At 40.8% G+C, this 127,339-nt stretch overlaps 3 protein-coding genes and 1 long non-coding RNA gene across 4 annotated transcripts; 1 reads left to right on the top strand and 3 right to left on the bottom strand.

Moving 5' to 3' along the window:
- Positions 1-20,053: 20,053 nt before the first annotated feature.
- Positions 20,054-27,792, bottom strand: LOC138393941 (uncharacterized). The gene is made up of 4 exons (XR_011235277.1): positions 27,715-27,792; positions 25,128-25,210; positions 20,953-21,086; positions 20,054-20,445 (listed from the first exon to the last, which is right to left on the bottom strand). It is a non-coding gene; the product is annotated as an uncharacterized lncRNA (long non-coding RNA).
- Positions 27,793-28,100: 308 nt separating this feature from the next.
- Positions 28,101-71,992, top strand: METAP1 (methionyl aminopeptidase 1). Its single transcript, XM_069485330.1, has 11 exons — positions 28,101-28,234; positions 39,383-39,434; positions 44,677-44,789; positions 45,909-45,969; positions 49,822-49,913; positions 50,934-51,017; positions 53,166-53,304; positions 55,492-55,623; positions 59,081-59,224; positions 69,037-69,102; positions 71,655-71,992. Exons 1-11 carry the CDS (start codon positions 28,121-28,123, stop codon positions 71,816-71,818), a joined length of 1,161 nt encoding a protein of 386 aa, XP_069341431.1. The 5' UTR covers positions 28,101-28,120; the 3' UTR covers positions 71,819-71,992.
- A 9,737-nt stretch (positions 71,993-81,729) lies between these two features.
- Positions 81,730-94,369, bottom strand: ADH5 (alcohol dehydrogenase 5 (class III), chi polypeptide). Its single transcript, XM_069485331.1, has 9 exons — positions 94,289-94,369; positions 91,497-91,598; positions 89,643-89,784; positions 89,058-89,145; positions 86,166-86,385; positions 85,756-86,016; positions 84,302-84,437; positions 82,162-82,300; positions 81,730-82,013 (listed from the first exon to the last, which is right to left on the bottom strand). The coding sequence occupies exons 1-9, from the start codon at positions 94,298-94,300 to the stop codon at positions 81,989-81,991; spliced, it is 1,125 nt and encodes a 374-aa protein (XP_069341432.1). The 5' UTR covers positions 94,301-94,369; the 3' UTR covers positions 81,730-81,988.
- A 6,148-nt stretch (positions 94,370-100,517) lies between these two features.
- Positions 100,518-116,663, bottom strand: ADH4 (alcohol dehydrogenase 4 (class II), pi polypeptide). The gene is made up of 9 exons (XM_069485335.1): positions 116,494-116,663; positions 114,762-114,863; positions 113,179-113,320; positions 112,144-112,231; positions 110,255-110,486; positions 106,465-106,725; positions 103,728-103,863; positions 102,746-102,884; positions 100,518-100,625 (listed from the first exon to the last, which is right to left on the bottom strand). Exons 1-9 carry the CDS (start codon positions 116,587-116,589, stop codon positions 100,601-100,603), a joined length of 1,221 nt encoding a protein of 406 aa, XP_069341436.1. The 5' UTR covers positions 116,590-116,663; the 3' UTR covers positions 100,518-100,600.
- Positions 116,664-127,339: the final 10,676 nt, after the last annotated feature.

The following is a 127,339-nucleotide window of genomic DNA, read 5'->3' as shown; positions in this document are numbered from 1 at the left end:
ATACGACATCTACTTTGGCTGTACATATTTGTAGGAGATGCCTCCACACAAGTATATAGAAAGCTGCCTGATTCTCTTCATTGACTACAAATGATTCCATTTTGTAGGTGAAGAATACTTTATTTAACCAGTATTCTGGAGTCTTTTATGTGTTTTTTATAAAAACATTTTCCTAAAGCAAAGAATGATTCCATAAATTTCCATTATAATTTCCATTAGTCATGTCACAGATGAGTATATCTATGGACTAAACTTCACAAGGGGAATTATTAGGTAAAAGTGCATGTGCATATATGATTTTCATAGATATTGTAAAACATCTTGGGCAGAGGTTGAACTAATTAACACTCGTTAGCGACATATGGCAGTACCGACTGCCCCATCCTCTGATGGATATGGTAAGTTATCAAATTTTTTGCACTTTAGCAATTTTATGAAATATGGTATGTAATGGCATTTTAGTTTGTATTGTAAAAGTGGTCAGAATCGAAATGAAATCAATTGTGTCAAACCCTGACAAATGGAAGGCCATGAAGGGAGAGTTCTCATTCATATGTAGCTGGTAACAAGAACTATCATAAAAGACTCTTGAAAAACAATCTGGCGTAGAGGCCATCCTAACCTTAAACAAAAAATAACTCTGCAAAAAATAAAAATATTTCTGTGTGGACATCTGCCCACCAATTGCCTGTCCAACCTTGGACCGATACCACCCTTGGGATTGATTGCTGTAGCCAAGGGTAATTGTTTCAAAATAATTATGTAATCCTCGTTTTTCCTTTAAACAACGCTTGTTTTCTTTTACCTCCCAGAATATATTCATTGTATATGTATTCCCATTGCAATGCTCAATCTCGAAAAATATCATTTTCTTTTAGATTTCTCTCTCATTTATTTATTTTTGAGACAGAGTCTTACACTGTTGCTGTCACCCAGGCTGGGGTACAGTGGCCTGATCATAGCTCACTGCAGCCTCCAACTCCCGGGCTCAAACAATCCTCCTGCCTCAGCCTCCCAGAGTGCTCAGGTTGTAGATGTGAGCCACCCGCCGGGCCTCTGCCTGTTATTTAGGTTGACATAATCTGGTGTCAAGAAGCAGGACCTAAGTGAGCTAACCTTGGATGTATCAGTGACCCCTGGAATCAGTGACCCCCACTGAGCGCGTTTGAACTCTCCACAGCTCACCTTTTCTTCCCTGGTAAATCCCCTTTCAGATTCTTGGACTCTCTCCTTTCGCTGAGTTCTTTGGACTTTCTTTGGGATCTGTTTTGGATAATGATCACATTAATAAAGGACCTTGCATTGTTTTTGAAACTATATAAGACTGTATTTGTTTATTTATCTATCTATCTATTTATTTATTTTGTCTTTTCTGGCAAGTTCTCTCTGGTACAAAGACATTTCATCTTTCTGGCGAGTATACTCCTGGGATTCCTACAAAATTTACATTCTGTCTGTGAAAACTTCATGTCTTTTCTGGTGAATTCACTTTTGTTTTTTTCTGCATGCCTAGTTTAATATTTTGTTCGTTCTGATGCTTAGGTTAAAATTTTTGTGAACACTCTTATGTTGGTTTCCTTTTAGTTTAGTTACACACATCTGTAAATAATTGGCTCTTTTATTTTTTTCCCCTGCTTGTTTCTGAACGTCTTCTGAGAGCAAAAACAAACATTCAGTGGTGGGCATGGGATGGCCAAGGAGAAGCCACTAAGGCAGTCACCACCATCCATGAGGGACCCTTATATGAGTGTCTCTGAAGAAAAAGTCTCCCATGTTAAGATACATTGGTCATGGACAGGCAAGATTACCACTAGGGTGCCTGCCAGTCTCATGAAAATTTCTGTGCAGCTAGGGAAACCTTGGTCACAGGTCAAACAATTAGAGCACAGGCTCTCGGCCAAGTATAAAAAGAATCTTGTGCCAGGTACACTTGTCAAAGCGAAACACTTTGCTGAGACGCTTAACGTTTCTTGACAGAGCTTGTAGAATTTTCTTTTGCTCTCTAGAGATTAATAAGATAAGGAATGAGATCCTCAAAATTCTAAAGCATTCCAAACCCTCTAGAACTCCAGCCGGCTACATGCCTTTTTCTCCTGTATATATTTAAATCAGTTGCCATCATAGGGAACATTCAAACTCCCCAAGGTTGTTAGAAAACTGTAACTAAAGGGTTAACATGTAGAGCCTTCTACTTTATCATTATCTTTCTTCTGCCTACTTTGAATCTGGGGGCTTTTCTGCTGGGATTAAGATACACTCACTGCTTCTGGAATTCCAGCCAAGATAGTGGGGAAAAAAAGTCTTAAAAGACTTTCAAATTAGTGGCTTTACAAGTTACAACAGTTTCATGGCAACCAACAACCTAGATACTTAAAAGCAATCTTTTGGAAATGTAAATTTAGGTTTACCTGGATAACAATTGCTTAGGGCAATGGAACAGTTAATTGAAGAATTGATATTCTAAAAAGAAAAGAACTAGATAAATGTTTGTAAAAGCTAGGCTTTCAGATCAAGCATGTCAAAATCTTGAGCTCAGAGCAATAATATAATATATCTCCATCCGGCATAAAAATTGCTTTGTCTGCCATGCGTAGGCCAGGAAAAGCCAAAAAACTTTAAATTAAAAAAAAAAAATTATTCCCTATCCACGTTGACTAATGAAGCAAATTAGACGAGAAAGCAAAAGATAAATTTATTACAAGCAAAAGATAAATTTATTACTAAAATTCAAGGTTGCTTGAAGATTTTGTTTTTCTTACAATTCAACTGGTCCTAGCAAAAACACAAAGATCTGAGGAATTAACTCCTAAACTTATTTGAAAATTTAAAAAAAGGGTAAAAAAGTTTTTTTTAAACCAAACTGGTCCAGAGATATAATTTGGATCCAACTAGTGAGGTGATATCACTGTGTTTTACTATCTAATGACTACATTTTAAATGGCAGCTATAAGATCTTTGCTTGTACATACACGTGTTTATGTGTGTTTATGCATGTTATATGTTGTGTCTACATGGTAAAATCTGGCATAATTGACCAGAAATTTCTTAAGGACCTCTATTCAGATTGGCTTACAGATAAAGGAGCGCTCATTAAATTTATACTTAAAACTGTTAGAATATATAGTAATTAACCCCAGTGCCTTTTGGTGTATGTGGCTTAAATAAATCTTTGACGAATAAGCTGGTAAAATAAAGATAAATTTGTTGGTAAAATAAAGATAGAAATGTCTTCAGAATTGTCAGTGTACATTTTTGCTTCGTTAGGTTTATTGCTCAGTTTTATATTTGTCTCTGCTAGATATTTTAAGGTGTCAGAGTTTGGACACAAAGATCATAAAGCTATAAATCCAGTCTTAAAAGCAAAATGACTTTTGTGGAACTCTTCGATGAATAACACTAGTTTATATTGTTGATTTAATGAAAACAGATTTATCTGCAGAGTCATTGACAAAATATGCATATATTTAAATCTCTCACTAAAGGTGAACACCTAACATGCACATGCTATTTAAATGGTTAACAGAAAGGTAACTCGAAATAATGACTAACTCTGTGTAATATTTCAGTTTTCACAAGTAATCTAGAAATAATTGTTTAAAATAAATACATTAGGCCAATATAAATGGAATAAACATTTATAAATGAACTCCTCACATAATTTGAGATTTTAAAGTTATGGTCAAGTAATAGGTACTCATTAAATGTCTGGGTTATTTCCAAATAAGATAAAAGATGAGAACATTAATTCTGAACATAGATTCAGAATCACTTAAATTTTATAGAAAGATAAAAGATATTTGGGTCTGTTATTAAATATGTCCTGTTCCACACTGGAAAATTGGTCTAGGAGAAAGCACATGTTCTAAAGATTATAAGATATATATTCTTGGAGTGTGTCAAGGCATGACAGATGAAGTCAGAGTTTGCCTGCTTCCTGGGTTTTCACTAGAAATTAAGGTTACTAAGAATTTAAAAATCTAATTAATGTATGTCATTCTGTATACCTGCAAGATGTATAAGAAATTAAGATGTGTTTTTGATGAGAAAAATTGTAAAGAAGACATGAGATTTTTTTTAAAAGGAATAATTTTATCTAAATTCAGAGGTTATTTAAGGTTATTTCAAAAAATAGAAATGGGGATAGAAACAAGACAGAACAAAACCAGTAGGCAGAAGAGAGATTTGCAAAGAAAGTTATGAGTATAAAGATGTATTTTGGGTTAGGAAGGTTAAAAATAGAAGAGAATTTTTTTTTTTTTTTTTTTTTTTTTTTTTTTTGGTATGAGGGAGACTCTTGTGTTGTCAAAATGACAAGGAAAGAAAAAGGAAAGTAAATTTTTGTCCTAAAGTTAAACAACTGGTTGCTTAAGAAAGAGGAACTATGTATAGGACAAAACCGAGGCTCTGAGTGGGTTGCAGAAGTTCTGAGGAGGTTGTAAAAGGTTTGTGAAAGATGAATCCTAAGAAAGAAATTTTGTGTGCAATCAAGTTGACTGAACTTAGAAGGGAATTATTTATAAGTCTTTCTGTGGCTGGCATGGTGGCTCACGCTTGTAACCCCAGCACTTTGGGAGGCCGAGGCAGGAGGATCACTTGAGCTCAAGAGGTTGAGGTTACAGTGAGCTATGCTCAGGCCACTGCACTCCAGCTTGGGTGACAGAGCAAGACCTTGTCTCAAAAAAAAAAAAAAAAGTCTTTCTAAAGATTGAGTACAGATACATACTTATACACATATGTATATATACATGTAAATGTATGTGTTTGTATATAAATATATATGTGTGTATATCTATGTATATATAGACACTAAAATTTTGGTCCTCTATGTTAGCACAACAAAGTTTTGTGGGAGTATTGATCTACTCTTAGTAAAATTTATAAGAAGTTTTGATTTAGAGTTTTCATTCTGAGATCTGTTTTTTAAAATTTTCAACCATTTTCTGAACTACAGCTCTTTTCAGGTTTACAGTCTCCATTCACCTTCCATAATCCCAGGTTCAAATGCTGTCTTCTTCATTTAGAATAGTAATTTAATGTCTCAAAATAGAATTTTTCTTTTGAAGCTTTTCCAATTCATAGGTTAAAATTTCAACTTTTGCTGTATCTCATGGCACGTGATTTGCAGGTCATGAGTCATTGCCTTCAGCTCTTCCTCCTTTTCTTTTTGAGAAGGTAACTCTTTTTGTTTGGCTGGGATGATAACTCTCTCCTTCAACTTTCTTGTCTAATTCTCACTCTGCTGTTAGGACCTGATGCTGAAAATATTTGTCTTGAAGGCCTAGGAGAGCAATGTTTTCTTCCAGTATAACTTGATTCTAGGCTGGGTGCGGTGGCTCATGCTCGTAATCCTAGCACTCTGGGAGGCTGAGGCAGGAGGATTGCTTGAGCTCAGGAGTTTGAGACCAGCCTGAGCAAGAGCGAGACCCCCATCTCTACTAAAAATAGAAAAAATTAGCCAGGCATGGTGGCACATGCCTGTAGTCCCAGCTACCCGAGAGAGAGGCTGAGGCAGGAGGATCGCTTGAGCCCAGGAGTTTGAGGTTGCTGTGAGCTAGGCTGACGCCACAGCACTCTAGCCTGGGCAACAGAATGAGACTCTGTATCACAAAAAAGAAAAATGATAATTTCTTGTGCTTCATGTTGTCTTTATGAGGTTTTTGATTACTTAGGAAAACTGAGCTTTAAAAGATTTAGGGTATTTTTTTATTTTTTCTTTTCTTCTTTTTGAACTTTCTGTGTTTGAAACTTTTTTTTTTTTTTTTTTGTAAGAAATGGAATCTCACTATGCTGCCCAGGCTGGTCACAAACTCCTGGGCTGAAGTGATCCTCTGCCTCAGCCTCCTGAGTAGCTGGGATCGGGGTGCACCACCATGCCTGGCCTCTTCTTTTGAAATCTTTTGATTGTCACTTTGGTTAAGTGAATGAATATTATTTCACAATGATGTGGGTTCCTATTTTGATCAAGTGTTTTAAACATTTTGACATCTTTGGCAGGCTTCCCCAGTATCAAAGTTCTAAATTCAGTCTTTTTGACCTAGAATTAACTTTGAGATTTTCCACTTGGGGCCCCTGGAGAGCCTCAAAGAATGTATCTCTCATCTTGTAGAGGTGTTAGTAATTAAGCTTGTTTGAAGTATCAAATTGTATGGGAAACATTGTCAAATAAGTAATGCTAAATCTTTTCTTTTTTTTGTTTTTTTGAGACAGAGTCTCACTCTGTTGCCCAGGCTAGAGTGAGTGCAGTGGCGTCAGCCTAGCTCACAGCAACCTCAAACTCCTGGGATCAAGCAATCCTCCTGCCTCAGCCTCCCGAGTAGCTGGGACTACAGGCATGCACCACCATGCCCAGCTAATTTTTTCTATATATATTTTAGTTGTCCAGCTAATTTCTTTCTATTTTTACTAGAGACGGGGTCTCGCTCTTGCTCAGGCTGGTCTTGAACTCCTGGGCTCAAGCGATCCTCCAGCCTCAGGCTCCCAGAGTGCTAGGATTACAGGCGTGAGCCACTGCGCCCGGCCAAGAATCCCAATTTAAAGTTAGCTAAATTCCAGACACAGGCAGGGATGCCTGGCAAACTGGTAGTGTGGGCCCAGTAGGAGCCATTTGTATGAGGACAAAGTTCCCCCTTGGGAGAAATCACCTTACAGAAGACCAAGTCGGAAACAGTGAACTTGGTTTGTACGAGAGCCTTCCTAGGAGGAGAATGGCGCTCTGCCGTCAGCCTGGTGGCTGTCATTCAGCTCTTTCTCATTTACGAGTCCCCTGCGTTGGGCATGTGGGACCTAGAAAGAGTGTGGGGTAAAAATCGAAAGTGCTGTTTGACTGGAAACTGTAAATGGCTGGCACCGTGGGTTTGCATTCCTCCTTTCGGAACTGAATTCAAGAGGAAGAGAAGCAGCTTTCCTTCAGGGCCTTTGTGGTGGAGCTGGATGAGAGATGGAATTGAAGGGAGGCTGGCAGGCAGGGCAGTGGTTGAGACCAGTAGGAACTGCCACGCCTGGCGGAGCAGACACAGAAGCTGATGTCAGTCCTCGAGACGCCTGTAGGGAGCTTGGAGCCTGCAGTGCTTAACAACTGATGGAGAGGCCTCCCTGGGCATCAGCAGAACCCGGCATACATCACCATGCCAACGGAGCAGGACCAGATCCTCCGGGGAAACATCGCGCTGGGTGGAAGAACTACAGCCCCAGTGAGCTAATGCGGTGCTGACTCAGAGTGTTTTTGTGAACATACATAAGACACTCACTGAAGATGCCTAAAACGCCTCCAGAAACTGAAGTTTCAAAAGGGGACCGAAGCCCTGATTATGCAGGGGATGCCGTGAGCCTGGGACTGTGGGGTTATTGCGTTTAACCTGACCTTACTTGCATGCACAGTCTGGTGGAAGCTGGGCAAATGGAGATATAAAATAACACAGAGCTCAGAAGTCGTCATTAGAAACTGTATTTAGGGGGCCGCTTGGGAACTTACATCGTAATAATTTAGACACAAATAGAAAGTGTCATCTCATTGGGTGGTCGCAAGTTACAGCGTTGTTTAAGTTCTTGTTTAAGACTAAAGAACCCAGACTTTGGAAAATGTGCCAGTTGGACTTCGGTCATTGTCTCATGGAAGTCATAGGGCCGAACCACGTCTGTGTCAGTTGGGGTAGGATTTTATCCCCAAAGGGAAAGGATATATTTGTACTATTCCAAGGGCAATAGTTGCCCTATTTACTGTACTTTTAACAGCAATACTGAGCAAGCTGAGCCTTAAGATAGCTGTCTGCTCACAGCCCCTTCTAGGAGGTTCTTCCCTATAGTCCTCTTCCAGAGCATTACTTCTGCCTACAATTCTCTTCTTGTGTAAAATGACCCTGTCCCCTTGGCCTCAATTAACACGAACAAGGGCAGTTGTCTGATCCAAGAAAAGCCAACTCATGATTCAGTCAATAACCTATGAGTTGACCTATCATGACATCTCTGTCCAAAGGGGATAATTGGGGCTAATTAGACTGATGAATATCCTCTTTATTTGGAAGGTGTTCAACTGGTAGCGGAGGCAAAAACTGGAAGACAAAAATTGAGGAAAGGTAATTGGTAGAAGCCTACAAGCAGAGAAGGACAAGAAGAAAGAGAAACTAAAATAGATTCCATTATGCTGAGCAAAAAAAGAGGGTCACCTCATTGGTGGCATCCAGAGCAAGACAATCAGACACAGAACAGTTGAATCTCCATCATGGTGGCACACACAGTGGAGTCACTGGAAGCTGACTCAGTTACTAGACCTGTAGGACATCACAAAGGAATTTCCAATTCACAAGTCATTTCTGTCTTCTTGAGTCCTCATAGCTTGAGTAGGTCTCTACTCCTGTAACCTACCAAACTCTAGAGACCCCCACACTGCTGCATGAATTGTAACAGTTTTAGAAAAATCAACATCAGTTTGAATAAGTAGGAAAACATATTTGTTTACAAGGCATCAGTAATAAAGTTAGGAAAATGAGACTCAATCAGAAATCAAAATTTAAGAAACATAAACTAGTAAATATTCTCACTCTGTGGGTACTGAGCGTCAAATTTGAATCTGAGCTTCCAAGTGTCTAAGGCAAAAAGAAAAAAAATGAGAATAAAGATATTTTAAAATATTTCACTTTTATATTCCTTTATTTTTCCCTTGCTCTTCTTCTCAGATAAGGAAGTAGTAGGGTCTGTGCTTTCTTCTTCGAGGTACAGGCTGTAGTAAGGAGGGCCAATGAAGTTGCCTGGACAACCGTCTGGCTTTTATTTTCAAAGGCTAAGCCTCAGTAGAGGAGAGAAGTTGCAGGCAGAGATAAAATGACTTGTAGAAAGTTGAAGTGAAAGAACTTTGCGCAGTTTAGAGAAAAGGATTCTGCAGACTCAATTCTCATTGGGTTTTGGACTGGGGACCCAGATCATGCTTTCGGGAGGTATTGCTAGGGAGGAAGCGAGGAAGACCCCAGAGAGGAATGGCTGCAGGGTGCATGGGTATCCGAGCATGGCACTCTCAGCCTTGGCAAAAACATCCGTGCTGCAAACCTGGTGCAGAGCGCTGCTGGATCTGCTGGACCCGAAGGGACGACACAGACAGAGCATGGCCAGGGCTACGAAGAGATGGCCAATGACCAGTGGCCCTTTCTGTTACCTCCCGGATGCCCTGGCACTATGTAACATTGCAGAGCCGCGACCCTGCAAAGATTGGGATCAAGCTCAAAGAATGAATGAAGTTGAGTTTCCATATGTGTGGTAGAATCCGGGGAGAGAGGTGCTCAGAATCGGGAAGTATCTTGATGTAGAAGGGCTTTTTGTACATCTGTATCTGAGAACCGTGATTTCCATCTACTGTACTTGCATTATCAGAAAAAAGAACGAGACTCACTTCTGAGTTTCAGATGAATCACAGTGACTCCAATGACGGGTGCTTTCAGATCACGTGCCAAAATGACATGCTAGGGAGTCATAAGTAATGGGGCTTTAAAGTAAAGAAGACAGATGTCCGACTTACAGCCAGTCTCCCCTTCCCCACTGGAATGAATCTGGAAGATCACGTGGGGTATTGCCAGTTCCTGCCATTGTATTCTCACGCTGCTGTGTGGCTCCCTGCCGCTGTCCTGTACCATCCTGGTGACTCAGCTACTCTGTGGCTGCTGTTCCTGCTACTGAGCAATGAGCTGACTTCTCTCCATTGTCTTCCTCAGCTGGTGCCATTCATGGTTTCTGACTACTCTTGGCTTTTATTGTCTCATGGCTTCTGATCATTGCCTTTTCTCTGGGTGTTGGTTGGCTTTATTCTTTTCATTTTTTGAATTCTACCCCCCACAATAAACTGCTGACTTACTGTGTGTGTGTTATACACTCAGCTTTGCAAGAGAGAATATTGGTCCATTCATTCAGTCTGAATCATCTGCTTAGCCTTGTGCAAACTGCCGGGGCTAGTGCTTCTCAAGCCTTTCTGAGTTTGCTTCACAAGGAATTATAATTGTGGCAGACTCTACGAAAAGCAGAATAACTAACACTTACAGAGTGCTAACCGTGGGCCAGATATTGTTCCAAGTGCTTTCCAGTTATTCTGTTCAGCCTTTCAAATAATATTCCCACTTTACAGATGGGGAAACCAAGGTGGTTAGAATTAACCAGTATTTCCAGGGTCCCCCATCAAGTAAGCAGCAGAGCTAGGACTCAAGCCAGACATTCTGGCTTTTCACCACTGCTTTTCCAATTCAACATCATTTAAAGAAACTTTCACTGGAGTTGCTGTGTGTAGCAGGGTTTGGTGGCTCCTGACCACCAGAGATTCCAATTCTGTGCTCACAGGGTAGAGTTGCAACTGGGAAGCAGCAACCAAGCCAAGGACTATATGTTTTCCAGTCCCTTAGGATCTAAGGGACTGGAAATCTGGTTGTAGCGAATGTGAACAGAATTAATGTGCTTCACATCCAGGTCAGGGAAAGTACGGGTCCGTCGTGGCTTCCTCATGCTCTCTTCCCCTTCCATGGAAACCTTGGGACCCACCTAGTTCAGATGGCAGTTCCACAGAATGAAAAGTGCCTGCTTCCCTGAATGACCAATTGGAGACGAATTGCCCAGAACAGCAGCCTAATCAGGAACATCTACTAGGCTTTGCATGAGGAAGAAAGAAAATTTAAGGCATTGAAATTTGGGGGCTGTTTGTTACAGCAGTTAGCTTACCAATAAGCTAACAAATATACCATGTAAAGCCCCATTTCTTATATAATATTAATATTTGTAAATTTTTTGTTAAATATGTGGTCGAGATGTCCTGACCATATAAATGTTTTGGACACCTGTACTTAGTAAAATGTCCCAAACAACTTTGGCAAAGTCTCTGGGAAGAAAATATTGTATATCTTGACTCATCTTTTTTTTTTTTTTTTTTTTTTTGAGACAGAGTCTCACTCTGTTGCCCAGGCTAGAGTGAGTGCCGTGGCGTCAGCCTAGCTCACAGCAACCTCAAACTCCTGAGCTCAAGCGATCCTACTGTCTCAGCCTCCCGAGTAGCTGGGACTACAGGCATGCGCCACCATGCCCGGCTAATTTTTTCTATATATATTTTTAGCTGTCCATATAATTTCTTTCTATTTTTAGTAGAGATGGGGTCTCACTCTTGCTTAGGCTGGTCTCGAACTCCTGAGCTCAAAGGATCCGCCCACCTCGGCCTCCCAGAGTGCTAGGATTACAGGCGTGAGCCACCGCGCCCGGCCTTGACTCATCTTTACTAAAGATTAATACATTATAACAGTCACTGACTCTTCTATTCCGCATGTGTGGCCATATATGCAAATATTGCTCAATGCTAGAAAGATGTTGGAGCATCTTTCCCTGAAGCTTCGGGAATTATATGAATAATCAAAACTCTCCATTGGGAAATCCTGTGAACTGCTTCCACATTTCCTGGAGCTGGATTCCGAAAGATCAAGGATTGCGTACTTCCCAACGCTATAGGCTAAATTTTGTCCTCCCTCCAAATTCTTATGTTGACAGTCCTAACCTCCAGCAACCTGAGAATGTGGCTATTCTAGGAGAAAGGGACTTTAAAGAGGCAACTAAAGTAAAACAGGATCGTATGAGCGGGCCCTGATCCAATCTGAGTGCCTCCTTATCAGAAGAGATGAAGACACAGACGACTCAGACTGAGGGATGGACACGTGAGGATATAGCAAGAAGATAGCTCTCTGCAATCCAAGGAGAGAGGCCTCAAAACACAGCAGACCTGCTGACACCTTGATCTTGGACTTCTAGCCTCTAGAACTGTGAGAAAATAAACTTCTAGTGTTTGAACCACCCAGTTCGTGGTAGTTTTGTTGTAGCAGCCCCTAGTGAGCCCGTACACCCCCAAAAGGCTCCCTGTTCCTCAGCATCGACGTTCTGCATCTTCAACTCTCCTGTCGTCATGGACATGACCTTGCACAGCGTAGACAGGATTCTTTATATCTACGCTGACTGGTAAATATGGTAACTGCAAACATTTTTTTGTTTTACTAATTCCGTGAGCAAGAGCTCCCTGCTTATATCCTATGAAATCCCTTTATATTAATATTAGGAGCTGCTCCTTTATGTTCTGAGTTGGGACAGATAATTTAACTCTTCTATTAAGTCAGGGATAGCCCCACTCAGCTGTTGATCACGTTTCAATCTTCGAATATCTCTAACAGTGTTAGTAAGGAAGATTCTTTAAGTGATTACACAAATTCAGAAAATTCTTCCTAAGTGACACAGAAGAGAGAGACCTTATAATGGTAAATATTTTCTTTCAATGTTATTAAATATTCCAGACTATCAGGAACATAACATGATTCTGTTCAGGGACCTCTATTTTTGTTTATTTTCAAAGAGGACAGAGGCCTTAGAAGAGCGGTTTCATTAATAACAGACTTCTCAGAGAGCTCCCCAAAAGCTTTTTACTGTCGTGTCCTATTTGGTTTTTGTAAATTGTAAAATAAAGTATTTAAAGATAACATCAATGCTTTAAATAAGATGAAATGATGTTAGGAACTGGAAGCCTATCCTATTCCTCTCTATAAAAAAATATCAAAATACATGTAATAAACAGTAATGAACATAAAATTATTGAGAATCCCAAAAGATGCATTATTATTTTTGTAGTAAAGACTGTTATTGAAAAAAAAACTTGCCTAAACGCTGCAAGCGTTTTGAGGGGAAATACGATTTAACTGCCCGCTATGGAAAGAGACTGAATTGCATTATTCAATTGCATTATTCATTCCCATGCTGATGAGACCGGCTAAAGCAAAGTAGATGGCTTCAGCAATCCCAGGTTGCACGTTGCCACTTTCTGAATTACCGAGAGACATTTGATTAAATAGCATCATCCAGTCACCATGGTCATTGTCACAACAGCAGCTGTACTCACAGCTGGAGGAAGTGACATTCTAACAAAGGCATCCTGACCTTGGCAGTACGTCTGACCTCTCCATGGAGGCTTCCCTGCTAGCCCCTGCGGACCTCACCTCTCGCCCTGCCTCTGGACGTGCCCAGAACAGAGCTGGAGTCTGGCCATAAATCAAGGCCCATGAATGGAAGTGATAAAATTCCTAATTTATATGCTACGTGGTGTGTGTTCCTTTGAGAGACATAAATATGCAAATAGGGTAACCAGAACGTGCTGATAGAAAAGGATCACTTTGCAAAGAAAAGAAGCAACAGAAATCGGTAAATTCACGTCGTGTGAGTGAATGTGCCACCAAGCAATGGCAGCGGCAGAGGGGCTTGTCAAAAGCTGATACGTGTATCAATCAAACGGGTGCTTTTCTTTCATTTCCAAACTGGTTTGGCGTGGTGGCGTCGTCATCTTTCCGGCTACCTACTTGGAAGACACGACAGAGCATCTGTCTAATTTGAGCCCAAACTGGAAGGCATGAAGGTACTTCTTGCTTCTTTCCTGGGCCTCTCTCTTTGCCAAAAGGCTTGCTGCGAACAGAGGTGGAATATAAAAGGCTATTTCTTTACGTATGAATGTTATGTTCCGGGGGTAATCAAGTCTCCATCTTTAGATCCTGCAAGCCTGTAGATAATGCATGATTTTCACAGTTCAAATGAGAAATAAAGTCCAGAATTTGCAATGAAGCCTTGGTGTTAACGTACATGTCAAACATTCTACAATTTATGGATATTTGTCTAACTCTAATTACTCAAAGTTTCCACTTCTTTTAAATTTCTCGCAAGCACTCAAGACAGAAAATCAGAATGGTGCGTATTTTATATGTCATCTCCAAATCCACTTTTGAAAAAATTCCTTTCAGTTCAACTTGTCTATGTGATCGTTCTTAGAAAAATTCTGTAATACATTGTACCATGTGTCAGCATAAATCAACTCAAGCTACTCTTCAGTATCTCTTGCTAATGGCAAAGGGGTAGCAGCTGATGCCACTTGCTGTTTTAATTTGTTAAATGGTATTGAAGGAAACCAGATGTGGAACACCACGTATTTCCAATTAAACTTTGTAGTGCTTGGTGGATGTTTATCTGAGGCATTGCATTTTGGATAGCAGAGTTGTATTAGCACAAAATTTGACTAAACTAATTTGAAGGCTGAATTGGAGAATGAAACACGTGTTTTCTATGAAAAATAGAGAAGACAGTCCCAGGAATTTGTTAGGCTTGTGAGTCCAGAACTCTTTCTAACACTATTATTTAGAAATGTATGATGTGAAATTCTCCATCTTTATAAGTGAACTGAAATCCAGAACTTGTAATGAATTAAAAAGAAAGAAGGCCGGGCGCGGTGGCTCACGCCTGTAATCCTAGCACTCTGGGAGGCCGAGGTGGGCGGATCGTTTGAGCTCAGGAGTTCGAGACCAGCCTGCGCAAGAGCGAGACCCCATCTCTACTAAAAATAGAAAGAAATTATATGGACAGCTAAAAATATATATAGAAAAAAATTAGCCGGGCATGGTGGTGCATGCCTGTAGTCCCAGCTACTCGGGAGGCTGAGACAGGAGGATCGCTTGAGCCCAGGAGTTTGAGGTTGCTGTGAGCTAGGCTGACGCCACGGCACTCACTCTAGCCTGGGCAACAGAGTGAGACTCTGTCTCAAAAAAAAAAAAATAAAAAAAAAAAAAAAGAAAGAGAAAATTTTAGACCCATGATGTGGGCTTAATATTATAAATATATAGCATATTCTGTAAGTTAAAGAAATAATATTTTCTTTTTTAAAATGCCTTTTCCCTTCTTTTAAAATTATTTTTAATTAACATGTAATAATTGTACATATTTATGGGGTTTAGTGTGATATTTTGATTCAGGTATACAATGTGTAAAGGTCAAATGAACCCCTTCATTTTAAGAAAACATGTATCCATTAAGGGATACTGGAAAATACAGAAAAGTATAAAGAAAAAAAATTGTCATTGTCCCACCAAAGATAGGTATTATCTATATTTGAGTATGATTCCTCTGTATTTTTTTATGCTTCTGTTTTGGGTTGTGTTTTATTCATTTATTTATTTGTATTTTACTTTATGTTATCTTATTATTTTATTTAGAGACTGGGTCTTGCTATGTTGCCCAGGCTGGAGTGCAGTGGTTATTTACAAGTGTGAGCATACTGTGCTACAGCTTTGAATTCCTCATCTTTCAGCCTCAGCCTGCCAAGTAGCTGGGAGTGTGGGCCCACGCCACTGTGCCCAGCTCTGGTTGTGTTCGTTTTTATAAAATTTTTAAATTCTTGCCTTTTCAGTTAACAGCATGTAATTGCATTTCTCTATGCTAATACATACCTCTGCAAAAAAATTTAAAGGATAGTCCAATTTTCCATTAAATGTGGGCTCCATGATTGATTTATCTAGTCCCAGATCATCAGACATTAAGACATAAGTTTTCACTTTCATAAAGTATGCGACTGCATCTTTATGCAAGGAAAATATTCTTAACTTTGAATTTTAGCTTATTTATTTAGGCTTTTGAGTCCAGAGGGGAAATAAGAATTAAAGACCTTTTTTTTTTTAAAAGAGACTATGGTCAGAAATTTGTGACAATGCTTTGCTTTGTGGCACTCTTCCAGTATTGAACAGGATCACATATGTATATATGACTTCCTGTTAAACATGGAAGAATGACTATATGCATTTATTTTCTCTTCTACTCAAGCGGCAGTAAAAGAATAAAATGTATGCCCAAATCCTTAAGATAAAAGAAATGGGAATGAAGACATGAGATTTGGAGCAAAGAAAGCTGAGACTGTAAGGAGCTGACCAGAATAAAATGAGAATAAAATGAAAATATGTAGACATTTTGCTGGGACTCCTGGCCTCTCCTTTCCAGAACACAGGTAGTCAGATATATAACTTTTTGGCATGAAATAGAATTATTTTCTTGAATTACAAGATCAAGAGAAAAGATTACCAAATAATACTACTTTGGGCTCTCAACACGAGCATCAGGTTGTTGTCTGAAATACTCAGAAACTTAGAGAAGAGAAAGGATAGAAAATAGAGAAAAGAGCATTGGAACCCTATGGGACATGGAGAAGAAAGTAAATATATGTGTGATTGGAATTTTTAAATTTTATTGTAAAATGGTGATTTATAATCTCATCTTATGGGGCATAAAGTGATGTTATGATTTATGAATACAATGTAGAATAATTAGATCAAGCTAATTAATATATTTATCACCTCAAATACTTATTTTTTTTTGGTGAGGACATTTGAAACTTTTAGCAATTTTGAAATGTACAATACACTGTTATTAACTTTATTCCCTGAGCTGTGCAACAGATCTCAATAAAAACCCTCATTCTTCCTGTCTAACTGAGATTTGTACTCTTTGGCCATCATCTCCTGTTCACCCCACCCCCCAGACTCTAACCACCATTGATTGACTCTCTGCTTCTGTGAGTTCAATTGTTTTTGATCCCACATGTAAGTGAGAACGTGCAGTATTTTGTGTTTCTGTTCCTGGCTTATTTCACTTAGCATAATGTTCTCCAGTTCCATCCATGCTTTTGCAAGTCACAGAATTTCCTTCCTTTTTAATGCTGAATAGTATTCCATTGTATAGTACGTACCACATTTTCTTCATTCTTTCATCTATGAATGGACACTTAGGATGATTCCATAACTGGACTATTGTGAACAGAATGCAGACATCTCTTCAACACGCTGATTTCAAATTTGAGGAGTAAATACCCAGAAGTGGCATTATTGGATCATATTACAATTCTATTTTTGGTTTTTCAAGGAAATTCCATACAGTTTTCCATAATGGCTGTACTAATTTATACTCCCATCAACGGTGTACAAGTGTTCCCTTTTTCCACATCCTCACCAACACTTGTCTTTTGTCTTTTTTTTGAGACAGAGTCTCACTCTCTTGCCTGGGCTAGAGTGCCGTGGTGTCAGCCTAGCTCACAGCAACCTCAAACTCCTGGGCTCAAGCGATCCTCCTGCCTCGGCCTCCCAGAGTGCTAGGATTACAGGCGGGAGCCACCGCGCCTGGCCTACCTCTAATTTTTTCCTTTTTCTCTTTAATTCATAATTTAAAAATTTTTTCCAAATTGCTACCAAATTTTCTTAAGATTATTTATTCAATCATTCTTCCCTTTTACATTAGTTTGCAATATTTTCATCATACATCATATATGAGAAGGGGCAAGGAGAAACTAACTGCAAAGGCGATGAATCAGAATTTGAACTGAAATATTCTTATGTTTCCCACTTTATCACTCTGTTTTCTAGACTATTTTGTAACTAAGGACTATATTATCATCATGGTGGCATCAATAGTTCTATATATGGTAGAATTAGGCTTTTCTTTTAATTTATTACTTTTCATCCATAATTTTGTGCTATCTTTGCTTGCTTTAAAAAAATAAAATTTAAAATTATTTCACTATAAGTAACAAAACAATAATGACATACTTCACTGGTATTGTAATTATAACTAACCTATATATTAACTTGGGACAAACAGACACTTTTTAAAAAGTCTGTTTAAAAAGACACATAAATATATGTGTCTTTCCACTTAATTCTCTCAATAAAGTTTTCTAAATTTCTTCATGTTGATATTAATACACTTCTCAACATGCTACCTGTAGGTATTTTTTAAACTGCAATTATAAAAAAACATTTTTTGCTATATTTCCTAGTTTGTTATATCTAGATGTTCTTAATAAAGTAAGAAAATCATCCTCTTAAAAGCTACTAACAGATGTTCACCAGCTAATATTAATTGAGTATCCATTTGTGATTTGGTTTTAAATGCAAATGTCATATTTTAGATATTTTAAGAACCTGTATAATTATGTGCAAAGTAGGTGTGGGCGTTTTTTTCCCCCTAATGATTCCACATACACATTTTTAAATCAAGGACAACAGAAATTTTGTTATTCATACAATTTAATCAAAGCATCTATTAAAATGCATTTTGTTCTTTGTAATTTAATAAGAACAAGATGTCATTGCCCAGAATTATAAACAGCCTGTCATAATCTGGTTTTTAAAGAAAATTTTAAAAGTATATTGTGGAAAGTCACTATGGCAATACAGTAAAGGAAATACTGACTTTTAGAGAGGTTTCAGCCAAACATGCTAATTGTATTGCATTTCATAAGTTAAAAGTGTTATTGCAGATACAATTTGCCGTAGCCATTGTCTAATGAACCCATGGATAGTGTATACAGACATGCAGGGATATGTTTTATGTAGCTGATGGCTGAAATGTGCATTTGTGTGATCCCATTGTTCTGTTATTTTGTTACTCTGTACACATATACATATAAAAACAAATGTACAAGTAGATGCATTTGTTTATTAATTGTAAAAATCACTTTCTAGTGGAATTATATTGTGTATATGTTAAAATTAAAGCATTTCAATCAAGGTCAAGCTATCTCCTCAAAGTAGGTCAGGCAATTTTCACAATGTCTGTGGGTCAGGCACTGGCTCCGCCCATAATTAAAAAAAAGTTTATTGTACTATGCACTAGAAAAATGCATTAACTAGTATACATAAAATATTTTTTATAAATACTTTGCATAGGATGAGGCTGCATTTCTTTTTTTCTTTCTTTTTTTTTGAAACAGAGTCTCACTTTTGTTGCCCGGGCTAGAGTGAGTGCCGTGGCGTCAGCCTAGCTCACAGCAACCTCAAACTCCTGGGCTCAAGGGATCCTCCTGTCTCAGCCTCCCGAGTAGCTGGGACTACAGGCATGCACCACCATGCCCGGCTAATTTTTTCTATATATATATTTTTAGCTGTCCATATAATTTCTTTCTATTTTTAGTAGAGATGGGGTCTTGCTCTTGCTCAGGCTGGTCTCGAACTCCTGAGCTCAAACGATCCACCCACCTCGGCCTCCCAGAGTGGTAGGAGAGGCTGCATTTCTTGAAACAATCTCAAACTTACAGAAAAGTTGTTAGTACAAAAATTATTTTTTCTTAATTGCCAACTTCATGCTCATCACCCCCTCATACTTTGGAGTATATTTCCTACAACCAGAATATTTTCCTACACAATCAAACACTACCATAAAAATTAGGAAATTACCTTTGCTATATTATATACCATCTAATCCTCAGAGCCTATTCAGGTTTCACCAAATGTTTCAATAATGTCCTTTAGAGCCCAAGAGGATCCAGTTGAGAATCATGTTTTAATTTTGTCATGTTTCTTTATTCTCTTTCGGTCCTAGCTTAGTCAATTCGGACTGAGGGGCTTTAACAGTAAACCTTAAGGCCCGGCGTGGTGGCTCACACTTGCAATCCTGGCACTTTGGGAGGCCGAGGCAGGAGGATGGCTTGAGGCCAGGAGTCTGAGGTTGCAGTGAGTTATGATGACACCACTGCACTCTAGACCTGGTAAGAGAACAAGACGTTGTCTCAAAAAAACAAACAACAAAAAACGATAAGCGTTTATTTCTCACAATTCTACAGGCTGAGAAATCCAAGATCAAGGTGCCCACAGGGCTGGTGTCTGGTGAGGGCAGCCTTCCTGGTTTGCAGGCTGCTTTCTTGCTGAGTCTTCCTATGGTGGGGGGAGAGACAGGGAGAGGAAGCAGCCACTGTGCCTCGTTCCACACTCATGGCTTAACGACCTCCCAAAGGCCCCACCTCTTAGTATCCTCACACTGGGAGTTAGAATTTCAACATACGAAATTTGGGCGGGGCAGGGGGGGACCCAAACATTCAGTCCGTAACGAATCCGAAACATTTCTTTAGTCTTTCCATTATTTTCATGAACTTAACTCTTTTGACAATTACAAGGCAGTTATCTGTATAAGGTTTCTCGATTTTGGTTTGTCTGCTGTTTCCTCACGATTGGATTAAGGTTACGCCTCTTTGGAAAGGGACATCACAGAAGCGATGCTACATTCATCTTCTGCTGTCAGGTGGAGAGCGCAATTTAGTCCCCTTGGTGACGTTTATTTTGATTACTTGAGTAAGGTGGTGTCTGCCTGGTCTGCCAACTCTGAAGTTACTTTCCCCCTTTATCATTAATAAGCATTTTGTGGGAAGCACTTTTGAATCATGTAAATATTCTATTTCTCATTAAACTGTCGATTTATTCATTTATCATTTTATATCTGTATGACTCATCATTTCCTGTCAGTACGAAATCATAGCCTATTCCAATGCACTGTAATCTATTATCATTATTTATTTTGATGCTAATATTCTCTGTGATTTGGACCCTGGGAGCCTCTTGAAGCGTGCTTTTCCATTTCTTTTCTTCGTTTTACATGTCCCCAAAATTCTTTGAGCACTTGCTTGTTTTCTGGCACAAGATGTTCCAGATTTTGTACTTTCTTGAGCCCAGATGAGAGACCAGTCATCTCTCCAAGGTGTCTTGGTTCGTTTAAGCAGAGTCTGATATTCAGAAGCCGAGATCTGAGCGGTAGGTATGATCCTTGCTAATGAGATGCTTCCGGTCTCAGACTTGCTCAGTCGACAGCACTAGGGAATGCCTGTATTTACACACACACATATGAACCTATTCTTACACATTCACACATATATTTAGGTCTATATATATTGCAAACCATTGCTCATGCCAATTCTCCCAATTCCAGTTCCACACTGCAGTTTGTTTTTGTTGTCTATATTTGTAATTCCCTTCTCTGAAAGTGAGAAAACTGACCTTCGTTATCCTGAATGTATTTATTGACTTGATCAATATCTCCGTATAAAACCAATCCCCATTGCTGTGGCTCAGTCTCCAGATGATGACTGTCTCACCTGGCCGGGGCTCCAGCGCCCGACGCCTGCCCCGTTCCTCACGGACGCCCTCCTCACAGCAGTCAGTTTCTGACTCCCTGTGCTGGTTTCCCCGGGGGGTGGGGGGGGTGCCCTCCTTGCCCCATTAGGCTCTGACTTTCCATGCTAGCTTCCCCCTGTGTGGACACCCTCCTCACCACACTCAGGGGCCGACACCCCTTGCCAGGCTGCTCCTCCGTGGAGATGCCCTTTCTCACCTTCCTCATGTTACGACATCCCAGCCAGGCTCATCGTGCTGCAGAGACGACTTCGTCACCGTGCTGAGGCTCTGACATCCTACTCCAGGCCATCCCCTGCAGGGGGACACTCTCTTCACACTGAGTGTTGGAGCCTGAACAGGACGAAGAGGGGATTCCCAAAGACAGGCAGCCTGGTGCGAGTGTTGGAATCTGAGCTAGGTGAGGGGGCGCCGGGCTCTGATGCTCAGCCTCGGTGCTGAGCTGCCTCCTTGCAAGGACCCCCCCACACACCTTGTTTAGGTTCTGATACTCTATTCTGAGCTGCTGCTTGGACCCCAACCCTTTCCTCACCACTCTTGAGTTCTGACCCCCTCCCCCTCCCTTGGTGTTACAGACTGAGATCCTCTTTTTTTTTTTTGAGACAGAGTCTCACTCTGTTGCCCGGTCTAGAGTGCCATGGCGTCAGCCTGGCTCACAGCAACCTCAAACTCCTGGGCTCAAGCCATCCTCCTGCCTCACCCTCCCGAGTAGCTGGGACTACAGGCATGCGCCACCATGCCCGGCTAATTTTCTCTCTCTCTCTCTCTCTATGTATATATATTTTTAGCCATCCAAATCATTTCTTTCTATTTTTAGTAGAGACGGGGGTCTCACTCTTGCTCAGGCTGGTCTCGAACTCCTGACCTCGAGTGATCCTCCCTCCTTGGCCTCCCAGAGTGCTAGGATTACAGGCGTGAGCCACTGCACCTGGCCTGAGATCCTCTTGAAAAAAACAACTAAATGGGAGGACTTGCTCTTTCAGACATCAAAACTTATAAAGCTACAGTGACTAAGGGCCATATGGAGGCAAGGCGTAGCCAAATGGACTAATACAGAATGTCGAGACACGGATCCACTCATATACGGACACTTGATATGAGACAAAGGTGGCATGCGGAGCAGAGGGGAAAGGGTGGACTTCAATACATGCAGCTTTCCTGTCCTCTGTAAGAAATCATTGCCTTCAACAAGGTCGTGAAGATATTTTCCAATGTTCTTATCTAGAAGCTGTGTTGTTTTACCTTTCACAAGTATATCTACAACTCTGCCCAAATCAAATTTGTATGTAGCTATCCATAGAGGAAAAAGAAAAGAAAAGAAATGTGATTCGTGCATGGAAGTCTCAAGGTAGCCAGACCTCTTACACCGGGGCTGGGTACCCACACAGAGGGCGTGTTCCCAGAGGGGTTACAGTTGAAGCTACAGCTCTCTTACGGCCTCAGCTCAGAAGTTTTAAAATCCACTTGATCCAGGGCTGTGCACATGGGAAAGACTGAGGAGGAGAAGCAGCAAACCCTCACGTGGAGCTGTATTGGCTTCAGAATGGTATGGAAAAGGGTCAGTTTCTCAGCCAGCGGGTCCCTATGACAAGCAAGCCAAGTGGGATTTTGGAAGCAGGATTTCAAGATAATGAGCTATTGGCTGTGTTTACTAAGGAAGGTAGATGTCGCCACAATTTGGTCAGAGAATGGGTCTGGTCCGTGAGGTAGTTAGAGTGCGGAGATAGCAATGGGGTGAAAGCAGCATTTGGTGACCAATCCCTCCAACCCCCATATGTGGGAAATGCGACTCTTGAAAACCTTCTACGTTATCTATGGAATCTTAACAGCAAACGCAGGGAAAATGCTTTAGGCGTTTTAGGTGACATAAGTTCTATCTTAAGGCATTATTGAGAAGCCAAAAAAAAAAAAAATCAACTGGATATTAGGCTGCATTGGGATATGTATATTTCCTTCATTTATTGATGTATTTATTCTACAAATATTTATCAACTGCTGTACCAAAGACCGGCTAGATGCCAATCAAACCAATTTTCTTTGATTCCCAAGGCCACAGTTGAACTACATTTTCTAGCAACCCCTGGAGTAAGGTGTGGTCAGTGACTGAATTCCAGAACGGAGGAGAGGGAAGTACACTACTCCCAGGTTTGGCCTGGCATATCTCATGCACGACCCTCTACGCTCACGCGCCAGCCTATCCTCGGGTGAGGACTCCAAGAACTTTGGAGGTGGTGGAGCCACAAGATGGATGTAAGATCTTTGACCGGCTGCTAGCGCAGGGCTTCCTTGACTGCCCTATAGCTGACTCGGACATAAGAGAGAAATAAACTGATTTTCTTAAGCTCCTGAGAGTTTTGGGGTTGTTTGTTACAGCAGTTAGTCTTCTCTGATTACTACAAATGCAATGCCTATTCTGCGTCAACCCCCATTCTGGGGACTAGGGATACAATAGGAAACAAATAAGGCTGAGGTTCCTGCTCTCACAAGAGATACCTTAGAGAGGGGAAGCAGACAGTTCACAGTGATGACTTGCATTAGTATGGTACTTTATGCATTACAGAGTGCTTTCATGGGCACCAACTCATTGGATTTTTTTTTTTTTCCCGTGCTTCTCCATGGGTTGGATCATTGGATTTTCATAACAATATTTCACAGACAAGGGAAAAAAAAAAAGCTCAAAGATTTTAAGTGTCTTGTACAAGACAAGGAGTTAGGAACCAGACATATGAATTAGGCTTTTCTGACTCCCAACCCATTGGTCATGATGCTTTTCAAGGATAAGGATATGACAGAGCAAGGAATGTGCTGGCCTTTGCCAGAAAATTCCATTATTCGTTATTTTTTATTTATTTTTATTTTTATTTTTTATTTTTTAAAATAATGTATTATGCAGAAGTGTAAGAATTGTTACGGCAGTGTTGATTGTAAGAGCAGAACATGGAAAACAAAGCAAACGTCCATCAGCATGAGAATACACATGCTGTGAAGTATTCAGAGAATAGAGTATTATACGGTAGGGAAAATAAAGAAATGAGAGATATGAGCGTCAGCAAGGATGAATCTCACGATCGTGATGAAGAATGATGATGGCAAGATGAAGACCGCATACAGTATGACGCCATTACAAAGTTTTAAGATATGCATGGGAATGATACGTACCAAATTTAGGATAATGACTCTTTTTGCAGAAGAGGAAGAAGGGAGAGGCGTTTGGGGAGGGGCACACTAGCAACGTCAACTGCATTGGCCATATTCCATTTCTTAAGCCAGGTGGTGGGCGCAATATTATTCTGGATTATCTCCCATTCGTCGCCCTGAATCCATTTTCCACCCTCCTCAATGCTGCCCCCTTCCCTGAGAGGCTGGCTTGTGCGGTCTACTGTGGGATTAATGGGCGCCTTGTCCTTCTAGCGTTCAGAACATTGGAAAAAGGGAGGAGAATGAGGTCCCAGCTCCCTCACCTTAGGGTGGCCCGGGGCTGGCCCAGTCTCTTAAGCAGAGGTCCCGTCTCCCATTTGGAGGCCCTCTCTACCCCGCCCCCCACTGTGGGTTTTGGCAATTGCTCAGTCCCTTACTCCTTCAGGCCTAGAAATGAAAGTGTCCCATTGTTAACACTCAGTTATGGGCCATTTCTTACAGTTTTCCAAGCCCCTGTTCACGCCTTGGTATATAGTCCATTCATTAAACTCTTCACTCTTTTCAAATTACCCAGCTTGAGAATATCATCTGTTTTTTTCTGGGTTCTGATGGACAGACTATTCTCTCTCTCTCCACACACACATCTTTTTTGCATATTTGAAATAATTCATAATTTGCAAAAAAGTCAAGAAGAAAATTTCTGAGCACCTATTACAAGACAAGTGTTGTGGTCAGGTTAAGGTGTGGGGATAGAGAGAAAAATAAATTAAAGCGCTTATTACAAGGAAGTCCGGTCTAGTAGGAGAGACAGGTGAACAATTAAAGGCAATGAAACATAGTGGTTAAGAGCATGAATTTGCAGTCAGACAGACCTGAACTCAATTCCAGGCTCAGTTACCTACTGGCTATTTGACCCTGGGCTAAATTAATACTGGTAACTTCTGGGTAGTTGTCATGATTAAAACAGTATGTATAAGAACATGGGAGGGCTGGTCCCAGTGCAGTGGTGTTTACAAGTAGTGGATCACAACCAGTTACAGATTCCTTTGCTCCTTCTCCATTCCTACTGTTTCACTTGACCAGTTTTAAGAAAAAAGGAAGAAGAACATGGAAGAATGAAAGAGCACTGTGTGTTCAGGAAACCACGAGCAGTTTGCCACTACCAGAGGGTCAAAGGCCTACGCATGAGAAACAGGGAGAGATGAGGCCAGTGCGTTAAGCAGGTGGTATACTTACAGTGGTTTGGACTTGATCCTGTAGGTAACGAGCATCTAGAAAGGATTTTTAAAACTTTCTTTTATTCTGAAATAATTTCAAACCTGTGGAGAAGTTGCAAGAATTGAAAAAAGAACTCTAGTATATGCAGGTTCCCCAACTATTGACCTTCTATCACATTTATCATTTGTCTTACCATTCATTTTCTGTCTCCCAGTGTGTGTGTGTGTGTGTGTGTGTGTGTGTGTATGGCTACAGTGTAACTGTCAAATCGGGGAATTTTTAAGGATACATTACAACCTAATTTTCTTTATGGTAAAAATATTTTTTTCTTCTGGTCCAAAATCCAACCCACGATCCTGTGCTGCATTCAGTCATGAGGTCTCTTTAGCCTCCTTGGATCTGGGGGGGTCCCTCAGATCTTTGTTTTTTGGGGCATTGGCATTTTGAAGAGTACAGGTCAATTATATTTGAGTGGAATGTCTTCAGTTTGGGTTTGTCTGATGCTTCCTCACGATTGGAGTCAATCATGCATTTTTGGCCGGAACGCCACAGAAGACATACTGTGTTCTTCTCAGTGGTTCATATACAGAGGTGTACAAAGTCGATTTGTACTATTATTAGTGATTTTCACTTTGATAATGATGAAGAGAGTATCTGCCAGGTCTCTCCACTGTAAAGTTACTAGTTTTCCTTTCTAAATAAATGTTTTGGAGGGAGTTACACTGAGAAACATAAAAATATGGCAAACTGTATAAAGAACACAAATGGAAACTCTTTGATACAGCAATTCCACTTTTAAGAATATATCCTAAGTAAATAAGGATATATGCAAATGTCTAGCTAAAAGGATATGCACTGAAACTTTGTTTATAAGACAATTAAGGCCGGGCGCGGTGGCTCACGCCTGTAATCCTAGCACTCTGGGAGGCCGAGGCGGGTGGATCGCTCGAGGTCAGGAGTTCGAGACCAGCCTGAGCAAGAGTGAGACCCCGTCTCTACTAAAAATAGAAAGAAATTATATGGACAACTAAAATATATATGTACAAAAAATTAGCCGGGCATGGTGGCGCATGCCTGTAGTCCCAGCTACTCGGGAGGCTGAGGCAGTAGGATCGCTTAAGCCCAGGAGTTTGAGGTTGCTGTGAGCTAGGCTGATGCCACGGCACTCACTCTAGCCCGGGCAACAGAGCGAGACTCTGTCTCAAAAAAAAAAAAAAAAAAAAAAAAAAAAAAGACAATTAAAAATAATCCAAATGTCTATTAGGAGTGGATTTGATTTAGTAAATTATCCATATAATCGAATATTATACAGCTATTACAATTATGTGGTAAAGATACATTTAATGATAATAAAGAAAGTTCACAGCATAGTAATTGAAGAAAACAGGTAGCTAAATTGTACATGGTCCAGTTTTTAAAAATATTTTATATTGACATGTACACATATGTATCATATACATATACACATGTATACATACATATATGGCTGTTGATTTTTTCTTTTAGCTTATATGTACACAAAATTTTTATTACTAGATTTTATTACATTATATGTATTGCTTATATGGTAAAACAAAGTGATTCAAAATAAAAGTAATATGAGCTTTTCTGGCCTTTTAAATATGGAAGTTTTAAAAAGATATGATTAGATAACAAAGTTTACAGCATTTAGTTGATGTTCAATCAATACTAGTTTCTCAGCCGGGCATGGTGGCTCACGCCTGTAATCCCAGCACTCTGGGAGGCCTAGGCAGGAGGATCGCTTGGGCTCAGGAGATCGAGACCAGCCTGAGCAAGAGCGAGACCCCATCTATACTAAAAATAGAAAGAAATTAGCTGGACAACTAAAAATATATACAGAAAAAATTAGCCGGGCATGGTGGCGCATGCCTGTAGTCCCAGCTACTCGGGAGGCTGAGGCAGGAGGATCGCTTGAGCCCAGGAGTCTGAGGTTGCTGTGAGCGAGGCTGCCGCCACGGCACTCACTCTAGCCTGGGCAACAGAGTGAGACTCTGTCTCAAAACAAAAACAAAAACAAAAAACACAAAACACTAGTTTCTCTCTCCTCCCCAGGGACAGGAGGTATTCAAGCACAAGTTAAAAAATGCAGATCTGATATGCAGATTAAAAATTAAAAAGATTCAGGCAACAGGTTTGCAACAGATGACCTCTACAGCTTCTTTCAGCTCTGACACTTCAGGACCAGCACAAGCCTCCCCTATCCACCTCTCAAAGGATCAACTGGGATAGCACAAGACATTGTTTGTACTGAACATCCATCAACCAGTAGTTGTTGCGCTGCTATTCCCAGCACCCAGACTGTGAACGGGGGTGGTGTGTGTCAAACCAAACCAAGCCAAACCGGCACGAGGGAGGGCAAACCCCGGCGACCGCCTCGGCGACAGCTCGCCGGCTCCCCTGCTCGTGAATGAGCGCTGGGCCTCGGGCCTCGGAGCCCACGTTGCCAGCGAGAAGCAGAACTTGAGAGAAAGCGAGCTGCTTTCCCGGTGCGCCCGGTGAGCCCGCGCCGAGGGGCGGCGCGCCCTCTGCACCCGCCCGCGGGCACGGGGACGGCGGGGCCTGGGGAGGACGAGCGCGTACTCACCTCTCAGGCAGCGAGCGGCGCCGCGAGAGGCCGCTGCCCGCGGACCCCGCCCGGCCTTCGCCACGCGGCGCCGGGAGGTCGCACTTGCCGCCGGGCGACACCGGAGGGCGCTGCGCGGGCGGAGGGCGACGCCGGGCCCCACGTGCGCGCGGCCGCCGGGCGCGGGGAGGGGCGGGCGGCGCGGGCGGGGGCGGCGCGAAGGCCGCGGGGCGGGGCGGCGCGTGCGCGCGCCGGGCGGGGGCGGGCGCGCGGCGTGGTCCCGGCGGCCGCGCGCCCCTCCCCCCGCGCCAGGCCCGCGGCGGGCCGAGCTCCGCCCCCGGCGCGGTCTCGCTCCCTCCCCTGCGCCCGCCGCCCCTCCCTCCGCCGCCTCTTCCTCGGCGCGGCGCTGCTCCGGCGGGCGGGCAGCATGGCGGCCGTGGAGACGCGCGTGTGCGAGACGGACGGCTGCAGCCGCGAGGCCAAGCTGCAGTGTCCCACCTGCATCAAGCTGGGCATCCAGGGCTCGTATTTCTGCTCGCAGGTAGGCGCCCGCGCCCTCGCGGCTGGGCAGCCGTCGGCGGACCCTCCCCAGCGCTCCCTCCCGCCCGCCGCGGCGGCGGGTCGGACGTGCTCCTCCCCTGCCCCGGCCGCGCTTCCGCCTCCCCGACCCGCGGCGCCGCCGCCCCCTCCGGCCCCGGGGGTCCCGGAGCTCGCGGGACGCGTCCGCTGCCGCCGTGTGGGCCGGGGGCGGGCGCCGACTTGTCCTGGGTCGCCGCGGCCCGAGGGCTCCGCGTCAGCGGCCGGTTCCCGTCGTGCCTTTTCCGCCCGCGCGGGGGCTGCCAGGTGTGCGGCCGCCCCGGGCAGGTAGCGACGCCCAGGACAGGGGCAGCCCCGGGGTCGCGAGTCGCCGCGGCCGCCGCTCCCGGCGGGCGCTGGTCTCGGGCGCCTGGGTCCGCGGGCCGGGTGGTCGCTCCGGTCCGGGCCGGATCGGGGCGGAAGCGACCCGCTGGGCTTCGCGGGGTGGGCTGCCCGAGGGTCGCGGAGAGGAGGAACGCCAGCCCCAGCCCCGCTTCTTTGTGTTTTACTCCTGCGCTTTGACACTTGAGCAACTTTGGGGGTGGGGATACAGGGGATCGGCGCAATTGCTGCTTTTCCTTTGGTGTCCACAATTATTAATTTAGGGAACTGTGAGTTAACGGGATGAACCGTCCTGCTCTGGTACTGAATTTCCCACTGGGTGAAAAGGACAGCTTCATTAAGGTCGCGCTTTAAGGTCGTATTTTAACAAGTTGCGTGCAGTGGGGCAAACCCGGCGTTGAGTGGGGTCCCGACTGGAGCGTGTGCTCGTGTTCGTGTTTACCAAAGAGTGTTGCTGCTGCGTTTCCAGACCCGGAACGCTGGCGGGACAGCAGGAGTGTGGCTCTCAGTCTCTTACTGGCCAGGTTCGTGGAAGAGAGGCACGAGAATACTCCGGGAATGCTCCGATACTCCGGTATCGAGCTGGCAACGTCCTGGGGGCAGGAGGGCGTGAACAAAGTTAGAAGGCCTGGTCAGGGCCCTGCCTTTGCCAGTGAATGTGTGATCCTGAGTTAGTCAAGTTACTTAATCTTTCTGAGCTCCAGTGTTACGCAGTACAGAGGGAATGCTGATGTAGTTCACGGGGTTTCTCTAAATTATCCAAGGAACATGAAATGTAAGGCTTTTTATTTTTAAAGGATGTCAGTAAAATTGAACACCGCCATATATAAATGTATAAGAATGGAAGCAAATATATGAACACAATGATACAAATACTATAGGTATTTTCAAATATTAAATGTGTTAAAAGATTATATATAACCATAAGACATATAAAATAAAATCCTTAAGGTCACAACACTTGTAGATAATCTATTGTAAGAAATCTTAGCTTTGTTAAATAGGTCTTGTTTTTAGATAGGATATGATCTTTGACCTTGTTAGTATCATTTGGAAAAAGTTGCACGTGGAAAAGAGTTGCTTGATCTAAAAATAGTATTGGGACTACTCAACATGTTAAACCAGGTACAGGTTCTTTTGATTCTTTAAAATTTTCAAATTCTAATTTGTTGAGGCCTATGTGGAACTACTAGAAAATAGTAGCTCGCTTTTGGAAATTGTTACCATCTGAGTTGAATAATGTGGTCTACACTGTTTAAAATTAGGTGGCATTTTGTAATGATGAATGAATTAATATGTACTCACATTTCTCTAAGATGTAAAAAAGATATCATAAAACCTTGTTCATCAAGCATAGGTGACATTCCGTAGAAAGAAGATTGAATCACCGGGGTTTGTGGAAAAATGCTAGACACATTTGTGAAAACATGCACGATATTTTCCATGTCGTAGGGTTGTGGATATTACATGTTGGATTCTGCAGGTACGTTTTTGGTACCACGGTTGTACCTACAGTCACATATATCCAGAGTAGCTCTCACAGCTGTCTCTTTTTCTTCATTCCTCTTACTGCCTCCTACGGTCAGTTTTTAAAATTTCTCACCAAGTCAGTTGTAATAGTCTCTTAATTCATTTCTCTACTGTAATTCCTTATCTTGCAAAAAAACAACCAAACAAAACCATAAGTTATTTTTCCCATAGTCTGATTATGCTTATCCCCCCAAAAGAGTCCCGTTGCTTCAGGATTTTAGCCCCAAATTCAGGTTGACCCACAGTGTCACCTAGCTTCTGAAATCACAGATATTCTTCCAGTCCCACCTTGAGACCTTGATCAAGTCATTGTAACTTTGCCTAAAACGGGTTCCACATCTTTGGTTTTCCTGGCCACTTCTCTGATCATTTTCACTAAGAGCGGTCTGTCTTCTCTCTAAATCAGAAAATGAATTTCATAAATGAACTATCTTATCTTGTTCCCTGCCCTGTCCTCATTTCCCAGTACTCTGCTTCCTGTGCAGTAGGTGGTCAGTAAATGTTTGAATTAATGGATAAATGCATCAAAAGGCAGAATAGAGAGGTAGACTGCTACATCTGAATTATGACTCCATCGTTTACTTACTAGCTATGTGACTTTGGGCAAATAACTTCTCTGTTTTTCAGTTACACTTTTTTTTTTTTTTTTTGAGACAAAGTCTCTTTGTTGCCCCAGGGTAGAGTGCAGTGGTGTGATCATAGCTCACAGCAACCTCAAACTCCTGAGCTCAGGTGATCCTCCTGCCTCAGCCTCCTGAGTAGCTAGAACTACAGGTGTGCACCACGATGCTGGCTAACTTTTATATTTTTAGTAGAGACAAGGTCTCCATCTTGCTCAGGCTGGTCTCTAGCTCGTGAGCTCATGTGACCCTCCCTTCTGGGCCTCCCAGAGTGCTAGGATTACAGGCATGAGGCACCTGGCCTGACTGAGTTACATCTTTTTAAAATGGGGCCATAAATAGTACCTACCTTGGTGGCTCATGCCTGTAATCCTAGCACTTCGGGAGGTCGAGGTTGGGGGATTGCTTGAGGCTAGGAGTTCAAGACCAGCCTGAGCAACATAGGGAGGCCCTTGTCTCTACAAAAAAACCCCAGAAAAATTAGCTGGGTGTGGTGGCAGGCATCTATATATAATCCCAGCTACTCAGGAGGTTGAGGCAGAAGGATTGCTTGAGCCCAGGAATTTGAGGCTGAAGTGAGCTATGATCACGCCACTGCATTCCAGCCTGGGCGACAGAGGGAAACCCTACCTCTGAAATAGATAGATAGATAGAACCTACCTTAGGGTTTTAAGGAAGAGTAAATGCACTTAGTACATTGGTAAACTAAATAAATGTTAGCTCTTTTTATTGCTATACTGTGCTTATATTTGAGAAGGTAGAACTATTTTTACCTCAGATGCTTAATTTTAAGAAAAGTTTTGGTTCTTTCAGGGAGTAAAACCCGTTTTACTTGAAATCGAGCTTTCCAGGAGTTCCTGATGTTTGATTGTATTTCTTGGTAGAAGTGTCCCGTCTTATTTGATATTTTGTGTATGTCTTGTCTTGAGTTGTGTGTCAGAGGTTTGTGAGGATGGAGGCAGCGCTCTACTCCCCTTGATGTTTTCTGAAGTGCCTGGGCACAGTGGGCGCTCATTTCACTAAATGAAAGAGGAGAGGTCAGTGGGCCTGCGATGGAGAGCAAAGAAATTCTCCGTTTGCATCATCCTTTGTAAAGGCTGAGTAGTGTACAAAATAATTATGGATGTGCTGTCATTTATTTATTCACTTATGGTTGAATTTAGCTTTCCAGGGTTTTTTTTGCCTCTGATTAAATTAGCGAATAGCATAAGGCATTTGTTATGTTGTCCTGTGTTAAAGGATCAGCTGGGAAGCACCTGAGTGAGCTGCAACCGTTCACGTTTGTAGGTATAACAGCTTAAAAGGTAGTAAGTGTAGCGTAAGTGGAAGGAGACCTGGGTTTCAGTCTTTGCTCCCGGGTCCTGGGATGCGTCATTTGTAAGAGGGGGCAGGTGGAGCATTCTCTTCGTGGGTTGAGGGGAAGACAAATAAGAGCATGCAAACAAACGGCTTTGCACAATTTTCAGTAAATGGTTTCATTATGCATATAGCCTTATATACAGTACTATTAAAATGAGTTCCAAGGAAGGTTTAAAAATGTTTGAGGAAAAATGTTACTTGTTTATAATCATTTCGGACAAATTCTTGTAACAGGTTCTTTCAGAGAAGGGTGGCAAGGTAACGTGATTGAATCTTCAGGAAGAAAATCGAGTTGAGCATCTTGTTAGGTGGTAGTTGGACGGTGAGGAAGGAATGGCCACTCTTAATAGGCAGCATCCTTGAGATGAGTCCTGCCTCCGAAACTGTTTCTCCTTCCGTAACAAAGTTCCTGTCCATGCAGAGTGTTTCTGGAATTCATCTTCATCAATGGAGATATTGCCATGTTGTGCTTTATTTATAAATTTTTATTTATGAATGTGAGAACTTTCTTTAAATTCCTCACATTCCTTCAGACCACCCTTAGATATTGCTGTAAGTTAACTGAGTTTGGGTGCAAATGTTGTAGCTTCTTATACACAAAAGGATAGGATGAAGGTATAGAGGGGTTCTGATTGTTTTTACAACAAAAATAATTTCACTAATTGTTTATCCTAGAAAAATAGGAAATAGAGTTGAAAACAGTTACCCAGAGATAATTTCTGTGAAACTTTTGGTGTATATTCTTATCAACATATTTGCATATTCTTTTTAAATTTTTTTATTCAGTTTTTTTTTGTAGAGATGGGTTCTTGTGGTGTTGTCCAGGCTAGTCTTGAACTCCTGGCCTCAAGCAATCCTCCCACTTTGGCCTCCAAAAATGCTGGGATTACAGGTGTGAGCCACCATGCCCAGCCATACATATTTGCGTATTCTTATTCTTACATACGTGTATGTGCATATTCATGGATATGTTTTTACAGACATGGCACCATAATATATTTAATCTTACGGAATTTATATCATCCTTTGTAAAGACTGTTGTGGATGTACTGCCATTTATGTATTCACTTATGGTTGAATTGAGTTTCTTTTCAATTTTTTAACTGCTCTTTCAACTACTCTTCAGTATGTGTCCCTGGAAATTTAAATCATTTTTACTTACTCATAGAATAATGTTAGTTCTGGTACACGGATCCGCAGTTGAATCGTCCCAAGCTGACTCTGTATCCTTGTTCGGAACAAGTCTCACAGTGTAGTTAGTGGATCATCGTTGGTTCGAGGGCCATCTGGGAGTTGGTGGGGTTTTAGTATGAGTTATGTTTACATTGCAGTAGAACTTGTAAAAAAAAAAAAAAAAAAACAAAAACAAAGCAAGCATTATGTGATTGGTAGGTAATCAAAAGTTATACGTCTTCACTTGGAATTACCTTTTTGGAAATTGAAGGGCTTTAGGAAATAAACGTGATCTTACACTGTTCACCTATTTTGTGGATTGGAAGTCAGTTTTTTTTAGGTGAGTCTTTTTCAGATTTGGCAAAATTTTTAATTGTGTCTTAATAAGTTTGGTAGGGGTGACAGACATAAGTGCACATACCCGGCTCTCCTTGTCAGGAGGGAAAGCGGAGGCAGGTTAACTGCTTCTCTGTTGCTGTAATAGCAAACCCTCTTGGATGTAATGTAGGGAGGAATACTTTATAGAGCAACCACTGGGCTTCACTTTGTGTTAGAGTTTTAATGTAATGGAATATAAATATAATTACAACCTTTTCTGCTTGATCCTGAACCTTTCCTGACCTCACAGTTTTAACACGAACCATTTTTTTATTCGTGTTTGGGCAGGTACTGCTCCCAGCTCAACGATTGTAAGTGTTTTTATTTTCATTTCTTTGGTTAGTATCAGTCATCGGGCTTTTGAATGAAGATCAGTTCCAAACACTCAGTAAGCCAGGCCTGCCTTCCGCAAGGTGTGTCTTTGGCAGCAATAGTTGAACTCAGGAGAGGGACCCCGTGAAACTTACCCCGCACGTTGTAAGTTATAAATAGGTTCTTTCCTGTTTTTGTCTTCAGTAACCTGTCTTATTGAAGGCTCAGTAGAGACTTCTTCCTGATATCCCAGAGCTGTGCCTTGTCTGTAAGCCCACTTTGGGAGGTTGAGGTGGGAGGGTCCCTTGAGGCCGGGACTTTGAGACCATCCTGGGCAACGTAGCGAGACCCTGTCTTTAAAAAAAAAAAAAAAAAAAAAAGAGTGGTTAGGGTATAAATGATAAGTGAAATTACTTTAGCAGTTTATAAAGTTATAAAGTAGGAGGCAACAGAGACTTCTTCCTGTTGTGTGAACCTGTATTTAATGATTCTGCCTTGATTTAAGTGCAACAGGGCAACCTTTTACATCAGGTTCTGAAGATTAACCCTGTCTTACCCATCAATTTATGAGCTTAAATCATTCAGTAAAAATAGGTAAATGTAAGTGCCATTAGGTTTTAGACACGATATGAATTTTTTTTTTTCCTGAATGAGGATTTATTTTATTACTGATTATTTTGGCAGCTGGTAATAGGGATGGGTTTAACTGTTTGAATACTGATATCTTTGCACTGTTCACTACTAAACAAATGGTAGGGAAAAATGTGAAGGCAGTTATATGAATAAATGAGTATTGTGTTTGAATTGATCTTTTAAGGGCCATAAAGTCAGGATCTTTGTATGTATTTTTTTCTAAATTGTTTTTGATGTTGAGTAGAGTAAAAAACTGTTTGTAAATCATCCATAGGATCTAAAGAAACATGATACGGTAAATGCCTGTGTACCTACCATCTAACTTATTAAAAAGAACAGTACCAGGAAAATAAATGAAATCAAAAGGCTCCTTTGTGTCCCTCACCAAAGAGGTACTCCATATCCTGAATTTTGTGTTTATCATTCATTTGCTTTTCTGTATGTTTGATTCCTTAAATGCTATATTGCTTAGTTTTAATGTTTTTTAAATTTTTTGTAAATGAAATCGCTATGCATACTCTTTTCCACATGCTTTTTTGTTTGACAGTATGTTCCTGAGATTCATCCATGTTGCATATAGATAGCTCTAGTTCATTCATTTTCATTGTCATGTGGTATTCCAGTCAATTAATGTATCATAATTTATTCTGTTAATGGAAATTTGAATTGTTCCAGGTTTTTCTATCATAAACAGTGCTGCTCTAAACATTTTGTCCCTAACTCTTGGTGCCTGTGCGTAAGAGTTTCTCTTGGATAACCTAGGGGGAAAATTCTGGGTTGTAAGATGTGTTCAGTTTCACTTTGATGATACCAATTTGTTTTTAAAAGTGGTTGTACTATACTCCCATCATCAGAAAGTTTACATTGTTTCATATTCTGACTAGGACTTCATATTAACAGGCTTTTTTATTTTTGCCAATCTAGTGTTACTTATGAATAGCAGCATTCACTGGACTGTTTTCATATAGATAAACTTATTAAAATTTAAAAGGGTTTAACTCTCCTCAAGGGGCTTATGTTGTACTTGTATTGAATGAAAGTACTGGGGAAGAAAGAGATAAATGACAAGGTGATGCTAGTAAAAGTTACAGACAAGCAGCTATTTTTTTCCTCAATTTTTTTTACAACTTATATTGAGAGTTTCCCTAGCTTTTATTGTGAAAAATTTCAAACAAATAGAAAAGTTGAAAGTAGGATAGTATAACTAATTGCAGTATACTCATCACCTAAATTAACATTTGGCTTTGTTTGTTTTATTTACATGTGCTTGTGTGTGTGTTGAGTGTGTATTTGTTGAATCATTTGAGAATAAGTCAACTGCATATATTAAATTTTCAGCATGCATCTTCTAATGACAAGGGCATTCTTCTTTCTTAACTATAATGCCATTGCTACACCTAAGAAAATTAACAAGAATTCCCTAATACCATCTAATGGGCCAATCTTACTCAAATTTCTCTATTATACCCCAAGTATCTTTTATAAAACCTTGTTTGTTTTGCTCACATATAGCATTTGGTTGTTATGTCTCTTAGTCTCTTTTAATTAAAAAAAAAAAAAAAATTATTTTTATTTATTTATTTATTTTTTTTGAGACAGTCTCCCTCTCTTGCCCAGGCTAGAGTGCCGTGGCATCAGCCTAGCTCACAGCAACCTCCAACTCCTGGGCTCAAGCGATCCTCTTGCCTTTCAGCCTTTTGAATAGCTGGGGCTACAGGCACGCACCACCACACCTGGCAGATTTTTACTATTTTTAGTACAGAGTCTCACTCTTGCTCAGGCTGGTCTAGAACTCCTGTGCTCAAGCAGTCCTCCTGCCTTGGCCTCCCAGAGTGCTAGGATTACAGGCGTGAGCCACCGTGCCTGGCCTAGTCTCTTTTAATTTAAAACTGTCCTCTTATCCTTATTTTCATGATGCTGACTTTTTGAAGAGACTGTTACACATTTTTGATTATCTGATTATTTCCTCATAGTATCTTTAAGTTGTTCTTTTATCCCTTGTATTATCTGTAAGTCCAGATGCCTTGTTAGGTTCTGGTTAAACACTTTGACAAGGCTCAAAGGTGCTGCTGTGCACTTCATACTGCATCGTGGCAGGAGGCATAGAAGGTCTGGTTGTTCCACTCCTGCTGGCACTAAGTTTGATCACTTGGTTAAGGAGGTTGCTAGCAGATCACCACTGGAAATGTATTACACATTTTTTTACTTCCCAGTTAGCACGTACTCAGTGGAACGATACTCTGGCACCTTGAGAACATGCATTTCCTCAACAGTTTTTCTCCTAGTGGTCCTAGCATTCATGATCCTTGCCTAATAATTATTTCAGTGGAGCTGCACATGGTGATTTCCCCCCTAATTCTGTCATTTAATAGCTGATTTTATTGTTCCTGTAAGGAAGAGTTTTCCCTCATCAGCTGGTGGTCGAACTATGTTCCAGCAAAAAAGCTAGTAAAGTATCCCTACTAGGAAGGTAGGCGATGACGGCATACAGTCTCTTCAGTGGTTTCTCATTTTCAGTTAAGGACCCCTGGACTTTGTTCTTTCTGATGTTCAAGTCTCAAATTTGATCAGTGGTACCACCTTTAAAGTGGTTTTTATTAATATGTCCTTTCGAGTCTCCTCCATGAGTCTCTGCACACAGGACAAATCAGATTTACCTTGTGCTTTCCCCACCTCAGATCTGGAATCAGTTTTGTTCTAAGCAGTCCTGGCTGCTGGTAGGAGCAGTCTGTAGAAATCTCCATCTGGGGGCTAGGTATGCTTCTTCCTGCTGCAGGAGCCGTGCCTCTGGAGGGGTAATGACATCTTCAAGGACTTTTGCTGATGTGGAGGACACAAATAAAACAGCCAAAGGCGGTTTTTCAAGGCCGCACATTGAATAGGTGAAAAATGGTATCAGTGAAGACAGGTTCTGAAAGTCCTCCTGAAAGAGATAAGTTAAGAAGGGATATTGATAAATATAAAGTGCAAATAAAATAAATGAGGTGAATAAAAAGGTGTGCATTGAGGTGAAGGAGAGGACATTCTCTCCAGGGAAAGGATGTGTTTATGGAAGTAGTGGGAGCAAGCTGAGGCATGTGTGTAGTAACAAGTTGTTAGCTTTACTTTGGTGAAGAATCCAAGGGCAGAAATACAAGGAAATGAAATAGCTGTTAGTAGGGATAGAGGCCTTGCTGCTCAATTGAGTGTATTTTTTTCAACATGTAAATATATCCTTTTTTATTATAAAAAGCAGTATATGATCTTTGCAGATTTTTAAAACTGAAGTGTATAACGTAAAAACTATCATAATCCTAATATGCTAAAAGAATCTCCACAGTTTAGTTTCTTTCCAGATTTTTATATATGTTGTATATAGAGCTGCAGTCCCCAACTCCTGGTCTGTGGCCTGTTAGGAACTGGGCCGAGTATCACTGCCTGAGGCTGCACCCCCACCCCACCCCGCCCCCAACCCCCCGAGGACAGATTGTTTTCCATGAAACTTAGGAACTGGGCTAAGCTTCATTTGTATTTACAGCCGCTTCCCATTGCTGGCATCCCTGCCTGATCTCCACCCCCCACCCCTCCCGGGTCCATGAAAAAATTGTCTTCCGAGAAAACTGGTCCCTAGTGCCAAAAAGGTTGGGGACTGCTGATACAGAGGATAAGAGCATAGATGCTGTTATCTTTACCTCTTTATACTATACGTTTGAAGTTTGTCCAGGTTGTAGATTGTGGTAGGAAGGAATAGGTGTGACCTGCATTTTCTTGACTTCACGATTGCAGGCCGTGGAGGACACAGGGAGGGTAAAGGGAACACAGTGAAGATCCTGGCCCAGGAGGGAGAAACCAACCGTCAGGGGCCCTTGGGCAAACCTTAGTGTCCCTGGAGCAGCGTGGTTTGATCGCTACATAATCCTAGGGATTTCTTCCCCTCTTCTTAGCTTTTGTCTTCTCCATGTCTTATTTTATGTCTGGAAAGAGAAAACATTTGTAGGAATTTGTTGATTTTCTTAATATTTTTTAATGATTTGAGTAACTTTGAACTGTTTGAAGAAGAGACTATAAAAATCAAAGCATAAATAAGATCTATGTTCAGTTGAATTACTTTTCTACTTTATTACTTGAGTTCTTTACTTTACCTCAGTTTTTTACTTGAATTCATTTTCCCAGTTTGTTACTTCTTAGTAGTGGCTGAAATATGTTACATGAACATATTTTCCAAAATGAAAGGTCGTCTTTTCAGTTATTCATTCTGATCAGTCAGGTACTTACTGGAACCTACCATGCCAGGCACTCTGGCTCTGGGCAAGTGTGGTAAACTTCCTACAGTCCTTGCCTCACCCAGCTTATAGCCTTAGGGCTGTGGCGTATGGTAAGCATAGCCCCTGCTCAGATGGATGGTATGATTTTAGTGTGTGTATGACCGATTGGGAATCTAACTACTGCAAAAATGTTCTTTGTGATTTTTTCCAGTGTATGATTGATTGATTGGGTAATGGCTCTTTTCAAATACTTAAATAATTTGATAACATAAAATTGAAATATGACTGTTTAACATATAGGGTTCTTGGTTATTTGAAGTAAAGTTTAGATTAATGACTTTTTGAAGTGAAATTTTGAATAGGCCTCATTTCTTAAGCTTTTCCCAAATATTTAATTTGCAGAGTAACAGATTTTGGTTTTTGCAAATAAAGTTTCCAATAACTATTTCTTATATACAACGTTTCTTAAAATGTTTCTAATTAAGGAAGGCCTGACATTCATTTTCTTGTTTGTTCTTTTAGGAATGTTTTAAGGGAAGTTGGGCTACTCACAAGTTACTGCATAAGAAAGCAAGTAAGTGAAATCACATATTTTTATATCATTTGTCTTAGATGTAGCTTTTGTGCCAAAAAATAAGAATTCTTCGAATCCTGAAAGTGTATATGTGAATGTTCTGAAAGTATAATCCTGAAAGCTAGAATTACGACGCATTTTTAATTGTCTATGATGTATAGTCATGTAAATAAAAGGTGGCTGAATGATACCTTTGTTGATCTTGTGTCACATGTTTAACGTGAGCACTTTGCAGGTAGCTGCTGGAACACGTGGCTCTCGCTTGAGCAGCACCTGGTCGCGGCCCTCATCTCGCACCCTCTGGTCTTTGCTAGATAGAAGTGGTTGGGTGTCGTAGGCTAGGGACCGCGAGTTACTTGGTTTCATTTAGCCAGATCCCTTTGGCTTTTGTTTAGTTTCAATTTATATTGCTTTTTCTACTCAAAATTATATTACTTTGTTTCTTGCTGTTTTAATGTAATTACCTACAATCAAATCTTTAATTTTCTTTTTTGAAGTTACTGTGTGTGACATCACAAAGTAAAACTTTTGGCTGCTTCTTAGCTCTATCGCTGTCAGTCACACTGATGGAGCTGTGATTCGAGTAGCCTTTCCTGCCCCACCTAATTTGTCCCATAAATTCATGTCGTTAGCGTGGCTTGTTGAAGCCAGCTTGGAGATTGACAAGGGCTTTCTGTTCTTAGAGCATTGCCGGATGACGGCTTGGCAGACAGCTCTTAGTGTGATGTTTGATCTTGGTTTCTTGTAATCATCTACCTGTGTATTTTTTAGGTGTTAGCTGATTTAGTGAAGTTTTATAGATTGTTTTTACCAACACAAATCTAATTGAGGTCAGCCAAACCATCATTTGAGGGAAAAGGAAATACAAATTTTAAAAAGATGGATTTTCTGTGGTTGTGTGAAGTGATGTCTACATTTAGTTGAAGGGCCAGGCTGCTGTGGGAGGAAATGTGGTCAGGGAGGAAAAGTGATGTGAAGAAGTGTAAGTTGATCAAAGCGTAAAAGACAGGATTTATTGATTTATTGATTTTGATTTGTTGCCTCAAATTAAAGCGTGGAGATGGGTTTAAATAATGCCATTTAACTTGATTCACTCACACATTACATACTGCATTTATAATGTTCTGGGCATTTTGCAGAGCTCTTTGAGCCATTTATTGGCCTTTTATACCCAGGAAGGTAAAGCATCGGGAAGTACAAAGGGTTGAGGTTAAACAGTATGTTGGTAAAAGAGCTTAGAATAGGTCTTCACCGCAGGTTTGCTAACTCACTGGTGTCCTGTTTATTTGATACTTGCTATCTGAGGGCAGAGCTCTTCTATTGTGACCTACACTGCAAGGGAATTAAACAGCAGGTGTTTCCTATGTAAAAAGAACATAATTGCTACCACACTGGACTTAGGCTATTTGGATTTTACTTACACCTCTAGTACTTCTTGTAGAAGGTCCCCTGTTGGATCTTTTGGGGTGGTTTTCTTCGGTGGGTGAGCCTGATGTTCTCAATCCCCATGGGCTGTGTTGGAGAGAGAGAGAGAGCCCTCAGCTGGCCAGCCCTGTGTCTCTCCACACCCTGATATATTGACTCCACGTACACTGTGGGTGGCGATCCTAGAGGAGCGGGTGGTTCGGGAAAGGGCGACCCCCAGAGCTAGGAGGAAAGAGTATGGGGAAAGGCACTGGGGAAAAGGAACGCTGGGCTAGGAGGGAACCAGGGCATCTTAGAAGTCAGCATTTTATTCCAAGAAACAATAGTGAGGTAACATCTAGCAAGCAGTTCTTGTCATGAAGATGATACATTGAGGCTTTTTCAAGTGTAATGTTTACTAATCTCTGATTAAGAAGGCCTGATTTACATCTGTGCTCATGTGGGATATTGGTCTATAATTTGGTTTCAATGTCATTGACTGGTTATGGTATTGGAGCAATTCTGGTCTCATGAAATAAAATAAGAAATATTTCCTCTCCTATTTTCTGGAAGAGATTGTGTGGAATGGGTATTATTTCTTACTTAAATGTTTGGGTAGAATTCACCAGTGACACATCTAGATCTGGAATTTTCTAGATTGAAGAAGCTTAATTTTTTTGTGCAGCTTGTAGGAAATTTTCAAGTGTGAGTTAAATAAATGACTCAAGGACAGAATTTATTTTTTGTGTGTCATAGTAAAGAAGACCAGTCAGACTGTAAATCCCTTAATTAAAAATAAACACACATATGCTGATTCTTGGGTGCAAAGTGTACTTAAGTAGCATTTACTTTTAGTCTGATCTCTATATACGTTGTAGTTCCTTACCTCTCTAGACTGTAGTATTCTACACTTTTTTATTTATCACTGACATATTGTGTTTTTTTGTCTCTCATTTTCCTGAAGTAAAAGGTGGAAGAATTTGATAGATAATCTTTTGGATAGACAAAGATATGATAAGATCTCCATTTAATATAAGAACCCTAAAGAATACTTTTTCTTCTACCCCCTATCCCTCCACATGAATGTGCTTGAAGATGTCATGTAACATGTCAGATCTGGCTCCACCGAGCTTTGTGACCATGGATTGCTCCAAGCCTCCCCTCCAAAATGCTGAAATCATAGGTTTGTTGTGAGGATTACATAAGCAAATCCATGTACAGTGCTTAGCACGTGTACCATGCCCAGTAAGTGCTCAACAACTATTTAGTTATCATCTCTGGAAGAACTGAGTCAGATTTTGATTAGGAAATCCTGTCCCAGGCAAAGCTTAGCCAGGTGCAGTTGTTCTGCGTCAGCTGACTCGAGGCAGCCTGCATCGAACCTGTTGAAGAGTAAAGCCTGGATGCGTAATGAACTTGGGCCAGACCTCGCAGGTATCAGGTGCTCATTGACACAACCTGCGTCCTACCTGGGCCTCTGTTGCATTGATATTTGAAAGCCTTAGGGGTGTGTATTTACAAGAACCTGTACTTTCGCAGCCTTTTTAAAAAGACCAGTTATTATGCAGTTTTGCCACCAACTTCAGCTTAGTTCAGATTAGATGACTAATGTGTCTAGCATTTTGAAGGCTCAGGTCAAATTGATCCTAAAATGTAACCTAACTTACTTTTTTTTTTTTTTTTTTTTTGAGAAAGAGTCTCAGCTCTGTTGCCCGGGCTAGAGTGCCGTGGCGTCAGCCTAGCTCGCAGCAACCTCAAACTCCTGGGCTCCAGCGATCCTTCTGCCTCAGCCTCCCAAGTAGCTGGGACTACAGGCACGCGCCACCATGCCCAGCTAATTTTTTCTATATATATATTTTTAGTTGTCCAGCTAATTTCTTTCTATTTTTTTTAGTAGAGACAGGGTCTTGCTCTTGCTCAGGCTGGTCTCGAACTCCTGAGCTCAAAGGATCCACTCGCCTCGGCCTCCCAGAGAGCTAGGATTACAGGAGTGAGCCACCACGCCCGGCCCTAACTTACTTTTTCAGTGTATATTTCCACAAGTAAATTATATCTAGATATTAGAAAAGAGCTTGCCATATTTCAACCTTGTCTAGGTAGCTTTTGGGCTATATTATAATACTTGTCTACTTTCCATTTTCGTTTGAGTATAGATTGTGGACAGGTAGGAATTCAGATCAACAGGAAGCCTTGAAAGATTTTACACCCTTTGCTGCTCCCTCCCCAGGAGTGTGTTAAAGCAAAAAACCTGCATCTTGATTGCTATTCTCTCCTAGGTTTCAGGAGAAAATTATCCCTGAGGCTCATGTTTCAGACAGAATCACTTAATGCAATTCATCGCTGAAGCAGGCTCAGGTGGCCTCCATTTGGAAGTGTTTTCTGTTATGTTTGACCCTAGTGGCAATGAATGGAGCCCATTTCTGTCCTGTGATGAGAAACAGTTTTCCTATTGATGTTAAAATTCACAGTAGCTTTCTTGAACTCCAGAGGGGAGAAAGATCTTTAAACTTCAGTAGCATACCTTCTTTGCTATTCCTTTACCTTATGTGTAATAGTATAAATGTGTTCTCCTCCAAAGTAATGTGAATGGATTTTCTATCTTTTGCATTCTTGTCAATTGTACCTCAAGGGCTTTTCCATCCAAAGTTGGCCACGTGCTCTTAGGAGGGAGCACTGGACTGGAACTGGCATCCTTGTATCACTGCCATTGCCTCAGTTTCCTCTTCTGTAAGATAAGGAAATTAGCCTCGATTGTCCATTATATGATCGCATCTACTTTCTCCCATTCTGTACCTTAAATGGATTGTTTAAGGAGGCAGTTTTGTTTTCCTCATACACTTCTAAACTTAGTTTGAAGTCCGACTTTTAAAGCGTATATCTCAGCAGTATTCCTAGGGGGAAAAATAAAACTTGTGATAACATGACAGTAATCAGGAAAAGACCTGTATGCATGGGGAGATGTCTAGGTCAATCCTTGGTCTGGGAGGGACTTGGGTTCCTTATATTTAAAGTCTTAAGTTAGTGCTTTTATTTCAGTGGAAGTTAGTACTTTGTGGATAAGCAGTGTGCTGACATCAGACACCTCAGAGGATCTGTTCTGTGAGAACAGGATTCTTAGGTGCATTTCAGTAAAATAACATTATATACTAATAACTAAAATGAAGGTGTATGTGTGATTATTAATTTCTCTACTGAGTTTTCAGTAACTTTCAACAGATTGTTTCCTCCCCTTATCTTTGCATTTTTCCTGCCTCGTCCTATTACCCCTTTCTGAAAAGAGGCCAGTGATGCTCATAATTGAAATAATGACTCGAAAGCCATTCATCAGCTAAGTGGAAAAAGAATTATTTTTTATTTTAAATTTCCTTTGGGCTTACTTAGGGTCTGTTCTTTTAGTAAGAATACAATTCATTTGTACATCTCATCTCGGTTGGGAAGGTTCTGCTAGGGCTTACATTTCATATTTTAAAATGAGCTTCCTAGAAGCTGACATTGTAGCGAGAACGCGTGTAGCATTTACTTGAGCAAAGCAGTCTATGAGCTGTTCCTGTTTGATATCACGTAAAAACACAGAATATGTTTCGATAGGGTTTTTTCTTCCAAGACCCTTAGATCTAAACGGAGTTACAAACATTGTGAATAATACAGCAGTAAAGCAATAGCTTTGGTGATTTATGTTAGAGGGGAAGTTGGCTGGATTTTTGTGCTTGGGGTCTTCGGCTTGCATTGAAAACAACTTAATTAAAGTATGCTGCTGCTGAGTAGCTTGATTGACCACTGAGACATTCCTGTCTTTCCCTCTCCCTCTTTCTCTCACATCTATCCATCCATCTCTCAGAAGATGAAAAGGCAAAGAGAGAAGTGTCTTCCTGGACTGTCGAAGGTGATATTAACACTGACCCATGGGCAGGTTATCGGTATACTGGTAAACTCAGACCGCATTATCCACTGGTGAGTAAATAAGGTAATCAGAATTTAACGTTACAATTTCCAGTCCCCGAAAAATGATAGTTGTAATTTATATTCCAATAGTGAACCATATAATCAGGATTAAGTTTGCAAAGGAACTTGCATTCTGGCTCTGTAGCTCTTATGGTGCATTATTTGGGAGCTTATAGGAATAACTGGCAATCATGGAAGAATGGGAAAAAAATTTAAATGAAACACTAAAACTTTTTTAATTTTTAACAAGCATGGGGTCAGGTGGAATAGCTGTTTTGTGACCAGCATGATGGTGGTATATACAGTGGTTCCTTGGTACACCCCCACCCTGTCCCCCACCGCTGTGCGGAAACCAAAATCTGCTGATGCTCAAGTCCCTTCGGTACCCGCGGTTGTGGGTCCCTGGAGTCTGCGTCAGTGGCTCGGCCGACCGTAGATAAATATTTTCCACCCGCAGCTGGTTGAATCCAGGATGCGGAGCCTGCGGATACAGGGGACTGATGGTGTTACACTTCTCTAAAGTTATTTTATTGGATGTGTTTCTCCCTTAATTTAGACATGACTTTCTGCACTTTTTTCCCTTCCTATGTTCTTGGCAGATAGGAGTCTCAGTTTTAACATAAGTATTCACTCAAGTTGAAATCTATTTGTCATCCTTAAACATTTAAATTCTCTTTACTGATGATTTTCTTTTAATAAAGGGGATGTATTTTGAATTTTAAAAATTTGGAGAAATATAAAAAACATAAAGTCTCCTTAATCCTACCTTCCGGAGATAATGACTAGGAACATGTTGGTATATATTGACTTTGAGACATTTTATTGTTGTTGTTAGCTTGCCAGTTTGGAACAACAACGGTGGTGGTATGTGTCTGATCTTAAATCCTTAGTGGCCTTGACCACTTACTTGTTTGTTAAATATCCTAAGAAAGAGTAGGCATTAACACTAAGAGAGCTTAATCTTAGTGAAATAGATCTCTATTGTGATATTGAAATTGTCATTTAAACCTTTTTTCATTCAGGAACTTCTGAATGAACTTTTTTAGTGTTTTTTCCTCAATTTTTGTTTGTTTCTTTCTTTGTTTATTGTAGTAAATCAGTTTTAACTAGCCTCTTTGATGTTTTCAGATGCCGACAAGGCCAGTGCCAAGTTATATTCAAAGACCAGATTATGCTGATCATCCCTTAGGTAAGTTCTGCTCTTCCGATTCTTCATTTTTCCATTTGTGGGCTTGGTGATTACTGCAAAGGGAAGGAATGCTTTTCTTATGGAGATCTTTCAGTGCTGGGCTTCTAAGAAACGTAAACACTGTGTTTTCAAGCCGTATCCGAACATTTAAGGGAATTAAAACTTCTTTCCCCTCATCAGAAATCTACCCAGGTCTGAAAATATTGTTTATGTAGCTGTTAAAGACTGCATTCAAAAATAATAGTGTATTTGTGTTGTTACATCAACTTCCAGATTAAAAAGTTTTGATTTTTAACATGTCCTACCTAAATTAAACATCATCTCTTTAGATAGAAGTAGGTTGTAAAGGCCCGAGTGAGTGCCTGACTGAAGACTTTGGACTGTAGCAGTAGGAGAAATAGCAGTGATGGTGGTGGTGATGATGATTCTGTAATAGTAACTGGTGTTTGTTTTTGCTTAACTACGGGTCAGGCACTGTGCTAAGTTCTTTGCCACGTGTTACTCCATTTAACACTTTCAACACTCCTGAGGTAGGTTCTGTTGTCTTCTCCATTTTACAGATGATAATGGTGAGACATTCAGAGAAGATAGGTGATTTGCAAAACAAGTCGATGGAGTAGTCTCTGAGCTTAGGGCTGGTTCTCGTAATTTAAATTAGACTATCTGAAATGACTGATTTTGCTGTCAAAGATGGTTGAATATCAGCAGTTTCATGTGGTTTAATCTAGGAAGCTAAGCTATCTTTGCTTTGTCTAAGAAGTGGAGAGCTTTATTAAGTTCTTAAGGATACAATTGTAAAATTTAGTTAAACCCCACTGTTACAGATAAATTGAAGGAAAAGATAATCTGAGTGATAGAAGACTGTTAAGGGTGTATTAATATTATTGCTCTATTTAATATTCTTAAGTATGATATTAACTTGTATTTTTAAAAATCTACATCAACCAGGTAAATTCTAATAGAATAAATGTTATGCAGTGAAAAGTTAGTCCTCCTCCTTAGAGGTAACCACTATGACTAGTTTCTTACAGAACTTTAAAGAGATATTGTGTGTGTGTGAACACATTAGAGCGCCGCCTCCGCCCACGTTTATACACTAAGAGAGCAAACTATACACACCTTACTGTGTTCTCCTAACATGCCTTGGAAATATTCCATATAAGCCCATATAAGGCAAACCCTTTCTTCTTAGTGACTGAAGTATTCCATTGTGTAGATGTATCATAATTAATAAACTAAACGCCTACTAATGGATGTTTAGATTATTTCCAGGTTTTTGCTTCTACCAGTTTGCAGTAACTGTTTTTGTATTTACATCTTTGCCTGTGTGTGAAAGTATTTTTGTAGGTTAGTAGCTTTAAGGAAAATAAGTGAATCAAAAGATATGTACATTTTTGATTTTGAGAGTTAGTATAGATTTCAGTGATTTTTGCCAATTGTTATTTCCGTTAAAAACGTAAGGGAATCTCTTTTCTCCTCTGTCTGCCCCAGCATAGTGTGTTATCAAGCTTTAAGATCTTTGCTAATCTGAAACATGAAAAATGGTATTTTGCTGTTATTTTAATTTGCATTTTAAAATTATGGGTAAGGTTGAGCATCCTTGCATATGTTAAAAGTCATTTGTGGTTTTTTTTCCCTTTTGAATTGTCTATTCATATCCTTTACCTATTTTCCCATGTTAGGTTACTGATTTTTTCCATATTATAAATGTCCTTTCTATATTAAGGAAAATGATCCTTTGATGTATGTGCTAAAAATGTTTTTTTCCCAATTGACCATTTATATTTTGTTACCATAAAAATCTATCAGTGTTTTCTTTTAAGATGTGTATGGTTTTATGACTTAGAAAAACCTTTCTGGTTCAAGAAGTTATAAAATTATTTTCTTGTGTTCTCTTTCATTATTTTTATGGTTTCAGTCTTTTTGTGTGTATGATAAAAATTTGTGATACAGCTGAAGCTTATTTAGTATTGGGAGTTAAATAGGGGTGCAACTTAATTTTTTTCTCAGAATAATACCTGGTTATCACATTACTGGTTATTTAAAAAAATCAATCTTTTCCTTATAGATTTGAAATGCAACCTGTGTCATTATGTTACATTCTCATATTTCTTTGGGTTTGTTTTTGGATTCTGTTCTGTATCATTAACCCATTTGTCTAGTCACGTGCCGTTGCCAAACTGTCCTAGCTATGCAATGTTGTAATATTTGGTAGGCCTTGTTGCCCCCACCTTTCCTCTTTTTCAGAATTTTCCTGGCTATTCTTGCATGTTTGTTTTTCCATGTGAAATTTAGAATCAGCTTGTCTGGTTACCACAATTATCCTGTTGGCATTTTTTATTGGGATAGTATTAAATTTATAGATTAATTTTGGAAGAATTGGCACCTTTACAATATTGAGTCTTCCTATCCAAGAACAGGGTATGTTTTTCTATCTTATTTAAGTCTCTTTTTATGTCTTTCAGTAGTGTTCTCAGATTTTCTTCATATGTGTCTTTTATTGTTTATTCTGAGTACATTCCTTTTGGTTATTTCTGTGAATAGTATCTTCTGTATTTTTTAGCTCATATGTATATGGGAAAGTTATTTATTTCGTTATATTTACCTTATAATCTGTCAACTTGCTGAATTCTTACTTCTAGACATTTACCAGATGATTCTTTTGTTCTAGGGGTGTATAATCATACTTGAAATTGATAAGAATTTTGTCTTTTCCTTTCTAATTTTATATTTTTTTCTTTCTCTTATTTAATTGCATGTGCTGGTAGTACTGCCAGAACATTGTTAAATAATAGGGCTGATGGTGGGCATTCTGCGATGTTGGTTCTTGGTTTGAGATTTATATTAATATTTATCATGTTAAGGTGGTAGCTGGTCACGTTATTAGAATTGTCTTTCTTTTTCAATGATCATTTATTTGATTTTCCTTCCTTAATTTATGACTGTGATGAGTTAGATAAATAGATTTGCTAATATCGAACTATTCCTGCCTTCTTGATATGAATTTCACTTAACTCATGGTGTATCATGTGTTTATTGGATTCTGTTTGTTCATATTTTATTTGGCCATTACTACTTACAAACAAGATTAGTTGGTGATTGTGTTATTTTTGTCAGATTTTGAAATAATTGCTATACTGGCTTTATTACTTTTAAATTCATGTAAAATTTGAATTAAGTAACAAATTTTATTATTGAAGGTTCGTTCTTAGGGTAGTATTTTTTAAACTTTTTTTGACTGTGACCCAGAGTGAGAAATGGATTTTATAACATGATCTTCATATGTGCATGTATATATAAATTAACAAACATTTCACAGCAGCACTTATTCTGTATAATATAATCTATTATTTTCTATTCCATATATTTACTTTTTGAAAAATGTTAGCTGTAGCCCACCAAAAGGTCACAAACTGCAGTTTGAAAGACATTGACTTAGGTTCCTGTTTCAAAAAATAGTGTAATCGACTCATCTTTTGTTGCTATATAGTTGCTTCATGAGATGATGACCATGAAAACAATTTGTCAGTTGTATGGTAATGTTCAAATATGATTTATTTACTGAACTTATTAGCACATTGCCTGGCATCTAATAAGTACTCCATAAATATTGACTAATTTCTAATAGATCTGAACTTTGTTCTTTAGAATTTTTTCTCCAATTTGTTTAGCACATTTTCTTTTCATGTTGAAAATATTTTAAAAATGATCTTACCTGGATCCTACTAGATTATGAAATACCATTGTGTGAAACAGTGAGACTTGACTATTATTATGCCATCAGGGATATAATTATGCTAATAAATACTCTTTCCATTCATTTTAGTTTTACTTACCAATTTTCTATTCCAGGAATGTCTGAATCTGAACAGGCTCTTAAAGGTACTTCGCAAATTAAATTACTCTCATCTGAAGATATAGAAGGGATGAGACTTGTATGTAGGGTAAGAGCTTTTTTTTTCCCCATGAAGCAGTACGTGTTCAAGTAGTACTTAGACACAAAGTCAGTGATTTGCTCGCTGATAAAGGTGTCAGATGTTACATTGTAAGACTATGTATGACTAGCCATACTTATTTTTCATTAAACTATCGTTAGCATATGATTTTAGCCAGTAGTTCTTTAATACTTAAATAGCCTATTTGGAAATTAATTTGGTAGGTAATCTGTATTTAGATGACAATCATTTTCTTTTACCCCTTGTATTTATTTTTAAGAACCAGGCTTTTATGATACTTTGGTATGTTTTTTTTCCACAAATTGTCATAACATAGGACAAAGTTTAAGGCTTATAGAGGTTACACTAAAGGTCCTGTTGTGAAGTACCTATGATATATAGTAGCAGTGGTTGTGCTTTAACAGATGAACTCACGAATTTCTATTTTTCTAAAGAAAAATAATTGATATATTGATACTCTTCATTTAGATGTGATTTTTAAGATTTTTATGCAGTGCTTTAAAAGTGATTTGATACTGATTTTCTTGGATCATCTAGAAAACTTTATATTCCTTTTGCTTATTTGCTTTGATTCTTTGAGGATATTCATTCACTTAATCTTTTATTTCCTTCCACCCTACCCCATTATAGATAAATGTGTGAAGACTCAGTGTCCACAATTGATTATTATTTAGATTACTTAGGATATACATTTTCATATAGAAATCAGTTAAGCTTACTTATTAAGCTATTTGCTAGTTAGCTAATTATATAAAATTTATATATGCTTATATATTTTATGCTTGTATATTTATATATGCTTATAAATTTTATATATAAAATTTATATATGCTTATGTATTTATATATTATATAGTATGTTTATATATCTTATAAATATTATAAATTTTAAATATTCAAGGAAGAGTCATTTTACTAAGCTTCCACAAAATCTAGGACAGTCCAGAAGACATACATTTCTGTTTGTATTTCATTTCTTTTGAATATATTAAGTATTCCTTTTTTACAGCTTGCTAGAGAAGTTTTGGATATTGCTGCTGGGATGATTAAACCAGGTGTAACTACTGAAGAAATAGATCATGCTGTACACTTAGTAAGAACTTTACTTTTTTACTTTGGGAAAAAATTTTCACATTATTAAATGTTTTAGACTTCAAAATTAAGGAAACTTAACAATGTCTGAAGTAACCTGGTTGAGCTAACTTGAATTCAAGTTTTTGCTTTGTTTCAACTACGGAAAACATTCAATAGTCCTTATTCCCATCTCTAAGTATCTGTAATAGTAAGGTCTGAGGTGAGCTTGAAACATTTGGTTCTGAAAGCTCACATTTCATAAGCGTTTCACTTCAACTTTTATAAAACGACTAATTTTATCAGCGCTTTAATTAAATCATGCCACTACATACATTAAATATTCTGAAATAAAAGAATATGACTTCTGAAGCTAGATTAGTAGAAACAAATGTTCCCTTTCATATCCACAGCAGCAGGGTAATAAATAGTCTAGATAAATATTTATAGTAAATATGATACGTGTTTTTTAAAATATAAAGGTTGCCTGTCCATCAAAGAGAGACCGTAAGACTTTAGTAGATGAGGGCACAATAGGAGCAGAGTGTTCACAAAAGAACAGTGATAACTAGTTAATACAACACGAGGATAACGGACCAGGCTTGTTCTGGTAATCCAACCCATGCAAATTATAGAGACCTAGTAAATTAGTAAATATTTTTAGAGATGTTTATGTCCATTACTTGTGTGGAGATGATGAAACCGGTACTGGTAATCTTTTGCGCTGTGGTGGTATTGTAAATTGGGGCAATCCTCTTGTAAGGATTTGAAAATGTGTGTTGAGATACGGAAATGTTTGTAAATTTTTTTATTCAGAATTTTATAAATCCTGATTTGGGGATATTGCTCCATATGTTAGTATAAAATGCGGAGCTTGCAGTGATAGTATTTTGAGTGCTTTCTGGGATCCAGGTGCTCTTTTAAGTGCTTTTACATTAACTCATTTAGTCTCTCCAACTACCTCTAGGGGGAGGTACTGTTATCTCTGTTTTGTAGATAAGGAAACTGAGGAAGAGAGAGATTAAATTGTCCCAAGTTGCACAACCTGTAAGTGATGGAGTTGACATTTTCAATGAAGACAGTCTGATTCTGTGTGCTCTCAACTATTCTTTATACTGCTATAAGAAGTATAGAAGTTTCTCCCTAAATAAGGGAAAAGCCACAGGATGTGTAGTTATTAATTGCAGGATTTTTTTTTTTTTTAATTGAGGAAACTTCAAATTCATTTAGATTTCCAGTAATAGTAGTATAATTATGCTAGTAGTATAATTGCTAGTAGTATAATTATGGTATATTTCACAAATGGTATTTTATGTAACCATTACAAAATTACCAGCCTAAAAACTGTGGCAATATAGAACCAGAAATCCATATGCTGTGATTACCACTGTGTGAGAACATCCAAGTAAAATAAGGCTTAATATGGAAACCAGACCATTTTTTCTCTAAGAATTTCATTTTTGTTGCACTGAATGTAGTGATTAAAGTATTTCTGGAAGTACTTTACCATTTCTTAATTATACTGGTATTCACTTTTTGGTCCTAGGGGTATAAGATTGTTTCTCTATTAGAAATTATAATTACATCAAAATGTTTGTTAATATTTACTTTAAATATTATCTGTTTACTTCAAATAATGTAGTTTTCATAAGGAGTAGTTAATTCTAAAGTAACATTTGTATGTTTATAACACGGGTTGAATATCCCTTATCTGAAATGTTTGGTACTAGAAGTGTTTCAGATTTCAGATTTATTTGGATTTTGGAAGACTTGAATTAGGCTTAACTTGTTGAGCATCCCTAATCTGAAAATTTGAAATCCAAAATGAGCTAATGAACATTTCCTTTGAGCGTCATGTTGGTGCTCAAAAGCTTCAGATTTTGGAGCAGTTTGGATTCTCAGGTTAGTAATACTCAACCTGAATGTGAATGCTCTTCCTTTGTGAAATTGCCAGTTAGATGGTTTGCATACAGTCTGTCTGACTGGCACAAGCCCTGTTGTATAATGTTTAAGGTAATGTCCGCTACTGTTTCTAAAATAAAATACTAAATAAGTTCTTTATGGTAGCATCTGTTCAACTTTTTTCACACTTTTCAATTGATTCATTGTATATAAAGTTTTTCTTTTTGCACATTTCAAATTATCTTCTCTGGGTTTTAATTTATTATAGGCATGCATTGGAAGAAATTGCTACCCTTCTCCCCTGAATTATTATAATTTCCCAAAGTCTTGTTGTACCTCGGTAAATGAAGTCATCTGCCATGGAATTCCAGACAGACGGCCCTTGCAAGAAGGTGATATTGTTAATGGTAAGAAATATGTAAGTGACTTTTGTCACCATGAGCAAAGAAACAGCAAAGTTTGGGTTGTCTGTTAGTGACTTGTGTTTTTTTCAACTTGCTTCCTGCACTGAGACTTTTCCTATTTAAATTTCAATATCACTGTAAAATCTACAGAATCCTTTTCTTTATGGTTTTGCGCACGTTGTTTTTAAGGTACTTCTCGTATGATGTGTGTGGTACAGCTTGTGTTTCTGTAATGCGTATCTCGTATGTGGTTGGTAACTAGGGGGAAGATGTCAATGCAATGTGGAAGTGTTGTTGAGTCTAGTGTGGGTTTTTTTTTTTTTTTAAGTCCACTAATGGTTTTGAGGAGATCAGGGCAGGGTTTTTTTTTTTTTTTTGAGACAGAGTCTCACTCTGTTGCCCAGGCTAGAGTGAGTGCCGTGGCGTCAGCCTAGCTCACAGCAACCTCAAACTCCTGAGCTCAAGCAATCCTCCTGTCTCAGCCTCCCGAGTAGCTGGGACTACAGGCATGCGCCACCAGGCCTGGCTAATTTTTTGTATATATATTTTTAGCTGTCCATATAATTTCTTTCTATTTTTAGTAGAGATGGGGGTCTCGCTCTTGCTCAGGCTGGTCTCGAACTCCTGAGCTCAAACGATCCGCCCACCTCGGCCTCCCAGAGTGCTAGGATTACAGGCGTGAGCCACCACGCCCGGCCCAGGGCAGGCTTTTTTACACACAAGGGGAAACCCTTAATAATATAGAAAGACCTTAAGAAAAAAGCTGAAAATCCTGCAGAAGTGCCTTTTTTGAGTGGAAGTGGCTCTAAAGATCCCTATGTTAAGCTGGCTCGGGAGGCTGCAAGTGTCGGGGGAGAAGCTGCAGAGACATTGCCCTTGTGATTAAAAACAATACTGATGGAGAAGCTTCCCCAGGGAGTGTTTTCAATATTGATAAAATTAGTCTCCTTAGCAATCAGATATCTTACAGGCCGTACATAAGGCTGCAGAGAATTGACCAGTTGTGATGCCGGCTGTGAATGATAGTGGAGATTTAACTGTGAAACTATCTTTATTAGAATTGTTACTGCTTTAGTTAGGGTATCTGTTTATAAAGTTCCATAGGTGTTTTTTTTTTTTTTTTTTTTTTGAGACAGAGTCTTGCTTTGTTGCCCGGGCTAGAGTGCGTGGCATCAGCCTAGCTCACAGCAACCTCAAACTCCTGGGCTCAAGCGATCCTCCTGCCTCAGCCTCCCGAGTAGCTGGGACTACAGGCATGCGCCACCATGCCCGGCTAATTTTTTTCTATATATATTTTAGTTGGCCAGATAATTTCTTTCTATTTTTAGTAGAGACAGGGGCTCGCTCTTGCTCAGGTTGGTCTCGAACTCCTGACCTTGAATGATCCACCCGCCTCGGCCTCCCAAAGTGCTAGGATTACAGGCATGAGCCACCGCGCCCAGCCTAAGTTCCATAGGTTTTGAGACCAATCCTGTTTTTCATATAAACCCTGTTATTTTTACTACATGTACAATGTCTCAGGTTTTTAAGGAATATATGTGTTGTGCTACATCCAAAACACCTATACTTCAATTTTGTGGGGTGCTTGAAATTCGTGGCTTAAAAATACTCTTTTAATGTGCTCTTTAGATACACATTTAGAGTATTACACTGGTATAGTAGTAACGTATTCCTAAACATTGGGACAAAGAGAGAGATGAATATTCACAAATAAAGTTGAATGGTAAATGAGTTTTTAAAATACAGTTATAGAACTGTGTAAGTTTTTCTATGATTTCCTAGGAGGAGGAAGAAGCTCATTAGAGATGAGTGAAAATAGTATTTTGTATTTAATGTCAACATGTAGCAGGGTCCTCAATTTAATGTTACTGACTTGTGTTATTTACCTTGGATGATTGTATCCTGCATATATTTTTCTGCTGCAAATTATCTAGTTACTGTAAGAGTATAAACACCCACCGTCTGGCCTGTGCTGCGTGGCCGCGTTCCTGCTCTCCACAGCGAGTGATACTAAACTCGGGCATTGCGCTCAGGGAGTTTCTGTCGGGCACTTACTCTGTATCCGTCGGTGTCTGGTTAGAGAATGCACCTTTTTCATGAAGCTGCTTGGTGCTGTCATGTTGGAAAAACTGGATTCTATTTTGCAATGAAAATAAGAGTGGTCTGTATATTGGCACGTTTCTCTTGCAGTGGACATCACTCTCTATCGCAACGGTTATCACGGAGACCTGAACGAGACGTTCTTTGTTGGCGACGTGGACGAGGGAGCCCGGAAGCTCGTGCAGACCACGTACGAGTGCCTGATGCAAGCCATCGACGCAGGTCAGCGTCCGGGCTGGGCGCCCGTGGCAGCGCCCGGTGGCACGGCTGTGCGCTGACGGGCCACGGACGACACAGCGCCGCAGTGGTGTGTGTCTTGTACCCACCGGCCTCGCCTCTGCTCTGCCCGAGTTAGCTCTGGGTTTTAGCGGTAATGGATTCAAGCGGGATCTGAGACTCTCTTGATGGTGGTGGACCAGATGATTGCGTGTCGTCCTTCGTCTCTTCGATTTGTGATTTGTCTTCCTTTCTTTGCCTGATAAATGAGGAGGAACATGCAGATGGTTTTTCAGTTCAGTTTTTACTCTACTTTTTAATTCTTTCAACTATGTAAATAATCATGTTCTCCTTATAAAAAAAACAAGATTATGAGAGAAAAGTGAGTGATTCTCCTTTACACCCCTCCTCTTGCTTTTCATATCTTTCTCTTCCATCTAGAGGTATCCACTGTTAGCATTTAGGTTTTTTCTATATCCTGTGCATTAATGTATACACACACGCACACACACACACGCTCGCACACACACACACACACGCACGCGTATGTGTTTAATTAAGTTAAATGAAATTGTCATATTCTGTAATTTGGTATTTTGCCAACTAATATCTTAGAGATCTTTCCAAATTAGCATATGTACCTACATACATAGATCTATCTCATTCTTTTAATGGATATGTATTATTTCCATAGTATCAAAATTTCTCTACCTGTTTCCCTACTGGATTTTGGTGATTTCCAGATTTCTTGCTATTTTAGTGCTGGGTAGAGGTATGAGTATTTCTGTAGGATTTTTCTCAGGCTGTCTGTCCATACAAACAACTTGTCCAGGCTTTTTAAAAAATCAGTATCTTGTGGGGATGAGAGAAGGAAAGGAAAGCTGTTAACAACGGCTTTTTGGAGTTGTTAACAGACTATTAATAAAAAGGCAGATGGCTTGCCAGTTAAGTCCTTACCATTTGCACTTTATTATTCAGTGTATTATCTGCATCCTCCCATCCCCTCCAGAAACCCTGATACGCCATCAACAGAATATTGAGCGGGACAGAGTTTTTAGACAAACATGTAATTATCTCTAATAACATTGATCCATTATTTTTATTGTTTTTAGTTCATGCTTTAACATGCATGGGAGATAAAGTTTTTATTTAATCAAGATGGAGGAGTGAAAATAAAAAAAAATGTGTTTAGTTTCTCATTTGTTTTTTTTTTTTTTGAGACAGAGTCTCACTTTGTTGCCCAGGCTAGAGTGAGTGCTGTGGCGTCAGCCTAGCTCACAGCAACCTCAAACTCCTGAGCTCAAGCAATCCTCCTGTCTCAGCCTCCTGAGTAGCTGGGACTACAGGCATGCACCACCATGCCCGGCTAATTTTTCTATATATATATTTTTAGTTGTCCATATAATTTCTTTCTATTTTTAGTAGAGACGGGGTCTCGCTCTTGCTCAGGCTGGTCTCGAACTCCTGACCTTGAGCGATCCACCCGCCTCGGCCTCCCAGAGTGCTAGGATCACAGGCGTGAGCCACCGCGCCCGGCCTAGTTTCTCCTTTGTGAAAACTTTAGTTTTAAATAAGTTGTAGGATTTTCCCCCCAGGTAATACGTCCAATGTTTATATCCTTCTTCCTTTGGATTGAAACAAGCAGACAGCTGGAATGTTGTTTTACAAAGACACATGACTAGAACTTGCCAAGAAACTACCAGAAAGTAGCATCTTCGTAACAGTAGCCAGGAAAGAATCAAAGTTGCTTGATCTCTGGAAAGTGCTATTAATACCTTTGTATGTGTCATCTTTGCCCCCTATTTTCCACTCATTTGCTAACCCTGGTGTAGAACACTAGAGAGTTGGAAAAGTTGTTGAAATTAACCTTCTAGAGTAGAGTTTCTTTTTTTTTTTTTTTTGAGACAGAGTCTCGCTCTGTTGCCCGGGCTAGAGTGAGTGCCGTGGTGTCAGCCTAGCGCACAGCAACCTCAAACTCCTGGGCTCAAGCCATCCTCCTGCCTCAGCCTCCCAAGTAGCTGGGACTACAGGCACGTGCCACCATGCCTGGCTAATTTTTTCCTCTATATATTTTTAGCTGTCCATATAATTTCTTTCTATTTTTAGTAGAGACGGGGTCTCGCACTTGCTCAGGCTGGTCTTGAACTCCTGAGCTCAAACGATCCACCCGCCTCGGCCTCCCAGAGTGCTAGGATTACAGGCGTGAGCCACCACGCCTGGCCTGAGTAGAGTTTCTTAATCTGTGCACTTAATGCATTTTGGGTCTGATAGTTTTTTGTTGCAGGGGCCTGTCCTGTGCGTTGTGAGATTCTTGGCTGCATCCCTGGTCGCTAATGACTGGATGCCAGTTACACCCCTCCCCCCCCCCCACCTCCCTGTGTGACAACCAAAACGTCTCCAGATAGTAGCCTTGGGGCCAGAATTGCCCCTAGTTTGAGAATTAAGGGAAGACTCTTCCCTGTCACCCTCCTCATGCAACATGGATTAAAATTTTGTTGTCCTCCTGCCCCAGGCTGATAGGAAGGTCTGGATAGGAATGAAAGGAAATCATAAAAGTCAGCATGTTCCTCAAATCGGAAAACCCCTTCTCCTTCCCCAAATCAAGCTGGGGCATAGAGTTCAGAGCAAGTAAAAATGTTAATTAAAATGATTGCTTGAGCTATTTACTGAGAAGTGGAAGGGGAAGATCTGTTGTACCTGAACCTCAGTGTGGAAATCAGATAGGCAGAGTAGGAGACTGTGGAGCGTTCTAGGCCCCAGGAACCATGGCTGGATTCCCCAGGAGTCTGGCAGTGCCCAGCTCCTAGGCCCTTAGTGCAGGGAGAGCCTGAACAGCGGTGAGAACCACTTTTGTTTGGTTTTTATTGAAATGGTAGTAACAGTCATGAAAATGAAGTAGGGCAGGAAGTACATAGTGAGAAGCACCTTTCCGTACCGTACCTCTAGGATCTTCTGCGTAGTTTGAGAACCATTTTGTGGGGATAAAGGAGGCCAGGGGAAATAATTGTTTAAGAAGTTGACCAGACTGAAACGTGGGACAAACCACGTTGCTTTTTGGACATTCCTTTTTTTCCTGGTGCAGTTTCTTGTCTCCTTTTACTTTCATAGAATAGAATAGAACACTTGACCTTAGGGAAGGATGAGAAGAAAAGTATATTTTCCATTCTATTGTTTGTTCTTTATTGTAAAAGAAAGCAAAAGTCGCCTGTCCCCAACCCATTAATACTGTGAAGGGTCTTCTTTTTCTGGCATGGAAGGAAGAACTGCAGGTGTTCCTGGTCTCAGTCAGAGCTTTGCCGTTTGCTGGCTGCAGGGCCTCTGTGTGCCTTGGTCTCCTTGTCTACAAGTTTGGGCCCAGAGGCACATAAAGCGTTTAGAAAGGATCTTGGCGCATAGGTGGCAATTGCTTAGTAAATGTTAGTTGTCATTACTCTTTGTCATGAATCTTCCCTTCTCATTTCAGTGAAGCCTGGTGTTCGCTACAGAGAGTTGGGAAACATCATTCAGAAACACGCCCAAGCGAACGGGTTTTCGGTGGTTCGGAGCTACTGTGGGCATGGAATCCACAAGCTCTTTCACACGGCCCCCAACGTGCCCCACTATGCCAGTGAGTATTGCCCACAGCTTTGGCCTGCGCTGATTGTTTGTTTAGCAAATATTTATTCATGCATTCAATAGGACTAATAATTTCTCTTCATTAATCTGTTAGCTGTAACAGACCCCCAAAATGTACATTTATTTACTCAAACACAATTCATGTGCATGTCTTGCTCACACAATAGTCCAAAGCGGGCCTGTTTGGTCGCTGTGGGGGCAGGGCAGTTATCCTGAATCCTAGGCTCCGTCATCGTCAGCCCATGGCTTTCAGGGTCACCTTGGGAGTTGCCCTTAAGATCGTGGGGGCAGCAGGGGTGGAAGCTCGAAGGGGTGTGCCAGGGAGGTTTGAATGGGTCAGCCTGGAGTCGGTGTAAGTCACTCAGTTACTGCCTGCTGGCAGGAGTCCAGTCACATGGCTGTCGGGAAACGTGACGTAGCTGAGTGCTCCGGACTGAATTCGGTGAACAGCCGACCGTCTGCCACAGGTCCAGCCGTAACTGCAGATCCCTTAGGCGAAATAAGTTCATCTTGCTTGGTTTGAGTCCTTAACGTATGTCAGATACTGTACTATTTGTTGGTATATATAGAGGGGGACAAACAAAGTACCTTTCCTCAAGTTGAGTGCTATATGATCGAATAACAAAGAAAAGATAGTGTCTTCCAGAAACCGTTTCTCTGGAGACGTAAGACACGTGCAGGAGTGAGTCTGTTAATTAGTGCCAGAAATGAAAGCTGTCACGATAGGTGACTGAGGAAGGAAATTAGCCTATATATTGAACCACTGCTAGGTAAACACTTCATGTATTTCCTTGTGCTGTAGTGTTCTCATGTACAATAGTAGGCAATGGTACCTACCTTAGAATGGGTATGAGGATTAAGTGAGATAATACATGGAAAGCACTTTCAACTCTGCCTGAAAACAGTACATGAAAAGCTTTTTTTTTTTTTTTTTTTTTTTTTGAGACAGAGTCTCACTCTATTGCCCAGGCTAGAGTGAGTGCCGTGGCGTTAGCCTAGCTCACAGCAACCTCAAACTCCTGAGCTCAAGCGATCCTCCTGTCTCAGCCTCCCGAGTAGCTGGGACTACAGGCATGCACCACCATGCCCGGCTAATTTTTTCTATATATATTTTTAGCTGTGCATATAATTTCTTTCTATTTTTAGTAGAGATGGGGTCTCACTCTTGCTCAGGCTGGTCTCGAACTCCTGAGCTCAAACGATCCGCCCACCTCGGCCTCCCAGAGTGCTAGGATTACAGGCGTGAGCCACCGCGCCCGGCCCATGAAAAGCTTTTAATACTGACTTCAGAATGACAGTGATTATATGCACTATCTCATTGGATCATCACAACTTCATGGATAATGTCTTAGCCCTATTCTTAAAAACAATTCTGTGCTTAGAGAGGTGCTTTATTTGCTCGAGGTCCCCAAACTAGTGATTGCATGCTGGAGCTAGCATTGGTACCTGGACTCTGGCTGGCTGTCTGGAGTCAGTCTTTTCTCCTCTGCTTGAAGCGTGTGAGTAAGGACTGAAGAAGCTTGGCGCTGGGTCCTGTGGGAGAACTACAGAGTGGCTGAGGTTTTGGTTGGTGGAGGGGATGAGCAAAGGCATTCCAGGTGCAGTGGAACATGAATAGGTGCTTCAGGTTGACATGAGCGGAGACAGGATCAGCTTGGCTGAGTGTTGTGTGTTAAGGACTAGCAGTAGGCAGGGCCTGTGCGGCGAGTGCCAGGCTCAGGAAATTGACTTCATCTGGAGGAATCTTGAGAGACATTTTTGGGCAGAAGAGTGGCTTGGTGAAGCTGGTATTTTGGGAAGACTAATTTGGCCGTGGTATCGCGGGTGTGTTACAGGTGGGAGCTATTCCAGATAGCCTGATGGACAGTTACTGCTGTGCAGTTCAGGTGTGAGGTGGTCAAATTCTAGATGTGCATTGTTGTGAAGAGAAGGTGAAATCAGAATCCTCAGTGGGAGAAGCTGGAGCAGTTCAGAGCACAGCATCTGATGTCTGTCAATAAACATTTACTAGTGAATCACATAATTCTTTTTATTAAGTTTGGTGCAAAAGTAATTGCGGTTTCAGACCGTGAATTTTAAATTACAACTAGGCTCAAACACGTCTTTATTAATCAAAATAGGAACCATTACAATCAACACATTTTTGCCAACGAGAAATAAGTTTATTTCTGTAGCCTAAAAATCTGTGCTTTGGGATTTGAAGAAGTCTTGGAAAGCATTTTCTGCGTCCTGTTGGTTGTGGAAGCATTTTTGCTGCACAAAGTTGTCGAGATGCTTGAGGAAGTGTTGGCGAGAGGTCAGGTGAACGTGGCGGATGAGGCAAAGCTTTGCAGCCCAGTTCGTTCACCTGCTGAAGTGTTGGTTGTGCTGGTTGTGCGCCGTGTGGTCAGGCCTGCCGTAGGGCGTTGTTGCGGAGAAGAATCGGCCCTTTCTGTTGACCAACGCCGGCTGCAGGCGTTGCGTTTTCAGCGTATCTCATCGATTTGCTGAGCGTACTTCTCAGATGCGATGGTTTCACTGGGATTCAGAAAGCTGCAGTGGATCAGACCCGCAGCCAGACCACCGAACAGTGACCAGGACCTTTCTTTGGTGCAAGCTTGGCTTTGGGAAGTGCTGTGGAGCTGCTGCTTGGTCCAGCCACTGAGCTGGTCATCGCAGGTTGCCGTATAAAATCCACTTTTCGTCACCTGTCACAATCCCATCGAGGAATGGTTCGTTTTTGCGTACAATAAGAGAAGATGACGCTTCAAAATGATGATTTTTTTTGATTATCGGCCAGCTCATGAGGCACCCACTTACCAAGGTTTTTCACCTTTCCAATTTGCTTCAAATGCCCCGTGGCCACAGAAGGGTCGATGCTGAGTCTTCAGCAACTTCTCGTGTGGTTGTAAGAGGATCAGCTTCCGTGACTGCTCGTTGTCAGCTTCCGACGGCCACTGTGCTGCTCGTCTTCCAGGCTCTTGTGCCCTTTGCGAAACCACTTGAACCCCCACCGCATGCACGTCCGTTAGCTGTTCCTGGGCTAGACGCGTGTTGATGTTGCGAGTTGTCTGCGCTGCTTTACGACCCGAATGAGAAAATCGCTCGGTAACTTGTGTCCCCATTATCGTTTAGTTGGAAGAATCTTTTGATTTCCATCTGGATCTCCTCCTCTACCCAATAGTCATGCAGCAATAGATTGTTTAATTTTCATGACTTTGTGTAGAGGTGAGTGTTTCTGTTGGAATCGATCTCTAATTTTATTCCACTGTGGTCTGAGAAGATACATGGTATAATTTCTGTTTTTTAAAATTTGCTAAGATCTGTTTTGTGGCCTAAGATGTGATCAGTTTTAGAGATAACGGGGACAAATGTACACTGACAATAAGCAGACAAAAACATACACTGGGGAAAAGAATCTCTATTCAATAAATGGTGCTGGGAAAGTTGGACAGCCACCTGCAGAAGATTGCAGCTGGATCCCCACTTCTCAGCTCTCACAAAAATCAACTCTCAATGGATAACGGACTTAAACCTAAGATGGGAAACCTTAAGAATTCTGGAAGAAAATGTTGGAAAAACTCTTTCAGGCATCAGTCTAGGCAAAGAATTTATGACAAAAACCCCCAAAGCAATCACAGCAGCAACAAAAATGAATAAATGGGACCTGATCAAATTAAAAAGCTTCTGCACAGCCACGAAAACTATCATTAGAGTGAATAGACCACCTACTGAATGGGAGAAAATATTTGCATGCTACACATCTGATAAAGGGCTGATAACCAGAATCTATATAGAACTTAAGAAAATTAACAAGAAAAAATCCCAACAACCCCATTAAAAAGTGGTTAAAGGACATGAACAGAAACTTTGCAAAAGACAGAATAATGGCCAGCAAATGTATAGAAAAGTGCTCAACATCTCCAATCATCAGGGAAGTGCAAATCAAAATCACAATGAGATATCACTTATCTCCAGTGAGAATGGCTTTTATTAAAAAGTTCCAAGCCAACAAATGTAGGCGTGGATGTGGAGAGATAGGAACACTCACACACTGCTGGTGGGACTGCAGATTAGTACAACGTCTGTGGAAAGTCATTTGGAGATACCTCAAAGAACTAAAAATAGAAATACCACTTGATCCAGCAATCACACTATTAAGCATCTACCCAAAGGGGAAAAAAGTCATTTTGTAGTAAAGACATCTGCACTCAATGTTTATGGCAGCACAGTTCACAATTGCAAAGATGTGTGAACAACCCAAATGCCCATCAGTACATGAGTGGATTACTAAAATGTGGTATATGTATACCGTGGAGTTCTACTTGACCATAAAAAGAATGGTGAACTAGCCCCTCTTACATTGTCCTGGATGGAGCTGGAGCCCATTCTTCTAAGTGAAGTATAAGAAGAATGGAAACCCAAGCACCGCATACACTCACCATCAAATTGGTACCAACTGGTCAACACTTAGGTGCTCACATGGAAGTAGCATTTGTTGGGTGCCGGGCAGGTGGGAGTGGGGTGGAAGGGTTGGATAAATTCACAACTAATGGGTGCGGAGCACACTTTCTGGGGGATGGGCATGTTTGTAGTTCTGGCTTGGCCCATGCATAGGCAATATATGTAACCAAAATGTTTGTACCCCTGTAATATTCTGAAATTTTAAAAAAGAAAAGAAAAAAAAAAAAATCGCTTGAATTTGCTGTTTGTCTAGCATCATTTCCATAGTCTAAATTAAATAACCCCAAGTAATAAGTCATTAGCAAAAAAACATAAAGCAAGAAATACGCATTAAAATGATGTATAACATGACCACATTTAAGAATGTATTCCAGTATGAAACAGCAAATTTCAACAATGCTAAAACTGCAATTACTTTTGCACCAACCTGATACTTAAGCTGTGACTCATGCTTGAAATAAAAGCTCGTAACAGAAACAGGTAACTCTTCATTCCTTCCTTGTTAAGCCCCTGCAATCACCTGAATGTTCCCTTTCAAAGAATGGAAGTAGCTGTTCTGCTTACAGTGGTGTGTGTCTGAGTGTTTGCGTAAGAGCTCAGGGGAGGGAATGGAAAGAGTCCCCTTGCAAGGCAACAAAACTTGTGTTTAGAGATGGATGAGAGAGAGGGAGAGAGAGAGAAGGAGAGACTGAAGACGGTGGCATTTATGGTAGAAAGGGATACGGGCAGTGGTGGTGGCGTTAGCAAAACACTGTGCCACTCACGTACAAGAGCTGTCGCCTGAGATTCCTATTAAAGCATTTAATTCGATGCCAGAAACAATTCTGAAAAAAGAAGCAAGGGCCAGGTATCCTTCATTTTATATATTTGATATGTTTGTGAAGAGTCAAGTGTAAATCTGGTTTATAGAAGTCAAAATATGCTGTGATCACTTTAGGGAAGTGTTGAAAGAAACAGCTGAGGGATTTTTTGTATGGCAGAGACACCTTTTGAAATGTAAATAATCTGTTCTTTGGTTTGTAACTCTATATTCCTAACCCAAATGAGGGAGGAACCAGGAAATTGTTGTGTAACTTTCCCCTACCCCGTCTATGTAAGGGAAGTCCTCGTTAGGTATGAGTGTGTCTGCTGCTTTATTTATGTCATTAATGGTTGGGAAGTAATGACGGTGGCAGCCCCATTTAGAATGTACCTTGGAGATATTACGTGTTCGGTTCCAGACCATTGCGGTAAATTACAGGAAATACTGCAATAAAGTGAGTCTCATGATTTTTTTGTTTCCCGGTGCATATAAAAGTTATGAGTACCCTATACTGTAGTCTGTTAAGTGTGCAGTAACATTGTCTAAAAAAAGGTACATACCTTAAATGAAATAATTTTATTTAGATAAAAAATACTTCATTGCTAAAAAATGCTAACGATCATCTATCAAATGACTAACACATGGTGATCTTTTCGCTGGTGGAGGATCTTGCTTAGATGTTGGTGGCTGCCGTAAGTTGAGGTGGCTGTGGCACTTTCCTAAAATAAGACAACGGTGAAGTTTGTCACATCAATTGACTCTTCCATAGAAGATTTCTGTGTGGCATGTGATGCTATTTGATAGCATTTCAGCCACAGTAGAGCTTCTTTCATATTAATAATTGGAATCAATCTTCTTACACCCTGCAGCTACTTTATCAGGTAGGTTTATGTAATATTCTAAATCTTTTATTGTCATTTCAGCAGTGTTCCCAGCGTTTCATCAGTAGATTCCGTCTCAGTAAACCACTGCCTTTGCTCATCCATAAGAAGCAGCTCCTCCTCCGTTCCCATTTTATCATGAGCTGGCGGTTACTCAGTAACATCTTCAGGCTCTGCTTCCAGTTCTGGTTCTCTAGCTGTTTCCACCACATCTGCAGTTACTTCATCCACTAAAGTCTTGAATCCCTTAAAGTCAAACATGAGGGTTGGAATCAACTTCCAAACTCCTGTTCATGTTGATATTTTGACCTCCTTCCATGAATTACAGATGTTTTTAATGGCATCTAGAATAGTGAATCCTTTCCAGAAAGTTTTCAATTTCCTTTGTCCAGATCCATCGGAGGCCTCACTCTCTATGGCAGCTATGGCCTTGCAAAATGTATTTCTGAAATAATAAGACTTGAAAGTAGAAATTACTTCTTGACCCATGCCTGGGCTACAAAATGGATGTTGTGTTGTAGGCAGCATTCAGCTCCTTGTACATCTCCGTTAGAGCTCTTGGCTGACCAGCTGCATTGCCAGTTAGTAGTAATATTTTGAAAGGAGACTTTTTTCCTGAGCAGTAGGTCTCAACAGTCAGCTTAGAATACTTGGTAAACCATACTGTGAGTAGACGTGCTGTCATCTCGGCTTTGTTGTTCCACTTCTAGAGCATGGGCAGAATAGATTTAGCGTAATTCTTAAGGGCCCTAGGATTTTTGGAATGACAAATGAGCATTGGCTTCAACTTAAGAGTCACCAGCTGCACTAGTCTCTAACTAAAGTCATCCTGTCCTTTGAAGCTTTGAAGCCAGGCATTGACCTCTCCCTAGCTGTGGAAGTCCTAGAGGGTATCTTCTTCCAATAGAGGGCTGTTTTATCCACAATCCGAATCCATTATTTAGTGAGCCACCTTTATCAGTTATTTTAGCTTAGCTAGGTCTCCTGGGTCATTTGCTACAGTTTCTGCATCAGCACTTGCTGCTTCATCTTTCACTTTTATGTTACGGAGACGGCTTCTTCCCTTGAACCTCGTGAACCAACCTTTGCTCACTTCAAACTTTTCTTCTGTAGCTCCCTCGCCTCTCTCAGCCTTCATAGAATTGAGAGATTTAGGGCTCTATCTGGATTAGGTTTTGGTCAAGGGAATGTTGTGGCTGGTCTGATCTATCCAGAGCACTGTAACTTTCTCCATCTCAGCAGTAAGGCGGTTTCACTTTTTTATCATTCATGTGTTTACTGAAGGTGTCACTTTTAATTTCCATCAAGAACTTTTCCTTTGCATTCACAACATGGCTCACTGACACGAGAGGGCTAGCTTTTGGCCTCTCTCAGCTTTTGACATTCCTTTCTCTCTAAGCCAAATCATTTCTAGCTTTTGATTTAACGTGAGAGATATGTAACTCTTCACTTCACTTGAACACTTAGAGGCCATTGTGGGGTTATCAGCTGGCCTAATTTCAATATTGTTGTGTCCCAGGGAACAGGGAGGCCCAAGGAGAGGGAGGCAGGCTGATGGTGGAGTCGTCGGAACACAAAACGTTCATCCACTGAGTTTGCCTCTCACGGGCGTGGTTCGAGTTGCCCCCCTCCCCCGTCCCCCCCCAGGTACCACAGTCACATCAGAGCCTGCTGATCACACATCACCGTAACAGATACAGTAGTAATGAAGTTTGAAATATTGTGGACTTACCAAAGTATGACACAGAGACGTGGAGTGAGCACATGCTGTTCACCAACAGACTCGCTCAGAGCAGGGTTGCCACAGACCTTTTCTTCGTTTAGAAGAACAGCCATGCAGTATCTGTGAAGCACAGCAAAACGAGATACGCCTGTATACTATGGTAATCACAAGAGCTGGACAGTAGAGCAGGTACAAATTTTTTAAAAAGTACCCAGCATGGTGTCTGCAATAGTATAGTCCCTCAGATAAGGTCTGTTATTGTTGAGTGAGATACATTGAGAATACACTTAATAGTCTAAGTGAGTAGGAGTTGTAACTTTCCTGTAATAATAATGACTCAGTGGCGGGACAGTCGTGGGACTTAGACTGTGTGTGTCAGTGCTGTCCAGTTGAACTATTTTATGAGGCACATGTATAATTTAAGATTTTCTAATAGCTGTATTAAAAAGGTAAAGAATAGCTGAAATTTATTTTAATGGTGTATTTAACGCAGTGCATTCAGAATATTAGCATTTGAAAATTTAATCCACGTAAAAATTACTGAGATATATATTACATGCTGTTTTAGTTTTCGGAATCAGAGTGTGTTTGCACTAATGGACCATCTCAGTCTGACGAGCCGCGTATTCAAGTGCTTGATAGCTACGCGTGGACAGCACACTTCTAGATTCCCTTGTCCTTGTTTCTTTCTGTGACACCACACTCTCTTGATATTTATCCCATCTCCCAATTTGTGTATTAAATTGCATGTCAGTTTGAAAGAAAGTTCGTGAGATCAGAAATGAAGAGTCAAAAATTTTTTGTCCTTAAGATTTTATAACTGTTTAGAAACTCCAGATCTGAAACCCTCAGTAAGTGTATTTTGGCAACACCTGAGACAGTGGAGAGTAGCATGATACCTGTTCACCAGTGAAGATACGCAGGGATAGAAGCATGTAGTGAGATTAGACCAAAGCTAGACTGAGTGGAGTTTGGTAGATTCAGCCTCGGTGGACACATTGGCCATTCGTTAGTGAAGGTGGAATCGCGGCAGCGTCGCACAGGAACCCAGAAAGGCTGGTGCATCTGCCATCTGGTGGTCAGGCTGAGCAGCGCAGGCGTTCATTTAGCTGATACCTGTATTGATTCTTGTTTTTCAATTTGAAGTTTAAACTGGTTCTCCATTTTTGTCTGAAATTGCCTAAAAAGTCCCATCCCTATTTATAAAAAATTAGGGCCATTTTTGGGACAATGGCAAGTCTGGATACTTTAATGCATAATTGTGTTTCTCATGTTGGTTCTGAAAAATACTCTCATTAACAAAGCTGGACAAAAAGAGCTAAAATTATTTGGAAGGAGAAATGGAATTTTTTTTTTTCAAATAAAAACGAATAGTCTCCAGCATTTAAAAAAAGTAGGTTAGTGTCAAAACTAGGTTTGCTTTCTTTTGAAGATGAGAAAAAGAAGACAACTAATAAAATGTTATGAAAATCACGTAGTCATTTCTACGGACTGGGCCCCTACACACAAAAATACACAACCCCCCAAAGGGGTAGGGGTCTTCCAGCATAATCTGAAACATTTGTTCTCCTCTAAGCTTCTACGCCTGGATGAATAATGGAACTTTGCTTGGTTCTGGGACTGCAGTTCTGATCCTGCAGTAACATAAACGGTGACACTTTTCCCTTCATAGAAGTGGCAATCATATCCCAAATCCAGCCTACGAATATATGGATTTTCCTAGAGAAAACATAAGCGGAATGAAATGCGCCTAGAACGATATGTGCCCCGAAGTGGGTGGTTTGCCAGGGTGATACATGTTTGTTGAATGATATACTTTAATGGAATCCGGAGAAGAGGAGGTAATTAGTTTAAGAATCACTGATGGGAATGTAAGTTGCGTACTCTCTCTAGTTGGCTATTCAACAAGACACTATTGGTTTGCTATCTTTTGAGACTTTTTTCTTTAATTTCAGAAAATAAAGCAGTTGGAGTGATGAAGTCGGGCCATGTATTCACAATTGAGCCAATGATTTGTGAAGGTGAGAAAAAAGACGCCGTCATATTCTTTAATGGGATTTTACTTATTTTAGGTTATTCATCAGATCAGTGATCTGTTCTGCCTGCTCTTTCGCTTCTTTCCCACTCCCTGTTCCTTCTCGAACTTGATGCTCTGTCATGCAGAGAACTGAAAATTTCAAGGGTTGGCAAGAAGGTCATGAAGATCCTGCCAGGGCGCGTTGTAATAACTAGGAGCCGCATCAAGCCTGCGTCGAGGTTCCTGCTTGACGGGGGGGGGGGGCGGGGGAGAGGAGGGAAAAAGCATTCATTGAGCCACCGGCTTTGAGGCAGACACAGTTAGATGATTTGGTTCTTACCGTTGCCGAGTTACGTGTTGCTCCCATTATGCAGAGGAGCAAAGTCACCCTTGAGGAAGGTAGGTAACTTGCCCAGGTCATTTAGCCGATTACGTGGCAGAGTTTGTCATACTCTCTTCAGGGTCGTGGGGCATCATGTAGCGATTGTGGGGAAAGCACAGCACAGACAGTAGCTCTGGCAGCCGGTGTGTCCCCACCATTGTTACTCCCTGTGACAGGCTTGTAGCAGTGATAGAAGACTTGGTGTCATGATGAGGGCTCCCCACCGAGACCGTCAAAGTGAGCATAATGCAATAATCGGAGCAGGCTCTCTGCTGGCTCCTCTAGGGGAGTGGGGACTCACAGAGGGGCTTGTGTGTCCTGTGCCCTCCCTGCAGCCTGCCAGTCTTTCTGTAACCAGTCTTGGGAGTGACTTCCGTGTTCTCTATCTCAGTAGCCAGTCACTGATCCAGCCTCCACTTAAGAAGAGGTGGGGTTCGCTGGAGGCCACGTTAGAGTCGTCTTGTTAACCTGATTTGTTACTGCCTTTTCTGTCAAACGTGAATTATGATCCTTATCTTGCCAACACACAGGGCTTGCAGTGAGAATTAAGTGAGATGATTTATATTAACATTAACCACTTTGTGTACTTTAAAGCAGTGGTCCGCAGCCTTTTTGGCACCAGGGCCTGGTTTCATGGAAGACAGTTTTTCCAGGGGGTGGGGGGGAGATGGGAGGGGCTGTAGACACAGAGAAGCTTCACTCGCTCGCCCCGTTCACCTCCTGCTGTGCGGCCTGGTTCCTAACCTGCCATGGACCAGTACCGGTCCGCAGGCCAGGGCTTGGGGACCGCAGCTTTAAAGGACTTCACAAATGTAGGGTAGTGTTTTTGTCATCCTAGTGGAATAAGAATGAAGTGTTGATCGTGTGCAAGCAGTTGGAGGGGCAGCAGGTGTATTAGTATCGTCAGGAGTGGTCAGGTAGCTTTCTGTAGAGCCAGGAGAGACGATCGTCAGCTTACAGCAGAAACTCCTCAGTGTAACTCAGGTTAAATCCCAGCTCTGGAACGGAATGTCTCATATTTAAAGGGGAATTTACTCAAAAGAGCAGCCAAATATGTTTGACTTGACATTACTGAAAATGCTGTTTGATCAGATCCCAATAAAATCAAAGTAGTGCTATCTTAAACCCATTTGCATCGAAAAATACCTGTTCACTCATCTTTAGCTGTTTGACGAGGCACCAGTTAACTTCCTTTAAGCTGCCTCGTATTTTCCTTTTAGTCCGGGATTTAACATTGCACAAGTGGATCGCAGACCGCAGAGTGTGTGTGCCGGGATTTGTCTGTGTGAGTCTGTGAGTCCTAAAGTACTATGTGTCACCTAAAGATTACTCAAAATGAAGAATATTGATTTTTTTTTTGACATCTAATTTTGAAACCCGAAAGCCCTGTAAATACGTATTTTTATAGTAGTATCCAGAATTGCCGAACTTCCTCATTCCACCTGTGACTCCGATTCTCTGGGCCTGGTCTTTCTGCTCTGCCTGCACTGACCCCCCACGCTCCCTCCCCGACTGTCCTTTCATTGTCCCCCAGTTGCTTTCACTGTCCCTTTACTTCTCTAGTTGAAACTCCTCTCACCCATTCTGCTGCATAATATTTTCCTTATCCTCTTGTACCAATCTCTTTCTCTTTCTCCTCCTTTCTGGTTCCAGGGGTGTGGTCTACAGAAATTTCACAGTATAATCTGTTCTCACCATCTGATTGTGTGCCTGTCATTTTGAAATTATGTCAGGAATTAAATGCTACAATAAAAGTACAAAAATGTATGTGATTTCCTTCCCAGTATACACTTAGCTAGTCAGATGCCAGAGTTATACCAGGAAAGAGCTAAATTAATTCAAGTTTTTACTCATGGTTGTGTGATGAGGGTTATCAATGTGTTTTCTAAAATGAAATGCAGCGCCTTTGTTTTGGAAATTCTGTCTTGATGTGATATATGGGAAATATAAAAAATGTGCACTTGTAACACACCTGAGGCAATTTAAACACCATCATTACTGGTACTCAGACAAAAATGAAGTTGGAAAGGCTTTAGCTAAAATAATTGAAGTGTGAATAAGGATCTTAACAGTAAATTTTCTACTCGGTTTTCTTACTGATACGCACTTACCTAGAGAGCTTATTTAGGAAACTGAGCTATGGGATTAGACATTGTTTCTGTCTGTCTGTTGAGGTGGCTGGCAGGACGAGACCTGGCCGGACGGCTGGACCGCGGTGACGCGAGACGGGAAGCGGTCGGCCCAGTTCGAGCACACCCTGCTGGTCACGGACACCGGCTGCGACATCCTCACCCAGCGGCTGGACAGCGCGCGGCCTCACTTCATGTCCCACTTTTAACGTCTCCCACGATGGCACATCTCAGTGACACCTTCTGACCGTACTGCGTGTTTTTCCGAGAGCACAGAAAGGCAGAGGAACCTTTTTTATCACCAGTTTTGTTTTGACTGTAGATGACAAAGGACTACAGCATTTGACGTGTGTCCTCAAGGACTCGTCCTGGGTCTGCAGAAGCTGAGAAGAGTAAAGACAACGTTGCTGAACTCTTTTCACTGCCTCCCCCACCCGGCCCACCTCCCCCCCATGCTCCCCCATCTCTCCCTGTGCACCTCTTCTCACTCGCCCTCTGAGCACTTTTGCTCAAACCCGCTTCTAGTTGCTTTCTTCACTGCCACCAACCGGCCACCAAGAGCCAGCTGCTTTTCAGGTGAACGCTGGAGATGAGAATCCTTGAAACTTTAGCAATATATGTTGCACCAGATTTTAAAAATTATATATATGGAGATATATATGTGTACATTTTAAATTCCATATACGTAATTACCAAACACGACGTGACCTGGGCTTTGCGTTGGTTCTGCTCTGACCGGGCTGTGGGCTGTCCTAAGTGGACCCCGAGTTTGCAGCGATTTAATTCCTGGCTGGGAATCGTCCTCCCCCTCGCCCCCGCTGAGTATTTACACTCGCGGCTGTGTGTGGGAAGCACGCACTGAGAGTTTCTCCAGTGCGCACTCCGTGTGTGTCAGTGAACGAATGTGATAAAACTCGCTTTGGAAGGAGGTTATCAGGCTTTTAAACATCTAGGTCTTGGCAAGAAATGACCATGCTCCAAGTGGTGGCTGGCTGTTGCGGGGCATGAGAACTTTGTAATACACTCTGTTTCAGACCTGTGCTCGCACAGAAGGGGGAGAGAAAAGTCCCTTGTGTTCCCTTCTCTGTTTTACCGCAAGGACGTGCCTTGCAGACACTCAGAAGGGGGAGCACTGTGGAGGAGGATGGGGACAGGGCTCTGCAGCGGCTCCAGCTGTGAGCACAGCGTGTCTCGTGGGCTGCTGGGTTCTAACCCCTAGTGAACCTGACAGTGACGAGAAAGGAACTTGGTGCTGTAACCTGGCGGCGGGGATGCGGCTGTCCCTGGTGTGCGGAACACACGTCCCCTTTACGTAGGGGAACCTCGTTAGAATTGACCTCAGCTGCCCAATGCCTGTTCCTTTCAGCAGTTGTCCGAACACGAGTGTATCCGATTAAAACCGATCCTAAAGTCATTGTCATTAGAGTGTACTTGATTACTTAAATCTGATGACTCTCTTGTGATACAATTTGATACCACTGACATTATACTTGTAAGAAAACATCTTTCCCAGAGTGCCTCAGACCTTATTGCTTTAAGATAATTACAATAATGTTTTCATTACTTTTATTATTTTAATGATTTAGCGAAGTGACTGAATCTGGTATAGGCTTGGGGTATGTGTGTGAAGTTTTTATCAAGCTGTAATATTTGTGAATGGAATGCCTTGCAATATGAATGTTAATATAATGTGTAAAGGGAGATTAAAAAGTTTGAATGATTATCCTACCCTGTGGTCACTAACTCTGCTGCATTTCTTTGGGATTTTAGAAGGGAGCGGTGGGAACGGGGAGGCCGATTTCGTAATTGAAAAGCAGCTCATGACCATGTGAGTAGCAATGCTTTTTCAGGTTTAATGCCCGTCTGATAACAGCAGTACTGGGCTTCATTCCACAGAGTCTGCCAGCAGCATCTGAGGTGCAGCGTGTTGTTGAGAGCTTTGAGACAGAAAGCTGAATATTTAGGGGACCGTTTTATGTACTGATAGTAGAATTAGCAGTGTGGGCTTATTCAGTGTCTATCATTAGAAAATAAACTCTCCCTGATCATCACCTAAATACAAATCTGGGAACGACACCAATTGGACATCAGACTGAGGTGGGGGGTGGGGGAGGGGATGGGGGTATGCCTACGTGATGAGTGCATTGCGCACCGTTTGGGGAGTGGTAACACTTGAAGGTGCTGACTCGGGAAAGGGGGGGTGGGGAAAAATATGAAACTATTGTTTTTAACTTGCACTGTTCACTTAATAATTTATCATGAATAAAAAAAAAATAAAATAAAAAAAAAAAATAAACTCAAGGGAATAAAACCTTGGTGGGATAGTGTCTGGTTAAAAGATAAAACATGCTGATACTGCTTTTTTCAGTTTGGGAGATTTTAAAACAATAGGGGCTCTAGTCTAATTGCATCTCATTATAAATATTCCACTTCTTAGGTGAGAGAATACCTCGTTTCATCATTCTGTTGATTTTTAACTAAATAAGTCAATGTTTTTTGTTTTTTTTTTGGAGACACCGTCTTGCAGTGTCTCCTGGGCTTAGAGTGCAGTGGCATCATCATAGCTCACTGCAACCTCAAACTCGGGCTCCCAAACTGCAGGGATTACAGACACAAGCCACCATGCTCAGCCTATATTAACTTTTAAAATAATGTTCTTTTTCCCTGCCAGTCCTCCAACACCTTTGGAATTACAATTTAGAAGAGAAACATTTGCATTTTATCTTGATTGTGTATGTGTTTTGCTGATAAAATGGATTAAATGGGATTAGACCCGTTCACCACCACCTTCATACCACTTGCCACCTACATGTCTAAAGAAATGGGCCAGGGGAGGTTTCGGGATTTTTTTTGCCATCTTCATGTGATTCCTCAGTTTGTCCTGTACCCACTTCTGGTTTTTTCTTTGGCTTTGGTCAAAACTGAGAGTAGGATGCTCTACTTTGCTAATGCCTCCAAATGCACCCTCATGGTATATGTAAGCTGTTTCCTTTTTTTTACATTAAATTTTATTTTTTTACTTCCAATTTTTTATTTTGAAAATTTTCAAATTTATAGGAATGTGGAAAGTATAGCATAATGAAATAATCATATATCTTTTAACTATATTTAAGAAGTGATTTTGCCACCTTTGCTTTACCTAAGCACTTTTCAAAGCAGCAGTATCGCCCATTACTACTTCAGCGTCTGTCTCTTAAAACATAAGGATATTCTCCTACATGATCATAATACAATTGGAAATTTAATATTGACACAGAACTATCTAATGTATGGTACACACTCAGAATTTTTCAGCTTTCCCCAAAATAGTCTTTAAAGCTTTCGTTTTCTTCTTTTTTATAAATCTGCTATCCCAAACTATGACATTGGATTGTCGTGTATTCTTAGTTTTTAGAACAATCCTCTCAACTTTTTGATGTTTTATGAAACAGTCACTTGAAAAATCAGGCCAGTTAGTTTGTAAAAGTCTGATTGTTTCTCATGAGGTGCAGAATAAACACTGGCAGAAGAGCACATAGATGGTCTGTTGTGTGTCCCATTTGTTGTATCACATACCGTTACTGTCACCTGCTAATGCTAAGTTTGATCACTTGGTGTCAGGACTTCTCACCGTAAAAAAAAAAAAATCTCTTTACTTAAAGAATATGGGAGAAGTTACTTGGAGACTATTTGGATATCCTGTTCCCTCAGTGGTTTGATCATTCATTGATCACCCTTGCCTAAATCCATTATTGTATTGCTTTGGTGGCTAGAAGTTCGCTAAGTCTAGCATTCCATCTACATTTATTAGCTGACATTCTTCTACAAGAAGTACTTTCTTCCCTCCCTCTACTCACTTTTGTTTTAAGTATCAATCTGGGCTCATGGATTATTTTTTAGACTCCTAATTACGTAATGGTTCCAAATTTGGCCAGTAGGAGCACCTTTAAGCTGGTTTATGGGTCGTTGTGAATCATCGGTCTTGAGTACTTCCTTGCTTTTTGCCATAGGGAAATATTCTAGGCTTGTGTACTTTTCCTGCCCCAGATTGGGAATTGGCTGTTTTTCCAAGAGCCCTGGGAGCCCTGGAATTTCACGGGGAGTGGTATTTGGAAATCAAGATCTGGGTTCTACTGGGGTGTCCTTGCTTCTAGGCCCTTTTAGGGAACAAATGCATTTTTAACAGATCATGAGTTCATTCTCATACTTGCAGTTCAAATGTAACACTGATCTTCCTCACCCTTCCCTGTTCCACATTTCTATCTCCCTTCTGCCTCGGTGAGAATTTGCTTCCAAAGAAGATTAATATTTATTCATTTGCTTGTTCCTGTAAGACATGTAAAATTATTTCAAAATTATACACCAAAATCAATACCAACAATAAGTACAAAATTTCTTTGTGATTTTTATTCTTGGAACATGTCATTTGAAGTCATTTTGATCTTATTCTCAACTTCCTAAACCATAATTTACTTTTTAACAATGTGTGAATCTTGGGGGCAAAAAAATATAGGAGTTGGGAGGATCTTTTAGTGGTCTGGGAGTTAGAAATATTAGAGCTGTTTGCGATAGTGTGATAAGATTGTCTGCATTTGGTGGTGTTCAACTTATACCAAGGTGTTTAGCTACAAGAGGAACAAATACACCATTTGTAATGTGGTTGTATGACCCATTTTCCAGTTCCTTTATACTAGAAAATAACGTCTTAGACGTTAACAGTCTAGGAACAAATTATTTCATAATGTAGGCTGTGTTAGGCTAAAACTCTAAAAGTCGTTAGTGTATTTCATTCCATTAAAGAAAACACAAAAGGAAAGGTTAGCTTCATAACACAGGCCCTATCCATGGAGATTCCCTGGTCCCTGTTCTGTTTGAACTCCTCAGGGGCAAGCAGCCTTTGGTGGCTGCTCTTAAGGCTTGGTGGCAGCCTTCTCTCTTACTTACCTCTTCTTCCTGTTGGTGCTAAGTATGAACAAGAGAAAAATGGTTTGCATTGGGATGTTTTCCAAGCGAAAGCAGGAATACGGTGGCCTTGGCTACTTGTTACCTGCTCCTTTTCATTTTGAGGCCTGGGTGAGCAACAGCAGAACTGTCTGTATATGGTAATTCTGTGGTTATTTTTTAAAATGTGTAAATACTGGTATGTTATTTTCCTAAAATGTGCCAAAAAGTCAACATGTGGAGCACTCAAGAAAGGCTTCCTGTAAAGATTCCCACTTACCAATAATGTGCTTGTTAGTAGTTCAGAGCATTTTAATTGTTCTTTCTATGGGAATTCCTATGAAATCTAGCCTTTTTATTATTGTAAAGCTTTTTGTAATTACTCCCATGTGGTAGCAAGATTCTCAGCCCTATTACTGTTATTCCAGCCTCCTTATCCCACGTCCGACATCAAAATGCCAAGAATACTTATGTTCCAAAACTTGAAAGCAACACTTTGCACAATGGTGTCTTGAGAAGAGCCCAGGACCAACAATTAGGACACCAGGGCTCTGATTTTTACAACTTCACTGCTTCCATGCTAGAGAGCGAATCACCACACTTCTCTGTGGAAACCTCCTATTCGTGCAATGATAACAAAACTTAGCAACTGTTTTATTCTATATATAATGTGACTACCAAGCAAATCTGCTTTATTTCAGTCGTTGGGTTAGAGGTCACCAGACAATTCAGGGCAGAATTTTAAAAAGTTCAATCGGTGAATTGGAGCCCCGAGTGATTCTAAGGAAACAATGCCAAGGAAAAGAATTTTTAGTATTGAAATGTAGATTAGTGAAAGAGATCAACATATTTTAAAGCACGTTTCTCCTATTTTATCTTGTTTAACACATCTTGGTATTTTTGGCAGACACGAGTACACATTTAAATGGGAGGTAATTGTGTGGTGGATTATCGCTCCTTTCTTGAAAAGAGCATGTGCGTATTTCTCTAATACACAAGGAATGCTGTGATAATGTCCAATTTGATAAAAATCAGTCTACTTACAAGCCCACTCCACTGCTTGGTTCCTGTAAATTTCCACGAGAGGAAATCTTGTGTAATGGAGGACTTTGTACGTCCCTCTTCACTTGGTAGTTGTTTCTTTAAAGCCGTAATTCTCTTGGTGTAGTGGAATGCATTTATATCTACACAGCTGTTTAAATATACAGCAGTTAATAGAATGTTTTCCAAATGTGTTTGTGTTACACTTTTTCTACAAGGTATTTGTGACAAAGAATCTGATCTTGCATGTTAAAAAAAAAAATCGGCTGAATTCAAAGTTGGTCTTTTTCCTAGATCAGCAAAGTGTGTCTGGGTCCAAAGAATTGTCAGTTACTTCAGGACATTGGTCCTCAGCCTACTTGGCGGATGGGTAGCCAAGCAGAAAAAGGCCTGAAGCATTCTGTGCACATAAAATGTATTTCTCTTTACCCAAGTCAACAAAACATTTTGAGAATTACCAGCTCAGTATAATTTTGCATTCAGATGGGATAAATGGCAGTAGCACTATGTGTATTTTTTGGAGCCATTTTTGTTTGATATAAATTGTACAAATGGTAACTGGCTCCACTGGTGTAAAATTTTGGACAAAATGCAGTTTTTTTGCTCACCTCCATCCTAAATGACCACATTAATCCCACACATTCTACTTTATGTGTTAGTTTCTTGTACACATAATAACTTGATGCATGTAGACATGCCTGTATACAGGCTATCTTTCTCCAGCGAATATCACCAGGTAGGTAAAATAGAAAGCAGAATTGCACAACATGCTGCAAATGGAAATGCAGGCAAATTTAAAGAGTGCGAGGCTTGTGAAAATTTTCCAATTAAACAGTACAGGTGATTAAATTTAGTTTCTAATGCTGCAAACTTTTAGATCCTTGAATTAAAAAATTATTCTACTAACTTGCATGAAATACACAGTGGGAGTTCGTAAGCATTTATGTTGAAATTATATACTTTTTTTTTTTTTTACCAAGAAAGCAGTTTAAAGATACTTCCAAAAATGTCCCAGCAATGAAAAACAATGTATTATATATGTCAAAATAGCTAGAAGGGCAGCTTTGGAATGTTTCCAACAAAAAGAAATAGGTTTGAGGGGGTGTGTGTATCCAAATTACTGATTTGATCATTACACATAAGCATGTGTCAAAATATTACATGTACCCCATAAATATGTACGACTATTAGATATCAATTAAAAAAAAATTTACCAACAATCCTTCCACTCTGGTAGAATCCTAATTTTGGACAAACACGATAGATTTACTGACATGCATATAGGGAATAGTTGTTAGCCCTGGGCCTTATCTATAGTTACCTTCTTCCAGAAACTACTTGGTTCAGCAACATATATGACATCCTAAATTACATCCAACAGGATGTATTAAAAAGATTTTAAAAGTAAAAAGTAAACACCTATAGTCAAGTCCCAAGACCCAGGAATCCTTATAGTAAGGACCTTGTAAAATTGATTCTTTACTTTATACCAGATCTTTGAGACAGACAATTGTGCTTTCAGCAAGGAAATGCTAATACTTGTTCAACTTAATTGGCCGGCTCAAGAATATGTACTTAACTGTGATAGAAATGAAAAGTAAATTCAATAATTGGCTGGCTACAAGAATTGGAGTAATATAAATATCTTAACACTGTTTTACTTTTTCATATTGGTGAACATAAAAATGTTTGCCATTCCTATTCATGTATATCTCACATATGAGAAGAAAAATAAAGGGGAAAAAACCTTTAAGGTTATTAGCTCTCCTCCATTATTACTCTCCATGCCTATTTTGTTATGACTATTGCCAAGGCAGTACACTTCTGGTCCTAGAAGGCTGGGCTAAAGCCAAACCAGGTCCTGCAGCTGAGGTAGAAGCTAGTTTTAATACCGCCTTCCTAGGACAGCTAGGAAGTTCACCTAAGACAATACGTGGGGCCATGTAGGCCCTTAATGTGTCTCCAGCCCTGTAGGTAAGATGGGAGAGGAGCTGGATTCCACCACCTGGCACTTCAAGTGCACCAAGTTTCCAAAATGGGGAAGTCCTGACCATGACCATCACTTTCCACTTTTCAAACAACTATGCGATGCTTTCTCAAACACAACCTTTGAAAGCATTTAAGCCATATCAAAGGTATTTTTTTAGAAAGCACATAGCTTCAATCCAACCAAAAGATATTTACATGCATATAAAATCTGATGTGCTCTTATAAAAATAGTCGTGGAAAAAAACCAAAAGGGCACAGAATAGTGTTAAAAGTATTCCTTTTGTGTTATTTTACAGGATATATATAAATGCTATTGAATGCACAGAAACTTTCCGGAAGATATCTAAGAAATTTAACAGTGGTCACTTTTTTTTTTAGGGGGAAATATATAGCTTTTCTTTCTCTTTATATAATTTCCTGACAATGTCCATTTTCTACCCCTTGTGTATATTGCTTTCATGTATTTATTTGTATCTTAATGGATTACCAGGATGGTAGGATTTTGGATCATTTGTTTGCTTTTTTATACTTCTCAGGATTAAAAATCCTGAGGAGGATTGATAAGATTTGACTATATTAAAATAAAAACTCTGTTCAACAACATACCATAAAGTAAAAAGAAAAGTCACAAGATAGACTAAGGAGATTCCTACAACATATACAGCTGACAAAGGATTGGTGTCTAGAATAAAGAACTCTTGACAATTATTCAGGAAAGGGGAAATAACCCAGTGCAAAGATAAGCAAAGGATATGAATAGAACTTTCATGAAAGAAGGAAACACAACGGCCATTACAACAAAAGATTTAACTACTAATTGAGGAAAATGACAACTAAAGTCACAACGAAACATCATTTCACACCCATCTATTAATAATTCAGGCCGGGCGCGGTGGCTCACGCTTGTAATCCTAGCACTCTGGGAGGCCGAGGTGGGCGGATCGTTTGAGCTCAGGAGTTCGAGACCAGCCTGAGCAAGAGCGAGACCCCACCTCTACTAAAAATAGAAAGAAATTATATGGACAGCTAAATATATATATAGAAAAAATTAGCCGGGCATGGTGGTGCATGCCTGTAGTCCCAGCTACTCGGGAGGCTGAGACAGGAGGATCGCTTGAGCTCAGGAGTTTGAGGTTGCTGTGAGCTAGGCTGACGCCATGGCACTCACTCTAGCCTGGGCAACAGAGTGAGACTCTGTCTCAAAAAAAAAAAAAAAAAAAAAAAAAAAAAAATTCACAAAAATTTACAACCACTTTGAAGAGCAATTTGGGAATGTCTAGTAAGGTAAAATGTGCTTATTCCGTGACATGCATCCTAAATAACTCACACGCTGGGCACGGTGCAGAAGAACGATCCATCGCAGTGTTGCTGGTAACACGAAAACCCTGGAAACAACTTTATGCCGTCATCTGAGAACAGATAAATTATGGTAGCTCACATAACTGAACACTACCATACAGTATTAAAATTAATGAGGGCATCACATACAACATAGATTCATCACACAATAATGAGTTAAAATAGAAACCTGCAGAATGAAAAAGCATAAGGTTTAAAAATATGCAGAACAAGACTGAAGACCAGAGGGCTTACGGTGATTTTGTACATACAGAGAAAGCATCGCAACATGCATGGAAATGACGAACATCAAATTCTGGGTTCTGGTTACCTCCGGAGAGGGAGGACAGGGATATGATCTGCAGGTGGCAAAATGTTAAGATCTGACAAGAGTAGGTGCTGGGTACTTGGACATTCAGTATGTGACTCCCTACACTCTGCCTGAAATAGTGCACACAGCCACCACCAACACACGTTCACCTATTCAGGTGTGGAAGGCTGCTTCAGTGACGGATTTGAGAGAATCTCGTGGGCCAGATGCCATCCTGGGAGCGTGAGATACAGGTAGGAACGAGGCGTGGTACCTGCCCGCAAGAAGAGAATCTCAAAGAAGCAGACCTGGGCTCCGATGAACTTTGCCACCGATGGCTAAGGAAGTGTGTTCTTCAACCCGCAGGCCTGAGGCCCTTCACAGTTACGTGAATGTCACTGAGGTTGGCATCAGAGAAGGCTCACTCGCCACACCCACTTCTTCCGCCTCTCCCTTACAGAATGACGATAATGGGGAGATGGACCGTGACAAGGAATGCAGCATAAAACAGGACAACTTGCACACAAATTACTTTTATTATATAAAATATTCCTTTATGTGCTAGCAAGGATTATGTGAAGGAGGGTACAGACAACAGATTTGTGACTGAAATTAGTCTTGGCTTTGATTATAGACATTTACGAATCACACACGTAACACTATTGCCGAGAGTAGTGACTGAGGGTCTAAGAGGCCGTGAACTTGCAAGAGCTTCTCCCTGCCTGTCGGGCTGCTCCCGTCACACCGCAAGGCAGGATGGGCATATCTGTCTCTTCTGAATTTAAATCTTTACAACAGTTCGAATGCTGTAAGCGAAGGAAGCAATAAACATCAGTTTTAAATAATACCTTTTTAAAAAGACATTAAAATTGTGTTATTTTTGAACCAACCTCCCCCATAAAACCCCCAAACTACTATTACCTTCTATAGTATACAGTTAAAGAAAAAGCTTACCTCTTCCCAGAATGCATCAGTTCGAAAGCTTTGTTAATTTTGTCAAAAGACAGATTGTGAGTCACAAATTCATCAACTTTTATCTTTTTGGACATATATTCAGACACCAGCTTTGGAATACTTTCTACACTCTTCCATCCTAAAAAAAAAAATCACACATCTATTCTTTAACTTATTCGACAGATTTCTTACAGTGTGCTTATTACTTAGTGGGTGACACAAAGACATTTAAGAGAATAAACTTTTTGATGAAGAGGAAGGAAAAACTCCAAAATTCGTATGCAGAGGAAGAATTTGACACATATCTGTAGTTAATAAGTAAATACTTTCGAGTGTTCTCCTTCTTCTGTGTTAAGATTTACTGAGATCTGATTAAGGTTTTGGCCAATTGAGACTTAAACTACCAAGGGTAGAACTCTGGAAGTCTTAGCAACAAGTTTATTGAGGTCCACAACATCCAGGATGTCTATAATCATGACATTCAAAGAAAGAAGTTGATGTAACACAGGACTTTATTTCCTTGGTTATAAATTCCACAATGAAATAGGGATAGCATCTCAGAATAGAAAACTATGAACTTGAAAAAGCAGAAATCTTTAGCTAAATGATAAGCTTTTCAACAAAATGTGAAGCTTAAATTCCTAACTGTATCTAAAGATGCAATAAATCATCTGTAGAAAGACTTCCCACCTCTTAAGAATGCCTTGGACCGTATTTGAAACCTCTTTTGAGCCCTTTCCAAATCTCCTTCCTTATGTCCTCTACCAATTATATTCTCCCCCAAAATTGTGGGGATTTTTTTCTTTCTTCTTTAAATCTTCTGGTAACTGAGACCAGTAAAGCCACCCCTATTCTCTGGAGAAAGACTGCTTTCATCTTTGCATCATATTTTAGCAACGACCTAATGCTCCAGCTACTTTCCCAACCAGCCTGTGCCAGAATGAGGCTTCCTTTGGAGGCTACTAACAAGACCCCCGGCTCAGAATGCCCTTTCGGATACAGCTAGGGACCCCGAGGTGTGCCCCTGAGGAACATACATGGCTTAACATGTTTGCTCTGGTGTACTCGGCTGTGGCATACATCTGGAGCTTTGCAGAGCAGGCATGGTCAGACTTGACAGTTTCTAAGGCAAATTTTGTAGTGTAAGGAAGGAAATCTTTAGCCAAACCCCTCACTTTAGCATACGTTCCAAATCTTTTCTTCTGGCCATCAAAAAAGCTGGCATAATATGAGGTAGGGATCATCACAGACAGCTTGTTAAACATACATCATTCGATACTCATGCTATGTGATTTTTTTTTTCTTAAGAAGATGGCGAGATACAAACGCAGTTTTAAAAAGCCTATAAAAACTTTAGATTTCATTCATTCACAATCGCTGGGATACACAAACATGTTTTGATGTCTTCTCTCTTCTCCAGCTAAGCGGCCAGGAAAAAGATAGAGACTGTTCCCAGCAACTCCAAGCCACCAAGCACTTTTAGGATCAGTACAAGGGAAAAACGATCAGTCTAGTGCTTTTTGATTTGGTTATAAGGTTTTGTCTAATTTAATATTATCAGCTTAAGACTCAGTGTTGGTTACTGCTCAAATCAGGACTATTCAGGCAAAGTTGTGGTCACATCCAGTGATCACTGCACTTTCTGATAAAAATAAGTGACAATGTGACATCCCACTGAAGTCCACAAATGACACACCGTGGCTGATGCTGTTGCTGCTCCCCTGCCCCACCCCCAGCTACTTCTTCTTTAACAGAATATGGTTGGTTGGTTGGTTTGTTTTTTAAAAAAGAGCATATAACAAGTAACCAAGTGCTTTAGGAGAAACTGAGCACCTCACTGTCAGCCCCAGGGGAGACAGTGAACGCGGGCTGGTCCGAGTGCAGTGGTGTTTACAACTAATCGATCACAACCAGTTACAGATTCCTTTGCTCCTTCTCCACTCCCACTGCTTCACTCGCCCAGCCTTTAAAAAAAAAACAACTGAAATCCTGGTATTGAAATAACCTTGCATGAAACAACTTGTAATGACAAGGTGGCCCATGGAGATTTTTGTTAATACAAAAAAATTAGGCAGTGATTCGAAATCTGCCCATGGAAACAACAAAAGAGAAAAAGTGCTCATCTCATCCAGCCCATTACCTCCAAAGGCAGTGCCTTTCCAGGTGCGGCCTGTAACCAGCTGGAACGGACGGGTGGCTATTTCTTCACCTGAAGCAGCTACTCCAACCACCACACTGGTGCCCCAGCCTTTGTGGCAGGCCTCCAGCGCCGCTCTCTGCAAGCACAGAAATACGGCCAGATCTCAGAAGTCAGTGCGCTTTGCTGACAGTCACTGCTGACCCAGAAACTTCTACTGGGGAAAGAGGGGTGTTGGCACAGTTTTTTTTTTTTAAAAAAGGAAGAGAAAGACCAAACTTAATAGTAAGTTTTTGTCGAACAATGACATTTTAATAGGTATTCCAGAAAGTTAACCTTGCTAAATATGAACTCCAACTGAAAGACTTTAAAGCTGTTATTTACTTTCTATTTTTAAAAGTAAAATGTAGCTCAAAATTCTAAAGACTTTAATTAAAGAAAGCAGGCAGGAGAAGTAACAGCAATACTTTCACTGAGTGTCTACTTAGTGTGAAGTGTGTGTTGTTGCTACAGGCTGAGCATCGCTTATCTGAAATGCTTGGGACCTGCAGTGTCTTAAATTTCAGTTTTTCAGACTTGGAGCATTTGCATCGTCCTTACCGGCTGAGCAATTCTAATCTGAAGATCCCAAATCCGAAATGTTCCAGTGAGCATACCCTTTGAGTGTCATGCTAGCGCTCATAAAATTTCAGATTCTGGAGCATTTTGGATTCTGCGTTTTGGGATTAGGGATGTGCAACCCGTGCCTGCATGTTACAGATGAGGAAATTGAGGATCAGAGAAGTTGTCTGCTCAAGGTCACTGATTAAGTGCAAGTGTCTCTCCTTCAAAAGCCCATGCTGTCTCCTACTGCATTACTCTTTCAGTTTAATGAGAAATACATTTAGCATGCATTAAAAGGCAAAGAAACATCTTTTTTCATCTTTCCCTAGCTGTTCCTAGATCATTTCTCATTTTTAGTTGAAACAGTTCTATTATTTTTTTTTGGAGACAGCGTCTCGCTCTGTTGCCCGGGCTAGAGTGCCGTGATGTCAGCCTAGCTCACAGCAACCTCAAACTCCTGGGCTCAAGCGATCCTCCTGCCTCAGCCTCCTGAGTAGCTGGGACTACAGGCATGCGCCACCATGCCCGGCTCATTTTTTCTCTATATATTTTTAGTTGTCCAGATAATTTCTTTCAATTTTTTAGTAGAGACAGGGGTCTTGCTCTTGCTCAGGCTGGTCTCGAACTCCTGACCTCGAGAGATCCTCTTGCCTCGGCCTCCCAAAGTGCTAGGATTACAGGCGTGAGCCACCGCGCCCAGCCTCAAATAGTTATTTTTCCCTTCTTCCATTAGAATTCCCATCAAAAGAGACTTTTCCTTTGCCAAAACAAAACAATTTTTAATCTGAAAGAAACTGTACTCTTTTAAAAAGCAGTCCCACAAACAAAAACGCAGTGAAGCCCAGCATACTCACCATGACCTTCACGTTGCCAATACACTCAAAGGAATAGTCCACGCCTCCGTCAGTCATCTCAACCAGCACTTCCTGGATGGGTTTACTGAAGTCCTGGGGGTTGATACATTCAGACGCTCCAAACTCTTTGGCCTTTGCAAATTTATCTTTATTGATGTCCACACCAATGATCCGGGATGCACCGGCCACTTTACAGCCCATGATCACGGCCAGTCCAACTCCTCCCAGGCCGAAGACGGCACAAGTAGAGCCAGGCTCCACCTAAGGGTAAAGACAGTCCGTAAGGTGCTTATGGCCCCAGTGTCAAGGGGATCACCAGGTTTCACACAGACGGGCCAATGTCACTATGCCAGGACAGCGCTGCTGAGCGCAATTAGAAGGCAGAAGCAAAACCCAGACCAACCTCTTACCTTGGCAGTGTTCACAGCGGCGCCATAACCAGTTGAAATGCCGCAGCCCAGGAGGCAGACTTTATCCAAAGGTGCTAAGGGATCTATTTTAGCAACAGAGATATCAGCCACAACTGTGTATTCAGAAAACGTGCTGGTTCCCATGTAATGTAGAATTGTCTTTCCTTTGCAAGTAAATCTGCTGGTACCATCTGGCATTAATCCTTTCCCTTGAGTGACTCTGAAGAATACAGCAAAGGAAAAAGGCAAGGTGGAATCAGGTTTCTAAAAACCCACAGGGAAAAGAAATCAGTTTTTAAAATAATGACCAGTAAGTATTCAGAAAAGCATGCTACGACCGAAAGTCTAATTTCTAATGTATGCATCAGTAATTTGACACCTTTCACCGATGCCTCGTGAAGGAAACTTGTAAGGGATGTATCATCTTACCATCTTTTACAACATTCAGCATCCCTTTGGATCTTATCATCAGAATACTGAACCCTTTTTAAGAGGTACAACTTATGCATCAGATGAGATTATTTTAAATTCCATCATAAAACTCTGTGAGCAAATGTAACTTCATAAAGGATAAAGCCAAAACCATAACCTATACAAGCAGAGATTACAAGCAATTTCCAGATAAGCTGATGAAAACAGATGGTCAAACTGGCTAGTTCAGATCTTTCAGGAGGCATTTTTCAGAACTGTAACAGTCCTCAAGGATTCAAGTTAAATTTCTTCATTTTGTTTGCCTGTGTAGTTGGTCACAGCAACAGAAAAATTAAAAAAATCCCAGAAAACGCAGAAATGGGACCAATAAAAACAGACAGGTGACATAACATTTTGCTTGGGAGTACAGGTCCAGCGTCAGACCACCTGGATTCAAATCCTGCGTGATCCTGGGCAAGTGAATTAGCCTCTGTGCCTTAATATTCTCACTAGAAGATGCCAAGAAACAATAGTATCTTCCTTGACAATCAAATGCGACATTATGGAAAGCATTAGCATTATGTCCTGTGCAGAGTGTTTCGTAAATACCTGTTATTTTTCATAAAAGAAACACTATAATTCGATATACATTCTTAACGACAGTCTTTGGAATGTATCTCTATGAATAAATACACAGATGAAGAGAAAATGGACTGCCCTTAGATTCAAGAGAAAATACATATCCTTTGAGAGAAAAACAAAAATATGACCGGAAAAAAAGAACAGGTCACAAAGCTCTACCAAAAACAACAGTTATATTCTTTCTTTTTCTTTGAGACACGGTCTCACTCTGTCTCCCAGGCTGGGCTGCAGTGGCGAGATGATAGCTTGCTTCAGCCTCGGACGCCCATACCAAGCAGTCCTCCTGCCCCAGCCTCCCAAAGTGCTGGGATTACAGGTGACCGCGGCTATGCCTGGTCAACTGTTACATCTTTGAGAGCAATTTAAGTTCATTTTGCCCTCCTGAATGTGAGAAGTCACTCTGTTCTAGAGGCATTTCTTGAATAAAAGGTGATGCAGGATGCATTTTACACTTTGAAAGAACTTCTTCCTCCGAACGGTTACAGATGATCACAAAAAGCTCATCACCATTAGTATACTTGATGTGTCCCCAATTTTTTCAGACTGTGCTTGAAATTCCCTTTCAAAATTTCTAGGTATTTTTTGGTTCTAGCATTATGAAAAGTAACTGGATTAACATTATAAAATCTATGGAATTTCATTTTCCAAAAATATAAATTGGTTTTGTCAATGGTGTTAGAAAACAAATGCAAGAACAAAGAGATCTCCCATACGATGCCGGGGGAAGTGCAAACTGGTACAATCCCATTGGAGAGCTTTGGATAGAAATCCTACGACTTGGCAATTGCAATCCCTGCAAAATACCCAAGAGAAAGCATTGCTTATCTCCATTAAAAGGGATGCATAAGAATGTTCCTAGCAGCATTAATCGTAACAGCCCCAAACTAGCAGCATTTATCAGAAGAGCCCCAAACTGGGAGCAATCCAAATGTTCTGCAGCAGGAGAATGGAGAAACAGCGGTATTTGCAATGGAGTAAGACAGAGCCACAAGAAAGAACTCCCGGTGCACATGCGACCTGGACCCCCTCACAGACGTCATGATTAAAGGACCCTGACAACAGAGCACACGCGCACGACTCTCCTCACACAAAGGTCTACAGTGAAAGGAATCAGAGCAGGGCTTTCCCCCAGGGAGGCAGGTGTTGACTTGGGAGGGTCACGAGGGACTTTGTGGGGTACTGGCAGGGTTCATTATCTTGATCTGGTGACAGTTCCAACCATCAGGGGTGTATATACATAAGCATTCACTGGGCTGTACACCTAAGATTCGGACACCCGGAAGTGCTTTACCAGATGCATGTTGTACCTCAAAAAAGAAAACAAAAAAAGGAAACAAACTCAAGGGCATCTTAAATTGCCTCAAAGAGGTGATTCTTTTGGTGGTGTTATCTTTCTACAATAAAAATAACTTCCTTTTCTGCATCAAGGGGTCAGGTTATCTCTTGTAGTCTTCCTAATAACCTTATGAGGTAAGGTTTATTACTTTGATTTAATGAACAATAAAATGGGTCATAAAAAGGATTTCATTTAATCTGGCAAGCATGTCTTTCCTTCCTACGTAGTTTGGCTAATTCGGCCCACTGTTCTGGAAAGAGAATGGGTTCAGAAAATTCTGTTTTACATGTTAATAACTAGTAATACTGGGCAAACCTGTAATTTCTGAGCCTTAATTTTCCCATGTATGAAAATGGGAATACTAGTAGCGGTGATAGTGAGGCTGCCATAAAGATGGAATGAAATAATTGACGTAAAATGCACTCTATAAACTCCCACACAATCACTTATTATCACCATCACTGTGACCTCTTGTTTTACGAATAATATAGAGAGATACTAACCTTATCTTCTGGCAAAGGTTCGTTTTAGGATTCAGACAAAATTTGCATTCTCCACACTGTGGGATATAAAGTGGGATGACGGTATCACCTGGGAAAGAAATGCAAAGACATGCTGAAGAGGTGGTATGTGTTTCTAAATGAACACGTCAGCCCTTGTAAATTCTCACTCCTGTCAACTGCTGTGGCTTTGCGATTTCGAGTCAACTTCAAGTCTTAGAACTCTGACCAGGCTGAAAGTATGTTTCAAATTTTTACCTAAATGAAACTCTTAAAACATAACTGGAGAACAAGGTCACCTGCTTCAAAATCCTGACTCACTGATGCATCTCTAAAAATTCTTGCATAATTTGCCAAAATTGGCTTTGAAAATGTATTCCTATAGTGTCAGATGAACACTAGTCTGCAAAAACAGAGAGAAAAAATACTCAAATATTTCTGTTTCTCAGACGAGGAAAAAAAATCAATCTTCACAAGCTAGTTAGGTGATAACCTGGCTCATAAACAATGTGTAGTTTATCAGAAAAATTATTTCCTTACAGGAATAAGCCAAAATCATCAAATAGGCGCTCCAAATACTCCTCTCACCTGCTTTCAGCTTCGTAACTCCTTCACCAACACTTTCCACAATTCCAGCGCCTTCGTGTCCCAAAATCACTGGGAAACACCCCTCAGGATCAGCCCCACTCAGCGTATAGGCATCGGTGTGACACACTGCAGTGGCAAGGATCTGCCAGGACATTAAAACAATGAGCATTTAAGTGTGCAATTCAGAGTGAGGTAAAGGTCAAAGGAAAGGCATTTTACTTTAATGTCATATTTTACTGATTCTAAGTTACATTTCTTTCCTATTTTAACCTCCTTAAAATCAGCCCATGCCTGCAATCCATGCCGTCTTAACAACTGCAGTCGGCAGCGTATCTGTAGGAGTATGCAGTAGAGACGGCGCATTCACACACAATGAAACGTGCCACCTCTCTTCTCCTTTGCAGCGCACGTGAGCAAGGGAGGGTAAACAAGGTGATTTTATGGGCACTGTGCCCTCAGGTGTGAAGAGGAACATTACCCGAGTGCAAAGCAGGCGGAAGCCATCTCATTGCTGGCTTCCTTCATGACTGCCGGGAACTGTGATTTTAAAAAGGTACTGACTATTTCTGAAATATGCCAGTCCGCTTGAGTCTGGGCCAAAAGTCAGAGCTTTTAGTAGAACCCACTCTGTTTTGTAGGAACTGCACACAATTTCTATTTAAATAAGCCCTTTATCCCTCTCTCTTTGGCTTTCAAGTATCATATCTTTCCAAACTATCAAAAGGGCAGAAAGGCAAAATCTGGAGTGTCTGTGTTCACGCTTCTCTGCTTCGGGCCTGTTTTCTTGCTTAGAATGTAACATTCCTTGCTATCTGCCGGCAGTTTTTCAGGGAAGACAGCTGAACTCTGTGCCCCGTACAGCTCATCTTAGTACAGCCAGGACAAACATTTACTTCTTCAGTGGCAAAGTCACAATCAGCTTAATTTCTGACCTTGAAGAAAAACAAACTATTATTTAACAATTCGGATTCCTGGGTCTGGGTTGCAAAGGACCTTAGAAAGCTGTTTGGTCCTAGGCTGCTCCACCTGGTAGGTGTGATCCTTGGGATCACTGGCCAGTGTGTGTGGTGTGTGTTTGCAGGTGGGACAGGGGGAAGTTCACTCAAAGTCACAGCAAAAAAGAGCGCTGACTCTTCCTAGAACATAACTTTTACCTAGAACATTAGTTGTAACAGTCACTACCATAAAGCATTAATTTTATATCAAAACAAGTAGAGAGCAGAATGCTAAACCCATGAAGTTTCATAAATGTCAGAGCTTCAAAGGTATCTCCAGCTGGCTGCCTCGTGTGATCTGGCTCTCTCCAGGGGTAACTTCATTCTACAGTGGAGGTTGAGAAGCATTGGAACAACGCATCCCCCGACCCTGGGCCTCGCCCCCCAGGGTCAGTATATTGCTAGGCTCTCTAAGCAAGGAGATTTCACTTGCTTGTTGTTCCAGTCAATCAGGAACCTCTTCCCAAATCTTATTTGAAGTCCCTTCTAACAAAACTGAAGACCACTTCTTCTTTTTTTTCTAACCTGTTAACTACATTTCAAGTTTTGGGATCGACAGAAAGAGGAGCATCCTACAAAGTCACCTGACACTCAAACTACGGAAGATAAATCACAGTAAACCACGGATCCATGGGTACGGCTGCTCAGACCCAGATCAAAGTTGAAGAGGTAGAGAGGAGAGCAGCAAAGGTGAGAGGGATGAGAGGAGGACGTTGTGATTCTTAGGCCGGATGGCTTTCAATACCTTCTCCTTGACAATGTGCCTTGGGATTAGCCTCCGCAGACCTCAGATCTACTCACCTCTCCAGAGACCTAAGTGTTAAGTCTTTTTGTTCCAGTGCCTTAAATGTGTCATTACCTTAATGCGAACTTCATGAGCCTTTGGGGGTGCCACCTCTATCTCCTCTATGGAGAGAGGCTTTCCAGCTTCCCAGGCAACTGCAGCCTTACATTTGATAACCTGAAATGGGAAAAAAAGAAAGAGTAAGCTGTTTATTCCCCTTAGCTAATAAATATTTAATAGTCCATTGAGATACTGATGAATGCCAATCTTAGAAAGTAAATCACAGATTCACAAAGAAACATATACCTCTAAGTGATATGGAACGTTGTTTTTAGATTTCATGTAAATCGTATACATTAACAAAAGATTTAATTGAGATGACCACCTGGTGAGCTATAAAAGACTGTTCTGGTTAAAAAGTTTTATGCATCAAATATTTGATGACCCTCTACAATGTGTAAGCAAGAGCAGGTTAAGAACACAGGTTCCAAGAGAATCGGGTTCAGCAGGCCTGGCATGGAGCTCAAGGAATCTGTATGTGTAACATGTGGCCTATGAAATTCTTGCTCAGGTTGGTTTCAACAGCACCAGTTTTTAAAACTGCAGGGTAGGAAGGAGGATAAGAAGTTTCAGAATGGGGGTATGTAACTATATCCACCCCTTATACCTCGGTTGTTCAATACAGGAGCCGCTTGCCACTTGTCCCTATTGATCACTTAGAAAATGGCCAGTATGACCTGATATATGCTGTACGTGTAAAATATTCTTGGATTTTGAAGACTTAGTATCAAAAAAGTAAAAATATCTCATTAATTGTATTTTTTAAAATATTGCTTACATGTTGAAATAGTATTTTGAATATATTGGATCAAATACATATACTGTTAAAATTAATCTCAACGTTCCTTTTTACTTTTAATGTGGCTACTGAAAAATTTAAAATTACATATGTGACTCATATACCTGCAGCACAGAGCTGCTTTAGAGATTATAGTCAGTACATTCCTCTACTACCAGAGAACGAAGTGTCTTGAGGAAGGTTCTGACCAGTTTACATAATGCTTACAAAACATATTGACAGGATAAAGGTTGCAAACCACTGGGTTTTAGGAGATAGGCTTGAAAGGCACTTATTACAAAGAGTGTAACTTAGGCACAAAGTGATACAGAATGCAGAAAGTGGGGAAAGAGTGTAACTCTGGTGGTTTTGGTAAAGCATCATTTTTAATCAGGATTAAAAGGATGAGGAAGAGATAGTTACAAATGGTGACAAAACACGTACATCTAGGGTAATTGTGAGGAGTGAATGGGAACGAATATGAAGTCCCTAACACAGTCATTGAAACAATGTAGCTTTGCAAAAATAAGTAGTTATTGGTTGCACTACAACAAAGAGTTGGAGAAAAGGAGAAGGGAACTATATATAGAGAGTGGCCTATGTCAACTGGTGAGTCTGGAAATTATGGCTTTTAAGATTTAATTGTAGATATTAAATCTGACAGAACAAAGAATTCAGACCCTGCACTAGAATCTTTCTCACCTTAATGAACCACAAAGCTCAAAACAAAATCTCAAAGGTCGGATTCAGAATACAAACATACAAACAATGAAGTTGTGTAACCACTGAAAGCAGTAAGAATAAATAATTCATTCAGATTCAAAGTCTGATGCCCCTCCAAGGGTGCTTAACCCTTTCCTTGCCCTGACAATTCTAAGCAAAAGAAGGCGCCACTGTAAATCTGCCAGAAAACGGCCCTATCTCAACATTTGAACTATCACAGGAATTATACTTTTTCACCTTCTCTGCATAAAGACAACACGCAAATAAGGAAAAACAACAGCCAATTCAAGTCTGAAAGACTGATTAGAGTTTATCATTTCTTTCATTTTCTTTTTGTTGAGGCAGGGACTGTCTCTGTCCCACAAGCTGTGCGACCACAGCTCACTGCATCCGCCAGCTCCTGGCTCAGGGATCCTCCTGCCTCAGCCTGAGCAGCTGGGACTTCAGGGACCTGCCGCCATGTCCTGCTATTGTCATTTCTTTGGAACTCCAACATTTACGGTCCTATATCTTCCTGGAAAATGTCTAAAGTTTGGAAAGCATTAAAACAATCAGCAACTTGAGACGGATTCTCATGTTACTCGTATATTTCTGTCTTTACTGTCTAATGGGTATTTCAGAAACTTGTCACCCAGGAACAGACCCCAGTCGGAGTCCCCAACTGCCTATCTTTGGTGTGACCGTTACGCACAACCCATCTCTTCAGCCTCAGGTTTTCCCTAAGTTGGGGACAACAGCTGGCAGAGGTGTTACGGGAGGATATAAATCTCTTGGGGCCGATGTGCTCAAAAATGTCACTGAAAACGACCTAGGAGTCTTCCCAAAATACACTCCTTGGTGGCCCAGTAATTAATCGTAGGCTCCATAATGAATTACAATTATGAATTACAATAATTACAATTGTGAAACACAAGCAACAATTGTGAAACACAAGTTAGAAGCACGGACTGCGGCAGCAGCTCCAAGTTTGCGAGCTGCAAATATGACCCCGAGCGAGTTACCTAATTTCGCCTAAGGGGCAACGCGTGGCCGCTCCGAAGCCATTGCCACAGGGACACCGACCCGGGCAGCCCCGGCCCCCGGTCCGGGTCCCCCACCCCGACCCGGTTCCGCGCGTCCCACACGTGGCAAAACAAAGCTGCCTCCGCCCAAGGCGCCGGAGCAAAGCGTCCTTCTCTCACGGGCTCCGCGCGCCGGAGGCCCGGCCTCAGCTCGGTGGCGGATGCCGTGCGGGGCGGAGTCTCACGCGGCCCGGAGGCCGCCGCCCGGTTCCGCCGGCGCTGTCCCTCCCTGTCCCGCGCGCTACCTGGCTCGCCATGTCCGAGGGTTCGAGTCGGCGCAGAGAAGAGCGGTCGCCGGGCGGGCCCTGTGGGGATGCGGCTTCGGCGGCGCGTACGCGGGGCGTGTGGGCGGGGCCTGCGTGCGTCCTCAGCGCGGGGGCGGGGCCTGCGTCCGTCGTCAGCCGGGCGGGGGGGGCGTGCGTGCGTCGTCGGCGTGGGGCGTGGCTAGCGGGCTGCACCCGGAAGGGCGGTGCCTTAGGTGGCGGATGCCCAGGTGGACCTGCCGGCGAGGCCGCAGGGGTCGGGTTTGGTCCTGATCCGACAGACTGGCTGTCAAATTCACTTTTTGTCCGTAACGGTTTCCCCGTGTAATTTTAGTCCAGTCATCGTAGGTGAGGCTTGCCAGTTTGAGGTGTGGAAGTTGAGGAAACGGGAGTTTCGCTGGAAGCGTGTGAGAAGCACTGAGAGGCCCGCGCCAGCTTTGTGCTCCTCGCGAACGCCTCCTTCCCTTCGCCACACTGTGCTGGGACTCAGGGCACTCACCGGCAGGAGAGGGAGCTGCCCTGTGGGGACAAGGACAAAGGGGGCTCTTTGTTGGGAACTTCGCAAGTTTCCATCCCAGCAGTTGCTGAAGTGCATGTAGGATTTAGGGGGACAGTAGGATATGGGGAGAGAACCGTGCAGGGATGGGATGGGGGAGGCGAAGAGTGTCCTGAACCTGGACGTGTTAGGTGTGTTTTAAGAGTGGGCCCCAGTATAGAGAGAGGGAGGATGGAGCTTTGCTGGTTTACTCTTAAACTCTCTTATAGACGCTGAATTTTGTTGAAATACCTCTACCACACACAGCACTCTTCTCTGCTTTTAGGTCTTTGTCGTGCTTCCCTCTTTTCGAGGTTACACACTTGAAGATTCCGTCCAAAGTTCTTCCTTCCTTCTCATCCACACTATGGCTTTAACTTATTTATAGAAAGACGACTGGCAAATGATTCTCTCTAATCAGGATGGCTCCCCTAAACCCCAGGCTTGGACATACAACTGCTACTAGATGTCTGCCTCCATTAGGTCCGATTTTGGGTGACATTGTCCATAATCGGGGGAACAAGGTGACCCACGCTGGGGACGTTGTTCAGCAGCCCATGCAAGTGACTGCTCGGTGGGCCACTGAACGTAGTGGCCACGGAGATGAACGTGGGCCCAGCAGCAGAGGCAGTTCCCTTACGTAGGCTGCGTCAGCTCTGCCACTGTTGAATACCAGATTGATAAGCACTGCCACCAACCCTAGGTCCTCAGTAGGGTACAACACCTCAGGGGGACCACAGCTGCCCTGTGACAGGTTAATTACCTTGGATCCCTTTCAACATGGAGGAGGCAGAAATGTGTTCTCACTGGGGTCAGCACTTAAAGAATGGTTTTCGTGCTCTGTCATGTTTCTGCATCGATTTATTCATCTGTGGATTTATTAATATAAATGATATATAGACTCAGATTCTCTGACTAAAAAAATAAATGTAGCAAAGGCCTAAGCTTTTAATTATTCCATTATGCATGCAGGATAAATGGAAAGTGCTAATGATTTACTCTAAATTTGGCAGAATTAAAATACTGCTTAGAAATACAGACATGTCTATTATAATATTCTTACCAGGTCAAAACCTTATCAGTAAAGCAATCAGAATTACTGATTCCTTTTGGAGGTTAGTTTCACAGGACACGGCAACACTTTATAAAGCCATTGAAGTCATACGAGAACTTTTGGTTCAAATAACATGTATATTAACAGAGAATGAATTTCTTTTTAATAAAGAACAGAAGATGTTCCGATAACAGTTATGAATATTCACACATCTCCATATGCTAAGGAGAACAAATTGATATTCTTGGGAATGTTTATAATTCAATACCTTATCAAATCAGGTTTTTGAAGTAGTTTATGATGTAGGATTGTATTTCTTTATAGCTGCAAGGATAAGGGACATCTCTTTCATATCTTTCTGAGACTCCTTTGGTTAATTGTAAAGATTTTCCTTTTTAAGGCCCAGGTTCTGAAATTTTATTAGCTACATTTAAGCAGGCCTATAGAACAGAATTCTATTGGCAACAATAGAGAAAGGTATAAAAAATTATTTAATCACAATAAAATAAGGAGGATATTGTTTTTCTTCTATATCATTAAATGCCATATTTACTTAAAATTTCCTTCCCAAAAGACCTGGAAACTTCATAGAAGTTAAACTGTCTATCCTTGGGTTTAAAGTTATAGAGTAAGAGTGATCGAGTTTAATAGCATTTCAGAGAGGAAATATTTAGGGATTTTATAAAGATCAATATTTGTCAACAATAAGAGATGTCTGCCAAAGAATATATAAATACAAACTTTACTGGTGTATGTTTCCAAGTAATCTATTATTCAGAGTACATATGGAACATTGAGTTTAAGTTATACTCAGAGATATTTATTTGGGAATAAAGAGGACCTTGTTGGGGGGAAGCAGCATGCCAGGTGTCTCAACCATCAGAGGGACGGGGCTTACTCTGTGTGGCTCCAGACTGCAGAACTGGGAAGGCAGATCTTAGCTTTTGCCGTAAGGAAGACATTGGCCTGTGAAGGTGTTTAACCCAAAATTGGCTGACCACGTGCCAGGAATATTATAAAAAGTGATTTCTTTATTGTATTTCAAGTTGGAAAGCATCCCTCTTTCTTCACCCAACTTTTTATTTTAAAAAGTTTCAAGATTTCAAAATTTGCAAAACAGGACAACAAACACCTCCATGTCCTTCACCTAGATGTAGCAATTAATATTTTTGCCATGTTTACTTTCTTTCTCTCACACACCTTTTCTTTTTTTTGAGACAGGGTCTCTCTCTGTCTCTTGAGGCTGGAGTGCAGTGGCATGATCATAGCTCACTGCAACCTTGAACTCCTGGGCTCAAGTGATCCTTCCACCTCAGTCTCCTGAGAAGCTGGAACTACAAGCACGGCCAAAACGCCCAGCTATTTTATTTTATTTTATTTTATTGTAGAGGTGGAGGTCTCACTGTGTTGCCCAGGCTGATCTTAAACTTCTGGCCTCAGGCGATCTTCCCTGGCTTGGCCTTCCAAAGTGCTGGGAGTACAGGCCCAAGCCAGAACCATTTGAAAGGAAGTTACCAACCTCATGAAAACTACCTCTAACTTTTGTAGCAATTATGTGCTAAGAACAAGGACATTCTCCTACCTGTTCCCATCCATCCCTAAGATAATTTTCAGCTTGCAGGTGAGAATCATACTTCTCATAAGCCAGTCAGAAAACCTGTCTGTTTTCCCTGTAATACAGGATTCATTTAATGAGGTTAGTAAATTCTGCCTTTCCTACTTCAAAGGGTGCGTTGCAGGAGGCCTGCTATCTGTAAGGCTGTGAAAAGAGAGGAAAATGGTTGTGCCCTTTAGAACCCTTATAGTCCTGTAGAAAATGGGGAGTCAGATGAAATAATACGCGTGAAAATACTCTTTCAAATGTAAACTGTGATATAAATGAAAGTTGCTCTTATTCTCTCTGAATTCCTCTTTTCAAGAAAATAGGATCTGGGAGATGGAAAAACATTAAAAACGAAACACCAGAGGGCGCTGTAGTAGTATTTTGAAACAATCACAATCTAAGATCTTTGAAGACAGTAAATATATCTTACAACTGCGTTTTTTCCCCGTATCAGAGGACTCCACTATGATTGTATTGCCTTACAAATTCAAGTATTGTGCACACTGTTAATTAGCATTCTTAAATATCTGTAATCATTTCAGACCAAAAACAATCAGTTTGGTTTTTTTCTTTCCTATAGACCCATGTATCGTATATTAGAGAATACAATTTTTTTTTCCTGAAAATTTAATGATCTTTAATACTCAGAAGGTCCGTGGCTTATGTGCCTGGAAAAGATTTCAATGTTTGAACTAGAGCATTGTGGGAGGAGCAGAGGTCATTCTGGAGAAATTCTTTAGAACAACAGAAAGTAGATTGTCCATCAAACCTTTAAAATAACATTTTTTTCCTTTGAAGAGGTCGAGTTCCAGTCCAGATTTGTTTCAGTGGCTTGACTCCCTTGAGACAGTGCAACTTGTGTCGCCCCTTGTCTTTCAGAAAGCAACGTTCTTTAAGTGAAGAATGAGTGTGAGAACACTCAGGAAAAGTCAACAACTGTCAGTAGTTTGCAGGTTTTTGTTTCATATCTTTGAAGTGTAGGTCCTAAGTGGAAGTTTTTGCCAATTGCATCCCTGGTATATAGTTTTTGTTGTCTCTGGAGTATCCTATAAAGATTCAGCGTTCATTCCTCATTTTGAAACAGAGATATTTGGGTAACTTAGGCATTCCTTGTGTACATTTTGAATTCTGATACTATAATTATATTTACTAGCAGTTTCCAGTAAGTGCATGGTGAGAGCAGAAGCCTCTGCTGCTGAAAAACTGATCAAGGATAAGCTGTAAACTCCATGCCCCTCACTCTGGGGTTTCATTGATTTGATAAATAATCCTGACAACGTTGTTAAGAACAATCAGAAGTGTGTTTGTGTGTGTGTGTGTGTGTGTGTGTGTGTGTGTTTTGGTTTGTTTTTGTTTTTTCAAATCACAGAACCGCACATGGAAATTAGAAGACGGACAGAGGCAGGGACATTCCCTGCAGGAGAAATTGCAGAGGGGGGGAGAGAGAAACTGAGACTACTGGATCACAACTTGGCATAACGTTAATGATCATAACAGCTATTCTGAGTTATTAAGATTAGATTTGGCATTTTCTGTTTAGGAAAATAGGGAAATGTAGAAAATATCTTGGAAAAATTACATTCAAAAGGGTGAATAGAAACTGTTTGGACACTTGTGAGGATAAACTTTTATCATCCAGCAACAGATATTTTGAGTATCTGTGATAGACAGAGGGATGGATTCAAAGATTGTTCTGCCTTCAAGGAGTTTACAAACATATCCTTGAAAAACCAACGACAGGAGCAGCATGTCTTGGGATTTCCATGAAGACACTAAACACCAAAGGAGATCAGGGAGTAAAAACAGGGTTGTGGCTGCAAAGATCTGAAAGGGAGATGGGTCTCAAAGGGACCCTGGGAAGGATTCAAGGAAGCAAAAGAGAGGAGGGTCGGGATGAGGAGAGAGAAGGGAACTGACACAGGGAATAGCACAAGGAAGGCCAACAAACAACCTGTGGGGCGATCTTAGCCCCCACAGTGCTAACAAGGATTCACTGGCTTCCATTGCTAATGAAAGGGAATCTTAAATCAGCAGGACTATAATTTTCTACCTTGAGATATTACTGTTCTCCTTACCAGAGCTGAGATGTTTATCTCCTCTCACAGTTCAGTGCATGGTAGACCATTTTTAGAGAAAACTGGTAGGTTTCAGAAGTTACTCCAAGGTGAGAGCTGGCCTTTGCAACTCCGATCCAATTTATTGTCTATCTTGCCCTTTAAGCCTGTCCATTGTAACATGTAGAGCAGTCTGAAAACTTCCATTTTGTACTTTTAATGTAAATCTTATCTGTTAAACTTGTAACTGTAAATACTTTTGCTTGCTATATTAGTTTGTAAGCACATTGATTTTTGTCACTTTTAGTTGAGTATAGAAAACAGCATTATAGTGTCCAATGATAACAGATCATTAAACAGTAAAGCACTAAGCACTGTATGTTGTAATAATTATCCAAGATGAAAGGGCAGTTATTTTGTACAGATAGAAATTTGAGAGTATGGATGTTTTTTCTTTTTAAAACCTTCATTTACATAAATTCTGATATCTTCTTACTTGTGATTATAGTTGATAATGAGGCTGAGAGAAAAGAAATTAACAAATTTTCAAAGGAGATTGTTTAGCAGCTTATTTAAAACAGAGTGGTTTGTCGCTTATTGGAACACAGAAATTATATCATAGCATTTTAAATATAGATATATAAAATATATGTAGTCTTTTTTCCAGTTAAAATCTTTTTATTTTGGAAAATTTTCACCATAGTACAATGAGACTCCATATATTCATCACCCAACCTAAAAAATTATGGACATGTGCCAATCTAGTTTTATTTATTTTCTCTCATTCCTTTCCCTTCCCAGAACTAGTTTTAAACAATTTCTAAACATTATATTCTATTCCTAAACACCTCAGTTATCTTAGTTATTTAACATAGGAATAATTATATTTTATGGGTACAAATTTTGTAACACTAAAGCTATTTTATGTTGCACTATTAACTATAAATATTTGTTTAAATTCATAGTTTTCCTTGTTTCATCATATCAGGTAATAAATTAACCGGGTTCAGATCCAGTCAGATAGTATTCCAAATCGCTCCTGGCATCTTCATAAGATCAGGATTGTTCGGATGCTGTTAATCGTAAAGAACATTAACAGATATAATTTTCATGATAAATTTAAAGCCCATGAATAATTTTTAGTTTTTCATTTAAGGATCTGGTCTTCCTTCATAGACACCACTTTGTTAAGCCGAATTCCTTTTCTCTTGTCATCCTCTTCCACTCATGGCAAGAATACTGTTCTATACATAGGGCTAGTAAACCGGGGGGAAATGAGGACCCCTCACTCAACCCTGAGCAAGTGCTTCCTGCTCACTGGTGCTGTCCAGGAGAGCAGAGCACACCAAGTGAGGTGAGAGGTTTTAGTCTTGGAACAGTCACTGCTCTTGGTTCTCCTATAGCCAAGGGCAAAGTTGGCCACCAAAGGAGAGGGTGCTGGTTGTGTTGGGATGCTACTTTCTGAGAACCCAAATGTTCTTATTCCTGGATAACTGCACCACGTAGAAGCAAAGAGTAGTTAAGCCTCCAGGACAGAGACTGCCTTATCTCAGACATTACTGCTGCAGCTGTGAAACCCCTGGCATCAGCAGGGTGCCATGCAGAAAGGTTTTCTTCCTCCAGGAACTGGAAGCTACACCTGCCTGTGGAAGGAGAACCTTTGTGTCCTTTCCTCATCATGGGGCAGGGTCACTGCACCTCACCGGGCCAGTCGGTCACTGTGTCCCATCCCCTTCCCCCACTCCCTTGCTTCTATGCAGTTGGTCTGGCGGGAGGACCTCTCCTCTCTTGTGCTTCCTGTATTCACACAGTGAGTCCATCTGGGAAGGCCCATTCTCTGCCTTCCCTGTTGCCGCCTTTCCATCTGTGTGGGCGGTCAGGTGGTCTTTTCAGTGGACCGGAGAAGGAGTAGGAGGCCCCACTCAGGTGTCTACCCGTAGGCTGATGACCAGGGAAGCCTGCTTGGAGACAATCAGATGTCTCCACCTACTGCTACTAATGTGACAGTTTCCGTGGCTGCCACTTAGCATTCCTTGTGGGTGTATTTCATGACTGAGAACTCTAAGGGAAAGGGGTCATGGTAGAGGATGTGAGTACAACGGTCTAAGGCCTCAAATTCCAGGACAACTTAACTTGAGGAATACTCCTTACGGGGATATTGAGGTTGTGCAAAATACTGCAGGCCTTGTACACTAAATGTACATAGTGTAGCTTAAAAAATAATGCTAATCTTTTTCTTTACCTTTTGTTGAACTTCTTTTTGATACGTGGCAGCTAATATGTTTGCAGATTGAGGAGTTGATGTCAGTGGGAAGGTTTTCTCAGGTTTCTTTCCTATAAATTAGCCTGGGTCCTCACACCGGGAACTTATTTTCTTCTGCAACATTTATTCTCTGCTTTAAACTCCTGTCGTTTTCATTTTACTTTAGGGTTGCCCCCCCACCCCCCTCTTTTGTTATGTCTTCTCTTTGAATTTCTTCTTTGTTCTGTATTTCTTCTATGTAACATTGTTCCTGGTGTTTTTGGTCTTTGCTTCTATTCATTGAGGCTGTGCTTAAACATTTTACCTAAAATTATTGATCTTATTGTTACCAATTCCCCAACCCCTAGAGATCCCCCAGTTGGGGCATTTCTATAAATTAGTTCCTAGGATCCATGGCAAGGGATTATATTGTAGCTAAAATAGTGGATCAGAAGCGTCTTATTGGAGCCCCGTGACAAAGCCAGGGAATGAGAGAGTCGGGGCATCCTTTACCCAGTCCCTGCCACTCACTGCTCACATCTCTGTAGTTTCCACCCATCTCTTTTCACGAGGGGCTGGAGTGGGCACTCTGTGTCAAAGTGCAGTGATGACTCCAGCCTCAGGAGCACATTGTGCCAGAAGGATCTAAAATCATGCTGTATAGAAACCTCTCTTTCTAGGGAGCAGCCCTACCTAAGTGAATTGTTTGTGAAAGGGGAAATATGTGTCAGTTTATACCACTGCTCTACATCGTAACAGTGTATAGCAGTGCAGGTTCATGGAAGCTTTTCTTTTTTCCAGATGGTGACTATTTAATCCTTTAAGCATATCTAGCATCTCTGCCATGGAAAGTGTCCCAAAAAACAAGCTGGTTAGTTCTTAACGTCAAATAAAAATAGAATCATAAATGGTTTCTAAACTGTTCCATTATCTATTTGCTGATTTATTTACCTTTTTCCTTGGTTCATTAGGTCGTATGCCTCATTGATTTTGTGTAAAGGCAGCGTATGGGTCACCAATGCATCCAGATCAAATTTCTTATTCTTGTAGTCAGTCGCCAGCTTTGGAATAGAATCTACACTTTTCCAACCTGTAATTTGGCCAAAATGCCAAATAAAAAAAGACATAGTGGTTGACGGGAAGAAGTAGTTTAGTCAGTGTTTGTTGGAGGAATGAAATTGATAGGTCAGATCTGCCGTCCTCCAGATAGGTTGAACTCCCTCGATTTTTAATTTTCTGTACTTATATTTATTTTGAAAAATCTTCTTTATAAGAAAAATTCAAGATTATTTTCCCTTCTAGATAAGGAATTATCTCAATTAGGTCAAAGTTTACCTTTTGTTCCTCTATGTTGGTTTATTTAAATGCAAATTGAATTATAATTTGCAAATTACAGTATCTTTCTATATAAACTCCATTTACTTTCAAACAATTAATACAATAGTTTTTGTGTAGTCTTTATGTTCTAGGCACTCAGTATTTATTTATTTATTTATTTATTTTTGAGACAGAGTCTTGCTCTGTTGCCCTGGCTAGAGTGCCATGGCGTCAGCCTAGCTCACAGCAACCTCAAACTCCTGGGTTCAAGCGATCCTCCTGCCTCAGCCTCCCAAGTAGCTGAGACTACAGGCATGTGCCACCACGCCTGGCTAATTTTTTTCTATATATATTTTAAATCCAGATCATTTCTTTCTATTTTTAGTAGAGAGGAGGTCTCGCTCTTGCTCAGGCTGGTCTCGAACTCCTGAGCTCAAACAATCCACCCGCTTTGGCCTCCCAGAGTGCTAGGATTACAGGCATTAGCCAACGCGCCCCACTAGGCACGCAATATTTAAACAAATTATTTTTCTTCCCGTTCACTATTCTTCACTCTAAGAATTTCAGCACTACTATGAAGGAAATTATAAACTATGAAGAAAAAAAAAAAACTGACCACCAAAGAATGTTGAATTTATAGTACGGCCCAGTATGAGTTCCTCTGGACAAATAGTCAATTCATTGTCATCAGCGGCTACTCCAGTGAGAGTACATGTTCCCCAACCTGTTGTTGTGCAGTCCAAGGCTGCTCTCTGGAAGACCAAACACGAAAGATTATCTGAGTAAGTAGAACAGTAGAATATGCACTCCAGTGTGAGTAAGTACAATGCTTTAGGAAAAATTTATCCAACTCTGCACGTAAGATAATGGGATTCAAGCTAATGACATCCTAGTGCCATTGTAGATTGAGCCTTAAGGCTCTAGGGTTGCATTATAGACAGAACGTTCAATACAATTTTGAGCTTCATTAAAAAAGATTTTGAAACGAAACAGATTATTTTACCCTATATAATACAGTAGTTAGGTTGAATTTAGAATGTATCCTATTGTGTATCATGAGAAACACATACATGGAGTTTGGAAAGATCTTTAAAAGATATTATAAACTTTAATTAGCAAGCTTTTGATGACCTACCGTGGACATATAGTAAAATATTTGCAATTCTAGGAGCCTAGGCTGCAGGTACCAAAGTCAACTAAAAAAGCAGGGCCTGAAGCTTTGAACACGGAGCAATGCAGTAATAGCTGATGCTTGTTGCGTGTTACCTGCCAGACGCTGTTTGAAACAGTTTGCGTAAGTTACAGTGCAACTGTTGTGAGCACAGTGACTGAGGAACAGTATCCTGTGGCTTAGCTCTTCCTGTGTCTCCATTCTGGTCGGGGGACACCCCAGTCAGGTAAGAACCAGCACAAAGCCTACTTCTGGGAGCCTGAAGTACAGAATTTTACTCTTTATACCTTCCCTAGAGTAGGATTTAGGAGCCAGGCTGAGTGAAGGTGTAAGTAGAAAGGAATAACATCGCAACAACTTCGTAGCTCTCACTGACGAAATAAGAAGTACCCACAGGCAGATAATTCAGTTGATGAATTCTTTGGTCATCTCATTAAAAATAAAAATAAAACAAAACCACTCCCCCCCCAAAAAAAAAAAACCCTGCTTCCTGTCTTTGAGCAAATATACGTTAGGTGATTATTTACTGATTCTCTGGAGAGTAAGGCTGGGCACTCTAGCAAGCTACATTTCTGCACGTTGCCTACATGTTGCAGTTGGCTCTTTACCCTGCTTTTTGGAGTAGAAGAGCCAGGGCTGGCTCCGTGGGGGTGCAACCCGTGCAGGGACAGCAGGGCCCCAAAGTGCAGGGGGTCCCTGTCAATATGTAGCCTGTCCTGAGTTGAGAAGAAATCCGAATGATACAACATTGTAGTGTTCAGGAAAAAACTTTTTTAATTTTGTGGGGTGTGTGTGTGTTTTTTTTTTTAAATATAGCTAATTTCAAAGATATAATTTGGAGCTAATTTTACAGCCTGTTTATTGAGATCTGATGGACAGACCTGGATTGTTTGTGGGTCGCTAAGCTCTCCCTGCTGTAAGATGGGAGCGAATGTCTTGCAGCTGTTAGAAACACCGATCACCCTGTTTCACTCCCTCCTCTAAATCTGCCTTTTCTGGGTTTTTTGGGGGAGGTTTCACCTCTCATAAGGCACAGTTCTTTTAAAATGTTCATTTCTAAATTTTCTGTTAATTTTTGGCTGCGTTTCATGTAGAAGATACTAATAACAAAATATGAATAACACAATATTAGGTATGAATTAGAATTCTTTATTAATACATTAGTATCACTTATAATAGATTATTATATACGTATATATCTAATATATGCTATTAATAAATATATAAGCATTAATTTATATGCTTCTATAAACAAATTGCTATTAAATATAAAAATAAATCAATGTACGTATACATTGATGTTTATTAATTTTAATAAATATTTATGATATACCATTATGTAAAATATATACTCTCTCTCTATAGTTTGAGACAGGGTCTCACTCTGTCACCCTGGGTATAGTGCAGTAGTGTCATCATAGCTCACTGCAACCTCAAACTCCTGGGCTCAAGCGGTCCTCTTGCCTCAGCCTCCTGAGTAGCTGGGACTACAGGCACCTGCCATCATGCCTGGCTAAATTTTCTATTTTTAGTAGAGGCAGGGTCTCACTCTTGCTCAGGCTATATATATTATTAATAAATAATGTATAAAATGGTTAAGCAGAACAGGTGTTTATTCCTATTTGTTTATGTATTGCAATTAATTAATTCCTTTATGTCTTTTGCTAAAGAATGCTGTAGCTCAGTTCATGCACCTGTCATTTGACTTCATTAATGGTCAAAAGGAACATTTCTTCAGCTAATTAAAAATGAAGAAACCCCCAAATCGTCTTTCAGAAATAAGGAATTGAAATTATCCTGGAAAATAAGATGAGAAAATATTATCTCCAGTCTAATAATACGAGCTTTTTAAAGGGATCTTAAAAGGAAAAGGAACATTTGCAAATACGATTCAGATGCTGCTGGTATGGCTGCTCATCTCATCAGAAGAGAAGAGTGAGCTGCAGAGGTGGTCCCGGCAGGGGGAGGGCCCTGCCTGTCGGTGGGCACTGAAGGAAATTCAGCAAAGCCCAGGGAGTGGGAAATGATTTGTAGCTGCCAGTTCTGCTTCCTTGTTCCTACTCTTTGAAAATCTTAAGAAGGAGAGATTACAGCTACTGTGAGGGACATAATCTATCCTCCCCTGGTATTTAATGGCCAAATAATCAATTGAAAAGAAGATCCAAGGAAAAAACGTACATACCATGACTTCAGATCCACCTACACAAGCCAGGGAAAAGTCCACACCTCCTTGGGTCAGTTCAACGATGACCTTCTGGATGGGTTTATTTTGGTCTCTAGGATTGAGGCAGTCCGTGGCTCCGAGGGCTTTGGCCTTTGGAAACTTCTCACTGTTGATGTCAACAGCTATGATTCTGGAAGCTCCTGCTATTCTACAACCCATGATGGCAGAAAGACCCATGCATCCCAGGCCAAAGACAGCACAAGTAGACCCAGGGGTGACCTGCAGGCAGGAAAATTATAAAGTAACTTTGAAAGCAGCTCCTCCTACTTTTTTTTTCTTTTAAGGGGGAGGGTGAGGTGAGGGATTGACGTAGGAATACAAGATGGCCTGTTATACAACTCTGTGATGTGGTCAGTGGAGGAAATCTGGTGAAAGTGGACTTGTTACCATCTACATCTGGAGAATCATTTAAGGCCCATTAAGATTATCAGCTCATAAGGAATAAACCCAAGTGAAAATAATTCTCTTCTTTTATTTTTCCCTTCAGTGTTATCGGAATAAAATTCGAAATGCCACTCATTCTAAGGGGTTTATTATTTTCCTTTTAAAATTGGATGACATATTATTTGACATTTATATTTCTAATAGACATTATTTGGTGGTGTTAATGTTAAAGCGACTCACGTGATCATTCTAAATCATCACATCGTTGAAATGGAATCCAGTCCAGATTCCCTTGCATAGCCTGGAAGGATTTTTACTGTCTGACCGTTGTTTACTTTCCCACTTCATCTCCATGACCTCCCCAGTGTAGCAGCCGCAACAAATGGTTGCACTTCTCTCTCCTCGTGGCTTAGCTCATGCTTTTCCCTTTGCCTGATGGTTTCACCTTATTTTCTTTACTTAAAATGTAGAGCTATACTCCTAGGCCTGACTTCAAGGACAATCTATGAAACTTGGTTATTCAATTAGAAATCAGTGCCTCTCCTTTTGCTTTTCCTGTGTCGTATCATTTATAATTTGCCTTGATTGATTGTGTGCGTTTCTTTAAAAGACTGTTAAGTTTTGTGAAGGCAGAGACTTTTTATCTTCCACATAGTTATCAAGGAGCTTCTCTATGTTGAGTCTATAAGAAATATTTGTCACATTGAATTAAATCGAAATTATATACAAGATTATAAGAAAAGCTATAATTGGAATATGCTATTCTACAGAGTAGTATAGTGGTAGAAAAATAGTACACAGAGAGATACTTAATATTTTCTAATGAGGATGAGAAACTGTTAGGATTAAAGCATAAACAAAAGGAAAAGAGAAAATCTGCCCAAGAGAAGTGTTAATACATTCTAAATTGGAAACAAAATTATTAAGGAACAGAGAGGATGCACATCTTTTACTTTAATTTATGCATATTATTAGTCATGCATACCCTGGCTTTTGCTACTCAAGGGAAATGAAATGTATATATTGCAAATATTAAGACTATTTTTCCTATTATGGCCTATTTACTATAATATTGTGGCACATGTTTATTCTGTTTTCCAATATATCTTTCCAGAGTCTGGGTTAAAAAGAGCCTGTGCATCTCTTTGGAATTAGAAATGGATTTTTCCCATTGCAGCAACATTGTAACTAGTAGCTAGATTCTCAGGCCAGCTCACAACTGGGTAGACGTGGAGTATTTTGCACAGCTTGTTATATGACCGGACCCCTGTGTGTCCAAGTGCCCTTGCTTGCAGCACTTACAGGGGGGATCACTATAAATTGCCCCCACAATTTGCAAATAGGGCTACACACAGTGGACGATTATCTACCTAACATCAGTGTAGAGGACATTCTCAGACTTCCATAGATCTCTGTGAAATGTGGGTTAATTGGCAGCAAAGGATACAAGGAAATTAGTAAGAAATAGGAGTTTTGGTGTTACAGGGATGTCCCCAGTAATTATACAGAGTTGTTGCTTCACTTTTCTTCCCAGAAGCAAATGAAACTTTATTAAGCCTCTTGCCTTTTGGGCAGAATTACTGGTGTTTCACTTTCCTCAATTTCTTCTATCACATTAATTTCTGTGAGCATCTTATGAGGTGGTTTGGCACAGCAGTCCCCAAACTTTTTGGCATGGGGGACTGGTTTCATGGAAGACACTTTTTCCATGGACAGTGGCTGGGGGCGGCAGGCGGGGCTCAGGCGGAGATGCGGGTGGTGGGGAGCGGCTATAAATACACAGGAAGCTTCACTTGCTCACCCGCTGCTCACCTCTTGCTGAGCAGCCTGGTTCCTAACAGGCCACCAGCCCAGCACTGGCCTGTGCCCTGGGAGTTGGGGACCGCAGGTTTAGCAGGTAGGGTCTCTTCCTCAACAGTAGGAAGAACAAGTCCTGGCAATTTAAGTTGACTTTGACTAGATTTGAAAGCAAAGCTGTACAATTCCAATTCTGGGTACATATCCCAGAGAGATGAGATCTGCACATCTATGTTCATTGCAGCATTATTCACAATGACCCAGATATGGAATCACCCTCAGTGTCCATGAACAGGTGAATGGATGAAAAAGGTGGTATCTATACGCAAAGGAATACTATTCAGCCTGAACAAACAAGGAAATCCTGGCACTTGTGACATGTTCTAACCTGGAGAACATTATGGCAAGGGAAATGGGCCAAGCAGACGGACAGACAGATACTGCGTGATCTCACTTTGTATGTGGAATCTAAAAAAGTCAAACTCACAGCAGCGGAGGATAGAATGGTGATTACCAGAGGCTAGAAGTGACGGTTGGGACGAGGGATGGAAAAGAGGAAGACGTTGGCCAAAGGATACAAAGTTTCAGTTAGACAGGAGGAATAATTTCTGGAAATCTATCGTACAGTATGGTGACCATAGTTTATAATGTATATCTGAAAATTGCTGAGAGTAGATTTTAAATGTCCTCACCTCAAAAAATGGTAAGTAGGTGAGGTTATAGTATGTTATTAGCTTGACTAAGTCATTCCACAATGTGTACATCTATCTAAACATCATGTTCTACCCTGTAAATATATATAATTTTTATTAATTAAAAATAATTTTTTTTTTAAAAAGGAAAGCTGTTGCAGAATCTCTAATGTTAATATCCCTTGAAAGGACTGGAGCAGTAGAACAGGCTGGACTGCAGGGAGTCCAGCAGAGGAGGCCCGAAGAGCGATACTTCTTCCCTGAGTCTCCAATGCGTCTAGTCTAGCAGAGAGGCTGTGACTGTCAGGGTCACATCCGCTCTTCACCTAGCTACCAGTCCCCTTTCTCTGACAGCTTTCGGATTATAGTGTGGTTTCCCAGACGGTTTTAATTTTTTTACTATTGAATGATTGAATGCACGAATACAATTTTAGAAGGAAATAATACGCTGGTAGCAAAGAGTAGTGTTTCTTTTTGCATGGCAGATAAAATTCTCAATGAAAAGTCACACCTTGATATCATGCCTACTTGTTCAGCCTTTTGTCTTGGTGAGGCTGACTTTGTTTCCTGGATGCTGAACAACTCTAGATAACCTGATAAAAAGGACTTTCTGGATTACAAAGCTGAGGACCAAGCCTCACCAAGATGTTTTAAGGGTTTCCTATGCACCTGGCTTTATGCATTCATTCGTATATGCCAGGTACTGGGCCAGATGTCTTATATATGTAATATGATGTAAATATCCCCACAAGTATTTGTAGTTGATATTATTCTACTACAGTTTAATGAGTTTAAAGGTAATTAACTCTAGTTCTTTTACATCACACTACCTCCTAGTAACTTCTGTTTGACACAACCTGCCTTTAACCGCTTACCTTGGCATTGTTGATTGCAGCCCCGTAGCCAGATGAAAACCCACATCCAAGCAGACAAACTCTCTCTAAATTTGCGTCATCATCGATTTTGGCAAGATTAATATCTGACACCACAGTATACTGAGAGAAGCCACTGACTCCCATGAAGTGGTAAACTGGTTTTCCTTTGCAGGTAAACCGGCTGGTTTTGTCTGCCATTAGTTCTTGGTGAGTAATAAGATTTTTGTCTGTTCTAGAAAATTTCAAAAGAGAGATATATAGAAGGAGAAAGTCAATGAAACACTGATCACTTTCCTACAAAATATGTTGCACATTATGTATTTGTCATAACAATTTTATAAGATGGAAAAATTGAGGAAATGATTTAATACTTTCACATACAGAGTCTGTTGGAAGTACTTTAATGATAATAACAACAAACAGCAGTTTTTATTAAATGCTTTTCATGTACCAGAAACACTTTTAAGGTTTTTATATGTATTAACTCTTAAAAAATTTTTATTATGGAAAATCCAAACATGAATAAAAGTAGAAGGAACAGCATGATGAACCCTCATGCACCATCTGCAAGCTCAGTAGCTCTTAACTCAAGGCCAATCTAGTTCCATCTCTTACTCCTCCAGAATACCTACCCTGTCCCCTGCATTGGAATATGTTGAAGCAAATCCCAGCCATCACTATTTCATCTGTAAATATTTCACTAGCTATCTCTGAAAGATTCTTTTAGTTCTACATATTGTTTTGGCCAATATGTCTCTTAAATGGCTTTTAATTTATGGATTCCTTTCTCCCCTCCCTTTTTTCCTTGCAATTTATTTGTTGAAGAAACTGAGTCATTTGTCTTGTAGATTTTTCCTCATTTCCTCATTCTGGATTTTGTTGATTACATTCCTGTAATCTGGTTTAACGTATTTATTTGTCCGTCCCTGTATTTTCTCTTACATTAGTATTTTTTTTATCTATACGCTTGATCTAATTTAGGTTTTACTTTTCTGTGGAAGGACATAATATATGATTATCTGTCTTCATAATAGAGAATTTCCATTGTCTAAATCCATTATTTCATGGAAGGTTAGCAAAAAAGTACATTCTTTGAATATCTACAACAATTCTGTAAAGAAGGCATTATCGCTGTCCCCATTTTAGAGATGAAAAATAAGCGCACAGTAATAGTTAAGAGTAGTGCAGTTTAAGTCTCTTATATAACTACTTTGAATTAGCATTAAGGACAAAAGGATCTTTCCATATAGTCTCAGTTAAGTAAAAACAAAGTGGTTAACATTTTAGACTGTGGAGCCAGAGTTTCTGGGTTACAAACCTGGCTCCCAGACCTATATCTCTGTGGGTTTGGAGCAAGTTACTTTGCTGTCTCCCATTGCGTCCCTCTCTCATTCCTGTAGAAGTGGCTACTATTCTGCATTTAGCACTTCTTATTCCAGGATGTATTCATACTTTTACTACATACACATGTAACCATAAACAATGTGTAGTATTGTTTTTGTACATGACACCTTACTAAATATATCCTTCAGCAACTTGCTTCTTTCTCTTAACACTATGTGTGTGAGATTATTCTACGTTAATACATATAGTTCGAATGTAGCCATTTTCATTGCCGTATAGTATTTCACTGTGTTATAACCTAGTAATATTTTAACTCATTGTCTTATTGGTGGAGATTCATGCTGTTTTTACTTGCTTTCTATCATAAACAGTGTTGCAATGAACATTCTAGCATGTGTGCATTTACAACAACGTCTTATACACAACTAGGCTTAGAATTGGTGGGTAGAATATTCATACCTCTTCAACTCCATTTAGATATTGCAATGTGCTGCCCAAAATATTTGTATGAATTTATACTCTTACTAACAGTTTATAGAGCTTACCTGAGTTTTTCACAAATATTTGTAAGGGGACTCTGACAAAACTTGCATTTTCTACATTGAGGTGCACAAAATGGAATTACTTTGTCACCTAGAAAGAAAGGGCATATATTCAATGGTGCCTAAGATATTCCTTATCATTTCTACCTGATGAATCAGTAGAAAACACTATTTGTTTATAGTATGCATTTTATATTCAGCAGAAAGAATAGATGGCTATAGTGTTTCACTACCTTGCAAGACTGCAGATTCCTCTGAGTATTGCATATGTTGTATTTTTAAAAAAATTACTCTGCTGGTCAAAGAACAAATCTACATTGATATCATCAGATGCGGAGTCCTGGCTGAGACTCTGGTGTGATTATAACTCTCTGCATTGTGACTATTGTTTATTTCCAAACACCCTGTACGAAACAGAACATCCTTCTATAATAGGAGAGGTGAATAATGATAGGTTAGCTCATAGGGAGTAAACTTTATATCAGTGCCATGTTTCACTGTTTACATTTACTCTCAAATTCTACTTTTTCCTACTGTTTACTCAATTCTCATTTAATAATGGTTTATGTCCTTGGCTGACCAAGATCTAATGATAATTCACACTGGATCAACATTTGGTATGGGCCAGGCACCATTCTAACCGCTTAGGTGTATTATCTCAATTCTCAGAACAACCCTCTGAAATGGGAGCTATTATTACCTGCCCTTGAGAAAACAGAAATCTGAGCTGAATCACAGGAACGTGACATAACTGGCCAATGTCACACAGCTAGTAAGTGGCAGAGTTGAGACTAAACAGGGCTTATGTTGGTCAGACTCCTTTATGAATGACAAATTTGGGAAGCAATCTGTTTTTATAATCTTTTTTGGGGGGAAAAGATACTATTAATAATATAGATTGTGTGTCTCAGTTTAAGTTTGGAAAATATGGTCCCCTATGTAAATCGGGGTGAATTACAGCACGCAAAGCTCAGATTCTATCAAGAATTATCCCCCAAATACCCTACATTTTCATTTCACCAGAACAAAATAAAATACCTGGTTTGAAGTTGGTCACTCCTGGCCCAACACTCTCCACAATTCCTGCGCTCTCATGGCCAAGGATCACTGGGAGAGGAGCGTCCTTGAACGCAGGGTCGATGGTGAGGGCGTCAGTGTGGCACAGGGCAGCGGCGACAATCTGCAAAAAGCAATAGCAGATTTGGGTTGTGTTTCTGCAGTTATGTTATTGGGTTGAACGTTTCCTATAATTTTAGGGCTGATGTCATTTTGAAACCTTACAATACTCCCGGAACTCAATAAAAGAATTGCAATTTGGAAAAAATATATATTAGGTTAGATTCTTTTCCTTTTATAATTCATAATGCACCCTTTGTTTTCTACCTTTCATTGTTGTCAGAAAATCATAAAAAAGAGGTAGGATTGGCAATTACTGTTTCCAGGAAAGAAAAAAAAAATCAAAGGTAATAGGAAAAAGTGAAAGTCTATTAGGCAGAGGAAGTGGATGGAACACAGGCTCCTAGGGCTTGTTCAAATTTTGTTCACTCTGATTCTGAAGTCAGAAGACTAGTTTCAAGTCTCTTTTGCAGAAGTAGGTATATTACATGGGTTAAATCTAATTCTCTACTTCTTCCTCATGACAATGGAGTAATGTTGTAGGGAATAGACCAAATAATGATGGTAAAAGTACTTTTGCTATCCAAATTTGAGTATTGATTAAACAGTTTTTAGTGCAAGGGCTGCAATGCCTCAACCATGTGTATATCTGAGGTGTTTGTGATTCTGGTGATGTATTGTCATCTGTAAATTTTTCTGTTGTGGCATTATTAATACTGAAATTGAAGATTATTAAAAACTTACTATAGGTATATTATTAAAACCACTGAAAAATTACTTATGAAAAAAAAATTTTGTTCAAATGAAATTGAGGTAATATACCTCTTAGAGTTAAAAGAGAGATATCAAATAAAGAATGATCTAAGTTAGTGACCAATGTATCCCTATATGGTTCTTTTTCAAGATTCTGCTCATGAGGACGTGCCACTCATTCTCATGCACAAATGCTTAGCGTGATGGTCCCGAGGAACAATATCAGCCTGGCCAACCTGGGAAAAATGGGGAAATTGTCCAAACTTGCCATCGGCGACATTGCTCTGTCCGATACAGTCTCTGCTCCCTGATCAACCCCTCCTGTCCCTTCCTCTGGCAGCCAGGACACTCATGCTGCCCAGGGCAGCATGTCCAGATTTCCCTCTCCCTCGTTTCAGACCAGATTCTCTCTCTTCCTTTTAAGAACACTTTCCAGTAACTGGCAATTGGAAACAAAAAGAAAACCTAACTAATTCTAATCCAAAGTGAATTCCTTCGTCTGATTCTTCGGGTAAATGATTAATATTGAGATATTTCAATTAAAGTTTAAGCCCATGATTGAAAATTACCAAAATAATTAATAATTTGTTCCTTTTTGGATGATACCTGTTTTTACCTGAGCCTAAAAATGCAGCTCTTCTATACTGGAAAGTCCAGGGTCTCTCAGACGTACCACGTAGGACGGACGTGACAGAAACCAAGTCCGCAGGCAGGGCCCTGTCTCTCCCTGCAGGAGGGAAGTCCCCACTCACCTGAACGCGAACCTCGTGAGCCTTGGGGGGAGCCACCTCCACCTCTTCAATGCAAAGGGGCTTGCCTGCTTCCCAGGCCACCGCTGCCTTGCATCTTATCACCTGAAAGAGAAAAAGAAAGAAAGAAAGAAAAAGAGAGAGAGAGAAAGAGAAAGAAAAAAAGAGAGAAGGTAGGAAAGAAAGAGAATTGATGTAGGGGAAGAAGGGGAAAGAGAGAGGATATCATGTAAAAAAATTAGAATATATTGATACCATAATTTCATGACGAAGAATTAAGGCATTTGTGGCTGGATTTTACATATAATTATATTATTTTAAAGACAAAGGATCTTAATTGAAAATGAGAAGTTAAATTCTACGTTATACTCATTGCACTTTTTACTTTTTTTTTTTTTTTTTTGGTGAGAGAGAGTCTCGCTCTGTTTCCCAGTGGGGTCGTCACAGTTGACTGCAACCTCAAACTCCTAGGCTCAAGGGATTCTGCTGCCTCAGCCTCCTGAGCAGCTGGGTTTGCAGGTGCGCACCTCTATGCCCAGATAATTTTTCTATTTTTTTGTAGAGAGGGGGTCTCTCTCTTGCTCAGGCTGGTCTTGAACTCCTGGTCTCAAGCAATCCTCCTGCCTCGACCTCCCAGAGTGCTAGGACTAAGGGCACGAGCCCCTGTGCCTGGTCTACACTTTTTATTTTTGAAAAGAACAAGGGTATTAAAGTTTACCTTAATGTAATGCCTCGAATTTTTAGGATAAATTTATAGGGTTTGAACAGGATAGAGGGCCAATAAGCATCTATTGACTGAAATGTTTGGAATCAGCTCTGCATTGCCTGAGTCGGGTAATTGCTAGAGAATACATGTATTTTACATGTTTGCTACTCAAAGTGTGGTCCTCAAACTAGAAGTTATTCATATCACCTGAGAACTCCCTGTCCCAAATCTAGTACACCAAAATCTGCATCTGAACAAGATCCTCAGGTGATTCATTAAAAGTCTGAGGAGTGAGACTACATAATTACTAAATTGATCAGTAGAATATAAATTAAATAAAAATTTAGTTTCTTTGCAAGAAGTTGGGTAAAAATGCATGAAAAGAAATTAAGCACTTAAGATTCTATAATCCCTAGTTTAATATTTTTTCTAGCCCCAAATTATAGTTTTTAATTTCAAATATACGTAACATTGAAAGAAAGTAGAAAGAAACAAATTAATAATCTTCCATTCTAATGCTACTATTTTTACTTTTGGTAGGATTTTCTCCAAGTCTTTGACCCCATGAATACATATTTTACATTAGTTGTTATGTAAGTTTGAAGTATGTTTTTAAATATCATTGACCTTATTACAAATGAAATATATATTAGTTACAGGAAGCTTCAAAATGCCAAAGCCTCCCAAGAGTTGTAAGGAAAAAAAGAAATAAAAATCATGTGTAATTTTATCATCACTTTATGGTTTTCATGCAAATCCTTTGAGGCTCCCTATATAAGATCCTATTGTATGGTTGTATCTTAGTTACTTAAATCACTTTTTTGCCATTTAAATAATATTTAATTGAACACCGTTCTAGTAAGGATTTCAGCAAATCCACAGTTATTTCCTTAGGATGAATTCCTAAGGAATTTTGATCAACCTTAAATTGCTGCATTCTGAGAGTGATCCCTGAAGGAAGCTGCTTCTATCAAACAGTCTAAGACACAAAAAGCATGAACTGAACAAAGATACAGCTCATCCACTTACTCTGCCCTTGCTGCCCATTTTCCTCTGGGAAACTTGCGCAGAAGCCTCCCCTTGTACCCAGGGTGCTCCTCGTTCTGTCCTGAGCTGTCTTTGCATAAATACCGTTCCCGCTGTATTATTCTCCAATCACTTTTTCTCCTTTCCTGTTGCTCTGCCTACCTCTTACCAGGTCATTGGTGCTATCAGGTTTCGGCTGCAAACCCCTTTGCTCCCAGCCAGCTCCAAGATTTTTTTATTCTTTTTTTTATTTTATTGCAAAACATAAAATAATAGAGAAAAGTATATTAAACATATAAGGATGGGTTAATAAATAATTATAAAATAAAGGGCACTTCTGTTGCTCTAGAATCCCCCCTTTTAACCTTACCCATCTTTCTTCTTAATAACCATGATAATCATATACTTGCATATTTCATGGGTTTACTCTAATTATACTTCTTTATTCAATAGTTTAGGTTTCTCTATTAAAAGCTTTATATAAATGGAATCCCCGTAGTGTATGTATTCTTTCATGTCTACTTTCCTCCTCTCCACTCATGTTTGTGAGAGTCATTCACATTACCTGTAGCTTGTTTATTTTCATTACTGTAGAATATTCCACTGTATGAATTGACCATGATTAATACATCCATTTTCACTTCTGGTTTTCTTTCTGCTTATAATGAATCAGTGGTTGCATAGCAATTCTTTTCATGTATCTGGTTCCACGGGTGCTTGAGTCCCCTTAGGGAAAATTTAGGACTGATATTTAGCTAGTACATACTATTAAGGTGATGCCAACTCTCAAAATAATGAAATAGCTTTGTTCAGCGTGGTGAAAAGTCACTGCCCCAAACCTCCAAGTTCCCCTTCAGCTCTGTGGCAGCCCTGGGGAGCCCTGTCTAGCCCCTGCCGAGGAGCTACTCTAATTGTCCCTCCTGATAAGTGAGCCCGTCAACCTGTCCCCTGTGGTTTTGGGTCTCTGTTAATCCTCCCAAACAGAGCAGTCCCTGGAACCCCAGAGGACAGGTGTCTAGTGCCCATGTGACCTCCTGGGGCTGCGATCCCCTGGCGTCACACTGGCATGGTCATTTGTGAGAATGCCCTGGGCTGTTTGTGAAATATTTTGACTAGGAGTGGAGTTGCCTCATCCCCAATGCGGTAGACCAGGTCACACGGCTTTACCAAGTGCTTTCCCTACCAGCGCAAGAGTCTTCCTCGTTCCACATCCTCACCCAGGCTCAGAATTACCAGACTTTAAAAATTTTGATAATCTAGTGGTATGTAAGGATATCTAATGGTGTTTTTAATGTGTATTTTTCTGATTATTAATAAGCACCAATGTTGTACTGGAGTCAGCTCATACTGATTTTTGGTGTGCTTATTCTATTAACTACTGAGAGATGTTTAAAAAGCATTATTACAATTACTCTGATTTAATCACTACACATTGTATACATGTATGAAAGTATCACATGAACCTCAAAAATGTATCAGTTAAACATAAAAAGAAATAAATAACAAATCATTAATGTGTTACTTTCTGATAGGTCTCTTACTTTTTGCTTTACACATTTTGAAGCTTGATATTAGGTACAGGCAAGTGCTCTGTGTTCCATGTGTTTTAGGAATTTTAACAACATACTTTTACTATCTTGCTCTGTTAGTATGTTTGCATTATCTATGTCATTTCTTTAATGGTCCCCTAGTAGTCCACCCTCCCCTCCAGGCTTTAACTGATATTTTATTGTTGAGTATTTAACATTTATTAAATGTTAAATTTATAATATTTGATATTTAAGTGGCTGTATTAAACTTTTTGAAAGCAGAATTTATACTCATTGTGTCCACTTTCTCACTACCCACATTTCACTTCTTAACTCGTATGGTTTTCATCTTTCTTTTTATTGATACTGTTTTCTTGGTAGTGGCCTCATTATTTAAAAAAAAAACACACACACACACAAAACAAACAAAATCTTTACCTTTTAGAAAATTCCTCTGTAGCATTTAATTTTTCCAGTCTTTATCTTCTCTCTTGGTTTTCATTATATTTTTATACTTTCTTTCCCCTTAATCTGAACTTTAGACAGAAATTTCCAATTGCTCCTAGACATTTCTATTTGAACAGTGTTCATGTTCACAAAACAACTTGTTTATCTTCTTTCAAAACTCTGAAAGCGCTTCCTTCTCTGACTTCTCTATTTTGACACTGGCGTATCCATTCTTTTTCTTACAGTTCTGAAACCTCCCTTGACCTTGCTTTCTACATTGTTGTCTTTCATTTCCTTCTTTCCATTTTTAAGCGTCTTATTATTTCTCGCATGCACTATTCCAATAGCCTTCCTGCTGAGTTTTCTATTTTCAGAGCTCCCTCTGTTAGTCCCTGTTTCAAAATGCTGCTGGGTTAGTATTCCTAACAGTTTTTATCATATCATTTCCTTTCTTTATTTTTTGGAGACAGAGTCTCACTCTGTTGCCCAGGCTAGAGTGCCGTGGCGTCAGCCTAGCTCACAGCAACCTCAAACTCCTGGGCTCAAGCGATCCTCCTGCCTCAGCCTCCCGAGTAGCTGGGACTACAGGCATGTGCCACCATGCCCGGCTAGTTTTTTCTATATATATTTTTAGTTGTCCAAATAATTTCTTTCTATTTTTAGTAGAGATGAGGCCTCACTCTTGCTCAGGCTGGTCTCGAATTCCTGACCTTGAGCGATCCTCCTGCCTCGGCCTCCCAGAGTGCTAGGATTATAGGCGTGAGCCACCGCGCCCAGCCCTGAGTTCACTGTTAAAGAATCAGGGAGAAAAAACCCGGGGTAGGTTTGGGAAGGGAAGGAAATAGGATTCCAGGCATTGGGGACAGCATAATCAGGAGTATGAAGGCCAAAAATAGCAAAATATGTGCAGGTAACATATTTCATATTCATAGTTCACTGTTGCTGAAAAAAAAAGTGAAACTTTGAAGAAGGTGTTGGACTGAGACCATGGGAGACCTAGCAAACCATGCGAAGGAGTTTGAACTCTACCTCCGAGGCGACGAAGAATCACTGAGTCCTTCTAAGTAACAGGGTGATGTGATCAGACTTGTTATTGAGAGAAACCATTCTATATACTGTTTTATTTCTATCTACACATCTGCTGTGGTCTGAATGTTTATGTCCCCCCAAATTTCACATGTTGAGACCCAGCGTGGGTTGTGTAGAGAGGTGAGGTTTTGGGAGGTGATTAGGTCATGAGGGCTCTGCCCTAATAAATGAGATTAGTGCTCTTATAAAAGAGGGTTGGGGAGGCTTGTTTGCCCCTTCCATCAGGGGAGGGCAGGTACAAGGCACCATCTGTGAGGAACAGGCCCTTACCAGACACCAAATCTGCTGGGGCCTTGAGCTTAGACTTCCCGGCCTCCAGAACTGTGAGCAATAAATTCCCGTTGTTTATAAATTAAAAAAAAAAAAATGGTCAAATTGACGATTTACCTTGGAAACACAAGAGGCACTAACACTTATGCTTGGTATCTATTTTCTGCCTTTCCTTCTGTGCTGCGCTTTGATGAGCTTCTTTGAAGATGGGGTCAGTCTTCCTTTCTGCAAACATCAAAGAGCCTGTTGAGTAGTATTTTGAGAGGAGGGGGAGAGAGGTCTCAGAATAGTAAATCCTTTGGTTTTTGAATGTGAGGCTCTTCTAATGTTAAAATCATGGATTCTTCCTAGAGAATGGTTTTACCTTTTGTGACTTCTGATTTTCAGGCTTATAGCTGTTTCCAAAATTATCAATGCTCCATATGGCTATAGAAATATGATTTTCCTCCCATTACATCAGTATAAATAGTATTTTATAATAATTCATCAGTCTCAGTCTGAACACTCAAACTGCACATTTGACACCCAACATGTTAAAACTGAACCCATTGGCTTTCTGCACCAACTGGCTCTTTCTTCTTATTTCTAAAATACTGGTTTCCTTTTTTTCTACATCTAATTATACAACTCCTTAGTAAAGAATTACAACTTTTTGCCTCAGTTGCAGCTTCCTTAACGTGCATTTGCAGACATCCACTCAGGCAGGTGTATACTTATGTAACAGGATGAAGGCCACCATGCAGCTATCACCAGTCTACGAGTCATTGTATTTAGGCTGAGTCAGGTTCTCTCTGGGGCCATGCAGGGCACTAATAATGGAGCCACTTGGCTCTTCAATGGCAGTTCTCTGATTTCCAGAAAAGAGACTTAGACGTGCTCATGCTAGTAAATACTCAGTTAAATTTCTAGCCAAAGGATCTTTGCTCCCATAGTCTCCATCTTGGGGAAGGGAAAGGCTTATTCTCTTTGATATACTGATTTTATGATAGAGTTTTTTGCTGTTATAAATCTTATTTCTATTTAAGTTATGAGCTAAGAGAAAACTTCTGTTTGGTTTTATTTAATGGGAAGAAACTAACCCTTATTTAGCGCCTGCTGACGATCAGGAACCTTGTGCCCCTTATCATTTTAACCCTTACCGTAACCCTGTGAGATAGATATCATGTTGACCATTAGCAAATAAGATAACATAGTTTCCGTGTTTGATAACATTCGGTTGTTTGTTAAGGGAGCAGGACCCTGCTTTGAAGTTTGTTTAATTACAAAGTTCATGGTTTGTTGTCAAGTTGCTGATTTTGAATTTTTAGTCTGATCAAATTTGGGTTTTGTAGTTTCCCTTCTTTTGTCTTTACTTATAAATAGAATTTTGGGAACTTGTTCAGTTTACTTTTATTCTAATATTATAAAATTAATAATTATTACTCTATGGAATTACTATATGTTCTAGTTAGAATCCAAGAAAATATATTTTTTTCATCTTTAGATGAATGTCTGTGAGACAACAATTCCTGCTAATATATTAATATAATTGTTTTAATATTGGGATATCTGGCAAATATATTAACAACTTTTCCTTGTTACTCAGGTTTCAGCTTAAACATCACTTCTTCAAGGGTGGCCTACCCAAATCTCTCAGACTGGATTGGGGTGCTTTGTGTTACAAACTTCATACTTTTCCTTCGTCGTACTTTTACCTTTTACTGTCAAATTTGGTGTGCTCAGTCTTGTTTCTGTTGCATCCTGTGATTTCTCTAGGGTGAGTATAGTGTGCAGGATTGAACTGCACTTACAGGAATTCTTTACCATTGGCTCACAGCATAAGCTCTCGTGGTGTCACAGGTCATAGCAGGAAACATTCACAGAATGGACCTGTGCTGCCTGGGTTTTTCCTCAGGAGAAAATGAAGGTCAGAGACTTGAAAGACCACAGAAAGAGATACCGAATTGTCAAACACCACATGTTTTCCTGAACATCAACGAAATACAAAATGAGTTATTGTAGCTCAAACACCTCCACATCCTGCTGATGTTATACGCAAAGCACAGTTGCCAAAACAAGTAATAAAAACCTAAAAACAGAGAATATTCCCACAAAGAAAATCAATGCCGTATTTTCTAAAAGCCTCAGTATAAATACAAACATATCTAAGTCTATTATATAAATACATTGATATTTCAGTATTTATAGCTCACCTCGGTATCTAAAACCTGCCTTCCAATCTCAAATAAGTCCACCGTTTTATTTTGGCTTGGAGCAGCCAATAATCTTTTTTCTCTAATCATAAGTTTAAACTATCTATTATTCCTGTGTTTGTGTGTTTAATGTCAATCCCCCTGTGAGACTATAAGCTCTATGAAGATAAGGACCCTGTTCGTTTTGTCCAAATCATGTACACGGTGCCTGCCCGCCAGTAGGACGGGACAGACAGTGGCCTTACAGACATTCCTTGCTGATAAACAGTCTTGGACCTCGAGCCAGTTTGACTGGCTTACAGACAATGCGCACAAACCCTACTCTTCCCCTTTTGATGTAAAGAGCCGAATTCCATCTCATAGTCATGCTAAAGCCCACCCCAAGGTGAACACGGAATGTATGGTACACGTATATTCACCCGCTGCTCATGCACTGGACTCCCCTCATGACTATTTGTAAGCTTTCCCCAAACCTGCTAAATACACATGTAAGGCAGACCCTGTGAGGCAGAAAAACCAGCTTCCCCTCCCTTCTTGGGAGTTTGGACTTTCAGTTTCCTCCAGAGGTTGCGTTCCCCAATCTCCACATTGTGTCGTCGAAAATAAGGCTTTTTCCTTTCTCTTCCTCTGTAGATCTCATGGTCGTTTGTTAAGCTTTCTGGCCACAAGAACGGATCTGAAGTGGCTCCCAATTTCTTTCCCCGCATGGCCTTGACACCAGCAAGAACCCCTTGAAGTTCAGTCATCTCCGGGCCAGGTTGAGAAAGAGTTGGGTGAGCCCTGTTGGATGCAAGATCTCTCACTTCCAGGTTGTCATCTAGGGAACTAGATTCTCTTTAAGGGAGGGCTACCCATCTGGCTGGGGCTGGACCTAACCGTGAGGATGCTGGAGTTCCCGGCGGGGATGCCCGTGCTGGGAAAGTTCGCACTGGGAAGGCTGCCCTGTCCAGGTGAGTGCTACGGCTCACTCATCCGCTAAGGGAGCAGCCTCTGGCCAGCTGCTGTCAGGAACTCTAGCGGCTCACAGGTTTAAAAACCATGGGAAGGCCGGGCGCAGTGGCTCACGCCTGTAATCCTAGCACTCTGGGAGGCCGAGGCGGGTGGATCGCTCGAGGTCAGGAGTTCGAGACCAGCCTGAGCAAGAGTGAGACCCCGTCTCTACTAAAAATAGAAAGAAATTATATGGACAACTAAAATATATATAATACAAAAAAAAAAAAAATTAGCCGGGCATGGTGGCGCATGCCTGTAGTCCCAGCTACTCGGGAGGCTGAGGCAGTAGGATCGCTTAAGCCCAGGAGTTTGAGGTTGCTGTGAGCTAGACTGACGCCACAGCACTCACTCTAGCCAGGGCAACAAAGCGAGACTCTGTCTCAAAAAAAAAAAAAAAAAAAAAACCATGGGAAAAACTTGTGGATATTGGAGACCTGGAATAAAATTAACCTGGGATGACTTAAAGCTTTTTTGGCCACCACAGAAAACATCTGATGTGCCTAAATTAATTTATTTACACACACAGTTAGAACAGAGAAGATTCTGGACCTCTCAAAAGCCATTGGAGGCTTTTTTCAGTTGAGATTATGAAAGTTCTAAATGCAATCAAGAATCCCTAGTTGCCCCCTGAAAAATGAATAATTCAAAACCTAACCAGCACGTTCAAACACTTGAAAATCCTTCTGAGTCAGACTCTAAAATTAAATCTGAAGAGGACGCTGTGCCTTCTGCCGCACCCCCCACCCCGCCCGTGCTCCCCCCCTGTGCTCCAGCCCTCCCCGCCCCACCCTCCCGTCTCCCGGAAGTGCCTTCCTTTTCTTTGCCCTCGTTGGTTCCCAACTGCCCTCTCTGCAAGATGTTGCCGCAGCCCCTTCGGTTGTGCCTTTTATAGTGATCACAACTCCGAAGGCATCCAGACCACCTCTTACGTTCTTTGTACAGAGTTCAAGCTTTTAGCTTTTAAAAAGATTTTCCTAACCCTAAAACAGACTCGAGTTTGAACACCATTTTAGCTTGATTATGAATGTGTCCCAGCCAGGATTTCCTGATGTCTGTCAATTAATCCACATGTTAGTGGGGGATGTCTTAGCTCAGGAGTGGATGCATTTAGCTGACTGGGTTAAGTCCCAAGAAGATTTTTTTTGTAGGCTGGAAATGGCCTTTAAGTCAGCAAGGGAAACAATCACCGAATCGGATCAAGCAGTGCTGTTTCCGAACAAATCAACTGGAAGGCTATTCGGTGATGTGCTCAGAAAAAAGGGCAATCTGTCTTTGGTTACTTTGACAGATTTGAAAAGGCTTTTCAACAAAATTCCAGAATCGAAGACCTCACTGATGACACTGTGAATCATTTTAGCTCATTTTTCCTCTGGGGTCTCAATGACACCCTCCGTGCCCTGCTTAAACAACATAACCCAGCTTGGGATTCTATGAGACCCCATGAAACAGCTTCTCCTGCCAATCATCTTTCTAAAACCCCAGAGAAGGAAAAAGATGCTAAAGCGACCAGGGTGCTAGAATGCCAGGGTAAGACTGCTAAACTTCCCGCTTTACACATTTACAACTCAGAGGGCCTCGTCCACATCGGAAAGCCCCACACAGCAGGTGAGAAACGCCAGCTCCCTCTGCCTGCTGCAGGAGGTAAAATTTGTTTTTGTTATTTTTTTTTTTCTCTGTAAGTGTTCTGGCCATTTTAAATGAGATTGCGAAAAATATTTATGATGGCTTCAGAGGAACCCCCCAAAACATAAAAGGCCCCCTCTGTGGAACCCGTAAGAGACACACTTATCGGACAGGACTGGGGGTGCTCCAGAAAAACAAGTGGGATTTTCCATCTCCTTTCAGTCAACCGATGAGGAGAGGTTGATCTCGAAATAAGCAACAGAATAGTTGAAGCTCTAGTAGACACCGGGGCTTTCAGAACTTAACCTTGACTCCTTTTCAATTCCCCCTCCCCAGAGTAGCCAAACAATCCAAATGTCAGGATCACCAACCAACCTGTGACTAAGTCTGAGCCAGTTTCTTACCAACTGGACTCCTTACTGGCAGCCACAGCTTTTGGTTTGTCCCTTCTGCCCCAAGCCACCCGATAGGAAGAGACTTTCTTGAGAAACACAAAGCCCGTATTTCCTCCACCAGTGAGGGAGATGCTGTTTCAGAGGTCTCCCCTCCTGAGGCTCTGGCCTCTGATCTTACCCACGTCTTCCCCTGACTGTCTTCTGTACCCAGCTGTTACTGAACACCCAACTCTAGAGGAATTGCCTGGAACCCTTTGGGCAAAAAGTAATACCAATGTCAGCCTGACCCACTCAGGGCCCCCATTTCCATACACATCCTAACAGATCTCTTCGGGACTCAACACAACATCCGCTCAGTCCTGAAGCTTTAGCTTGTATAGAACCCGCTGTCAGTGATTTCATGTCCAAGGGATCTGTGGTCCCCTGTGCCAGTCTCTGTAACACACCCACTCTGCCAGGGGTGGAGATTTATCCAGGACCTTAGAGCTATTAAGAACACTGTTATTTCCTGGCACTCTGTTGTGCCAGATAGAGGTATATTCTCACCAATATACTCCCGACACCCGACGTCTCTCCGCCCATTGGTCTCTGTAGCACCTTTGTCAGCATCTGCTTTGACCCTGAGAGTCACATTCTCTTTGCTGTCACATGGAAGGGCCAATGGTTCACCTGGACAGTTCCCCTTCAAGGAGACACCGAGTGCCCTACCTACTTTTTCCAGCTCTTAGGGACTGATCTGAAAGATACAACCTTTCCACGTGGTTCGACTCTATTACAATATATTGACGATTTGCTCTTAGGCTCTCCCTGGCAAAATGCCTGCCCTGCTGACACTCTCCACTTACCTCACCTCGCCCTTAAGGGCCACAAGGTTTCTAAGGGTAAACGACAGTTGTGCTGAGACTCAATCAAGTTTTTTGGCCATTTCTTGACCCCTTGGAACAGAACATTGACCCTTCTGGACTTCAAGGCACAGATTTTTCCCTGTGCTCACTACAGAAAAGCAGCTTCGGGGATTTCTAGGTCTTCTGGGTCATCATTGAACTTGGAACCGTAATCTTTCCTTATTGGCACACCCTTATATGTCCTGCCTGAGGCCTCTTCCCCGACTCCCTTACCTGGACTGTGGATGGCAAACAGGCCCTTAAGGTTCTGAACCATCAGCTGTCCTCATTCCCTGTTCTGGGCACCCTCATTTTGACCTCCCCTTTCCCCTTTTTTCTACAAATGGGAAGGTAGTGCTTTAAGACTTTTAACTCAACCCCAAGGGGGCAACAACTGGCCAAGTGGCTGCTAGAGTCAGTGACTGGTTTCTGTGGCTCAAGGGCTGCCACCTGTTTAAAGGTAGTTGTTGCCACCTCTACCCTCATAAAGCCACTGAGAAGAGAGGTGGCATGTTCTTCACTCATTTGAAGCCCTTCTTACTCCTCACGCCACTCAACACCTTTCAGGCAGTTGATCGTCCTCCCATGAAATACTTTTCTCTTCCTCTCCCAACCTCACTATTGTCCCTAATCCCCTCAACCCTGACACTCTTTGAGCATCCCTGGAAGAAGTCATTCCCCACGACTGCACTAGCTGTACAGATACTCTCCTTTCACCCCACGTGGATTTAAAGGAAACCCCCTTCCCTAGTCCTGATTTTGTCTGATACGTTCATGGGCCTTTTCCTAGAGGCCCCTCTGGCTCCTACCAGGCTGGGTTTGCAGTTGTTTCCCCGACGGAAACGATTTCATCAGCCCTCTGCCCAGTGCCAGCTGGGCCCCACTGTTGGGTTACATGCTCTTACTCAAGCTCGTCTGTTGGACGAGGACAAAACACAAACATTTACACAGATAGCAGATATGCTTTTGAGTTTGCTCATGACTTTGGAATGCTCTGGAAACAGAGAGGGTTTCTGACCTCTTCTGGAAAGCCCACCAGAAACAGAGACCATGTTGTCTGATGGAATACATGGTATAGTAAAGACAGAAAGCATGGAGTGTTAATAGGAACTCCACTGTCTTACTTGTTTTGCGCTGCTATAAAGGAATATCACAGGCTGTGTAACTTATAAAGAACAGAAATTTATTCTCTCGCAGTTTCGGAGCCTGGGAAGTGCACATTCAAGGCACTGGTAGGTTAGGGCCTTGGCTCTTTGCTTCCAAGATGATCCTTGAACTCTGCGTCCTTGTGGAGGCTAAAGCAGTTTCATCTTGGATGCTAATGCACCATGCTGACCTCTGATTAATCCCTGTTCTGGGAATGCCTCTAAGATTTCTACTTTACCATTAATCCTGCCCTTAGGTCAAAACAACCTTGACCATAAATC

Source organism: Eulemur rufifrons, chromosome 13 (genome assembly GCF_041146395.1).
Source record: "Eulemur rufifrons isolate Redbay chromosome 13, OSU_ERuf_1, whole genome shotgun sequence".
In the NCBI taxonomy this organism is placed as follows: Eukaryota; Metazoa; Chordata; class Mammalia; order Primates; family Lemuridae; genus Eulemur; species Eulemur rufifrons.
This window is presented reverse-complemented; position numbering and strand designations above follow the sequence as displayed.

Bases quoted from the DNA above. Each gene is read 5' to 3' on its own strand.
- METAP1 (XM_069485330.1), top strand. From the start codon at position 28,121: ATGGCGGCCGTGGAGACGCGCGTGTGCGAGACGGACGGCTGCAGCCGC. The intron at 28,235-39,382 runs GTAGGCGCCCGC...TTGTTCTTTTAG, and splicing joins GCTCGTATTTCTGCTCGCAG to GAATGTTTTAAGGGAAGTTG. The intron at 44,790-45,908 runs GTGAGTAAATAA...TGATGTTTTCAG, and splicing joins TCAGACCGCATTATCCACTG to ATGCCGACAAGGCCAGTGCC.
- ADH5 (XM_069485331.1), bottom strand. The intron at 89,785-91,496 runs GTAATGACACAT...ATGTCCTGGCAG, and splicing joins CTCATGAAGTTCGCATTAAG to ATCCTTGCCACTGCAGTGTG. The intron at 84,438-85,755 runs GTGAGTATGCTG...CTGTGCTTGCAG, and splicing joins TTGGCAACGTGAAGGTCATG to AGAGCGGCGCTGGAGGCCTG.
- ADH4 (XM_069485335.1), bottom strand. From the start codon at position 116,589: ATGCAAAGACAGCTCAGGACAGAACGAGGAGCACCCTGGGTACAAGGG. The intron at 114,864-116,493 runs GTAAGTGGATGA...TTTCTCTTTCAG, and splicing joins AAATGGGCAGCAAGGGCAGA to GTGATAAGATGCAAGGCAGC. The intron at 102,885-103,727 runs GTCAGTTTTTTT...GCCAAATTACAG, and splicing joins AAATTCAACATTCTTTGGTG to GTTGGAAAAGTGTAGATTCT.